The sequence below is a fragment of the Xenopus tropicalis genome, chromosome 5 (assembly GCF_000004195.4).
Source record: "Xenopus tropicalis strain Nigerian chromosome 5, UCB_Xtro_10.0, whole genome shotgun sequence".
NCBI lineage: Eukaryota > Metazoa > Chordata > Amphibia > Anura > Pipidae > Xenopus > Xenopus tropicalis.
In genome coordinates, this window is record NC_030681.2 from 25,309,445 (window position 1) to 25,453,623 (window position 144,179).

The 144,179-nt window shown below is 40.3% G+C and overlaps 1 protein-coding gene and 1 long non-coding RNA gene across 2 annotated transcripts; one reads left to right on the forward strand and one right to left on the reverse strand.

Moving 5' to 3' along the window:
* Positions 1 to 269: 269 nt before the first annotated feature.
* LOC105947449 lies at positions 270 to 84,166 on the reverse strand. The gene is made up of 3 exons (XR_001170899.3): positions 83,855 to 84,166; positions 79,539 to 79,689; positions 270 to 2,683 (listed from the first exon to the last, which is right to left on the reverse strand). It is a non-coding gene; the product is annotated as an uncharacterized LOC105947449 (long non-coding RNA).
* Positions 83,450 to 95,198, forward strand: bmp2 (bone morphogenetic protein 2). Its single transcript, NM_001015963.2, is given in 3 exon segments — positions 83,450 to 83,846; positions 86,355 to 86,713; positions 93,293 to 95,198. Coding segments are annotated over 2 exon segments (1,197 nt in total). The 5' UTR covers positions 83,450 to 83,846; positions 86,355 to 86,361; the 3' UTR covers positions 94,138 to 95,198.
* The last annotated feature ends 48,981 nt before the right edge of the window (positions 95,199 to 144,179 follow it).

Here is a 144,179-nt window from a genome sequence, read left to right on the forward strand (position 1 = left end):
ATTAATAATAATAATAATAAGTGCCTTATGTCATGAAACGGGTAAGACCCTTTCTGTACCAGATATTTTTTGCAGTGAAGGACTATTTTCTTAGAATACATCAGCTTAGGGACAAACAAATAACATCACAATGTGCTTTTCTATTCCAATTTTTTATTGATGAGGCGTTCTCTAGGGTGGTGCATATGATGGACGTGCCTTTATTGGGGTACTGTAGGTAAGTGATTGAGAGCTGGGGGAAATGTTTTTTTTGGATGGTTTTTAGCAGGTGTAAGAACAAAGTTTTGGCTAATAGCAAGAGCATAATAAATGTTTTATTGTATCTTAATATTGCTGCAGGTGTGCCTTTATAGCCGTTTTATTGTCCCTTTTTGTATTTTATTGTCACTGTTAGTGTGTGTGCATGTCTTTGAGAAGAACAAATGGTGAATGACCTTAGAAAAGACAGGTAGAGTGATTTTTAAGCTTAGCATTTGTTCTAGTTGCCTTTGGCATTACTGCTGACAACAAGGGTTGAAACACTGGATTTGAAATGAGATTCCCTGCTTTAACATTTGCCCTTATTAGGCCACCAAAAGCGTGAACCCTTCCATCTCTAATCAAAATACCCTATCAATAATATATTTATATATACTTTATTAAAATTTTGCCCAATGAAAGAAAATGTTAGCTTGAGCAATTTTCCATTATGCATCACTAAAAATGTTTAATGATTTTAAAGTTGGAACTATTGACACAATGTAGCAGGACCCAGCTCCCCTCCAGCCAAGACTCCAGTTTCCAGGTCTGGTAATCAGCTGGTTTCTTCTGCATTGTTTTAATAATCAGGGCCAGCAGTGCAGAGAGCAGCAAGAGACAGAGACTGGTGTCTATAGCAATTACATTTACAAACAACTTTAAAATTATCCTTAAAATCTTAGGGCTTAAACCAAACACTTATTTTATTATCCCATATACCTTACACCACTGCTGTCCATATTTCTTTTTTTGGTGTAGTATATGAGGGACATAATAAAATGATGAAGTCCTGTAGGGAAGCCTGTGGATTCCTCTGCAGAATGGGTGCCATAAATATCCTTTGAAGGGTTCCAAATAGACAGAGGGCCTGAATAATCACAAGAAAGTGGCATGGGTGCCATGATCATGAATACCCAGTTTTTGAGACACCCCATCGCTCAGACTTTAGGGAAGATTATCTATTTTGCAGATATTTATTATAATCACATGAACCAGGGCTTCTACATGACCTTTGATACTCCTGAGCTCCTGTGTATCTGCTGGAATTACTCCCTTTGTTGTTATACCCTTAGATACTCTCAAGGACACCTCTTTCTCTCTAGGAGAAGGTCAAGGCCGAATATATGTTGAATTACAAGAAGGCACCAACTACTCCTGGCACCCTGAACTTTGTATTATAGAGGTCATAAAGACAAAGTTCAGTTCTCATTCAAGATGAACCAAATGCTACCAACAGTATTTTATTGTCCACGTAACAGATGTAAAGACTGTAAGTCTAGGGCGGGGGGGGTCCCTAAACTTTCTAATATGTGGGCCCAGCGGCGCTGCTGTCATGAGACGAGTTGAGAAACTCACCTCAGATAACAGCGCCCCCAAAGTTAACAGGGGCGGCAAATAAAGTCTCTAAAATAGACTTTAAAATAGAAAAATATGTTACATAAGTTTATACAGAGGTATCCCCATTCTCCTCCTTTCCTATTATTTTTTAATAGTGTCCTGTGCGCTACAATCCGCACATTAGCAAAGGGAAAATATAATAATACAATTAAAAGGCACTAAATTTGTATTAAGAACGTTTCTTCAGTTCAACAGTAATTCTTGTAAAAATGTCACTGGAATACCCAATAAATGCAGCCACAGAAGGGCGATAATAACAGAAAACAAATGGCTTTCCTTCCCGAATCTCCATCTTGATACAATTAGCATATATGACCACGTTATGATGTCATTGAGAGGAGAACGTCTTTGCCATTTGTTCCACTGAGGAACTTTAGTGCTCACACATCCTGTTTAAATCTAGAGCCCAAGCCATTTTCATAGAACATTTCCTGGTCCAGGAAACCACCGCCATTTATTATAACAGTAATTATCCTTTGGGACTGGATACAGTATGCAGACATGTTTAAACAGAAGCTTAACTACAGCCCAGTCTAGCCCAAGCGCCTTACAGTCAACACCTGCTTTGGTGATATAGCAGCTTTCCCTAACAAACAGCACCAGAATCAAACAGATGACATATTCCAAAGATAACTCCAAGGCCAATTATATGGATATTGTGTTCGGCTTACTGTATAAATTGACTTTAGAACTGTATAAACTGTCTTTAGTGCTACCGGAGAAGCTTAATTCATCCCACCTGTTAATGTTCTCTCTTCATTTATGATGCCACATTCAATAGGAAGGTTGTAAAAAAAAGGTTAATTTTAGCCAATTTACCAGAAACCTTAGCAAATTGGTAGTTTCCCAAGGAATACAATGCAGTAAATCACAGTCTCTTAGCCAGCTGTTAAACAAATCATATCCAGGGAAAGTCACGATGTGTTTGAGTCACTGGTTCACCATAAAGTACCCATCCCAGTTTGCCAATATATACATGCCATATATTTACTCTTCTTAAGCTCCACTTCAGCTTTCTCTTTTCCTTTTCCACTTAGTAAAAAGAATTCTGTAAGGAAAACATAATAAGGTAACCATATGTTAGGTGTGTAAAATATATATATATATATACATACAAGATATACAAGAATGGTGATCTTCAAGGGAACTTGATCATTCACTGATGTGTGTAAACGCTTTGCCATATCAATGATTGTATCTGATTATATGGTTTGGATTCATGCCTATATTTGTTATATATATACAATATATATTTTATTATGCACTGCCCCCATGTTGGGCATTGGTAGGTTTTCAGCACTGGAGTGGTCAGCAATGTGTTGGAGGCACTGGAGACACTTCCAAATAGACAGACTGGATTGTCTCGACCCTGAAATTTACAAAAGCCAGATAGGGTTAATTCAGTTGTTGTGCTAAATGCAAGATGGTATCAGTGGGATGTTACTAATACAGCCTGCCTTACTATGGAACTATTCAGGTTCCTCCAAACAAGTAATGTTTATGTAGCCTCTGTTCCTCTGCCTGTTATTTTGGCATAACACTTTGCCTGTCTGGTTCATGCCTTGACCTATGCCTGAATTTTTGAAAAATATGCCATAGTTCATATTCTGAACTTACTGCACCAGCCCAAAGTTTCATAATCTCTATAACAGTAATGATCCAGGCCTTCAAAGTTGTGCACAGGAATATATTGGATTCTGTTAGAAGTGTCAGTGACACTGTGCATGCTCAGTGGGCTCTGAGCAGTTGTTAAAAAGCTAAGTTTAGGGGTTGTTGCAAATTAACAAGCAGAAAATGAAGTCCACTTGTCATAGAAGCTGATGCTACAGGTCTGATTATTAAATTCTGATGCTAATTGAACAGATTTGTGAGCTGTGATGTAATGAGAATCTAAATGAAATACAAAGTTCTAGTGCACAGCCCTGAAATAAAACAAAGAAGGAACACTGCAATTCCCAGACTGGCGTACACAAGGCTCGAAACATGTAGCGTAATAGTAGTCTATAGTAAAGCTTGCTCACAGCAGTTATTCTGCTTAATGAGTGCACTCCTCAATTCTAAGTTCTTTATTGAGAATTTGTAGATTGTAAGCTCTTTTGGGCAGGGCCCTCTTCACCCCTTGTATCTGTTATTGATTGCTTTATATGTTACTCTGTATGTCCAATGTATGTAACCCACTTATTGTACAGCGCTGCGGAATATGTTGGCGCTTTATAAATAAATGTTAATGTAAATGTAAAAAGAATCTAAATTAATTCCTAAGCCATGTCCGGCTTAGGACTCCTCCAGTTACACGGGAGTAGGAGAAACAATAGGTTACCTAAAAGCAGTTCTAATGTCTACACATTAGAACTGCTTTCAGGTAACCTATTGTTTCTCCTACTCCCATGTAACTGGAGGAGTCCTAAGCCGGACGTGGCTGGTTCCTTCTGAAAGCTCAGACCCAGGCACAATGCACTGAGATGCCACCTACACACCAATATTACAGCTACAATTGGTTCAAGAATTAACTAAAAAAATGCATTTATTGGTTCTAACATAACATTTTAAATGGTAGAATGAATTATTTGCAATGTGAACAGTGTAAATTAGAAATAAAATTATACCATAAAAATAATGACTTAAGTATAGGTATCAGTATGTATAGTTTATGTAAATATACAACTATAACATCCAATTCAGTTCTGAACACTTGCACTGCATGGAGCACTAGTAACGCTCTCGTTTTCATATCTGGACTATTATTGCCGCCATATGGCCAACTTTTAATGTTAGGCTATTATCAGTCCAGGCATATGGCGTATATTATTGGCAAGCTAAAAAACAATTGCTGAAAATACCGCCATATGCCTCCTACCTGTGCCTGCACCCGAATGAATGGAATACACTCGAGTGCAGGCACATGTAGCCGATATACGCATAAAAACACGAGAGAATGCAAAGTCTTGGGTTTTTATGCTGATATCGGCTACATGTGCCTGCACCCGAGCGTATTCCATTCATTCGGGTGCGGGCACAGGTAGGAGGCATATGGCGGTATTTTTGGCTATCGTTTTTTAGATTGCAATCGTTTTTTAGTTTAGCTTAACATTTCGGCAAGCTGAAAAACGCTTGCCGAAAATATACGCCCATACGCTCAGTGTGGTATTAGCCTTAGCACAATCACACTAGTCTTAATGCATCCACCACAACTGCGCAAGGTGCAACTCCCCTAATGACTGCTACAACATTCCAATTTTGGGAAATAACGCAGCTTTGTATGAAAAAAACCATGGCGATTTCACTTGAAATTTCGAAGTAAAAAATGTTACGCTGGCGCCTATTAACTTTACTTTTTTAAAACAGACTTAGCACTGTTATTTTCCTAAGAACCTGAAACCACTAAGGGAAGTTATAGATTTTTGCCATGATTTACAGACTTCAGCAAGAGGTATATAAAAATTTTGCACAATATTTATCGGTTCCCAGCCCCGGAGAGTGTGCTTGAACATACGGAATGTAATTATTTACAGTCAAAATTTAGTGAACCGCAACAGTGCCTTTAATAAAAACGCAGTGTTCAGTCTTTATATTATTATTCATTATGATGTGCCAAGCCAAGTTTAAATTGTTCAATCATAGGTAGGAATTCTCGAGGGCTCTCCTGCTCTGTAATTTGTAGCTGTGCGTGGGTGGCTGCATATTCATGAAAGGACGAAACAAATGCTGACAATATACTAACCAGGGCCGGAGTTAGAGAGGGGGCCCTTGCACAGAAGGTAGGTTAGAACCCCCCTCCCAAGAGGTAAAACACATGACCAAAATGTCTCCAATTTCATTTCCCAGCACCCAACCCTGTTGGTGGCAATATGAAGCATGTCAGTGGGATAGGTATATACAGAAATAACAGCTGTTACACAATGGGGCAGGTTCATCAAAGTACGAGTTTGAATCCCGAAATGGGTAAAATTTGGATTAGATACGGTCATTTCTGATCGTAAATGTCACAAAAATTGTAATAGTCAAGATAATATCATATTGGCGATCCAAAAGTCATGAAATTTTCGTATCCGAATGATCATAAACGGCGAGGAAACCTTTCTGACTTTGATCCTTCTGTTCATGATTTTGGAAGCCTCCCATAGGGCTCAATGGCACTCTGCAGCTCCAACCCGGCCCAAGGAAAGTCTCCCATAGGCCTCAATGGCACTCTGCAGCTCCAACCCGGCCCAAGGAAAGTCTCCCATAGGGCTCAATGGCACTCTGCAGCTCCAACCCGGCCCAAGGAAAGTCTCCCATAGGGCTCAATGGCACTCTGCAGCTCCAACCCAGCCCAAGGAAAGCCTCCCATAGGGCTCAATGGCACTCTGCAGCTCCAACCCGGCCCAAGGAAAGTCTCCCATAGGGCTCAATGGCACTCTGCAGCTCCAACCCGGCCCAAGGAAAGCCTCCCATAGGGCTCAATGGCACTCTGCAGCTCCAACCTGGCCCAAGGAAAGTCTCCCATAGGGCTCAATGGAACTCTGCAGCTCCAACCCGGCCCAAGGAAAGTCTCCCATAGGGCTCAATGGCACTCTGCAGCTCCAACCCGGCCCAAAGAAAGTCTCCCATAGGGCTCAATGGCACTCTGCAGCTCCAACCCGGCCCAAGGAAAGCCTCCCATAGGGCTCAATGGCACTCTGCAGCTCCAACCCGGCCCAAGGAAAGTCTCCCATAGGGCTCAATGGAACTCTGCAGCTCCAACCCGGCCCAAGGAAAGTCTCCCATAGGGCTCAATGGCACTCTGCAGCTCCAACCCGGCCCAAGGAAAGTCACCCATAGGGCTCAATGGCACTCTGCAGCTCCAACCCGGCCCAAGGAAAGTCTCCCATAGGGTTTAATGGCACTCTGCAGCTCCAACCCGGCCCAAGGAAAGCCTCCCATAGGACTCAATGGCACTCTGCAGCTCCAACCCGGCCCAAGGAAAGTCACCATACCGAAGCTTGAATGAATTCGACACTTTCGTACTTTCATCGCGCAAATTGTCGCAAAGTAAACAAGAAAGAAAAAGTTGCGCAAATTACCGAAAAAGTCGCAAAAAATACACACAGTATGCATTCAGAAACAATCGTACTTTGATAAATGTGCCCCTAAATAAAGTGATGAGCGAAACAGCCCTGTTTCATTTTGCTGAAAAATTTGTGACATTTTACAAAATGGTAACATTTTGCTAAAATTTCATAAAATGCATTGGACCAATGGGCTTTTTTCCTTGTTTTTTGATGTGTGAAGTTTGGAAAAAAATTCACTTACCCTTTACAATATATACAATTGAAATGAAGTGTAATATAAGTCCTCTACATACCTACATATCCCCCCAAGAAGTGTGATTCTGGGGCAGATGAACTCTGTTCTATGCCCTAACATCATTGAAAATGATGAAAATATTGTCTAAAAGATAAGTTTTATAAGGACTTTTAAAATCCTCTAAAATGAATCTAAACAGACCCCAGAATAACATACCTTTCTCCTACATGCAGTTTTATTTTGTTTCTCTATTACAAGCAGCTCTTTTACTGACTTCCTTGTCTAGCGTGAACCTCTGTCCGTCTCTCTCAGACAATGATGACCACAAAGAGGTGCCTACTGTGCATGCCTGATTGATTTAAATTGGAGCAGAGGCAGTGAATATACCCAGTAGGCACCTCTTGTAGGTCATCATAATCAGAGAGAAGGAGGGCTCAGAAAGTAAAAGGGGGTGGAGCTTCAAGCTAGACAAGGAAGTCAGTAAAAGAGCTGCAGTTCAGCTGCTTGTGATAGAGAAACAAAATAAATCTGCACGCAGGGAGAAAGGTATGTTATTCTGGGGGCTGTACAGAGTAATTTATAGTTTTATTAAAAAAGGTTTACTTATTCTTCTTTAAATGAAACCAATTTCAAGACCTATTCCCAAGCCAGTGAGGTCCCTCCATAATAATGAATAATAACAACACAGAACTTTAAGGTTAATTCATTTCAGAATAAACTTTTTGCAACATTTAGACATTCATTTTCATTAAAAAATTGCATTTGTCTCTTTTTATATTATTTGACTTTCTCTAACCTGAAATGTAAAATTCCATGCCATGTTGCTCTGACAAAACCATAATCATTGCCACTGTCACTACATAGTTACATAGTTAAGTTGGGTTGAAATAAGACCATAGTCCATCAAGTTCAACCCCTCCAAGTGAACCCAGCAAACACATAAACCGACTGTAAGCTCTTTGGGCAGGGCTCTCTTCACCTCTTGTATCGGTTATTGATTGCTTTATATGTTACTCTGTATGTCCCATGTATGAAACCCACTTATTTTACAGCGCTGCGGAATATGTTGGCGCTTTATAAATAAATGTTAATAATAATAATGATAATAATAATAATATACTGACCTATCTGGCCTTCCCATAATTTGGAATTTTCTGGATAACAGATCTGTACCTGTAACAGGAATACTGCTATTGATTGCCCCTTATTTAACTTACACCAACATATTTACAGGGCTCTTTCACAATGTTTGTTTATTCCCATAAGTGCTTGTCCCAGTGGAGCATACAATCTAGGGTCCCTATCACATTCACCAGGGTCAGTTTCATCAGGAGTAGTGATGAGCGAATCTGTCCCGTTTCGTTGTCGCGCGGCTATTCTTTTGATGCCCGTGACTATTCTTTTTTGATGCGCGACTATTCCTTTGACGCAGGCGAAAATTTTTGGACGTGCGGTGAATCCATGACCGGTGAACCTTTTCGCCCATCACTAATCAGGAGCTCTGAAAGGCAGCAGTGCTACCCACTGAGCCATCATCTTGCCTATATTATCATTATATGCAATCAGATATTTATTTTTCATCATATACATCATATAATTGCATAGAAATGAGTAATTAGTGATTTTTATTCTTATTAAACCAATCATTAATTGCTGAGCTGGGATAGAACAAATAGAATTCAGACCACAACCCATTTAAAGGTCAGCTTAATCTACCCCTGTGCACCAGAGGCATATAGGTAAAAAAACTGGATACAAATGTGTTTTAAAAATCAAAAAGAGCTGCTCTTACTTACCATACCTGCGGTTCATGGTAATGATAGTTTCCCCCTAACAAAATATAAGATAAGTGTCTGATTTCTACTATTTTCAACTAATGACATTCCGCATTCTCCCCCTCCCTCGTGCCCCACACTTGGTTTACCCTCAGCCACAACAAGGGGAACAAAAACAAGTAAGGGTGATAGTATAAGGATTCCGAGAAGTACCACAAAAATACAATCAAACATTTTTTACATCGGTGTCCATGGATATTATAACATGCAGTCTGTGGCTGACTATTTTTGGCTTCCATCTATAACACAATAATAGAACACCACAACCCATGAAAAGATGAAAGGCAAGTTGAGTTGATATAAAAGAAATCAGACATTTCCTGTAAAGGGGAAGAATTGTCAGCAAATCTCCTTTAAGGTTATTATTCTAAACAATAAATAACAGAATGCTGAAGAATGTGGATTCCAGTTTACCTGGCAAATGATACAGAAATGCTTTACAAAGAGCAATGTTACAGAAACCCCGGGATAAAGAAATGACCATTGGCTTTAGCCATGAATTTAGTTTTATGTCTTGGAATATTAATGGGAGACATAAACTTAAACAATTGTAATTGATTTTTATTTTTCATTATATTTCATGGTTTTTCTCTATAAAAATAGATGATGCAAGATGATGCGCACTAAATATGCCACCATTTATTTTTTTTTATGACATGAAAAATAACATTGAAAAAATAGAACACTGAACAGTGTTAATGTTTGAGAAAAATAATTCTTATTCTGTGGTTTCTTCTTCATACCATGTTTTAATGGAGTCAGACTATAAGGAAGAATCATTGACAATCTCCAACAATTTTCATTGGTTTTAAATGTTGTAGAACGTATAGTAAAACAGTTTTTTTACATTTAAAATAAAAACACTTTCTGTTCTATACTAATACAGGTATGGGATCCGTTATCCGGAAACCCGATATCCAGAAAGCTCCAAATTACGGAGAGCCTGTCTCCTATGGATGCCATTTTAATCAAATAATTCAGATTTTTAAAATTGATTTCCTTTTTCTCTGTAAAAATAAAACAGTGCTTTGTATTTGATCCCAACTAAGATATAACTAATCTTTACTGGATGCTTAATAATCCTATTGAGTTTAATTAATGTTTTATTGTTTTTAATAATAGACTTAAAGTATGAAGATTATGGAAAGACCCCTTATGCGGAATACCCTTGGTCCTTCTGGATAACGGGTCCTATACCTGTAAAGGGTAACTATCTTATCACCCATATTTTTTTTAGTGCTATAAGAGCAATATTTAGAGGTTACATTTGATATTCTTGTTTAGTCTTTACAAGAGAAAGAAGAGTCTGCCTCTATATTTTTGGTGGTTGACATTATTGAGGGCAATAAATGGGAAAAAAGCTATAACATTTTTTTGCATAGCTTTCTTCTTGAGTATTCCAGTAAGTCTTCTGTATTCCATATTTTAAAAAGTGGGATGGGCAGAAATATGTGGTGTTCTGCAAAGTATTTGAGCAAACCTCCAAATTATAATGTGAAGGCCAAGGCAACTGTTATGGCATCCAGACCAAAACAAAGATAACAACCATCAATTTTAACCCACCAGGCAACTCCACAGTGGTGTCACAGAACCCTACTCTACCTATGACTATATATGACATGTACAAGTACTACCTTATTGGTCTGTGAGTATTTACCCTGTGAAGTGTCTTTTATAATAAAACCCTTTATGTTTTGTTTCTACACCTTCACTTCCCATCTGGGTAGTGTGACCCATGTTTTACCATCACTAGCTGGAAAGGCACTTATAAGCCAAGATATAGGGTTACATGGTGTCAGGTCTGGACTGGGATTAAAAATTGGTCCTAGAATTTCTAGCACACAGAGGCCCAAACAGCCCCCACCAACCCAACAAATATTTGCCAGAATCCACAAATTGTCAGTGTGGGCAAGCATGGTGTTAAGATAAAATCCTCAGATTAGCCCCTTATTTATTTTTAAGACCCATTAGAAAACTCTCACCTAAACAGTATTAAAACTGGGGTGTATAGGACCCCTATAAGCTGATTACTAAAAGAACAACAATGAACCAATACATGACAGACCAGTACATCGCCCATAGATACATTTACATGTAAGTCACCTATAGATATACAGGATATGCTGCATTACATAATGCAGTCATTAATGCAGAACCAGGATACCATTTTTTGTTCCATCTCCCAAAGTATCCCAGGGCCTGCTTAAACCTGGTCTTACATCTGTGTTTTTCTTTTGGGGTTCCTTGTAATATATAAGTGCATTTGATAGTGGTTGAAATTGGTACCCCTGGCTTTCACACCCTAACAGGGGGCTTTTCCCCATACCGCCCTGTAAAATGGGATTGGTGATACTTTGTGAGAAACATTAATATTGGAAGGATTCAACAATTTCAAAATGTGGACAAAATACATCATAGGGACCTATTAATAAATATACCCCTGAGTCTGTGATATGTAATTTGCTTTCAGTAAAAGGATCACGCATGGAAACGGTGAAGCATGAAGTATGACCTTCCCGCTTGGCTTTGTATTGGCAATTAAGTGATCCTGGGAGGAGGGCCATGTGATCCCTTTAACACTATATCATTTTTTATGTTTGTGTGCTAGATACAGCCAGTGGCACTGTGTAAAGTTCCAGCGTTTAACCGCATTCGATGACTATAAACATAATAAGCATGTGAGGAAAGGCATCTGTTACAACGTGAGCTTTTCCTACCAATGGTCTTGACAAAAAAAAAAACTGTATTTAAGGTTAGCAATGAGAATTTGGCATGTCTATCTATCATCTATGTATCAATAATATATATATATAAATAAATATATATATATATATATATATATATCATAAATAGTAGTCACATGACTCTGTTCCTAGCCAATAATGTGTGGAATTCCAGAATGAAATCCAAAACTGACACTAGAACATTGTTTTGCAATAAGTTTAAAGAGTCCTTTTGTCACACATATAGCACATAGTTTCCCAATAAACAATGTAATGTAAAGGAAACTTGGTGTTTATATACATGTGCATTGTTTTAAAAGATTTCCCCTGTGCCTGGTATTATGTTGTAATTTCTTTGACCTGGTTAAACAAACAGATTTCCTCCTCGCTAAACTGTTTCATATCTGTACTTTATTGCTTCCTGCGTGTAAAGCGCCATTCCTCGCTGTTTCAGAGCATGGCGAGCGTAACAGGAGCCCACTGCTAAGGTTCTCACTAGGCTAATAGGATACGCTGAACTTTATAAGCACGTTAAATTAATCTGAAAAAGAAATATAATGAGATGTGTACTGATCACGCTCTCAGTAAGCAGCTCAACAGCCAACTCTAATGGCCAAATAAAAATATCAACATTATATTGGTTTAAACACAGAGAATGCATTTCATATAAGCCAACTGTTGTTGTGTGAACACAGGATAGAGACCAATGTTGGGTAAAGAATAGCAGTATTTATAATATATTGCATTCATTCTCTGACAAGGTGACATCAAATGACGCTCTGTGGTGCACAAGGCAACTCTGGTGGAAAAGTGAAAAATACACCAGCTCACAATCCAATCTATCAGCATCAGATGTCAGTGGGTGAGATCATTGGGTGAATTTCTGAGCTCTTGTTCTGTCCCTTCGTGATGCTCATATCAGAAGGAAGAATAGAATTCTAAACTGCACACATCATTACCATCAGGCCCAGACTGGCAATCTGTGGATTCTGGCAAATGCCAGAGGGGCTGCAGTAAGGTGCCATAGACAGACACTATTTATTGGGCTGGGGGGGGGGGGCCTGTTTGGGCCTCTGTGTACTTGAGATGCCAGGGTCTATTATGGATCCCAGTCCAGACCTGATTACCATCTCCCACACAAGTACTGTTCCATTGCATTAAATCACCTCATATTCTGTATCTGTCTATCTTGCTTTTAACAGAATATTTTCATCCATGACTTTAAGAAGGAGACACACAGACCATTTAGCTGAGAAAACAGACCCCCAACTGCCCCATGCTGTTTCCTTCTACCCGAGCCTACCTTCTTCTCTGCTCCATCTTTGTGGTGTGAGAGAAGTTTACCTGCTTTGCTTTTTGGGAACATATATTATACTGTATAGTATATTATTTGTAGCTGTAATTCCTAATTTCCACCTTTCCCTTATTACCTCCACAGAACGCTTCTCATAGGCCTCAGGGCAGGAATGCAACGACTGTAACCAAATGGCCAGGTTGCATGGCAGAGAGCTGAATTCATTTTTACCTTGTAGGTGACCTCCTGGATGAGAGAACACTGGCATCTAAATCAGGTTCTACCAACCAAACATACAACACTGTTCACGGTGACTGACTTTGTCTATCAAAGATTTATATATTATGTTTTTGTAAAAAGAAGTGTTCTTAGCATGGGAATATCTACATTTTATTCAATAATATTCTCAACAAAAAGGTTATCAATAGAGCAGTAGCTATGAAAACTTCTAGGTCATAGGATCAGTTGAGTTGAAGAGTTTCAAGAAGATGCCCAATGCTTTCATTCTTTAATATAACAGTAAAAAAGAGCAAATGACTTTTTTTAGGAGCCCATAAATAATGACCCTCTTGTTGTTGTCAAACTACAACTCCCAGCCCTCTGCAGCAACCCATATGGGGGTACAGTGGTTAGCATTGCTGCACTTGGGTCTTTGTCTTGATTCTGACCAGGGCACAATCTTTATGAAGGTTTTTAAGTTCCCTTTATGTTGGTGTAGGTTTCCACTGGCATGACTATAGAGTAAGCAGACACCACAGCTGCCGGGGGACAGGGGGCTTTGGTTTTTCCATAGTTGTGAAGAAATCCCCCTTCCCAGTGGGGAATGGGGGTGCAGGTGGACAGGGGGGCCGATAGGGGTCACCGTGCCCCTTTAAAGATTTTTTGCAGAGTGGGGGACCAATGCCTATTAGTTACATCAAAATATACACGCAGCATAATTGGCTCCTGATGAAACTGACCATTGTGTGTGCATAACTGGAACCTTAAATTGCAAGCTCCACTTGGACAGGGACTGATGGATAATCTCTGTAATGCAATAGAAAACATGTTGGGTCTGTTTAAAGAAAGCATGATAATAATTACCCATTGTCATATGTATAAGTAAGCAGTGGCCTGTATACATGATGAGCTATGTCCTTATAACTTATAGTTTGCTGGAGGAATTAAGAAACATTTACACAGAAGGTATATCTCCCCTTTAATTCCAACATTTACTTTATACAGTTCCAGATGCACCACCCAGTCTCATTACTTGGATCTCATCCCTGAATTAAGTTGCAGTATTACACGGGCCCTGGGGGTGGCGACAGAAGAAAGCAATTGTGAAGGCAATAATATTTCTCCTAATTTCAGCTCGTAACAATTTACTCAAAAAATGTAAATGTCGGAAGTTACTGCTATTTAATAGATTATTCTGTTAGCCGGAGAACAGTGCTGTGAACTTCTTACGAATGGACATGTGAAAAAAAAAATTTGCGGAGTCTCATTTTTCTTCTGCACTTTCAAATTTCTCCAGTAATTATTGTAATTACACAGATTTTGTTTTGAATATTTCAAATTTCACAATTCTTATTTGGGGGAATCAGCCCAATCAAAAATTAGCCCCGGCGCAAGAATTTTCCATGACAAATGTGCTCAGTGCCATTAAAATATTGTTTGGGAAAATGAAACCCATTTTCCATCAATCATATTTTGCATTGAACTCGAGATCCTATCAGTTCAAGGGAAAACAAACCGGGTTTGGGAATTACAAAATAATTGCTCGTTGGAATCCCCCAAGTTCATTGCAATAACAGGAGACTGTTTTTGTTTCCAGCCCTATAACAGCTCGGTGAGAATCAGCCAGGGTCGTGTTGATGTTCTACGGTTTGGTAGCCCACTGCACAAATATCCGTGCCAGTATTATTCAAATGTTATTTTAGATGTTATTAATAAAGTTTTTGTTGGATAACTGCTTAGCGCTAAGGTTACCTCAGGCCAGGCAGCATGTTGCACTCAGTATGAAGGGAAGCAGCTAATTGAGCAATCACAGATAACGTCCCAGAATGAGAATAGCGAGGAGAGACCCCCAGCGTGATACATTTCACTCTTCTAGATAAGAATCACAGTGACGCACCAGGGAATCAGCAGATCAAGGTAGCAGATCTTTTTTACTGAATGCAAAGAGATAGTAAAAGACAAATGGCTTTTATAAAAGGTAAAAAGGGTCGGTTACGACCCCTGTGCAGTGTGCAAAGTGTGTTTGTTGGATGCAAAACATAGTTACATAGTTAAAGGAAAACTATACCCCCAATCAGTGTAGGTCTCTAAAAATATATTGCATAAACGAGCTCATAAACGTGCTTCATCTAAATAAACCATTTTCATGAAAAAAACTTTTTTAGTAGTATGTGCCATTGGGTAATCTTAAATAGAATATTGCCATTTTAAGAATTAAGGTCCGCCTCCTGGGATCATAGGATTCACACAGTGCACACAGACAAGCCAAGGGCACACATACATGCTAGGCCCCATCAGCCAATTAATGGACAGAGTTCTGTCTTTTACTCCCACACTACTTCCTGTTACAGTTAGAGCTGCATTATTTCCTGTCAGCTGATCTCTGAGGGGGCACACAGCCCATCACTAAATGGCGGCTCAAGGGAAAGGATGTATAAGGGCAATATTTACTGATATATATATTCCAGTTTGTTAAGATTCTCTAATAGGTCACTTAACATAATATAAACTATCTGTTGGTTAAGTATTCATTCTGGGGGCATAGTTTTCCTTTAAGTTGGGATAAAAAAAAAAGGCCAAAGTCCATTATATATAATCCCTCCAAATGAACCCCAGTAATTCAAAATGTTGAAACCCACAATGCAGCATTTCCTCCCCTAGAATTTCCCAATTATAATTGCAAATAAGCATAGAATAGTACCAGATTCACTTCAGCCTAAAGCTGGCCATACACGCACCGAGGTTTCGTACGATATTCGGTGTGTGTATGGCAAGTCGGTGAGTCGACTGATATCGCAGGAGGCTGCAGCTATCGGACGACTCGCTGATCGGGCAGGTTTAAAGATTTTGATCGGGCGCCATAGAAGGTGCCTGAGCAAAATCTGTCTTCGGGGCTGAATCAGCAGAAAGAGGTAGAAATCCTATTGTTTCTACCTCCTTATCTGCCGTTTCAGCCCTGAAAGGTTAGTGGCGGATTGTACGATCTTAAGATCTAAAATCGCCACGTATGTGGCCACCTTTACAGCAGCATTAACATGGGATTCTTTTATCAAAAGTTTACTGCACCTATTGGCACAACTCACTCAGGGAGTGCTGGAATTATTGCCATCTTGAGGGTGTTTATAGCTCCTGGGTTCCCCCAGTGTCAATAGACGCCCTTGCACGTTATTCAGCAGAAGAGACAGGTCAGACACAATGGCGTGGAGTTCAGGGGAATATCACAAGGTGTGCAAGGTTTACACATTTGATACTGGGCCCTGAGTCAGGAAACCAAGCATGGGTATGAAGAAATAATGCCTATTAGTAAAAATAATCCTGAAACTGGTTTAATTTGCAGCATCTAAGGCAAGGAAAGATTCTCTCAGGGAGGTGAGTGTCTTCTAGGGTTGCCTTATGTTTGGGATGCATACTTTGGGGTGCTGGGAAGGGGGGGGGAGTAAGGCCAGGCTGGTAAAATAGTGGCCAGGTGGCAAACCTTGGTACAGCGAGAGATTTATGGATGGTCAGCATCCCCTTTAACCTTTTGTGTTTATTGTATATACTTTTTATAATGTGGTTAACCAACCAGTCATGGATTTAAAAGTCATGGCTTAAATTAAAACAAGCGCCTTACTGAGAATATTTTTATTATCTAAACCTTGTGAGGGGTAGGAGTGCAGCCTCAGCTCCCGGCAGTGAATTATATATACGTTCAACAGAATATTTGGCATGACTGGGCAAAATTCACTTTTTTTTTTTTAATTTCAAACATATTTTGTTGATCATGCCAAATATTTAGGGAATACTCTGTGAGATTGTCTTGGCATCGGTTCCACTTTGAATCACTGGGTGAGGCTGTTGCTTGGGGATTCAGTTCAAGACAAGCAGACACTCACATTCCGAACTGAATCAGAAATATCGCCTCCCCTGACTCATGGCCTCAGCCCACAATATTCAGCATCAGAGCTGCTGCCCCACAAGGCCTAATAGGGGCATATACAGGTGTGGGATACCTTAATTATCCAAAAGGCTCCAAATTATAGGAAGGCCATCTTCCATACAGCCAATTATAAGCAAATAATTCCAATTTTGAAAAATAACTTCCTCTTTCTCTGTAATAATAAAACAGTACCTGTACTTGATCCCAACTAAGATATAATTACCCCTTATTGGGGCAGAACAGCCCTATTGGGTTTATTTAATGGTTAAATGATTCCCTTTTCTCTGTAATAATAAAACAGTACCTGTACTTGATCCCAACTAAGATATAATTACCCCTTATTGGGGGCAGAACAGCCCTATTGGGTTTATTTAATGGTTAAAGGATTCCCTTTTCTCTATAATAATAAAACAGTACCTGTACTTGATCCCAACTAAGATATAATTACCCCTTATTGGGGCAGAACAGCCCTATTGGGTTTATTTAATGGTTAAATGATTCCCTTTTCTCTGTAATAATAAAACAGTACCTGTACTTGATCCCAACTAAGGTATAATTACCCCTTATTGGGGGCAGAACAGCCCTATTGGGTTTATTTAATGGTTAAATGATTCCCTTTTCTCTGTAATAATAAAACAGTACCTGTACTTGATCCCAACTAAGATATAATTACCCCTTATTGGGGGCAGAACAGCCCTATTGGGTTTATTTAATGGTTAAATGATTCCCTTTTCTCTATAATAATAAAACAGTACCTGTACTTGATCCCAACTAAGATATAATTACCCCTTATTGGGGCAGAACAGCCCTATTGGGTTTATTTCATGGTTAAATGATTCCCTTTTCTCTGTAATAATAAAACAGTACCTGTACTTGATCCCAACTAAGATATAATTACCCCTTATTGGGGGCAGAACAGCCCTATTGCGTTTATTTAATGGTTAAATGATTCCCTTTTCTCTGTAATAATAAAACAGTACCTGTACTTGATCCCAACTAAGATATAATTACCCCTTATTGGGGGCAGAACAGCCCTATTGGGTTTATTTAATGGTTAAATGATTCCCTTTTCTCTGTAATAATAAAACAGTACCTGTACTTGATCCCAACTAAGATATAATTACCCCTTATTGGGGGCAGAACAGCCCTATTGGGTTTATTTAATGGTTAAATGATTCCCTTTTCTCTGTAATAATAAAACAGTACCTGTACTTGATCCCAACTAAGATATAATTACCCCTTATTGGGGGCAGAACAGCCCTATTGGGTTTATTTAATGGTTAAATGATTCCCTTTTCTCTGTAATAATAAAACAGTACCTGTACTTGATCCCAACTAAGATATAATTACCCCTTATTGGGGGCAGAACAGCCCTATTGGGTTTATTTAATGGTTAAATGATTCCCTTTTCTCTGTAATAATAAAACAGTACATGTACTTGATCCCAACTAAGATATAATTACCCCTTATTGGGGCAGAGCAGTCCTATTGGGTTTATTTTATGATATAATGCTTTCAAGTAGGCTTCAGGTATGGTGATCCAAATTACAGAATAATCCCTTATCTGGAAAACCCCAAGACCCAAGCATTCTATATAATAGATCCCATACCTGTATATATTAGTCACCATTTACAGTTCCCATTGGCAGAAGTGAATAGGGATTCTTTGTGCTTATTCTGGGTCCGACTGCGGCCCGCATCTTCTGCCGCTCCCTAAGTTAGGGGGGGTGAGGGTTACCCATTCAGCTGGTGGTGAGGGTCTTCCCCATTCCTCCTGTATATAGTGCCAATTAACCCTACATTCTTTGGGGCAGTGCCTTCCTGCTTTGCTTAAGGCACATTGGGCCCCTGTGATGAAATCTGATGGAAAATAACAGAACAATATTCATACCTGTGTTAAAAAATGAAATGGTTTTACAATAAACAGGGGTAGTGGCCTCTTAGCAGCAAGTCTCAGTGTACGACAATATTACAAATTATTATTTGCACAAAGTTATCTGTTTGGTATTCTACTCATTAATTATTGGTTGAGATTTACATAGAGGAATAATGAATTTCACCCTTAAAGAGGGCAGTGTATATATGTATGTATGTCTTTATTTATAAAGCACTACTTATGTACGCAGCGCTGTACTGTAGAATACATTAATACAAACAGGTGGTTATTAAGATAATAATAGATAAATACACAGTATAACAATAAATACAAATAAAATGGTCTCATACTGCTTTTTTTGAATGTTCTTTCTCCTTCTTCTTTCTCTTTTCCCTTTATCTTCATTTTCTTCTGCTTGCTTTGAGCGCCTTTGACCTGTTGCTTGTTTTTATTATCTCTATTATTCAATTTGCCAGGCTTCATATAAATCATATCTGAATCTGCTGCTCTCAGTGAGTGAGGCATCCTTTCTTTGGTTCAGATTTATGGTCATATTTCTAAATCCACCCCAGTGTAAGATTTGCCTTCTGTGTAATGTATTTCCCTATAGTCAATTGATATACTGTACTTCTACTTATTCAGCTTAATACAGAGGTAAAATATCCAACTGAAGGCGTATTTTAGATTCTGATACTGAGTTATAAGCATGATACATCCCCTACTATGCATTTACGTAGTGCTGTGGGAATGCTGACCATGTGAACCCCGTACAACTAGTAATGCTGTTCCTCTCTGCCCCAGGGCATTATTTTAGTCTGAGCCAAAGCTCTGGACCAGTTGTTTAAGAATGAATTAGATGGGAGATAAGTGCAATTCAGCATCCTGCACCAATAGTCTGCCCCACCACATACCTCCTCTCTTCTCATGAAAAATTGATTTAATATGTTCAGGGAGGGGCCTGCAGATCCTGGCCAGCAGCGTCAGCAGAGCCCTTGGGCGCCAGGTCCCACTGGGTTCTCCCCATTTCCTGCTGACCCAGTCAGACTTTGCAAGAGTAAGACTAAGGGGAGCAACTGTGCCCCCCTAGAGCCCATGCACTTAGCCATTGTGCCTGGGGCAATGGTGTGAGTAGGCACAAATCTCAGCGCTGTCAGGTGTAGGGGAGCCCTGTCCTTAACACTTGCCATAGACAGGTAAGTACTGAGCTTAGGCAGAAGTACAGGGCTGCCTTGTGCTTTGAGGTTCCTGGCACTCCATAGCCTGTGTGCTGTGCCAGCTAGGAGGTACTTCATGGGCCTCTCATGTTCTGCCTTTTCTGAGTGCAGCTATGCCAAACGCAGGCAGTGCCATATTCGGAGCAAGGTGCAGCTCCTTGTGCTCCATTCTAGAAGCACAAACCCACGGAGCACATTGCCCCATATATAGCAAGCTCTAATGCCTTCACCGCGGTTAATTACCCTCCTATTTGTGTCCATTAGTTACCAATCCTCTGAGACTGTAAGCTCTACTCTGCAGGGACCTCTTTCCTCCTATGTTTCCTAACACCAGGCATTTCATTTGGAATGTAGTTTTATATTGTGTATACATTTATTTATATGTTCTATTATTGTATCATTTCCCAGCTGTTCTATAAGTGCACAGCACTGCGTATACAAGAAGCGCCATATAAATACATATATATACATACATAAATGCAGTGTTTTGGATCATGTGAATTTACGATGTTGCTACACTGGGAGATGCTTAAGTTCTATTAATAATGATTTTCAGAAACCTATTCTATAACAGGCTGAGCTTCTTCTGTTCCCAAACCCTAAAGTCTCAGGGCAGCGAATCTTTACTGCAGGAATGCAAAGCTCGAGTTCAGCCAAAGAACTGTTAGCAGTGAGTGAGAGTTAATGGATCAATCTGCTCTGTCTTGTCAGTGCTTTTACTGCTGACTTCAGGAATGTGTTTGATGAAAAGAAAACTACTTCTTGAGGCAGAAGATACAGATGTAGCATGTAGAGGTTAGGACCTACAGAAACAATAAAGCAATGTTATCAGTGTTTCAGGGTTTTTTTTTCTGTTTTTTTGGACCCCATGCCAAACTGACAATAGTGAGAGAAAGAAAGTATTTCTCTGCGGCCTTACCATTAACCATTTCAGCAGCCTGCTTCTGATTGGCTGCATATGTTTCCATTAGGAACTCTTAGCTATGGAACTGGTGCAATATTGGAAAAATAACCCAGGAATGGAAACCAACACCCAGAAACCTCAAAATTATGGGAAGGCCATCACCCATAGACTTCATTTTAATCAAACAAATCAATATTTTTGATTTCCTTTTTCTCTGTAATAATAAAACAGTACCTGTACTTGATCCCAACTAAGATATAATTACCCCTTATTGGGGGCAGAACAGCCCTATTGGGTTTATTTAATGGTTAAATGATTCCCTTTTCTCTATAATAATAAAACAGTACCTGTACTTGATCCCAACTAAGTTATATTTAATCCTTATATGAGGCAAAACAACCCTATTGGGTTTATGTATTGTTTTAATGATTTTTTAGTATGAGTGCAAGTATGGAGATCCAAATTACCGAAAGATCCCTTATCTGGAAAACCCCAGGTCCAGAGCATTCTAAAAAACAGGTACCATACCTGCATAACAGGTTCTCTTTTTTATGGAAGGTTGAAGACAGTGGTGTAACAGCCCCCCCCCCCCCCCCCCCCGTGCAAAAAAAACTTTGGAGGGGCCCTACCCAGTCCCCTAGTGAATAAATCCCTGCACCCTGCCCACTCTCCTACCTGAAATCAACAATAGAGGAAGCAGACCCCACAGAGTGCCCCCCCCCCCGTGACTTGGGGAGCACTTCCTGTATTGTTACGCCACTAGAAGGCATTCTTCATACACCATAACAGTAATTGTACTATGTTTAAGACCGCTAGGGGCACTGTTTCATTGGTGGAGATGGAGTGTATCTGCAATTTAATGGAGTGAACACTTTTCTTGTACCAGTATGGAATCTATTATCCAGAATGCTTGGGACCCGGAGTTTACTTACTGTATAATGGTTTTTCCCCTATAATTTGGATCCTCATACCTAAAAAAAAAAACAATTAAACGATTATGGATTGTTTGCCACTAATATGGATTCATGCATCTTAGTTACCATCAAGTAAAAGCTACTGTTTTATTTTTTAAGAGAAAAGGCAAAGATTTTGTGCTTGAGAATGGTCGCTTCAGTATTCCGTACATCACCCAAGTATCTCCCATATGCAGGGTGCTCAGGGTTTTTAGACTGTTGCAGTTCCCTGACCTGCAGCCATCAAAGCCCCGGCTGCCATGGCCCTTTCTTTACAGTTTATTTAAAGAAATCCAGATGGTAAGTCCCTACTCCATCAGACTCCATTCAGCTTTTGTTAATGCCAGAACATTCAGTATAGGTCAGTTTTATTGGAATGTTGACTTTTAATGCCATAAGATCCAATGAGTTTGCTTACAAAGAAGTTTGGCTTTTCCTGATTACTCCCTTAAAAAACAATTAGCACAATAATGATTTTACATAGCTGAAATGTTTCTTCTCAGACTATGACAGATGGTGACCACATAATGAACAGGTCACTCATTTAGCCGTCTGTGATTGACATCTGTTTACACGAGATTTTATGCCTTTTGGTCTCTGCGCAACTAAACGGCTGATTGCATTATCAATACCAACCAGACAGATGAATAGGTATCTTTTGCTAATGACTATCAGAAATATAAACAAAGACCAGCATGTTGCGCTAATACCAGAGAGGAAACTTGCTGATTCGTTACTTACAGTAGAGATTCTTATCAATGTGGTAAGTGGAAGTTTTGTAATGTCGGGATTCCAGAAGAGATATCTTTTTTTTATGGTTTAAACACCAGTAGAACATGACCAAGCATTAGAGTTCTGTATCACTTGTGGTAAGTATTTTATTTTGCTCAAACTTTGACTAGTATCCACTTTGATTGGTATACTCTAGCTACCTGTATAGCCCTCCATGCTTCTTTCCTGATCTCTACCAATTCCCTTGATATAATTTAAGGATTCGACTAGATACACTGGATACATTTCCCTGCCCTGTCCTTCAGCACAGTTTCCTGGTTTGGCTACAGCTTCTCCACAAGGTTGGACTGGGCTGGCAAAAAAAAACAATTCAAAACCATTGGTGCTCCTCCGCTGACCCCCTCTTCTGATCATGGCGAACTTTAGTATAAGGTAAGGGGGGGGGTTTGGCGAGCAGTCAGTGGGAACCTGGGGTGTGGGGTGGCAGCCCAAGTCGGCCCACCACATCCCAGTCTGACGCTGCGCCTCCCTGTCCTCTCTTCTCACTTGAAAAACGTTGCCTTTACACAAGTAGAGTCTTTACCTTAAGAGAAAAGTGGGTGCTATATAGTGCATGAAGTAAGGAAGGTCGCCAAACTCGCCAAGTTACTGTCTGGTTTCCCCATCACAAACATCTATAATACTTACAATGGAGTGCAGCATGCATAGCTGGTTAGCACACCCTAACAGGGCCCTGCAACTACTTATTATATTTGTAGCAGACATTGTAGATTTTGGGTGACTGCACTATATACTGGTAAAAGGGGGGAATTACAGACAGAGCACTTATTACTCCATTTATAAATGATAACGTATTTGCTCTATCAAGGTCGGTGCAATCCACCAAAACACTGTCATTTACAATGACCGCAGGAGCAAGTGCAAGAGCACTACGGGGTGCAGAATCATGCTCCCATTACCACCCATTCAAGAGGAACTCAACCCAGGATATTTCTGTGCCCTGTACCTCACGGATAGAAAAATCAGGGATCCTTTGAGAACTTTGCCCACAGGAGCTGCCTTAAGGTCCCCATACACGTTGAGATTCGCTCACTTGGCGAGATCGCTAAGCGAGCGGATCTTCACCAGATATCCCCACCTACGCGTGGGCGATATCGGAGAGCGTGTAGGTAAAAAAAAAAATAATTTGATCATTTGGCCCTGGGGCAAATGATTGAATTGTATTGGCATCAAGGGGCAGTCGGTTCGGGGACCGCATCATCGAGCTGATGTGATCCCCAATCCAACTGAATTTTCTAACCTGGCCGATCGATATCTGCCCAATTTTAGGCCAGATATCGGTCAGCCAGGCACCTCGTTTCTGCCCCTACACGGGCCGATAAGCTGCTGAATCGGTAGCTACTATCGGCCTGTGTATGGGGACCTTTACTTGCATGTCTACATACGTAAAACGGGGGAAGGGAAAGTCTACATGCCTCCTCCTGCCCAACCCTGATAAATACACTGATGTAGAATAAATGGCAGCATTGCTTTTATGGGTTGAACTCAGGCCCTTCTTCCCATTCTGAGGTCCAAGGATCTGCGGTCATATCCATGTAAAGCTGGGCAGGGTGCAAAGTGAGAAAGACATGGTGGCTTCATTCTTTTTTAATGACCCGCTAGTGTTTCACACATGAAATTACTGCAGTACTAATATCTTATCAACACGTAGGGGTGAGAAGTCCTTTCAAACTTTTTCACTAAAATATTTGGTTCAGAATTTGAAAACATTAGTTTCATAAAAATCTTAAACTTTTGTCATGAAGATGCAGGGCAGAAAGAGTAATCAATCAGGAATCAATGCCATAAATAGTTTATCAGCCCTGTTTTATATTGCCTTACCCCATGCTTAAATACCTAAGGGCTATCTTTATTTCTGCAAAACAATTCAGCTATGGGGAGTACAGATTATGCAATATAACTTGCAAAAAGCTGATTTATTAGTGTGTCACACGCAACATGTTTTGGGCCCCCATACGTGCCTTTCATCAAGTTTGTATTTGGGAATGCGGTTCCATCCATTAGGGGATGATGCATAGAGCCTAGAAGGCTGAACACCTAGTACCTATCTAAATGACCACCATCATTATTCCCTTGCCTATACAAGATACAGATTTCTTAAATATTCCAGTTTCATCTCTTATCATATGATGCTTCAATTACTGTTAAATTAATTACTCCCCTGTACAGGCTGCCACAACATCTGTTCATAATAAATGCCCTGATGTAATTGATGTTGAAAGCAATATCTTCTTAGAAAAAGGTACAGAGTCACAGTGATCCATCAGCTTCTCCACCCCTACTATTATTATATCAGACCTATGGACAGTTAATGGCTAAAACTTAATTTGTATTACTGAAGTTAAAACACCAGTATGCCAAAACTTACAATCAAGGTCAGGACTGGTTTTATTAAGAAATGCTGTCTATAAATTCCACACAGGGAACCAATATTACAAAGTTCTTATCCTAAGAGTATTGGTAATCAGCAAGATATCCAGACACACAAATTCACCTTCATTATTGGACACTGCATTAGTAATGGACATTAGATAGGAGATCGTATCAGCCTATTGAAACAGCTAACTAGACCTGATAAGGGCCAGATACCCTAAACGAAGCCCCTCCTGCGGAAATCAACATTCATTTACAGAGAGTTTTAGGGCTCTGGCACACGGGGGAGATTAGTCGCCCGCGACAAAACTCCCTGTTCGCAGGCGACTTATCTCCCCGAGTTGCCTACCCCTGCCATCCCACCGGCGAACATGTAAGTCGCCGGCGGGATGGCAGACTTGATTTCCTGAAATCGCCCCGCCGCGTGTGCCATCCCGCTGGCGACTTACATGTTCGCCGGCGGGATGGTGGGTCATGGCAACTCGGGGAGATTAGTCGCCCGCGAACAGGGAGTTTTGTCGCGGGCGACTAATCTCCCCCGTGTGCCAGAGCCCTTAGATGCCTGTCTAGCTAGAAAAATTGAAATTGGATGCACATCTGATAAAAGCCAATTTAGCTGTTATCAGAAGACACCAAAGTAAGCCAAAATGGAGACAGAAAGCCAGTGGAGAGAGGCAAGTGAGGTCAAAACGTGGTAACAAGGCATAGGCAAGTGAAGGTCTGACGGGCCGGGGTCAGCTGAATCATACTCAGGAGTCAGGCAGAAGGTCAGGCAGCAAACAAGCAGAGTCAAACCAATAGGGCTGTTCTGCCTCCAATAAGGATTCATTCTATCTTAGTTGGGATCAAGTACAGGTACTGTTTTATTATTACAGAGAAAAGGGAATCATTTAACCATTAAATAAACCCAATAGGGCTGTTCTGCCCCCAATAAGGATTAATTATATCTTAGTTGGGATCAAGTACAGGTACTGTTTTATTATTACAGAGAAAAGGGAATCATTTAACCATGAAATAAACCCAATAGGGCTGTTCTGCCCCCAAAAAGGGGTAATTATATCTTAGTTGGGATCAAGTACAGGTACTGTTTTATTATTACAGAGAAAAGGGAATCATTTAACCATGAAATAAACCCAATAGGGCTGTTCTGCCCCCAATAAGGGGTAATTATATCTTAGTTGGGATCAAGTACAGGTACTGTTTTATTATTACAGAGAAAAAGGAAATCATTTTTAAATATCAGAATTATTTGCTAATAATGGAGTCTATGGGAGATGGCCTTTCCATAATTTGGAACTTTCTGGAGAACAGGTTTTCGGATACGGGATCCTATTCCTGTAATACTTAAGATAACAATGCATGCACTTTAAAAAGCATAAAAATTCATATGCAATCACTACTTAAAAAACACACAGTCCACATAGTCCATATGAATAGTTTAAAAGTAAAGTTCCAACATATATTATTTTTAATGAATTACATGCAGTAGGCTGAATTTTAATATTGTGATTTCAATAAATTATTGAGAACCCAGCACAATTTGTTGTATTAGAATGAATTCCCCAGTTGGAGATACTACTGCTGATTGGTCCTCAGCGGAGTGCGGGTTCTGTTCCATACTGTAATATCCCTACACATTATTGGTTGGCATATTAATCTCATCCTTATAAAAATTAATTACATTTGTACTATTTGAATTCCCAAAACTGTGCCATTAGGAAAATCAAATAACCACAATTTGGCGGTTAAACATCTAATGCGCCAAAACGGATATCAGCCAATATCCTATAACAATAGACTGCTTTCAGAGGCTCGGTCCATGAAAGAAAGAATGTGGAAGTACTTTCATATTACTGAATATAACATAATTCCACAAAGCAGAAAACGGAAAGAGGATTTGGGATTAGACAACTATTTTTGCTATGGTGCCTATTGTTTTTTGAATTTGTATCAGGCAAATTACGCACTTCCCTGATCCTTTCTCTGCAGAATTACACATTCCAAATACAAATGAACTAAAGCACCAGAAGCTTCCGTTATAATATGTTCTCAGTAAGGAGCGGTTTTTCTTAAAGGTATAGTAAACAATTTAAAAGGTTTCACTTTGAACCAGGGGCAGATATTTGCTTGGGGCTACATTTGTACTTGGGGCTACTGGGTGCCCTTTTTTGGGGATAGTGCCCTCATTCAATGTCCGACTGACCTATGGAGATACTATGAAAAATACTGGTCTTTGTTATTTTTCATATTATATACTGAAGTGGACCTGGCAAACCCAAAACCACTATTGGATTGAGCCCTTCAATGAACTTGACGTATTGGTGGCTTCAAATTGCGTTTTTCTTTTGACAAAGTACTGGAGGGCTGTCCTGCTCAACCATTCATTTAGGCTTGTATGGTTACACCATAGTCATTTCTTTTTAAGAACAAAGAGGAGAATAGAGATAGGCACAGATTAGAATATGTTAAGAACTAGAAAAATAAAGAATATAAGTAAAGAGAAAGGGAAAAGTGTTGGGAGAGTTTGCTTGGAGGCCTCCTGGGACCCCAGTCCCCACTGCCCTTATCAGGAACAGTCAAATTGAGTCTATAACTATTCCCTTACATTCATGTATTAGAATATCCCCTTGTCGGCAGCCATCAAAATGAGTATGTTTGAGATGAGAATTGTATCAGAATATGTTGTCATCAAACCTAGAAATAAATTCAACTTTCACAAAAAATGTCAGCAATTCTCAGAAATGCTCATGTAAATCTCTCCAGTGTCTGCAATAAGCCAAGTATTGTTAATCCAGTTCATTCAGGGTTTATAAGCAGTGAGACTTTGCTGCAAATCTTGCGTATTAAATGTCTATAAGGCACAAGTAGATAGATGGAATGCTGTAGTTTGAATGATACCTTTATTAGACCTCCATATGGTTGAAATTATAAGCTTTTAACCCTCCCAAAGTTCTTTCTAAGGAACATGTGAAACGAGTACAGAAAATATCCGCTATACAGAAGGTAAGGAATGTAAAACATGTCTGACTGTGATTGGCCATTACTGGGCAAGGTAAAGATGGCATTTGCCATAAACCCCTGGGAAAATGCCCTTGGAAAAATGCAAAGGAAATCATATGATATTACGTAGTTTGAGATACTTTATATATTCACAACTTTCTACCCCCAAATTTCTACGGCCTAGTCATCGTAGATCACCAGTAGTTAGGTCCCTGCCAACTTTTCTTTACTGGAGAGCACAGAATCCACCAGAAAGATAAATCCAACTAGACCAAATGAGACATATATTTGGGTTCCTGAACTGCATTTTTATGTTCTTTTAAACTGTAACCAGCTATTGTTTTGTCTCAGGCTCATTAAGCTGAAATGATGACAGGGTAAAATGATAACATAAATGAGGCATTTCTATGTAAAGCAAAAAGTAAACTCACTGCTAGTGATGAGTAGGTTAAAAAAATAAAGCCTAAATCCAACTCTAGTTTGTCCATTTACAACTCCAGCAATTTTTCCTATATTATCCTAACCCACACCCCCCAAACTCCTGCTCTATAGGTGGCAGCTTTGTGTACATTCCATTTAAACATTCCTCAGATTTCCTCTAGCATCCAACCAAGGTGTTGTTTTCACCATTCCTCTATTTGTCTGTCTATGTATGATCCTTCCTGTGTATCCAATATGCCTGCTGGCCCTAATCTTGATACATCTTTTTGACCTTGAACCTTTGTTGCCAGCCTCAGCCTGTGTCCTGGTCTTGCTTTCCTCTGCTGGATCACAACTATCCACATACATCAGTCTTGCCCTTACAGATTCTGCTGAAGCTGGACCCTTACCAGTGCTGCAGCAGAAAGTCCAGTGGCCCAAAAGACCATTGGTGAAGACCAGAGATGGGAAGTCTCCCTAGCTCCTCTATAGTTTCAGCATGCTTTTGGGGAAAGCAACTTGCAGGATTCCATTGATTACATGTAAGTCAAGTCCTCTTTCAGAGCTCCACAGAATGCTCAGTAAGGCTGTTTAATAATTTTCAACAGATATAAGCCTTTGGGGATGCCATGCAGGTATGTGCTACTCTTTATTATGCTTTACTGTAATTGTTATACTGAATGATGTTAAGAGTTCATAAAATTTGGTGTTGATATAGATAAAAGGGATATTAATAGGAAATTATAAGAAAGGGGAGTACTAAATCAAGGCGCTAGAAGAGGACATTTTATGGTGTTGAAGAACATGACCACATAATATTGTCTAATTCCAGGCAGTGTCATTCTGTGGCTACTAAAGCAAATAAAGTGCTGTCTTGTATAAAAAAGGGCATTGACTCAAGGGATGAGAACATAATTTTGCCCCTTTATAGGTCCCTGGTAAGGCCTCACCTTGAGTATGCAGTGCAGTTTTGGGCTCCAGTCCTTAAGAAGGATATTAATGAGCTGGAGAAAGTGCAGAGACGTGCAACTAAACTGGTTAAGGGGATGGAAGGGTTAAACTATGAGGTGAGACTGTCACGGTTGGGGTTGTTTTCTCTGGAAAAGAGGCGCTTGCGAGGGGACATGATTACTCTGTACAAGTACATTAGAGGGGATTATAGGCAGTTGGGGGATGTTCTTTTTTCCCATAAAAACAATCAGCGCACCAGAGGCCCCCCTTTAGATTAGAGGAACAGAGCTTCCATTTGAAGCAGCGTAGGGGGTTTTTCACAGTGAGGGCAGTGAGGTTGGGGAATGCCCTTCCTAGTGATGTGGTAATGGCAGACTCTGTTAATGCCTTTAAATGGGGGCCTGGATGAGTTCTTGAACAAGCAGAATATCCAAGGCTATTGTGATACTAATATCTACAGTTAGTATTACTGGTTGTATATATAGTTTATGTATGTGAGTGTATAGATTGGTAAGTATAGGTTGTGTGTGCTGGGTTTACTTGGATGGGTTGAACTTGATGGACACTGGTCTTTTTTCAACCCTATGTAACTATGTAACTATAAGAAGAAATTGCAGCATCATTTACAGTATTTACTTTTTACATCACTGTTGGATGGTATATTGACTCTTAGGTTTTGTACAAGTTGTATGAGTTCTATTTGGTATATATAGCAAGAAGATGACACTGAATAGAGAAATCAGTTGCTTTTAGGCAGTGCAAAAGTAGTCTGGAGTCTGTAGTACCCAGTACTGTTTTAAAACTAAGGTTACACCAGGCAAATTCACTTAGTTTTAACCATTGTGGCACCTATACGTATGGGATGTGTATGTGCAAGTCTGGTGCGTAGTGATGAGCGAATCTGTCCTGTTTTGCTTCACCAAAAATTTTTCTGACTTGCGCAACATTTTTTGATGCGACCGTAACTTTTCCACGGCTAAATTTTACGGCCGGTTCACAACTGGCGAATTTTGCTGTGAATCCATGCCCGGTGAAAAAATTTGCTCATCACTACTGGTGTGTTAATTATAACTATTCAGGGTCTTTGTGAGTTGAAATGCTGGAGAAGAGTTAAACATAGTCAGTAATTGAGCAGTACTATAACAGGTGTGGTTTCTCTTTAAACAAGCGATTGTGGGTCCTAGAATGCGGGGAACATACTGATGACACTTGGCTTTGGAGTTTGTATATAAAGATAAACCGCCAAATCTAAAAAATGATTGAGTGACATAATAAGACAAAAGTTCACTGTATTATGGAAATACATCTGCACAGGAAACCCAGATGAGTTAAAGGCCTACTCAATGTATAGGTTGAAGAGAAAAGCATTTTCCTTGTTATAGTTGTACTACTCTCTATGATTTGACATTTCTGATATGCTCTTTGCTTATACCAAGGTTTAATAATCCACAAGGACCACAGGATTATCAGTCTAAATTGCCCCTGACCATCATTACAAGCCCACATGGTAGGGCAGAATGTTCTAACCAGGCCAATCTACATGATCAATTCTCGTATATCTCAAGCAACAGTCGCAGTGGTTATGCCCTATAGCTGCGTTGCATTAAGTTAACTAGAAAATACGCTGCCTATTAGGGATGAGTGAATCTGTCCCGTTTTGCTTTGCTGACAATTTCATTAAACTGTGAAAATTTTGCAAAATCTGTGCAACTTTTTTGACATATGTGACTTTTTTTTACGCAACCGAAACTTTTTCCCTTAAATTTTTGAGGAATTCATGAAAAAAAATTGTCGGTGGCAGAATGTGGAATTTTATAGCGAATCCATCCCTGCCAAAACATTTTGCTCATCACTACTGCCTATGGTAGATGCTGCAGACTGGGATTTATTGGGATTACTCAATTTGCTATTCCTGGATGAGCCAAGCCTGACAGATCCACCATTTGGCCAAGGCACTGTGTCAAATGAATTGGAAATAACTGCTGTTGTGACTCTTAAAGCTACCCAATAAAAAAGATACAGTATCCCTTTAATTTGCGTGTAAAGACGCCACACATCCTCTTTGTTACTTCGGAATTTTTTTTTAATATGTCCGTCGTATTGTGAAACATCAACTGGCGCATGATCAAAGTGTTTTGACAATTTCTAATTCTGAGCATATTTTTATGTGGTCATATTGAAATATTCAGTGTAAACTTAGAAGGAACTAGACACATCGTCAAGCTACATCTTTGATAAATTGATTCAAGTGTTACATTTCAAAGCTACGCGCTATTACTGTTTGTCTTTATTGATGAATCTGCTGCGGAGTGGAGTTGTTTAGTTCTCTCTACAGGTTTTAATCTTTCATCCAGTGGTTTAACAATAAGGGAATTGCGGGAAGATGAAGCTTTATGGATGGCCCCCGGACATCTCTTTGTTCTCCCAACAGCTGTTTACTACAGCCGCCAATGGTCCACCTGGTGTGATCACATGGCTGTTGTGTATGTGAAAATATGAATGTTTTTCAAGGTGTGGGGGGGAAAAAACATGGTACAGGGGTACGGCATGATCTGGGGCCCATCTTGGGCAAATTCTACTCTCAGTGTAAATATGTTAGTTACTAATGTTTTTGCTTTTTTTCTTCTAGATTGGAAAATGAACCACGTTACATTGAGCACATCATTTAGAAAAACAAGATGATAGGGTGGGTTTGTTGAAAAGTAAGTAGGTGTGACCTCAAATGCGAGGTAAGCAATGTATAAATCTAAAACCAGATCCATAAAACTATAATAACAAATTGATTCCAGCTCTTCAAGACGGTAACAGTTCCAAGACCACATGCGTATTTGCTGTTGTGATTGCGGGTTCAGCCAGCGAGAGATTATTTATTATGCTTTAATTAATTGTTATTCATGGTGTTATGTTACCACCTTGTTTTTTCTGTTTTACTACTCTGTAAAGTGGAAGTTGATCACATTGGTTTCCCTTCACTGTTCTTATAAATAATGTAGCCTGTCAACATAATTATCGATAAATACATATATTAAATATTTACACAGTTTACAATAATTACAATTCTGAAAGCCAGACATAAGGATATTTAGGCTTCTCTTCTGTCACTGCTGCCGTGTACACATTGTACTTCTTGTGCAAGACTTGGGTATTGCACACTAAGGGGCCCATTCACTAAAGTTCAAATATTTTGGGCTTAAAATCACGATATGAAAAAAATTCGGAGTTACCACGATCATTTCTGATTTCATGAAAATGCTTTTATTGGTCGTATGAAAATATCGTAGTTGCCTTCCGAAAGTCACAAAATTTTCAGATCCGAACGTTCATAAACGGCACAAAAGCCTTCCTGGCTTTCAATGTATGATTTTGGAAGCCTTCTATAGGGCTCAATGGCACTCTGCAGCTCCAACCCGGCCCAAGGAAAGTCTCCCATAGGGCTCAATGGCACTCTGCAGCTCCAACCCGGCCCAAGGAAAGTCTCCCATAGGGCTCAATGGCACTCTGCAGCTCCAACCCGGCCCAAGGAAAGTCTCCCATAGGGCTCAATGGCACTCTGCAGCTCCAACCCGGCCCAAGGAAAGTCTCCCATAGGGCTCAATGGCACTCTGCAGCTCCAACCTGGCTCAGGGGAAGTCTCCCTTAGGGCTCAATGGCACTCTGCAGCTCCGACCTGGCCCAAGGAAAGTCTCCCATAGGGCTCAATGGCACTCTGCAGCTCCAACCCGGCCCAAGGAAAGTCTCCCATAGGGCTCAATGGCACTCTGCAGCTCCAACCCGGCCCAAGGAAAGTCTTCCATAGGGCTCAATGGCACTCTGCAGCTCCAACCCGGCCCAAGGAAAGTCTTCCATAGGGCTCAATGGCACTCTGCAGCTCCAACCCGGCCCAAGGAAAGTCTCCCATAGGGCTCAATGGCACTCTGCAGCTCCAACCCGGCCCAAGGAAAGTCTCCCATAGGGCTCAATGGCACTCTGCAGCTCCAACCCGGCCCAAGGAAAGTCTCCCATAGGGCTCAATGGCACTCTACAGATACAACCTGGCCAAAAGATAGTCATGATACCAAAGCTTGAATGAATTCCGAAATGTTCGTAGTCTTTGCGAAAAGTATGATTTTTTTTTTTATAGTGGACATTCCGAAATAGTCGATAAGTTAGAAATAACACAATTTTATCTCATAAATACGAGGTTTTGTAAATGGGCCCCTAAGTACCATTGATTCTGTTGTTGTAATGTAAACCCACCCCTGAGATGTATGGTGGTCTGTGAAAGGTAAACTATACCATCAAACAATGTAGGTCCATATAAAAATATATTGCATAAAAATATTTCAATAAAAATACACTTTTTGAGTAGCATGTAGTCATAATGGCTGTCCCTCGAATCAAACGATTTGTGGTGCACCACATACATGTTAGGTCACATCAGCCAATGAATGGACAGATTCTTTTACTCTCACACTACTTCCTGTTACAGTCAGAGCTGCATTATTTCCTGTCAGCTGATCTCTGAGGGAGCACACAGCCCATCACTAAATGGCGGCTCAAGGGAAAATATGTAAAAGGACAATATTTACTAATATTTATATTCCAGATTGGTAAGATTCTTTAATAGGCCATTTAATATGAAATCAAATATCTGTTGGTTAAGTATTCATTCTGGGGGTATAGTTTTTCTTTGACCTTGTTGCTATGGTCACATATTCACATTGCAACATGTCTGTGCCAGTTTTACTTTCTTACAATTAGTTTTACCCATTTAAACCTCAATATTTTATCTCAGTCGCTTTTATTTGTCTTATTTGAAATACTTAAGGGTTAGAGGTTTAGAGGTACAATTTAGTTTGTACAGATATGGGACCTGTTATCCAGAATGCTTAGGACCTGGGGTTTTCTGTACAAGGGATCTTTCTGTTATTTAGATCTCCATACTATAAGTCCACTAAAAAAACATTTAAACATTAAATAAACCTAAATACAAGGTTCCGTTTTATTATTACAGAGAAAAAGTTATTATTTTTTAATGAATTATTTGATTATAATGGAGTCTATGGGAGATGGCCTTCCCATAAATTAGAGCTTGTTGGATAACAGGTTTCTGGATAATGGATCCTCTTCCTGTACTTTGTTTTCTCTAGCATCTATGATCATGATACAGACTCAGATTGCATTAATTATGGCTCTGCTGTCAATCTTTTGTTTCCTTTTTAACAGATACAAGAAAAAGGAAAAGCCAAATAATTACATCTGCACCAAATCATCAAAATAACAACTGAAAAAGCTGCATTCTTCTGCACGCATTACAGATGACCACCATATGTCCATTAGAAAAGAGAAACAGAAAGGTGTTTAAGCAGGTGTGATGGAATGTTACTATGTTCCACATGTTATTCAGACTTTAATATCATTTTTTTTAAACAATATAAAACAGAGGGATGTTAGTATTGTACTTTATCTTCTTGGTTAACACAGTGTTACTGTTAATGAATATATGTTTCTTTCATTTACTTACTTTACACTCCCCTAAGCTGATTTACCAAGCAGTCATGCTGAGAACAGTAAAACAGAACCCAAATTGTTTTTTAAATATGTAAATAATAAAAGAATAAAGCAATTGGGAATGGTAGCCTTGGTAATGGAATTAAATAAATTGGATGATGGAAACATGGAGAAGCCTGAGGATTGGAACATGTCCATGCTTTTGTTTACACCAATAAAAACCATATAATGATTCTAATGAATGATTCATTTTGAACAGACCAAATGAAATATGTTATGCTTAGGTGACTGGTTAACTCAACATACACCTAAAGGATACTAGATGATTTATAAGTACACAAATGACCAGGGCCTGATGGTATTCACTCACAGAGTACCAGAAAAGCTTTCATCAGTCTGGCATTGTACCAAGAGATTGGAATGTAGTGCTATTATTCAGAAAGGGGATCCCATTCTCAGCTAAAGGCCGTCTAGTTTGATATCTGTAGTAGAAAAATCTATAGAGAACAGTGCACAAAGCAATAAGACATTGGAATACATTTGAAATCACAACTTTATTAATATTCAACATTTTATGTGGAATCTTTGTACTGGTTCATGATAAGTTGCAAAGATTGATGGTAAATGGACATTTTCTAGCTGGGCCAGTGTTAGTAAAGCACTGCATCTGTCTGTCTGTGTGTCTGTGTCTGCTTTTATATTAGTTGAGAAAGATGTTTTGGATATTGGGTGATAGACTGTACAACTGTAGGCAGTGTCAGGCAGTGCGCTAAAACTAAAAATAAGTGCTAAAGCTGATATATACACTCTTGTATTTTATATAATATATATATATATAATATACAGGTCATTTGGTCATTTCCTTATGGGACTAAACTGTAAATTATATCCTTATAAACAGTGCTTAGTGATGTCATCAGTTATAATCAGAGCTTAGTGACTTACTAAGTCCTTCGGCCTCGGCCTTGTGCTTTTATATGGTCATGGAACTCCTCTGTGACTTGTAATGATGCCAGGCTGACTGAGAAAATATTCTGCAATTTGAACACAGTTGCAGCCAACACAGTGCATTTAAAGGAGAAGTTAAGGCTAAATAACTGGGGGTGCAAATGTTAGGCACCCCCTGCCCCCCCCCCCCCCCCCAGTGATTGTAATCTCTTACCTGAAACCCCCAGCTGGTGCTCTTGTTAGGAGAAAACTGCACCGGTCCAGGGTAAATCCAGGCAAGTGATCTTCCTCCTCCCCCGCCCTCCCCCAGGCCCTTTCACGCCACACTTTCTGGCCCCAACCACGCCAATATATTTAAAGGTAGCAGAGGAGCACGGAGGGGTGACTATGGTACAGCAGACCCCACGGTCTGGGTCCCCCTGTTGTCGAGCCCCTTATTGCCGGGGTCTGCTGTATACATAGTTACGCCACTGCCCGGGCAGTGAAGTTTTCTCCTTACAGGAGCACCAGCCGTTGGTTTCAGGAAAGCAATTACAATCACTGGGGGGTGCCTACCATTTTGGCACCACCCAGTGATTGTAAATTTCCTTCTCCTTTAAGTCAGCCTAGCACAATTGTGTCTGATTCAACACCTGCAATATCTCATGAATTCTGTGAAAAACTGGGGCATTGTGGGAAAACAAAACACAATGGAGTCTGAAATTGCACTTTGTTCGCAGAGTTGGAGTAAGTGAATGCACCTTTATGAATGTTGGGTTTATTTTGACTGTAAGGGCTCTGGCACACGGGGATATTAGTCGCCCGCGACAAAACTCCCTGTTCGCGGGCGACTAATCTCCCCGAGTTGCCTTCCCCTGCCATCCCACCGGCGAAAATGTGAGTTGCCGGTGGGATGGCACATGCGGCGGTGCGATTTTGCGCAATCGCCGAAAAAGCCTCTCGAGGCAACTTCGGCGATTTGCGCGACATCGCGCCGCCGCGTGTGCCATCCCACTGGCGACTTACATTTTCGCCGGTGGGATGGCAGGGGAAGGCAACTCGGGGAGATTAGTCGCCCGCGAACAGGGAGTTTTGTCGTGGGCGACTAATCTCCCCGTGTGCCAGAGCCCTAAAGGGTAGCATAAAAAACCCTTTATAAGTACATTATAGACTTTAGAAGACACTATAGATTACCCAGAAATGAACAAAGAGGACACCTCTAAGACTGAGGAGCAGCAAGGTTGTGGAATGCTCTGCCTTGTGATGTTGTGATGGAAAATTCATTTGTTAAGAGGTGCTTTAATGTCTTGGAATTTTAAAATATCCAGGTTAATGGTAATATACAATATGCAATTAACATTATTTATATATATATATATGTGTGTATATGTTTCCCCATATGAATGTGCTTATATGAACCTGCTTGTGTGCATGTTTATACCTATATATTTATATTGCACTACCTGTCTATCCATGCTGAATTCTGAATTTTTGAAGAATTTAGACTTGGTTGAATCCTTAGTTCTTAGGAAAACAAAGTCATTTGATTTTACAGCACTGGATAACTCCTGTGACAAGAAACATATATACTGGAGTTTATCATAACAGTGTACAATATTAGCGTTCTCTATCTATCATGTCTTGATTAAATGCTGCATTTAATATATCATTACATTTTATTTTGCCAAATTGGACTGGAATCAAGCATATTTGGAAGAAATATCTGTTGTGATTTATACTTAGGTTTTTGCTTAGACATGCATTTGTGTAACCTTCATGCATATGTGCACCATACTGCGCGCATTCCATTCAGTTACATATTATCAGTGCCCCTGTCTTAATTATGTTCAGGAAAGTCTATATAAACATCAGTCTCGTATAAACATTTCTCCTAAATGCTCTCCAAATAGAATCACTCTCCAGAAACAAACGAAGAAAAAAAAAAAAACAGTTTAACACTTTGGGATTTTCAAGTTGTAAGACAGAGGCACAATTCCATGTTGTTGACTATAATCTCTCAGAGAAATTTTTGCTAAAATGATTATGTGGGTAATTTAAGATGTCACAAAGTACATTTGTATATGCTGAATATCATCTGTGTCCAAAGATGGCACCCAAGCATGGATTGTATTGTTCTACTACCTACAGGGGCGCTTCTGCCATTAGGCGAGTTGAGAAACTCGCCTCAGGCGGCAGAAGCGCCCCAGTTACCAGGGGCGGCAAAAAGCCGCTCCTGGTAACTTTAAGAGCCGAATTTCCGGTTTTTAAACCGGAAATTCGGCTCTTCTAGTGCAGAGAGCGATCTCACCGCCCCCGGACCCGCTCCTGCGCTCAGAAGGTGAGCGCTGGGGAGCGGGGGGCGGCATCCAGGAACCGCCCCTGACTACCTATTGTAGATACTAGGAATCTCTGTGGCAAGGGCTCATATACAGTGGTGTGAAAAACTATTTGCCCCCTTCCTGATTTCTTATTCTTTTGCATGTTTGTCACACAAAATGTTTCTGATCATCAAACACATTTAACTATTAGTCAAAGATAACACAAGTGAACACAAAATGCAGTTTTTAAATGAGGGTTTTTATTATTTAGGGAGAAAAAAAATCCAAACCTACATGGCCCTGTGTGAAAAAGTAATTGCCCCCTGAACCTAATAACTGGTTGGGCCACCCTTAGCAGCAATAACTGCAATCAAGCGTTTGCGATAACTTGCAACGAGTCTTTTACAGCGCTCTGGAGGAATTTTGGCCCACTCATCTTTGTAGAATTGTTGTAATTCAGCGTTATTTGAGGGTTTTCTAGCATGAACCGCCTTTTTAAGGTCATGCCACAACATCTCAATAGGATTCAGGTCAGGACTTTGACTAGGCCACTCCAAAGTCTTCATTTTGTTTTTCTTCAGCCATTCAGAGGTGGATTTGCTGGTGTGTTTTGGGTCATTGTCCTGCTGCAGCACCCAAGATCGCTTCAGCTTGAGTTGACGAACAGATGGCCGGACATTCTCCTTCAGGATTTTTTGGTAGACAGTAGAATTCATGGTTCCATCTATCACAGCAAGCCTTCCAGGTCCTGAAGCAGCAAAACAACCCCAGACCATCACACTACCACCACCATATTTTACTGTTGGTATGATGTTCTTTTTCTGAAATGCTGTGTTACTTTTACGCCAGATGTAACAGGACACGCACCTTCCAAAAAGTTCAACTTTTGTCTCGTCGGTCCACAAGGTATTTTCTCAAAAGTCTTGGCAATCATTGAGATGTTTTTTAGCAAAATTGAGACGAGCCATAATGTTCTTTTTGCTTAAAAGTGGTTTGCGCCTTGGAAATCTGCCATGCAGGCCGTTTTTGCCCAGTCTCTTTCTTATGGTGGAGTCGTGAACACTGACCTTAATTGAGGCAAGTGAGGCCTGCAGTTCTTTAGATGTTGTCCTGGGGTCTTTTGTGGCCTCTCGGATGAGTTGTCTCTGCGCTCTTGGGGTAATTTTGGTCGGCCGGCCACTCCTGGGAAGGTTCACCACTGTTCCATGTTTTTGCCATTTGTGGATAATGGCTCTCACTGTGGTTCGCTGGAGTCCCAAAGCTTTAGAAATGGCTTTATAACCTTTACCAGACTGATAGATCTCAATTACTTTTGTTCTCATTTGTTCCTCAATTTCTTTGGATCTTGGCATGATGTCTAGCTTTTGAGGTGCTTTTGGGCTACTTCTCTGTGTCAGGTAGCTCCTATTTAAGTGATTTCTTGATTGAAACAGGTGTGGCAGTAATCAGGCCTGGGGGTGACTACAGAAATTGATATTGAAATTGAAAATTGAAATTGATAAACCACAGTTAAGTTATTTTTTAGCAAGGGGGCAATAACTTTTTCACACAGGGCCATGTAGATTTGGAGTTTTTTTTCTCCCTTAATAACGTAAACCTTCATTTTAAAACTGCATTTTGTGTTCAATTATGTTATCTTTGACTAATAGTTAACGGTTTTTGATGAGCAGAAACATTTAAGTGTGACAAACATGCAAAAGAATAAGAAATCAGGAAGGGGGCAAATAGTTTTTCACACCACTGTATGCCCACAAGTGAAGTTGCACGCAATTTGCTGCAGTCATTTGTGCATAAGGGCCTTGGCAGATGGGGAGATTAGTCGTTGCGCGACTAATCTCCCCGAAATGCAATCCCACCAGCAAGAATGTAAATCGCTGGTGGGATGGCATTTGCGTCGCTGAAATTGCTGAAGTTTCCTCTCAAGGCAACTTCAGCGATTTCGGCAAATCACCACGTTGCATATGCCATCCCAACGGCGATTTACATTCTAGCCGGTGGGATGGCATTTCGGGCAGATTACTCGCCTGCGACAAGGGAGATTTGTCGTGGGTGACTAATCTACCCGTCTGTCACGGCCCTAAAGGTACATCAACATGTGCTCCTTGCACTCCTGTAAAGTTGGGCTCAGCGCTGCTCAGTCCTTCCTGCATTTTGTTTTCAGTTGAGCACTGTTGCACCCATTGACGCAGGGGAACCACTGAGCTACTGCCATCTTTGGACCAATTGGTAGCTCCAGGGTTCCCTTAGTGCTCCACATCAATCACCACAGCTCATTTGCGCCAGAAGAATAGGGTGCACAGGTTAATTGCACAGCCAACACCGGAGATGACACAAGACAGACTTTGTAAATATTTGGCACAACTGCACCCAATTTATAATGGATTCACACACAGTTCAGTTTATTTTGGTGATCACAATTGCAATAGGCTCAAAAACACAGGAAACACAGCTTCAGTGATAGAGGTGGAAGTCTTACCCTTGGTTATGATGGGTCTGGGTGCTCATGCCCCAAACCTTCAGCTTGGAGAGCCAATATAGGGATTTACATGGAAAATTCAGGCAGGCACTCCGGATCATCAAAAAAATGTTTCAAAGCAGCTCAATTTAAAGTAAAAACATGTTAGTTTATAATATTCATGCACAAGATGCCAAAAAGAGCCTTACGCGTTTGGACCAAAAGGGGTACTTAGTCATAGGCTGAGCCTATGGCATCTTGTGTATGGATATAATAAACTAACATGGTTTTACTTTAAATTGTGCTGCTTTGAAACATTTTCTTTGGTGATCTGGAGTGCCTGCCTGAATTTCCCATGTAAATCAAAATTGCAATAGGCAGAGCACAATTGTGCCAACTGTGTCAGAGCATTGCCCCTTTGCGGCCACTATGATACCAGAATTCTGGGGAAAAAAACACTGCACTGTGGGAAAAAAAAATGGTCATTGTACTGCACCTGTGGACATACAAGGGCCCTATGGGCCTGTATCCTGTGCTCGAATGGCAACTTGTTTATATAAACTATAGTAGTGTTTCTGACGCAAAGGCACTAGTTTTTCCAATGCAGGGCAACAGTTCACTATATTGCCATACTGTTCCTTTAAGGAGCACATTAATCTGCTCATTTGACATGGACACCAACCTATGGAATCTACTCCCTACACTGGTAATGGGTATCAGAAACAGAGCCCATTTCCTCTAATCCATACATAGGGTGAGGTTAGGGGTCATCCCCACTTTAATACTATTATTACTTCATCTTATTGTTTTCCTTTTTTGTTTCATACCTAAACAGTGTAACAGATCATTGTTTGTTTTTAAACTTACTTCTGGGGCATTAGCCGACACAGAAAGCCTAATGTCCGCCTTTCCTCCCATATCGACAGAACATTCCTTGAGGCAGAAATGATGGGAACATTATTCAAATGCACTGATTTTGCTTTGTTGGTTTATTTGCAACTGAACAAAGAGAAGTGTCTCACACTAAATACAGGTATATAGTTAAAAATTATTGTCTGAGCTCTCTGAGGGCTAGTGTCTCATTTATATTAAGAATTTAAATGAAGTCACATTAAATTGTGTCTTTATTTAAATTACAAAGTGTGATTTTTGGATGCAAATTTTCCCTATAATGTTGCATTTACCTCAATTGCTGGCAGTACTATTGAGTGGGTTTTCTGTGTACGATTGTGCCTAGCATCATTAGAGTGGGATTGTCTCACTTAGGTATGAATTAAGCTGGCCATACACGCACCGATAATATCGTACAAAACCTTGTTTCATACGATATTCGGTGCGTGTATGGCATGTCGGCGAGTCGACCGATATCGCAGGAGGCTGCTGATATCAGTCGACTCGCTGATCGGGCAGGTTAAAAGATTTTGATGGGGCGCCTGAGCAAAATCTCCCGTCAGGGCTGAATCGGCAGAAGGAGGTAGAAATCCTATTGTTTCTACCTCCATATCTGCCGTATCAGCCCTGAACGTTAGTGGCCGATTGGAACGATCTTTCGTGCGACTGATGTGGCCACCTTAAGTCAGTTAAATTGCTGGTCTGTAGTGGCTATTGATCCACTAGTTGAGCAACAGGGCTCTCCTACATCAGCATCATTTTCAAGTCAGATCGCCCCTTTGTGTAAAGCAAATAAAGGAATAAACTTCACTAAACCTGATAATCTTGAAAATTCTTCCGCTCAGAATATAAAAATATTATTGCCTGATGGGAATGGTATTGTTCTTTTCTGCTCAAACATCTTCTGATGTTTGGTGGAAACCACACTGAATGTGAAACTAGTGTAAATGCAGTAGTTTCTATTTTGAGTTTTTATTCACTGGGGTAGCCATACTGCCCTGAGCAAAGCTATAATTTAAACCCACACCACTTAAAAGAGCTTCCTAGCTGCGTCACTAAAGCCAGCGGTGAGCAAAATGAGTCAGAGAACTTCCAAGATGGATTTTCTACACTTTGCATATGAATGAGAGTTTCAGATGCATAGAAGCAGAGATGAAGTGATAAAAAATGTAGGAATACTGTCCAGAAAGCAAGCCAAGGACTCTTAGGTAGAATGTGCCATGGATGAGTAATTTGCTTATATTCATTGCAGGTTTCCAAGACTTTCAAGTTACAGAGGGCATAACAGAAAATAAACAAAATAAAGTTAGAATTGGGTGTGGCTCTTGCAACATCCATTTTATGTTTTATTTAGTGCCAATGTCTGCCTCTAGGTTGGAAATATTGTTCCTTTTATTTTGCTGTTGAATTTAACCTAGTGAAAGGGTACTTGGCAATAAGAAGGGTGACTACAGGAGTGGTGGTGGGAAACACTGATCACTTCCTTTTAAAAAAGGTAATGGTTAAATGTCAATACAGAAGATACAGTGCAGCCACTTCATATGCCGGAGAAGTTCTTCCAAGCAGAACACCAAACCATTACCCCTCCCCACCAACCCTACCCATAGTGATAACGATTTTTCTCTTGTAGTTAGGACAGAGCGAGATTGTTGTCATTGTTGGTCCAATAAGTCATGCCTTTCATTTGCAGTTTGGGGAATTACAAACTATCATCTGTCATCTTTATTTTTGATTCTCATTTGGATCTATATTTTGCCTGTCCATGTATTGGCTTCAAGTATGTGCTACAAACATGTTCAAGATTGATTCTGCTAAGCATTTAGGGAAAAAAGGTTCAGTACAGGTGCTCTGGATCAGTGTTTCTCAAGTGGTAAGGAAAGCCTAGTTTTTGGGCCTTGCTATTTTTATTGATGCCTTAGTGGAGTCCATTCTCCTGATTTCTACTAGCACTTCTACAAAGAGCTTATCAAAACTGCATGTGGGGGTAACTGCAAAAATATATAAAAAGACAAAGGGAATCATTTATTAGCAATTTTCTAAGTATCCTGGGACACCAGGAGATTAAGTCACTTGTCCAGGGTCACAAGGAGTTGCCACGGAGAATCCAACCAGGGTCTCTAGCATGGGATTCCACACCAAAGGCTGATCACTTAACCATTAGGCCAACTCCTCCTCCTTATAAAATATATAACAATGTATAATATGATCTAATATAATATTTTATATGAAAAAATAATCTTTGCAGACATCTGTAATCCTACTTGTAATTAGTAATAACTGATGGGTAAATTGGTCACATTTTGCTGAAAAATTCATGAAATGGTGAAAATCTGCAACATACAGTCAAGTCCATGGGCATTTTTTCATGGCTTTTTTTGGTCAGCGCACAATACTTTGATGTCTGTGGGCTTTTTTTTCACAATGAAACCTCGCTAAAAATTTTGCTCATCAGTAGTGATGTTTCAAATGAGTCAAGTCTGGGTGTTGACTTACACAAAGAAGAGACCTTGGTAAAAATGTAAAAAAAAGTTGAGATCTTTGTTTAGGATTTTCTAAACTGTAAATTGAACAGTCCAGGCAGAAGATCAGTTGTGGAAAGATAAGTACTTCGATACTGGGACTACAGCAGGATGACTATGAAAGTAATTTTATAAAACTGTAACATTGTTTGGAACCACTGCTATAGATTGCTCTTGTAAGTACCCTCATCTATTATTTCTACCACTGTTTTACATTGCTTAATAAATAAATAATAATAATACAGTTTTATTAGATGAGCTATTACACCGTTGGGTTACTATGGTGTAACACTTGTTTGGCTTAGATATGGCAAAACCCAGGCTAGTGATTGGTATAGAGCATGTGTTACATGCGACCTTAATACACAGGAGTGGGCCTCCGCTATATGGGAGTTATTAATGGAGCCGAGGGTGTAGTTGAACTACAACTAGAGAGCTTGTGTGGTGCAGATAGAATAATGGACGCCAGAAAGGTTCTTGCTGATGAACTATAGTACAAGTTTATTTGACAAGGCACACTTAATATTGCAGCAGGGATTATACTCACAGACCGACTATACTCCGGCCGACTGTGGTCCAGGGGAGAGCTCCTAACACTGGTACCTGGCGTCTAATAAAACCGGTCCCTAAAGAACGACAACAGAGCCGGGGTAGGCTAAACCCTTTTACAACTCCTGGTTGGGGCTATTAACTGCCCTTGCTAAATAAGCTGACTATGCTCACCACTTCTAGAGGGTGCTATGAATAAACTGTCTGTGCTGGCTTGTTCTCATTCACGGGGCCCTGTCCCCGACTTATCACTAGGGTATGAGGTCCCCTAGGGTACAAATGGCTTCTGGGCCTATGTTCTGGTCCAGGCTCAATTGAAGCTCTGCCCAGAACACAGCATGCAGCCAAAAGAGGAAGACACTTCCTTGTGCAAGACACTATATAGTCTGCCAAGGGGAGTGGTCAACCTGGGCTAAACCTATAGGAGGTAGCCTAAGAACTGTAACCTGAGTGTAGAGGGCTCTGCCCTATAACGGTACAGATATCAAAAGTAGGGATATGAAGCCATAGGGCACTTAACCCTATGGGTCCCTACATTGGGTTACTAGACCTGATACAAACTTCCCCTTGGCCCATAGTTTGTATCTCAGCATTACATTTACCTATTTTCCTTTTCACTCTCATCCATGAAGCAGTTAATAAATTGTGCTGTTTAATGCTTTCATTCTTTAGAAGTTTGTGCCTCAAACTGCTATAAAATCCATTACTCACTTGGTATTTTTGTCTATTATCTCTGTACTGGTACAATTGCATTGCTGCATATATCTATAATACAAATATATTTTTAATTGCTTTTGTCTTTCTGCAATGGATTTTCCAGTTTTATGGATCTAAATTAAGACTTCGGAGCATGACATTTAGAAATGTCTGGCACTTGCACTGAGCATACATCATAGAGGGAGCGGTCATGAGCTTTCAAGATGGGAACATCTCGGAGTAAAGAGAAATTCGCTTAATTAATCTTGCAGCGGATCACCTGGGAATCCCCCTATTTATAATTGTATACATGCCTGGGAGTGCCCCGGAGACTGGCAAGTGTTCTCTTCTTGATAAAACGGCCCATTTATTATGAACTGTTTCACACAATATGTTTCTGTTGCTGACATGGAAACCAGATCAACACTGGGACTTATGTTATGTGTTAAAAGAACCTCAGAATTTATGGCATGGTGTAAAAGAAAATGTATGCTTTCCCTCAGTCTGACATTATGAAAACAGATTTGAACAATTACGTTGCTAGTCAACAGGCATTTAAATAAATCTCCCCACAGGCAATATATATTAAATATAAATCGTGATAACTTCCACAGTATATGCAAGGATGTATTATATTCATCATTTGCAGAAGTACTACATATATATATATATACACACACAGTATATTACATACAGACACACACAGACAATATATTATCTTCCAAGAAAGTCCCGTAGGAGGACTGAAACTTTGGGCTAATAAATCATTTTTATGGTAAAGTCCTGTTGGTGTATTATTTTGCTGTAATATATATATATATATATATATATATATATATATATATATATATGTATGTATATATATATATATAAAGTACATCTATCTATCAATCATCTATCTATTTACTGTTTCTTTCATCTCTCTCTCTCTCTCTCTCTATATATATATAGTGAGAGAGAGAGAGAGAGAGAAAGGCTGTGGAGACCTTGAGTGCAGCATCTGTTCTATTTTGTACCATACTGATTTTCATACTGCACCCAGGCATTGTGAGTGCCTGCTTGCCATTGTTTTTTATATATATATATATATATATATATATATATATATATATATATATATATATATATATATATATATATATATATATATATATATATATACACACATACATATACAGTACATACATACACAGGTATGGGACCTATTATCCAGAATGCTTGGGACCTGGGGTTTTCCAGATAAGGGATCTTTCCATAATTTGGATCTCCATATCTTGAGTCTGCTAAAAAAAACATTTAAATATTAAATAAACCCAATAGGGCTGTTCTGCCCCCAATAAGGGGTAATTATATCTTAGTTGGGATCAAGTACAGGTACTGTTTTATTATTACAGAGAAAAGGGAATCATTTAACCATGAAATAAACCCAATAGGGCTGTTCTGCCCCCAATAAGGGGTAATTATATCTTAGTTGGGATCAAGTACAGGTACTGTTTTATTATTACAGAGAAAAGGGAATTATTTAACCATTAAATAAACCCAATAGGGCTGTTCTGCCCCAATAAGGGGTAATTATATCTTAGTTGGGATCAAGTACAGGTACTGTTTTACTATTACAGAGAAAAGGAAATAATTTTCAAAAATTAGAATTATTTGCTTATAATGGAGTCTATGGGTGATGGCCTTTCCGTAATTCGGAACTTTCTGGATAACGGGTTTCCGGATAGCGGATCCCATACCTGTATATATATATTTTTATATATTGCAACTTTTTAAAGGAAAAAAATGAGACATGCAGTGTAACTTCAAGCAGGTGTCCATCTTTGTTTTGTTGACAGCAAATACAGGCACTTTTCTAGAAGTTGCCAAAACACAGGCAAAAATTATCCATTTAGTTGTCAAAGTAAAGACCCTATATATATATATATAATTCAGCATTTTGCCATCTGTCAATATTCTCACGAAACCATGAAAATGTTGGACAAAATGGCCATAGATCCTAATATATTTTGCCCAAAAAAATGGCCATGGTCTCCAATATATTCGGTGAAGAAACATTTATTTTGCACTGAAACAGCTGCCGCTAAAAAAGTCCCTGCTAAAAAATGCCCATTGACATCAGTGTATTCTGCGAATTTTCACCAACAGATCCAATCATTACTAGTCATCACTTTGACGTAATATGACAGTTTTCTAAATAATATCTATTCCATTCATAAGTAGGTATTTTATTGCACAATTTGTTATGTTCTTTGTTAGGTATGCAAAGCATTAATTTATGTACGCAGTGAACATTCTACAAGGTGTTTATATAATAAAGAGCAGCCATGTTGCTTGCCATGTGCACAGCAGTCACCCAGGGCCGCAGCTGCTATGATACTTGCCTCAGCCAGCAAAAAGCCGCTCCTGGTAACTTAAAGAGAAGACTTTCTGATTTTTAAATTGGAATTTCAACTCTTCTAGTGCAGAGAGCGCTATTGCGTTCTCTGCACTAGTGATCCCCTCCCCGGACGCAAAATAGCTAAGCAAAATAGCGGCATCAACTTGGCCGCCTCAGGACCCCTGAAATTGTGCTGCATTTACCTTTGTAATAAACTGATCTGGCTGAAATACTTTCTTAGGATACTATAATTTTGTTAAACTTACAAAATATATATAATATAGATTTACTGTTATTGTATGTAGTTTTCCTTAAGGATATAATAACTACCCTTCTTTGGGATATGATCATAAACAAGCCATTCAGATGAAGGGGAAATAAAGGAGAGAGTTGTTTTTTTGCAGAATTTTCTCATGCAGATTAACTTTTTTTTAAACTGAAATTATTTTAATGAAGCTCAGAATCTCTCCTTTCTTGTAGCAACGCATGTTCCTTCTATCAAAGTCCATTCAGGTCACATGGATCCATCCCTAGGCTGGGTCACCCAGTTTAAGAAAAAAAATGTCTTGGGAAAACCCCTCCTCCCGTTTCATTTATCTCCTTCTGGAAGCTTTGAAGATTAAGGCTTAAATATAAGCTTAATGGATCCTTCAATTGCCACTTTTATTTGAAAAATGTAATTAACTAATTTAAATCAGTGATATTAAATGATCTATCTCCAAAATGATATTTAAAGGTATTTAAAGAATGGCTTTGTATTAAACTTTTAATGGTTTGGTAGAAATGGAGGCATAATAAAGAACTGCATAAAAAGATCTTACAAAGATACAATTTTGTTTTGTCCTTGTCTAAGAGGTTTGTTTGATCAGAATTCAGGTAGAACATATTGATATGATTAAGTACTTCTTGTAGGTATTTCCTACAAAGTACCTTTTTTAAGGGTTAAAAGAATTGAGATATGGAAAAGGGACACTGTAAATATAGACCACTACGTATTGGAACACAGCCATTGGGAACATAGACCCTTGTCTAATGGAACAGAGCCACTCAGAGGCGATCATAGATCCCTTCATGGTGAAACAGAGAAATTGGGAACATAGACCTCTGTATTATAGAATAGTGCCATTGGGAACATAGAGCTCTGCATAATAGAACAGAGCCATTGGGAACATAGATCCCTGCATAATAGAACAGAGCCATTGGGAACATAGATCTTTGTATTACAGAACAGTGCCATTGGGAACATAGATCTCTGCATAATAGAACAGAGCCATTGGGAACATAGAGCTCTGCATAATAGAACAGAGCCATTGGGAACATAGATCCCTGCATAATAGAACAGAGCCATTGGGAACATAGATCCCTGCATAATAGAACAGAGCCATTGGGAACATAGATCCCTGCATAATAGAACAGAGCCATTGGGAACATAGATCTCTGCATAATAGAACAGAGCCATTGGGAACATAGATCCCTGCATAATAGAACAGAGCCATTGGGAACATAGATCCCTGCATAATAGAACAGAGCCATTGGGAACATAGATCCCTGCATAATAGAACAGAGCCATTGGGAACATAGATCCCTGCATAATAGAACAGTGCCATTGGGAACATAGATCCCTGCATAATAGAACAGTGCCATTGGGAACATAGAGCTCTGCATAATAGAACAGAGCCATTGGGAACATAGATCCCTGCATAATAGAACAGAGCCATTGGGAACATAGATCCCTGCTTAATAGAACAGAGCCATTGGGAACATAGATCCCTGCATAATAGAACAGAGCCATTGGGAACATAGATCCCTGCATAATAGAACAGAGCCATTGGGAACATAGATCCCTGCATAATAGAACAGAGCCATTGGGAACATAGATCCCTGCACAATAGAACAGTGCCATTGGGAACATAGATCCCTGCATAATAGAACAGTGCCATTGGGAACATAGATCCCTGCATAATAGAACAGTGCCATTGGGAACATAGATCCCTGCATAATAGAACAGTGCCATTGGGAACATAGATCCCTGCATAATAGAACAGAGCCATTGGGAACATAGATCCCTGCATAATAGAACAGTGCCATTGGGAACATAGATCCCTGCATAATAGAACAGAGCCATTGGGAACATAGATCCCTGCATAATAGAACAGTGCCATTGGGAACATAGAGCTCTGCATAATAGAACAGAGCCATTGGGAACATAGATCCCTGCATAATAGAACAGAGCCATTGGGAACATAGATCCCTGCATAATAGAACAGAGCCATTGGGAACATAGATCTCTGCATAATAGAACAGAGCCATTGGGAACATAGATCTTTGCATTACAGAACAGAGCCATTGGGAACATAGAGCTCTGCATAATAGAACAGAGCCATTGGGAACATAGATCTCTGCATAATAGAACAGAGCCATTGGGAACATAGATCTCTGCATAATAGAACAGAGCCATTGGGAACATAGATCTCTGCATAATAGAACAGAGCCATTGGGAACATAGATCCCTGCATAATAGAACAGAGCCATTGGGAACATAGATCTCTGCATAATAGAACAGAGCCATTGGGAACATAGATCCCTGCATAATAGAACAGAGCCATTGGGAACATAGATCTCTGCATAATAGAACAGAGCCATTGGGAACATAGATCTCTGCATAATAGAACAGAGCCACTGGGAACATAGATCTTTGCATTACAGAACAGTGCCATTGGGAACATAGAGCTCTACATAATAGAACAGTGCCATTGGGAACATAGATCCCTGCATAATAGAACAGAGCCATTGAGAACATAGAACCCTGTGTAATGGTACAGAGTAATGTTAGAGATTCTTTAAGCTATAACATAATTTAAATATATTAAACACTATTCGATATTATTTCAATGGAGATGCTTTTGTGAGTTGAGTATAAAGAACTTTATACAGTACTTAGAGACTAAACAGCTGCGAAAATAGTGTACATACAAATGAGGGGCGGATCCACAGGAAAAGTTATTGTTGAAGCTGAATATATTCCCTCTTTCAATACCCATAATACACCCCATAGAAATATGTGTATATGCTTAAGGGAGAAGAAAAGGTACAATCACTGGGGGGTTCCAAAATGGTAGGAACCCCTCACTGAATGTATTCACTTTTTCACTCTACTGCGCATGCAACGGGCCCGGGATTCTGCAGACAGACAAGAGAAGGAGGAGGATCGCTGGCTCACAGCTGCCCCGGGCTGGTGCAGTTTCCTCCTAACAGGAACACCAGCCCGGGGTATAAAGTAAGCGATTACAATCACTAGGGGGTGCCTAACATTTTGTCACCCCCAGTGATTTTACCTTTTCTTCTCCTTTAATGAATAGTATGGATATATAGAACAGATATATAGAATAGTATAGGAATGATTTCAGATATTTTGTAAGATTCATATCAGCTGATGGCCTAAATTCACCAGAGTGATTACTAGCACTTAGTAAAGCAGCCTGTTAATATGCTGACAAATAAATCAGAGCTGTATGGGGTTGTTGCTATGCCAAATCACACTGTGGTGACTACAGAAAGCCTGACAATATTAGGGAAGGAGTAACAACCAAGACACTTGGCCAGCATTATCTTCTGAACTCCTAATCCAAAGCAAAAGGAAAAAAGTGCCCCGTCATGCTGTAATCTCATTTGGAAAAGTCAAATTGCTATTAAGCAAATGTCCTCCCAAGGCAAGAAACTGGAGCCTGTTGGTGGAATATTGTGCAAAGAAGTTGATGGAACATAATAGACCATGTGAAAAGCTCAGTGGGTTAATAAGATTGGTCATGCTACAAATCCTGGCCTATAAAGAAGATACTGGAACTGTTCTTCTCACGTTATCCAAGAACCAGATTATCTTTCTGCCTTCTGCCTCTACGCACTGTACATACGTCTTTCTCTTTACCATTTTGTTTTAACCTTCCATAACTATTGCCATTTTTCCATACATTTTGTCACCAATATTTAACAATAGGCAAAGCAAAAATAGTTTCCCCAATGAATAATAGTAAAGATAAAGGTGCACACTTTAGGTTTGAGTTCAAGTTCTCAAACTCAAAAGGAAGATCCAGAACATGTACATTGTTCCATTGTTCAACCAGTGCCTAAAATGAGTCCATGTATGGGCTGTCCATGACATTGGTCTCCATGTTGATGAAGGCATCTACATGTGTGGTTCATATGTGGTTCGACCACTCTGCAGAGTGTCTTGGGTGATTGGTTATTCATTTGGCTGTTCTTTCCCTTGTTACAAATAACCCAATCTGTGTAAGGTCTATATAATTTATTTAGTATGACCATATAAAGCACAGAGCCAATCATTTGCACAACTGCGGTTATCTGCGTTTTTTACAGAGTGAAATTCTCAGCCTTTTTTGACTTGATACTAACATGATCTTTAAACAGTGGCAACCAGTGCCAAGGACAAGTACAAAGGGAAACCAGTAAAGAAACCCATAGCAGCCAACAAGCAAAGGATGTTATTGGCCCAGTACAGTCAACATAATGAAGGAATATTTCTGATTGGTTACTTCCGGCAGTTCATACATCAAACTGCTGATTTGTTTTATAATTGACATGTTGTAAGATGAACTATATTGCCCCTGTCTATAAAATGCAAGCTAAATGCCACCAATGCATAGTTCCTGCCTGTATTTTATATCCACTTCCTTTCCCTTATGAGGATGCCGTCTCTAATTATTACCACTCAGCTCATCCTAGTCCAGAAATGAAAGCACATGATTAACCCCGCCAGGCTGCATGTTACCCTTCTAAGGTGTTTGCAACTGGATGCAATTAACATCATAAAACCTCCTTGACGCAGTTAAGAGGGGAAGTTTCTGGAAAAGCCGAGTTTACTGCTTTACTGCATTGCTTTATATATGCTAGCTCTAGTTACCCTTTACAGCATATCGATGGCAATAACAGCATGCGTTACTCAATAAGCTCTTTTACTGTATGGTAAAAGAAATCCCTAGAGCCTTGTCTTATCTTTTCTTTTTTAGTTGCAAAATACGGCCAAATACCCATCTGGATGTCAGTATATATTTTTGAAATCCCTGGGGCAGGCAAAGTTTTCTGAGTTACAGAATGGACACCCAGATCCAGCTAAAGTCTGACACCTGCAGAAACTCAGTTCCAAGAGAAACACACCCAGACCATGGGTGACCCTTTGTAAATTCTATTCCAAATACACACTAATGATAGTCTTTTGTAATAAAATGAATGCTATGACAGTACATACGCTATATCCAGGAATGCATGGAACAGGAGTGAGAGTAGGGCAGGTCTATTCCACTCTATTGAGCACCCCAGACTGTAGCAAATGAGATTAAACAACTGTTTACTAAGTTTAGTAAGTTACTATTTTTTTATATGCTTGTCAGGCATAGCTGGTTGGATTGATTGGCAGATTATACAGCTAGCAATGGCAAGTTTCCAGGCAAAATTAGGTCAGGATAAAATCATTTTAGAGCGCTAAAGAAGGCACAAGAGAGGCACACCTTTGTTTAATATGCCTGTACTGCGTCTCCAGATGATCAGTCAGTTCCTTCACACCACATGCACTAAAATTTGGATAGCAAAGTAAATGCAATTGCCTTTAAAGCAGGGATGTGTGGATTGGGGCTCATTGCTGCGCTGCCTGTTTCTTCTTTCCCCTACGCAGCATTCTGTGAGCTCATTTGTCAATCAAGTGTAAGTCCCGGTAAAGCTGCATGGGGATTGGATGGGCTGGAGAGGAAGTTTAAACTTCCCCCATCCAATCCCTGTGTAGCTGTACTGGGACTTAAAGGAACAGTAACACCAAAAAATGAAAGAGCTTTAAAGTAATAAAAATATAATGCACTGTTGCCCTGCACTGGTAAAACTGGTGTGTTTGCTACAGTAACACTACTATAATTTATATAATAAGCTGCTGTGTAGCCACGGGGGCAGCCATTCAAGCTGGAAAAAAGGAGAAAAGGCACAGGTTACATAGCAGATAACAGATAAGTTCTGTAGAATACAATAGTGTTTTAACTGTTAGCTGCTATGTGCCTGTGCCTTTTCTCCTTTCAATGGCTGCCTCCATGGCTATACAGCAGCTTATTTATATAAATTATAGTAGACTTTCTGAAGTAAACACACAACTTTTACCAGTGCAGGGGAGCAGCACATTATATTTTAGTTACTTTTATACACTTTCATTTTTTGGTGTTACTGTTCCTTTAAACTTCAGTGAGAAAGGAGCAGGGCAGAAATCTGTGTAGGGGAAAGAACATGCCGGTACCAGAGCTCTCTCCCTTCTCAAGTCTGCAGCTCACTGAGGGGGGTTGGCTATCCAACTCATGATCTTGGCTAATCCACGTAAGTGCAGCACTGCAGGGCCCCAGTTAAAGGGCACCTATCACCAAAAAATTGTTTCCTCCACCAGAGGTGTAGGGTAATACAGCCCCCACTCCAATCATGGGAAACAGTTTTTTTTTCACAGAATATGCCCCTCGCCAGCAATAAGCCACCTGTGCCAGGAGGGAGCTCCCCATGTTGGGGCAAGTGACACTACTCGCTCATTATACACATGTGTGTGACGTAAGCTTGAGAGGCGCATCTACAGCTCCTACGTCAGGTGCATGATCAGCAAGCCAGGAGAATTGCTCATGATGTGAATGGGCCCTATACAACATGGCCTCCCAAACTGGGCCCTGTAATTTCTGATGGCAACCCTGTATATGGTTGATGTGGGGGGTGCTGTGAATTCCTAATAAACTTCCCTTCCCTTGTCTGTGAGTGCTTCCAGATTGTGTGACTTTATTTATATATATTGTATCAACTGGTAGTAATTATTGTAATGAGGTTCACCATAAGAATTCCATTCCTTGCACTTACAGTAGCACGTTGCTCCAGAGGTCTTTGTGTTCCCATACAGAGCTGCACTTTACTCTCAATACAGCACTGCCTGCCCTTGGAGCCAGTGTATACAAAGACCATGAGCGGTGGGTAGCACAAGGGCACCCTGGAATGCCCCTCCTCACTTGGGTGCCATTGAGATGTGTAGGCTAGGGGGCACCAGGATAGGGGGCGCCAAGCACCTGAACAGAATATTTCCCCAGGTGCAAGTGCTCTGTGTATGGGCCCCATGAACCCTTTAGAGTTTTTAAATTTGCACGTAGGGCAATAGTAATAGTTATCCAAGGTCTCAGGATGTGACAAACACATTGAAACAAGACCTTTGATTTGTATATATATATATAATATTGTTTAAATTCTGATATTGCATGTCTGTAGTAATATTTGTTTGAAGAATAACATGTGACTATTTTACTGTATCTGGGATTAGTGCCAGTATAAAATGCTGTGAGTCTGTCATGAGAAGCCTTTGTACTCATACTGTACGTTTGGGGCTAAATAACACTGTCTGCACTTGACCCGTAATAATGGTTTCGTGTCCTCTCTAATAAAAATGTGCAGCATCTGATTTTGCTTGTAAAACCTTTGCTTTGATTAATATGTATTTTGAGGTTGTTTTAAAAAAAATCTGTGGTTGGCCCTTGCTTTAATTGACCCTTTTTTACATGTTTTGCTGCCAATTTACTGTTTTTCTGTGGATTTCAGGCTACTTTGGGAAAATGCCTTTGTACTGCACATGTGAAATTATCATGGGGGTAATTACGGATGTGATGAACTTGGCTGTAGGCCGTCGACTCTGCTCCTTGTGCCATTAAACTTCTGTGATATCACTTGGCTCTTTCTTATGAGATGTGAGGGCTGATTTAAAAAAAAAAACTGCAGGCAAGGTGCAAAAAATGAGCACAAAATGCTCTGCTTTTTTGCACGTTACAGCTTTTTCAGTTGGTTGCACCCCATAAATGTAAGTTATTCAAAGCAGAAACCTTCTTCCAGGCATATCAGAAATTCAGCACTAATTACTTATTGAAAACTCTGTATATTTTTTTATTCTGTTCCTTTGTCTATGAAAACCGATGTTCTCTCTTGGAACCTAAACCATGACGTTACCCTCAATATACTTGGAAAACAATAAGGAAAGTGCCACACCAAGCCCTGTAAAAGTATTGTAGACACAAGGCACCCTTCATAATCTTCCATAGCTTTTTAACCCATACTAATTAGAGGTTCTCCAAACACCTCCAAGAGCCAGAAATGACAAGGTCCACTATTGCTCAAATGGCTGCTATGAATTAGACCCTACAACCATGGCTTGCTACAGTCAAGCAGTGTCAGATTCGGGCATGCAGGGCCCATTGGTGCTGCCACCTTGAGGAAGGAGCTCAGGGATTATAGAGCACTGAGATACCTCTGTCCTTTTGGTATGGTTGATTATTTTTTTTTCTCTAAATGTAGGTGTAGTACAGGTATCGGATCCCTTATCTGGAAACCCATTATCCAGAAAGTTCCAAATTACGGAAAGGCCATCTCCCATAGACTCTATTTTAATCAAATAATTCACATTTTTAAAAATGATTTCCTTTTTCTCTCTAATAATAAAACAGAACCTTGTACTTGATCCCAACTAAGATATAATTAATCCTTATTGGAGCCAAAACAATCCTATTGGATTTAATTACTGTTCAAATAATTTTATTAGCAGACTTAAGGTAGGAGATCCGAATTACTGAAAGATCCCTTATCCGGAAAACCCCAGGTCCTGAGCATTCTGGATAATGGGTCCCATACCTGTAATATGCCCAAAGGACATACACAAGACAACAGCAGCTACACTTCAGACTGATTCAGCAACTTATCTGCCCCCCCCCGCACCTTTGGGCCTACCCAACCAATATCTGGCCTAAATTTGTCTATATATCGATTGGGCAGGTTTGATTTCCCTGTCGGATTGGGTATCGGCTCATTGATATGGTCCTCGCTCCAATGGGTCCGATTCCTGTCACTGTAATTGATTGTTTAGCCCTCGGCCAAGCAAACACATTACTCCAATATCACCCACCTTAGGTGGACATGTCGGTGGAAAGATCCGCTCATTTGTTGAGATTTCCAGCCAAGCAGATCTTGGCAGGTCTATGGCCACCTTTAGACAAAACACCTTATCATTATTTAAAGATGTATTTGCCAATAATGTGCAATTAGACCATTACACCATCACATGGAAACAACTACCAGGCACTAGAAACATATTATAGCCCCAAACCTAGATAAACTGATAAAAGAATAAAGTAATATAGATTATTTCTTTTTATATATGTAACATTTGTGCCCTGTTAAGCAATGCTCTCAAATTGCAGTTTTTATCCATTCATTAGGAAATAAAAGCTAAAAATACATCACAAGATAATGTGAGTTTAGGAGAGTGTGGGCTATTTAACTACGCAAAGCCTACTGTTTTAAAGCTTGACCAGAGAATCTGTCCCACTTACGTTTTCCATTACACGGGTATTGTTTGCATGAAAGGAGGAACCGTAATCATCTTTTCTTTGGTACTAAATGGATTAATTAGGTGATAGCTACCAAGTCCTTTAGAACTTTACATGAGGCTTCTACAATTGCTTGACACCCCACAAAACAATGGAAAATCTATCAATTTACTGGAAAAGGAAGAGTTTCACACAATTAACACTTCATTCTCTATGTCAGCAAGCATCTAGCAATTATTCCTAGTTTAGCCATTTATAGCATAAGAAGCTACACCAAGTCTTGAGCTAAAAGAACCATATTTAAAGGATATAAGGGATATATATATATATATATATATATATATATATATATATATATATATATATATATATATAAGTGCCTTGAGAAAGGTCCCGATGGGGACCGAAACGTAACGTTGGCTGTTCATGCGTTTTTAATACACAATTGATTGTTTTTGGAATATAACTCGGTGTTGCTGGTCTTTTTTGGATATATATATATATATATATATACATATATATATATAGAAATTATAAAACGTATGCTTTAGGCTTTTGCATAATACCAAGACCATCACAGTGCCTCAGAATCTTTGATCGTTGAGATGTGCTCCAGTGCCATCATCAGAAACTTAGGGGCCCCGTACAAGTCATTTATATGGGGCCCCCATGAACACAAGCATGCATTGACAAAATTTTGGCCACGCCCCTAGTGTGTGCAATAAAACATCTGATGTTACACTATAATAAGCAGTTCATATAATTAGCACATGCATTGATTAATGTGTTTATTGGGGGTCAGTAAAGTTTGCCCAAAGTTTAAACCCTACACTCCTTCCTGCCCCTGCTTTGAGCTGTCTTTGCTTGATATGAAAGTTATGTAAGTTTTTGTATAAGTTAGATAAACTGTGCAAATTTAGGGGCCCAATGATCTAATTCATCAATATAAACAGCTGATATTACTCTATAATAAGCCTTTCATATATAGTTACAATGAATAATTAATGTTCTAATAAATCAGTCAGTTCATTGGGGGCAGTGAAATTTACCTTAAGTTTTTTAATTCATTTATGGTCAGTGGAGTTTGTCCCCCCTGTCCCTGTCAAGCTTCTCTGTGTTGTATTTTGCTTGATACGCAAGTTTTTAGATAAATAGTGTCAGGTTTGCCAAAACTTTATATGTAACTTATGCAATTTGTGTAATGTTCACTACATGACTGGGCCCCATTTCAGAAGAGGATTTCACTGGGTTCAGCACAACTGTGCACCCTCCCCCCACCCGATGGTGGCCCTGACCAGCTCACAAGATGCTGTATATACAGAACACATTACAGCTGAATGGATAGATTGATAAGGTCGCCAAATGAATATATCTTTGCACCCAAATTGGTTAGACAAAATCTTTTGTGATCATGAGTTTTTCAAACCTGCCAGATATCTTGCTAATTTTCTGCTGATTGGCAGATGCCGTATAGAGGCCAATAATCTGCTGACTTAAGGTGGCCATACACGTGGCGATCCGACGATGTTTCGTACGACCATCGGTCGCACGAAACATCGTAAGATCCGCCACACACCATTCAGGGCTGAATCGGCAGGTAAGGAGGTAGAAACAATAGGATTTCTACCTCCTTCTGCCGATTCAGCTCTGAAGGGAGAATTTTGGTCAGGCGCCTTCTATGGCGCCCGATCAAAATTTTCAAACTTGTCCGATCGGCGAGTCGTCCGATATCGGCAGCTTCCTGCGATATCGGTCGACTCGCCGACATGCCATACATGCACCGATTATCGTACGAAACGAGGTTTCGTACGATAATATCGGTGCGTGTATGGCCACCTTCAGGCTGAAGGGGCCAGGGCTTTTATAAACTCATGTATGTCCTACTTATTCTTCACTGGTATTACTGATTGCCTAACAAAATCAAATTCCTCAATCATTACTGTTGTATGTGCTGGTACAGCAAGTTCAGTATATATACTTTGGGCCAGATTCTAAACAAGTTTATCAGTTTAAGCAGAGTAAGGGCTCTGGCACACGGGGAGATTAGTCTCCCTGTTTGCGGGCGACTAATCTCCCCGAAATGCCATCCCACCGGCAAAAATGTAAATCGTCGGTGGCATGGCATACGCGGCGCAGCAATTTCCTTGAAATCGCTGAAGTTTCCTCTCAAGGCAACTTCCGCGATTTCAGGGAAAACGTGGCGCCGCGTATGCCATCCCGCGACAAAACTCCCTGTTCACGGGCGACTAATCTCCCCGAGTTGCCTTCCCCTGCCATCCCACCGGCGAAAATGTAAGTTGCCGGTGGGATGGCAGACGCGAACAGGGAGTTTTGTCGCGGGCGACTAATCTCCCCATGTGCCAGAGCCCTAAGGGTGAAGACACAAGGAACTACTAGTAGCAGCTACTTGTCACGGCTACTAAAAGAGACAATGCTGATCATTTACTGATAATTGTCTCTACGTGTGTTTTAGCAGAGGCAATTCTCAGTATTGTCTATAGCAGGGTATTTTCTGGTGTTTAGTAGCCATGATAAGTAGCTGCTACAAGTATCTCTGTGTGTCTAAAACTTTTCTCCTAATTCAGTTCCAGTTTTTTTTCCTATAGACTCAAATAGAGTTTTCATGTGATAAACCATAAGTTTTTTTCATTGAATTGCATCTGGCTCCAGGGGAAAATCTGGAATTGAATTTAGAGATAAAAGTAGATTTTATAATCAAATTATATCTGGCCCATTATGTCTAGCTATATTCTTTTACAGGCTTTAGTAACCAACTTTATGCTTACCAACTGTGCCCCAGCTCTCGTGGGCCCTGCTGACTTGCGATCCCCACAAGGAAGTATTGGCGCTCCCCCTGCTGACCTCCTTACCCTGGGTAATTGGGCGGCAGGGCACCCATGTCCAACACTGCCTTTATGTAATTAAGCTCTAATTTACTGCTGTGCCAAGTTGTTCTTACAATAATCTTTTCCAGCAGCCACTTAATGACACCTACATACTCAGCAATGCTGTAAAATGAAGCCACGTATACATCAAACATACCCATTTCATACAAATACTGATCATAAGAAATGGTAGATATGACAAGAAACTCCCCAACTTTGATAAGGCCCAATGGCCTTAGAAACCCTAGGGCTTGCCTTAGTTGAAGTTTCCATAGACCCCAGTATTAAAATTCTTGTCTATTTGTCATCGTTTTGGGGAACTGGCATTTTTTGGGGCACGTGTTGATTCTTGGGAATAAAGCTGAAATGAAATATGTCTGAAAAACCATTTCAAAGTATTTCCACTAATATTTCTGTAATATGTATCTGCCGCATGACATGTTTAATGAAGTGGCTTCTTTCTTCGTGCAAACTGAACGAGCCGCTCTAATTTTCCTGAATGTCAGAACATCAAAGATTTGTTTTGGAATATATCCACACAAACCTCATGTGCCACAAGCAGCGAAGGATTAAAGCCTGGCGCTGCTGGGGGTAGATACCATCTGTCACTCCAAGGCTATTTTTTTCTCTCTGTTTTTAAAAACGAGGTTCGATAAAATGATATAATTGCCATAGCAGCAGGGAATGTGTTTAGACTGGGACCAACCATACAAGGATTTTGACAATTTAAAATATTTTCTTCCTTAGGGAGCAGTCTTCTATTTGCTTTTGATTGCAGCCAGATTCAAAGACATTAGGGTACAGTTTGCTCTTGCTTTGCTGTTGTCATGTCCTGAGCAGTAGAATGGCCAAAGTGCCCTAGTGACTTTCATGTCTATTTTCTGCCTCTGGACTTGTGCACTTGGCAAGACAATTTTCTTAAGGCCCAGTGTCTGGTCTACATTATAAAGGGATAAAAGAAAGGAGCAGAGTCTGAAAATATACAAAAACCATTGGCTGGATCTGTTGTACTATGGTCTAGTAACCCATAGTAACTAGTGATTAGTGAATCTGTCCCGTTTAGCTTTGCTGAAAAATTTGTGAAATGACAAAAAGTTGTGAAATACATTGAAGTTGATGGAAGTCTTTTATTTTTTTACCATGCCACTTTTTTTCACCGATTGGAGTCAATGGGAGTATCGCTCATCATTAATAGTAACCAATCAGAAGTTTGCTTTCAAGTAGTGGACTAACGAATACTATCTGCTATTACTCTGGCTCCTAGAACAGGTGCAACCATTGCTCCTTTTATTACATTGCTCCTTTGAAGTTTTTCCAGACATGAAAAAGTAATATAAGTCAGAGTAGGCTTCCATATGTAATGTGCATCTATCTGCAACAGGTTTCTCCCAACAAAATTATACAAATAAACAGGATATGGCATATTCATTGCTCATAAAAGGGAACAGAAGAGAACAAGTAGGAGCCCATCTGTAGTATTTACAATGCTGTTTCCAAAAAAGTTAGGATATGGACAACAAAAGACTGCAAAGTTGTGTAATGCTAAAAAAAACACCTGATGGAACATCTCACCAACTGGCAACGGGTCAGTAACATGATTGTGAGAGTATTGGTACTTTCAGAAGTAAAGATGGGGAGGAGTACACCTTGGTACTTTCAGAAGTAAAGATGGGGAGGAGTACACCTTGGTACTTTCAGAAGTAAAGATGGGGAGGAGTACACCTTGGTACTTTCAGAAGTAAAGATGGGGAGGAGTACACCTTGGTACTTTCAGAAGTAAAGATGGGGAGGAGTACACCTTGGTACTTTCAGAAGTAAAGATGGGGAGGAGTACACCTTGGTTCTTTCAGAAGTAAAGATGGGGAGGAGAACACCATTTTGTGAAAAACTTTGTAGGCAAATATTGCAAATAAATGCTTTTCCTCAGCGTAAAAATAATCAGATAACCTGGAAACATCCCTCAGGTTCATTGCTGCAACCACAAATGCAAGTTAAAACTCTACCATGCAAAGAAGAAACCAGATAGAAACATGATCCAGAAACACCACCACTGTCCCTGGGCCCATTCTCATTTAAGATGGACTGAGGTGAAGTGGAAAATGTCAAATTCTTTTTGGAAATCATAGATGCTGTGTCCTCCATGCTAAAGAAGAGAAGGACCATGTGGGTTATCAGTGTTCAGTTCAAACGACAGCAGCAGCATCTGTGATGGAATGGGGGTGCATCAGGGAAGGCACCATTAATGCTGAATGATACATACAGGTTTTGGAGCAACACATGCCGCTATCTAGACAACATTCCTCGGGGAAGGCTTGCTTATTGCAACAAGACAATGCCAAACTGCAGTCTGCATTATAACAGCATGGCTCCTTAGTTAAAGGGTCTGTGTGCTAAACTGGCCCCCTGCCTGCAGTACAGACTTGTCACCCACTAAAAACATTTGGTGCATTATGAAAGGAAATATACAGCAAAGGAGACTCCAAACTGTCGAGCAGCTGAAATCCTACCAACCGCTTTGTAACAACTCAGTATGACTTGTACCCTTTAGACCTTGTACTAAATACATTTTTCCAGAAATATACCAGAATCCATTTACAGATATAGCAGGGGGAACAGACTAACACACTGCTATATTTTACATTACAAAATCTGAAATCTATTTTCAACCCTAGGATCCAACAAGATGGGGTGCCAGTATAAACTAGATTTTCAACATATCAGATCCACGTTCCACCCTGCAGCTCAGCAGGAAAGGTATTACCAGAGCAAGACAGAGGGGATTTTGTTGCTGTGAATCTATATAATGCTATTGTTCCAACTATGTCCAGTGATTAAACTCCAAACAGACCCTTGGGATACGAGAAAGGAACATGGTGTAGGTTGTGGCTAGATTAGATCCTCACCTGCTGCTCTGAGCTGCCCCCTATTGTGTAGATCAGATTCAGATGGCAACACCTATGGAGTGTTGCTGGTCTATCACACCATCAGAAACAAAAGATTATGGATATCCTGCTTAAACAATGCTGAACTTACCTGAACTGTGTGTGTTTTTAAATCTGACTCCCTAATCCTTTAACAGTGTATGTTTTTAGGATAATCACACAGGAGCTCTGGTGGGTCTGTCAGCATTAACCCATTCACTTACGCAGAAACATCCAAACAGGAGTGAAGGCTCAGTAGTAATTCTTATAGTGCGGCTCTACACCAGTGATCCCCAACCAGTGGCTCGGGGGCAACATGTTGCTCCCCAACCCCTTGAATGTTGCTCTCAGTGCCCCCAAACGAGGTAGTTATTTTTGAATTCCTGACTTGGGGGCAAGTTTTGGTTGAATAAAAACAAGATTTACTCCCAAATAAAGCCCCTGTAAGCTGATAGTGTGCATAGAGGCCCCTAATAGCCAATCTTAGCCCTTATTTGGCACCTCCATGAACTTTTATGGTGCTTGTGTTGCTCTCCAAGTCTTTTTACATTTGATTGTGGTTCACAAGGTGGCCATACATGCTAAGATCTGCTTGCTTGGCGAGGTCTTCTCCCGATATCCCCACGTACGGGTGGGTGATATCAGGGTAATTCGGTTAGAACTTTGGTTAGATCAAATTAGAACGACGGCTATAGGTGTCTGTCGGTTCGGCGACCACAATAACGAGCCAATGCGGTCTCCGATCCGACTAATTTTTAAACCTGCCCAATTGAGATCTGCCCGATTTCAAGTCATTTGTCGGTCGGGCAGGCCCATTGTTAGTGCCCATGCACATGCCAATAAGCTGCTGAATTGGTCTAAGGGACCGATAATGGCAGCTAGAATCGGCCCGTGTATGGCCACCTTAAGAAAGGTTGGGGACCCCTGCTCTACAGAGCAATAGTTGTAGTTGTAGGCAGGTCAGGGGTGGGCAAACTGCGGCCCGCGGGCCACATCCGGCCCCTTTGCCTTTTTAATCCCAGAGGACGCCAAGTCTCATCACGCGAGACTTGGTGTCATTGGCGCGCCGGAATTAAAGAGAGAAGGGGGCCCGCCATGGCCTGGTCCGGCCCGGGGTTGAGTAAATGTGGCCCGTGAGCCAAAAAGTTTGCCCACCCCTGAGGTAGGTGGTATTTCTCAGGTTATTATTATTTAATGATAGCAGTATCTTACTCCACTGCCCCATAATGATGCCTGTTTGATAGAAATTACCAGTCATTAGCTACAAGTACTAGCTTTGCTAAAAATTTCTAAAAAAAATAAAATAAAGAAATTTTACCAACATTCACTGGAGTCAATGGAAAGGTGAAATTACCCTACAGATAAGGCATTTTAGCTCTGCAATAGCATGTACCTTGCCCTACATTGTTACAGAATCTCCTTTCCACTATGCTACAAATGTTCTTTAAAAAAAAAAATGGTACCGTCTATATTCTTTCTTCCAGTTGCTCAGGCCAAAAATCCTCCAGAGCGGGTTGGCTAAAAGTCAACAGATGAGGAAGGCAAGGGATAGATTCATGACGTCAGTTCCATGCATTTTTTTACGTAGAAAAAGACAGCATGAAGAAGTTCTAGTACAGATATGTGAAAAATGTTGCCATATTTTGTACCTGGTGAAAAAGTTCACATATTTCTAGCTAAACATTTTATTTGATGGTTATAAACAGAGCTGGTCAGATTTTACAGATTCTGTACTGGCCAAAATTTTCACAGGACTTGGGCCTCATTCACCAGGAGGAGCTCTTCTACTACATAATATGAGTAATGAGTTGCCACAAGCCCTTATTTGCACTATCCAAACTCACTGTTCTTGTTAAACAAATTGTTCTAAATGTATTGTGTACATAAGGGGTTTACCCAAGCCTAAGCTGCTTAGCATACTAAACAAGGGCTGCATGGGGGTTTTATCACTCTGTACATGGGGACTTTATCACTTGTAGCATTGAGGTCCTGAGTTCAACTACAATCTGGTCACTATCACAGATAGTGGTCACTATCAAAGATTTTATATGTGTATTATATGTGGATTTTCTTTAGATACTTTGGCTTATTCCCACATTTCCATGTTAGACGATAGATCTCTGCTATCACGGGTGACTAACTGCTCCAAAGCGGCTTTCCTATGGCAACGGTCGCCGGTGGAAAGCTCTTTGCATTGCTTCAGCTTCCAAAGTCGCGTTAAGAGGCTCAAAAGAGCAACTTCAGAAACCTTAGTGATGCAAAGGGCTTTCCACTGGCGACTTCTGTTGTTGCTGGTGGAAAGTCTTTTCGGAGAGGTTACTCTCTTGGGATAGCAGAGGTCTATTGTAGGCGAGTAACTCACACCGTGGGTTCTTACCATTAAGGTCCCCATACACGGGCCGATCCACTCGCTTGGCGATGTCGCCAAGCTAGCAGATCTTCTCCCGATATCCCCACCTACATGTGAGCGATATCGGGAGAATCCAGGCTAATTCGACAGGTATAGGAAAATTCGGTTCGGGGACCCCGTCAACAAGCCGTTGTGGTACCTGATCCGACTAGATTTTTTAACCTGGCCCTGGGGCCAAACGATCGAATTATAACGACGGGTATAGGAAAAGTCTGTCTGGGGACTGCATCAACGAGCCAATGCTGTCCCCGATCCGACTAGATTTTTTAACCTGACCGATCGAGATCTGCCCAATCTCAGGCCAGATATCGGTCGGGCAGGCCCATTGGTAGTGCTCATACATGGGCCAATTAGCTGCCGAATCAGTCCAAGGGACCGATATCGGCAGCTAAAATCGGCCTGTGTATGGGGACCTTTAAATAATTTTGACCCTTGTGTGTCAAAATCATCATACTGGTTCCACCAGGACAGGGACTGAATGATGAAAAATCTCTAAAAATTATGTTTAGCTTTTGATATCACTGGCCTATATTTCAGGAGCTATATTTGGGGACTAGAAGTCCATGAAGTCCTTTATCAGAATTGCAAGCAATCCTCAGTATTGAATTTGAGAAACACTAGGACACACACAGTACACAAACATATTGTAAAAATTTGGGGGGGGGGGGGTGTATTTTGCATATGAACACAATGCCTACATCCCATCCATTTAGTGCAATATTAATTACTATGAGTGGGTATGTACCACCAGAGAATAGGCTATCATTGCAGCAACTGCGATTTTCAAATTCCAACATGTAATTTCCTACAAAATAATTCAACTCAGACGGCAGAGTCCATTCTCACACAAAGAAACCACATCTAAACAGCTACTTTACTAAAGCAGATGTTGATTTTCATGTGTCTGCAGCGCTCCTTCCTAAGCATGAAACTTGGCAGCCTCGAGGTGTTAAAAAGCTCACAAGGCTGATTTGTGTCCAAATGGCCCTAATTTTAATTCTCCTAGAAGCCTATCAGCAAATTACAGTTTAAATTCACACTAAATCAATGCGTTTGCAAATCCAAGTTGTTTCAGTTTGAATTTCAACTAGTGATGAACGACGCCGAAAAATTCGGGAAACTGATGAAAAATTCACAAAACATTGAAAAATCTGTGATTTTTTTTTACTTATTTAATGCAACTTTTTGGCACAAGCGCAACTTTTTCCTCAATCGCCAATTTTTGTTGCGTCAAATTTTTACAGCAGTTACACCCCAAAATTACCCAATGTCAAAATGCAGAATTTTGCAGCGAATCCATGCTTGACAAGAAAATTTGCTCATCACTAATTACAACTCCATATCTTTACATGTTCTTGTGGTGTTTGAGCTGGTTCAGCTGGTAATGTAGTATCTTATCTAGAGTGTAGATGCTGAAGGCCATTGGTACACACAGTGGTTTTGGGCATAAAGGTCCCCATACACAAGCAGATTGTAGCTGCCAATATTGGTCCCTTGGACCGATTCGGCAGCTTATCTGCCCGTGTAGGGGCAGAAACGAGGGGCCTGACTGACCGATTTCTGGCCTGAAATTGGCCAGATCTCGATTGGCCAGGTTAGAAAATTCAGTTGGATCGGGGACCGCATCGACTCGTTGATGCGGTCCCCGAACCGACTGCCACTTGCCGCCAGTATAATTATTTTTTTTTTTAACAACACGCTCCCCGATATCGCCCACCCGTAGGCAGATCTCAGCGTGTATGGGGACCTTAAGATGCCAGCACTGGGGCAGTAGAAGGCAATTTCTGCCATAACACACAGCATTAAGTATTTTACAAAAACAGGGCAGGACAAGTTCAAAAAAATGTTGAGTGGGTCCTAGAGTTTTGGCCTCACATCCATGAGTCAGATTCAAGTCAACTACATACTGCAACTTTGGTTAGACCATTTAATTGTGATAGAAAGGGGTAAGTGAACATAAGTAGAACACTTTAACGGCAGAAATTGCAACAGATACCATTATCATGCCCTTCCCTACCATATCAACCAATGGGATTGGAGCCTAATTTGGAGAATTTTTGGTGGAGAAGTCATCACCATGTTTTAAAGAAATTGGCAAATTAAGTGCCTATAAAGAACATTTGTAGCATAGTGGAAATGAACTTTTCTAACAATAAAGGGCAATGTATATGCTATTGCACAGCTAAATTGCCTTAATCCCAATGTAATTATGCCTTTCTTTTCTATGAAATTTTGCAGTTTAGAGACATTTTCTGTGGTTTCATATACTACTATTCTTACAATAAATGAATACCCTGAAAGTCACAGTTTTTATCTGACATGTTTTCTTCATCTGGGATTGATCCAGTGGGATTTAATTGATTCAATGGGATTGATCCAATAAAGACCAAAAAAATCCCATCTGTGACTTTTTGACTTTTTAGATCATTCTTTTTAGGGACACTTTCTTCCTCCGCTCATCACTGTTATTCCACATTGAATTTGGTATTGGATCCAATCTGTAGCCAATCACAGACAGTTTTAAGAAACTACTATATGAAATGCCCCAGTGTATGAAACATGTCCATAAAGACAACTTGTTTCTTTATCAAAAATAAGATTTCCAGCAATTTTCCTACTTATTTTTTCATATTCAAAAGGAAGTGTCCATTTACATACAACTAAAACCACATCTAAACAGACACTCGGCTAAAGCAGATGTTACGCTTCATGTGTGACTGCGGCTCTGCTTTCTAAGCATGAGACTTGGCCGCCTGGAGGTGTTAGGAAGCCCACAAGAGGGCTGATTTCTGTCCAAAGACCCTAATGTTAAGCCTTCTAGTAGTAAATCAGCAACGATTAGGTTAAACCTTAAGCAAATGTTGATGTGCTGGAAGCAACACAGAAAAAGAAACTTGACTGGGATGAGTAACCAGTGAAACTGAAGACTTTGTTTAGAACAACGATGGATCCCTCCAGTCATGTTATTTGAAGCCTTTGATCTTTATTTCTAATAAAAATGTTGCCAATAAAAATTGCTAATAAACAGCCTTAAGCCAATCCCTGTGAAGTAAAAAGTAGCATTTAAAAAGATCTGAAGCGGAGGTCCCCTTCCTTGCACCTCTGGGGGCAAAAGTCAAAAGAAGGGGTTCAGGGTGAAAGCAGAAGCTTGAGTAGAGGCGGCACCACCATGTTTTATGCATGGTTTATGCGGTAATAAAGAACCCAGTATAAAATCCTTACTACACGATTATCCTATATGGTACATGGGATCCTATATGGGATCCCTTATCTGGAAACCCATTATCCCATAGACTCCATTTTAATCAAATAATTCAGAATTTTACAACGGATTTCCTTTTTCTCTGTAGTGATAAAACAGTACCTTGTAATTGATTCCAACTAAGATATAAGTAATCCTTATTGAATGCAAAACAATCCTGTTGGGTTTAGTTAATGTTTTATTGATTTTTTAGTAGACTTAAGGTATGGAGATCCAAATTATGGAAAGACCCCTTATCCGGAATACTCTTGGTCCCGAGCATTCTGGATAACAGGTCCCATACCTGTAGCAAGTAACATTATTTTGTTCTATACATCCCAAGCCAGACAATTACAATGCATGTTTTAGTACATGTAGGATCTGTTCAGAAAAACAACCATAATCCAACAGAGCAAGGGATCTGATAGGTGCCCTACTTACAGGTAAGAGTAAAATTATAATAAATCTTTAATGCCAGGATTAAATGGGTGACAATGTTTGTTAATGATCCCCTAGATCAGTGATCCCCAACCAGTGGCTCTGGTGCAACATGTTGCTCACCAACCCCTTTAATGTTGCTCCCAGTGGCCTCAAAGCAGGTGCTTATTTTTGAATTCCTGGCTTGGAGGCAAGGTTTGGCTGCATAAAAACCCTGTGTAACGCCAAACAGAGCCTTCTATACTATGCCAGTCCATGTAAGCGTTACCAAATAGCCAATTATAGCTCTTTTACGCAACCAACTGAACTTTTTTCATGCTTGTGTTGCTCCCCAGCACTTTTTCAATGTGCAATATCATGCATACAAAAGGGTTGGGGACCCCTGCCCTATAGGATGTTGCTTCCAACCGTAAGGGACAGGCTACTTCATAGAGGTGGGACATGGACTGCCAGCATGTGGAACCCAGGAAAGACTTAGTTGGCATTAACAGTAAACCCTCATGGTGCAATCTTCTGTTTATCTGGATAATATCAGCGCTGGGTCGCTGGGTAGTACCCCTCACTTCAGCACTGAAAGGCAAATCTGAAGGTGGTTTGTGTGGCTGCTAATTGTCCAGCCATGGATTTTCAGACTATTTGTACTCAGCTATATGTATGAGGAAGGGCATGCAAGAGACTTTGTACACAACCTCTTACAACTCTAGATTTGGGCACAGGCCCGGACTGGCAATCTGTGGCTTCTGGCAAATGCCAGAGGGGCTGCTGTAAGATGCCATAGACAGTCACTATTTATTGGGCTGGTGGGGGGCTGTTTGGGCCTCTGTATACTTGAAATGCCAGGGCCTATCTTGAGTCTCAGTCCGGATCTCCCATTGTGAATGTATGGTAGTCCCCAGGGGAATAACAATATCCGCCCCTATCAAATTACTAAAGTGACAAAGTAAGAGAAATTACTCACATCAACCAATCAGAAGATTATATTATTTATGCAAATAAATCGATAACATCTGTACACATACATCTCAGAGCAATCATGAGGTTATTAGACCCTTCATTTAATTAGGGAGTTGCCAGCACTCCCAGGTATTTATACAGAATTAGAAATTATTGCCGTTTCAGACAGGACAGAACCTGTTGAGTGTGTTTCTTCTTGGAAGAGTAGGTTACTATTTATCATAAACAAATTATTGGAACAAATTGCAATATCATTATTCTTTAATTTTCCTGTGCTCATAAAATGGTTTATTAATCTGTTGCTTCTCTGACACCTGCCAATCAGTAAGTATTATGGTTCTAACTTCTCCCTAGTTATATTAGGGATTCTCACACAGGCATGGTTCTTCTACCTCTTCCACAATTAAACGTTCAGATGGAAAACAGATAATTTGCCCAAAATGAATCCATTGCTTTCTCTTGCAGGTCCCAATATACTGCAAGAGAGGGAACAGTTCTCCCAACTTCAAAAGCCAAGGTCCCTGGTCTGAGCTCACTCTTTTACCTATAACAGCCACCTTTAGCTTCAGGAGGAGCCCTCCACTACTTGGGTGCTGCCAGGACTTAATGTGAGAGAACCAAGGCAAATGTTCTGGGCAGGCAAGGGAACCAAAGCGTACAAAATCAGAGGAAGGAGGCATAGTCGCAAACAGGCAAATGGTCAAAACCGTACTGGCAGCGAGGTACAAATTCAGGATCCAAAAATTCAGATAGGAAACACACCCAGGAATGTTTAGAGCAACTGAACCTACGTTGGGCAAAGGAAACATGCGCAAGCGCCCTTTTAATGTTTGAATTTCGTGGCGTGTGACATAATTGCCCGCGCATCATTTAAAAGGGACGCGCACGCCGAGCACGTGCCCCTGGGAAGATGGCAGGCGTCCCTGCCGGGAAGACGACGGGCATCCCCGCTGTCCCACTGGACCACCAGTATTGTTACATAAGGATTCAGATTAACTGTTCTTCTTGAATTTCACACTATTATTATTATTATTATTATTTATAAAGAGCCATAAATTCATGCAGTGCTTTAAAGAATGAAGGGGTACAAAAGACAAAACAGTTAACAAGTACATATAGACAATTCACAAAAATGGTTTGTCCATTTGTCCAATTATGGAGCTTTAACATTAATTCCTTATCATAACATTAATTCCATGGTGGAGAACAAGTCTATAGATATATTCAAAACCTTATTTGCCCTTTTAAATATACATGAATTCCCAGGTTGATGGCCATTTGGGGCAAGCTATGGGGTAAAAACTTATTTTCTGCCCTAGATATTCTTGGAACCATGGCTGAATGACTGCTATACAGTTATTATGACCCAATTGGGACCTTGACACCACCCAAGGGAAGCTTAAACTGAAAAAAGGCCACAACCACTGCCTTTAGACCCACTTGGAGGGGACAGGTGATACTAAAATCAATTTTCACTCTACCAATCACTGCCACTGATTCTTTTAAGCCTACAAACCAACAAGCCTTGTGGCAAATTTAACACAAAGATCTTTTTTGGGCATGTTCTGAAAAGGCCTAGAGGCTGGATGTGGCCCTTCAAGATATTTTTTTATCCGGCTGATAGCTGGGCCAATGAGAAAAGAAGGACAGTCCCTACCACATAGCAGCAGATTTAACAATGTTCAAATGTAACTTTTGTTTGCTTGTGAGCAAAGAGGAGCGAGAATGGTCCAACCATTCCTGACTGACATCTAAAGGTGGCCATAAACGTTAAGATCTGCTCGCTTGGCGAGGTCACCAAGCGAGTGGGTCTGCTCCCTACGGGTGGGCGATATCGGTGATATTCGGCAAATTCAGGCTAATTTAGGTAACAGGTGCAGTCGGTTTGGGGACCACATTAACAAGCCGATGCGGTCCCCAATCCGACTAAATTTTTTAACCTGCCCGTTCGATATCTGGCCAATTTCAGGCCAGATTTCAGTCAGCAGGCCCATCGTTAATGCCCCTACATGGGCCGATAAGCTGCCGAGTTGGTCTAAGGGACCAATATCGACAGCTAGAATCGGCCCGTGTATGGGGACCTTAAGAGTAAAGGCACACGGAGCTACTAGTTGGCTACTAAAATAGACAATGCTGATCATTTACTGATAATTATCTCTTCGTGTGTTTCAGCAGAGGCAATTCTCAGTATTGTCTATGGTAGGGGATTTTCTGGTGTTAAGTAGCCGTGACAAATAGCTGCTACTAGTAGCTCTGTGTGTCTTCACCCTAAAGACTTTGAAGAAGGTCTAAAAATTCAACCCAGTTTACCCCTACATTGTCTTACACTTTCCGTCTCACTCTCCTGAGTCACTAACAAACACCTAGAACTTTATTTCTTAGTTATTTATGAGAAAAACATGAAAGAAGCCACATTACCGTGGTTACTACGAATTTTTACCATATTGTGATTTAAGCTCAGAGAACTATCGGATCTTAGTAAATGGGCCCCTTTATGTATTAAACTCTAAACTCACATTTTGATAAATCTGCCCCGTGTATTGGTGCTAATGGGTATTTCCTCCTAAAAAAAACAAGTTTTAGGGGCAGATTTATTAAAATGTTAGTTTAGAGCAGTGCTGTCCAACTGGCGGCCCGCGACCCCCCTCTGTGTGGCCCCCCACCTGTCTGGCTGCTTTGATGGCTTACTCTTGTGTAAGCTTTAACTGGTATCAGTACTAACTGCCCCCCTGCATGGTTCTCACCTCAGATTCAGGCTGTAATCAGGCTGTATTGTTTAAATATGTAATCCCCTGTGTTGTTCACACCTTTTAATCTCTGCATTGTTCACCCCCTGCAGTGTTCACACCTCAGGCTCAGACTGTAATCACCCACATTGTTCCCCTGTTCACACCTCAGGAGCAGTAGAAACCCACAAATAATCCCTGCACACTACAAAAAGAACATATACTGAGGTGGTACTACAATTAAAAAGTTTTTTAATATATAGTTATTGTGCAGACTGTATGAGCAGTGCCAGCATTGTGTCACTGTAGGCTGCCTGTGTGTGCCATACACACAGGCAGCATAGGGCAAGCAGAGTATGGCACACACAGACAGAGTATGGCACACACAGGCAGAGTATGGCACACACAGGCAGAGTATGGCACAAACCAGCCAAGAATGGCACAAACCAGCCAAGAATGGCAAACACAGTGAAAGTATGGCACACGCAGGCAGGGTAGGGAAGGCAGAGTATGGCACACACAGGCAGGGTAGGGCAGGCAGAGTATGGCACACAGGCAGGGTAGTGAAGGCAGAGTATGGCACACACAGGCAGGGTAGGGAAGGCAGAGTATGGCACACACAGGCAGGGTAGGGCAGGCAGAGTATGGCAGGTTTTTGCTGTACTACAACCATTAATATGGGTATGGTCATGTGATAACATGGGTGTGGTTTCAAGTGGGTGCGGTTTCAAAAAGGGGAGTGGTCAAAACTGGCTTCCATTATCGGCCCTCCACCACGTAGGTCGGAAAAATTCCGGCCCTCGGTACAACAGAAGTTGGACAGCACTGGTTTAGAGCATAAAAACTCACCCATGTTCTGTTCATTCCTATGGGATTTTACATGCATATTTATTAAATGGTGAACTCTAACTTTCACCTATTGATAAATATGCTTCTAAAAGTCCCATAGGAATGAATAGAATGTGGGTGAGTTTTTCTGTGGTGAGCTCTATTCTCACATTTTGAAAAATCTGCCTTTAGAAGCAAGTTTATTGATTTTCTAATTTGATGAAGGGAAAAAGATCACAGTTACACTGGGTCAAGTATTATTCATTATTGGGATTTTTCACTCTCGAGCAAAGTCATGGAACAAAAATACGATTCCCACAAAAGTCACAAAAGTGTATTTATCAGTGATTTGGTGAACTCTAACTTTCACCCATTGATAAATATGCTTCTAAAATTCCCATAAGAATGAATAGAGCGTGGGTGCTTTTAATGTATTGAGCTTAGTTTGATAAATCTGCCCCATAGTTTGGACAGACTGCAGCTTGTTGTTTCTATTTTTATTAATTATTTCATCTTTTCTAAATCAGAAATATTTTCATTTATAAAAGTAGGGCCAAAAATATGCTTTGCTTCCATTAAAAAAATGTTGTGGGAATGCATCAAAATACTCCCAACCGTGCAAAAGTAAAAAGACCAGTTCTCTGGTAGAATGATGTAAACTGACTACCAAATGGCGGAATGAGCAGAAATAGCTGGTCTAGCTGCCACTCCGCCGCTGTCACTAAAACCTCCCACAATGAATTAACATAAATCAAGGATTTTTGCAGGTCTATGAAGAAACCATTTTCAGTGGAGATTTAGGTGCCTCTTGCTTTTTTAAAAACAAAAAAACCCACGCTATTTCTCTACTATTCGTCATGTTAGCTAATATTTAATGAACGATGACTACACGTTTGGAGAAAAATGCTATACAGACGTCATTATATAAAGTTCATTTAAATGTATTTTTATTGCCATAGCTTTAGTCATTCTGTTTGTGAAAACAGTGGCAAATAAGGATGATTCATGGAAAAAAATGTCCCACCAACTCTTGGTAAATACTATTTTTTTTTTTCTGTTTTATTTTTATAGTTGGCATCAAAGTTAATATCTAGTTGTTTGTATGCACTATAGAAATAACAGTGAGAAGAAATCAGCGGCCTTGTATCCAGGGTGTTATGGTTATCCTATATTTATATACTGCCCACATGTTCTAAGGCACGATACAGAGATTACTCATCATTCCCACAACTCGTTAATAGAAGGTTAGAAAATAAGGTCCCTATTTTGGCCCTTTTAACCCAAAAACAGAAACTCGGGGGCACAAATATCATAGAGTGAATATACAGCAAACTCAATTTGATGAATATGCCTATAAAATATTATACAGGTATTGGACCCCTTATCCGGAAACCTGTTATCCAGAAAGCTCCGAGTTACGGAAAGGCCGTCTCCCATAGACTCCATTTTAACCAAATAATTCAACTCATTCAAAACTGATTTCCTTTTTCTCTGTAATAATAAAACAGTACCTGTACTTGATCCCAACTAAGATATAATTACCCCTTATTGGGGGCAGAACAGCCCTATTGGGTTTATTTAATGGTTAAATGATTCCCTTTTCTCTGTAATAATAAAACAGTACCTGTACTTGATCCCAACTAAGATATAATTACCCCTTATTGGGGGCAGAACAGCCCTATTGGGTTTATTTAATGGTTAAATGATTCCCTTTTCTCTGTAATAATAAAACAGTACATGTACTTGATCTCAACTAAGATATAAATAATCCTTATTGGAGGCAAAACAATCCTATTGGGTTTAAGTAATGTTTTAGTGATTTTTTAGCAGACTTAAGGTATGGAGATCCAAAATATGGAAAGACCCCTTATCCGGAATACCCTTGGTCCCGAGCATTCTGGATAACAGGTCCTATACCTGTACAAGTGTATAGAGAGCTAAACTGATGGACTCTAGGATAAATATGCCATTGCATTCAAGGTCATCGGGAGTCAATTAACCTGCCCTTATGTATTTGAGCTGTTCAAGGAAACCAGAGGACAGAGATGATATAGTTGGCCTACTGGAAATGAAGCCCAAGACACCCAAGACACATGGCACTCAAAATGGGGAGGCCCATTTCTAATTTTTTAGAGGTTTTTGAAACCACAAAAAGCTAATTTTCTCTAAAACTACAAATTCCAAATGATTTATTAAATTAGCCTTTTAAAAAAAAAAAAAAGCACAAACAAAAAAAAAAAACCATAGGGGACAACATAGATTTTAAAGAAATCGTAAATATCACGAAAATGCTTACAAAAATTTTTTATCGATAATATTGTATTGCCGATCCGAAAGTCACAAAATTTTTGTATCCGAACGAACGTAAACGGCGGGAAAACCTTCCTGACTTTGAACTTTCTGTGCATGATTTTGGAAGCCTCCCATAGGGTTCAATGGCACTCTGCAGCTCCAACCCAGCCCAAGGAAAGTCTCCCATAGGGCTCAATGGCACTCTGCAGCTCCAACCTGGCCCAAGGAAAGTCTCCCATAGGGCTCAATGGCACTCTGCAGCTCCAACCCGGCCCAAGGAAAGTCTCCCATAGGGCTCAATGGCACTCTGCAGCTTCAACCTTGCCCAAGGAAAGCCTCCCATAGGGCTCAATGGCACTCTGCAGCTCCAACCTGGCCCAAGGAAAGCCTCCCATAGGGCTCAATGGCACTCTGCAGCTCCAACCCGGCCCAAGGAAAGTCTCTCATAGGGCTCAATGGCACTCTGCAGCTCCAACCTGGCCCAAGGAAAGTCACGATACCGAAGCTTGAATGAATCCAAAACTTTTATACTTGGCGCGACAATACAATTTTGTCGCACAAATTTTGTCGCAAAGTATGAAAAAGTCGCCCAAAATATGAAAAAGTTGCAGAAAATACGCACAGTACCATGATTTTTTTGTAATTTGTACCTGTCGTACTTTAATAAATAGGCCCCTAAATATCAAAATTACCATTATTGAAGTTTTTTGGACGTTTTTTTACTTTCTGAATGATCATTCTATGTCCATGGCGTAAATGTAATACACAGATGAACGAACGTTCAGATGAACCGGTTGGACATAGGTGTCTTGATAATTGTACAAAAGTTCATATTAGATGAACAAATCTGCCAATAAGCAAATGGACATGAGATGCCACCGAGGCAATTCCTCTAGCCATGGAGTCGGTATCTGCATGATGTGAATAGGAATATCATTGAGAAAAGACACAGAGGTCTGGGCTGAATGGGACAAACCTCCTTTTTCGTGTTTCATATGGACATTTGGATCTGCTTATGTATTTCTGTTCAGTTAAATTCATAGAAATTATTAAGCAAATAGCTGGATTTGATAATTCTCCTGCAAATAATATAAAATTCCCATCCTTCAGAGGAGACAAGACATTGTTAAAAAGGTGAAAGTCAGAAAAGCGAGGGCTGCGCGCGGCTCTCCAGACAATTGTCTGCCATGCCGACATTCACTATACAATACATCAGGCTTTGCTATTACTCTTTCATCTGGAGATAATTTATAGGTCTTTGAGATTTTGTAAGCAAAGAAAAATCTGTTGCTCTGTTTCTACCTCTCACTGACCTGACTATTGTCTTCCTGCTGTCTGGGCCAACGCTAACCTGACCTTGATTACTTCCTGTCTGCAGCCTGGACGGACCCTGGGCTAACCTTGATTACTTCCTGTTGAAGTGGACTACACTTTGTCTGAACTGACCTTATCCTGAACTGTTCCTGCTTGACCTCTGACCCCCACCTTCACCAAAATCTGTATATTCTCCTGTCCTTTCTGATTTGGCTTTTCTATGGGTTCTGAGTCTGTGTTGGCTTCGGTCTGAAGACCCCAGGGCCCCTCTAATCAGTGGGATCAGTTCCTTCGCTAATATAAGTACAATAAGCCATTAGGGCTGCATCCTTAGCACCCAATCCACAACAGGATCAGATTAGAGTTGTTCCATTTGAATAAAGAAAGCAAATATTTGACTGGTTGCTGTGGGTTAATAATTGGTGCAATTTTGGACTCCACTGAATCTAATCTATTGCAATAGGAAAGAAAGCATGTGTTGGCTTTGTAGGAGTGACATATTTATACTGACATTTCCCCTACCTGTATGGAAATACATTGGTATAAAGTTTTGAGACAACTTTTTATTTTCATTTAATAAGTAGTATTTGCTGTTTCAGTCACACCAGGGGGTGGTTTGGGGTTGGAAACAGCAGCCAGGCTTCTAGGCACCACTACTAATGTCTCGAAAGACTCACAGAAGACTCATCATCTCACTATATTTATATATTTACATTATTATTATATTATATACAGGTATCAGACCCCTTATCCGAAAACCCATTATCCAGAAAGTTCCGAATTACAGAAAGGCCATCTCCCATAGACTCTATTTTAATCAAATAATTCACATTTTTAAAAATGGTTTCCTTTTTCTCTGTAATAATAAAACAGTACCTGTACTTGATCCCAACTAAGATATAATTACCCCTTATTGGGGCAGAACAGCCCTATTGGGTTTATTTCATGGTTAAATGATTCCCTTTTCTCTGTAATAATAAAACAGTACCTGTACTTGATCCCAACTAATATATAATTACCCCTTATTGGGGGCAGAACAGCCCTATTGGGTTTATTTAATGGTTAAATGATTCCCTTTTCTCTGTAATAATAAAACAGTACCTGTACTTGATCCCAACTAAGATATAATTACCCCTTATTGGGGGCAGAACAGCCCTATTGGGTTTATTTAATGGTTAAATGATTCCCTTTTCTCTGTTATAATAAAACAGTACCTGTACTTGATCCCAACTAAGATATAATTAATCCTTATTGGAGCCAAAACAACCCTATTGGGTTTAATTACTGTATAAATAAATTTTAATAGCAGACTTAAGGTAGGAGATCCAAATTATGGAAATACCCCTTATCCGGAAAACCCCAGGTCCCGAGCATTCTGGATAATGGGTCCCATACCTGTACCACATTTCAATATACACATATACAAATATGCCATTGCACAGGTAACCCATTTTACAGGTACAGGTAGGGACCTGTTATCCAGAATGCTCGCGTCCTGCAGTTTTCCGGATAAGGGATCTTTCCGTAATTTGGATCTCCATACCTTATATCGCTAAAAATCATGTAAATATTGAATAAACCCAATAGGATTGTTTTGCCTCCAATAAAGATTAATTACATCTTAGTTGGGATCAAGTACAAGGTACTGTTTTATTATTACAGAGAAAAGGGAATCATTTAACCATGAAATAAACCCAATAGGGCTGTTCTGCCCCCAATAAGGGGTAATTATATCTTAGTTGGGATCAAGTACAGGTACTGTTTTATTATTACAGAGAAAAGGGAATCATTTAACCATTAAATAAACCCAATAGGGCTGTTCTGCCCCCAATAAGGGGTAATTATATCTTAGTTGGGATCAAGTACAGGTACTGTTTTATAATTATGGAGAAAAAAGAAATCATTTTCAGAAATTTGCTTATAATGGAGTCTATGGGAGATGGCCTTTCCGTAATTCAGAACTTTCTGGATAATGGATCCCATACCGGTATCTGTCTATCTATCTATCTATCTATCTATCTATCTGTCTCTCTGTCTGACTATCTATCTATCTGTCTCTCTGTCTCTCTATCATCCCCAAAGTTTGCTCCAGGTAACTGCTCAGTGGCAGCTCCGGGTTCCTAATTGCCTAATTACAATAACAATGATGAAGTGATGGTGAGTACAGCAATGTTACACGTGTTACCATCATTTAAAGTAATACTCTGGAAAAATTATTGAAAAAGTTCAATAATAGAAAATATGAAAATAATGAGGTCATTTTTCAGTTTTGTTGAATGTTCTCTTTAGAAAGCGAAGAGATGGGGAAAGGAGGTAGAAATATTTTACCCAGATGAGTGAGGATACATGGTAGAACATTTAGCTGTGTGCAAAGACAAGCCGACTATTTCCAATCTATAAAATAAAGAGACAGAAGCCTGCAAGAGCAATAATATATGCAATCTAATAAAACATAAGGACATAAATGATAGGAAAGTTTAATTAAATTTGGTACAATGAAATCTGGGGAAGCGGCTACACTGTGAATATTTGGAAAGAAGCTTACATTTTTTTCCAGATTGGATGCCAAATATGAATCCCAGCCTTGTCACATCATATCGACCAGTGGCGGAACGTCGTGCGTTCGGGAGCCGCTGGAAAATGACTACCATTTCAAACAGGTCTATTGGAATCTCCGATGATGCTGGTTTTTTTCCCTGCAAGCAGCAGACCATATGATTAGCTTAGCAATAGATATTTACCGGATTTCACACACAGAAAAAGTCATTTTGGCGGCTATAAAGGAGGCTAGACATTTTGCAGGATACCACATTGCAACAACCCAGGTATTATTATGATCCCTGGCAAAGTAGGGTTTATGTTTCCTATGCAAACCTGCCACACAATAGATTTTAATCTCATTTCAAAATCTGTAAATCTTTGAGTCAGACAGGATTACAGTGGAGTAGGAATTGCATCTTAAAGGCAAACACCATTTGAGCTCTGCTTTAAAGGAAAACTATACCCCCAAACAATGTAGGTCTCTATAAAAATATATTCCATGAACGAGCTCATATGTAAAACCCTGTTTCATCTAAATAAACCATTTTCATAAAAATCTGCCTCTATGGGAGATGGACTACTGATAGTGATGAGCGAATCTGTCCCGTTTCAATTCGAAATGGCAAGAAAATTCGCAAAATGCATTTGTCTGTGTCTTTTTTCATCGCCCGCGTCTATTTTTGTTTGTCGCCTGCATCTATTTTTGTCTATTCCGCACACCAAATTTTTCCACGCGAATTTTCACGGAAGTTTTGCAAAAAAATTCACCAATGGCGAAATGCGGAAATTCGCTGTGAATCCATGCCTGGCGAAAAAATTTGCTCATCACTAACTTCTGGTATTCATAGCTTCATAAATGGCATAGTGTAGCCAGAACCCAGACACAAGTGCTGCTTGCAGGGCCGGATTTTTGTTTTGGGCGCCCCGAGGCCGCCCCCTCCCCACCCGTGCGCATGCGCGAAAGCACGCCCCCCGTGCGCATGGGCGAACGCGACCCCACCAGTGCGCATGCGCTCCTTTAAACTCCCATACGGAGCAGTGGGGAGAGGTCCCAACTGCTCCGTATGGGAGCCAAATTTAATTTTTTTTTTGCGGCGGGGCGGCATGCCGCCCCTAAACTTCTGCCGCCCTAGGCCCGAGCCTTTGTGGCCTCTCCACAAATCCGGGCCTGGCTGCTTGAATGACCATTAAGGGGTGGGATTTGGCAGAACTTGCATCCTGGGTCACTGCAAAATGAGATGTATTCTAAAAATAAGGCAAAGTAAGAACACAGAGAATAGAAATGGCCATTAGAAGGTGCCTATGCCACACACATTGGTTGGGTGATATGAGTGGAATTACAAAATTGGGGTTTCTACTTACATGACAGTTTGGGGGGAGCCCTAAAGGAAATTATGATATGAAAACTGTGACACTCTAATTAAGCAACTATCTATGTACCTGCACCTTTAATAAATGAGCTCCAGTGGGTCAACAGGATGGCAGAATGTTCTGTAACAGTCAGTGGCTCAGTTAACATTTTTTAAAGGGTATGTAAACCTAAACATTTTGCCTAATGAAATATAATATGCTTGTAAGCAACATGCCAATATACATTCATTCAATATTTGCAATGTTGTGAAAGTTAAACCCATCTGTTATAGTTATTGTCATTGATAGCAGAATCTGCCTGCCTCTTGCTCTTATCTGTACTGGTGCCTTTAAGAACAGTATAGCAGAAGCCAGCTGATTCAAAAGGGATACTGTCATGATTTGTATGGTACAGGTATAGGACCCGTTATCCAGAATGCTCGGGACCAAGGGTATTCCTGATAAAGGGTTTATACGTAATTTGGATCTTCATACCTTAAGTCTACAGAAAAATCATTAAAACATTAATTAAACCCAATAGGATTGTTTTGCCCCCAATAAAGGATTAATTATATCTTAGTTGGGATCAAGTACAGGTACTGTTTTATTATTACAGAGAAAAGGGAATCATTTAACCATTAAATAAACCCAATAGGGCTGTTCTGCCCCCAATAAGGGGTAATTATATCTTAGTTGGGATCAAGTACAGGTACTGTTTTATTATTACAGAGAAAAGGGAATCATTTAACCATTAAATAAACCCAATAGGGCTGTTCTGCCCCCCAATAAGGGGTAATTATATCTTAGTTGGGATCAAGTACAGGTACTGTTTTATTATTACAGAGAAAAGGGAATCATTTAACCATTAAATAAAACCAATAGGACTGTTCTGCCCCCAATAAGGGGTAATAATATCTTAGTTGGGATCAATTACAAGGTACTGTTTTATTATTACAGAGAATAAGGAAATCAATTTTAAAAATCTAAATTATTTGATTAAAATGGAGTCTATGGGAAATGGGCTTTCCATAATTCAGAACTTTCTGGATAATGGGTTTCCGGATAATTGATCCCATACCTGTATACTTTTAATTTCTAAATTACACAGAAAAGTGACGTTTATTTTGCTTGACAAACACAATCAAAAAACATTTGGAATTATTTCTTAGGGTGATAGGTCCCCTTTAAAGGCAATAGGGGTCATTTTCATTACCCTGGGGCATAAGTGCTAGAGCATTAAGGTGCAAAAGAGCACACCCATTAGTACTCACTTAACAAGCACTTTGAGCAGAGTAGAGCACGGACAAGCGCTGGCCTTATTGCTTGTTCTAACAGGTCTTACTGGCCTGCAGTACAGGGACTCCAGCAGTGGCGTAACAGAGGTGGGGCATGGGCTGATCAGGGTGGGGTATGTGCAGATCAGGGCAGGGTATGGGTGGATCATGTGCGTATTTAGATTCGGTGCTGCCCTAGGCTCCAGACCTAAATACACCGCTACTGTTTGTGTGACGTCACATGACATCACCCACAGCATGCACGTGACGTCACTTCCACCAAAGCCTGTGACTCCTAACCCCCTCACCCTCCTGCTCTGTTGCCGGATTTACTAGGGAAATCTGTGGTGAAGGCTGGGGGAATTTTTTTTATACATTAAATAGGCACTGGCCCTCGGGTGCCTTAATATAAATAGGCCCCTGGGTGGATCAGAGACAGGAGGGGAGGTGCTGCTTATGAAGGGCAGTTCTGAGCACCTGAGTCTCTCAAGGTAAAAACTTTAAGAAAGAAGGGGGATTACAAATTTATGGGCAATTACATTGCCAGTAAATTTGTAATACCGGCACCAGCCCTAGGTGGGGAGCTGCACAAGCATGAAAAAAGTTCTTTGGGGTGTCAAATAACAGCTGTGATTGGCTATTTGGTAACCCCATGTGACTGCTGGATTGCAGGAGGCTCTGCTTGGGGTAAAACTGTGTCTCTGGGCTTCCAAAACTTGTCTCCAAGCCAGAAATGTAAAAATGGCACCTGCTTTTAGGCCACTGGGAGCAACATCAAAGGGGGCAGTGAGCAACATGTTGCCCCTGAGCCACTGGTTGGGGACCCCCGTATAAATGATACACACAGTAAGAAGTGGGAGGGGGCTGGGGGCTCCCTCAACAAGGGCCAGGTGGAGTGTAGAACCTGCTGCAGTGCAGATAAGGCCAAATGTGGTGTTCAAAGTGCAAAAAATGGCTGTTTGCACTTTGTTCTGCCTGATCACTGCCCCCCAGTGACTAGAGGGGTACTAAAGCCATAATGAATAACCATAATGAATGCGTTGTAGCAAGTGCCATAGCAGGAACAGGGCTGCTGCAATGGGAGTGGGATCCAGCAGGGGGCGCATACAATCTATATATAACAGTGGGGATGTGAGGAGGGCTGGATTGGTCAGGTTTGGCGAGCACCTCCGTGCCTGTGTGCGGCTGGCTCCTGATTGGCAGAGAGCCTGATGACATCAGGATAGAAACAAAAAGCAAAGGGACGCACGAAAAGTGGAGAGAGGAAGAAGCTGACCGGCCGGGGATGAGCTGCAGCCCAACTGCCTCTTACAGCCGGGATACAGGGAAAGGTCGCTCCTCTGCGCATCCCACTCCAGCGCTGCCTCCTTGTCCCATTCAGCGCTAATGCCTGCGGCTGCGCTGCGCTGCTATTTGCACAGGAGATCGCAGTGACATCCCGGTGCGACTCAGACCGACTCCAGTCGGGGGAGGATAACTTGGTGCTACATTGGGGCGTTCTTGGTTAAGGGACACACGATCAGTCGCACCGAGTATGTGCAAAAAGAGAAGGACTGGGCTGCGACTAGACGCGCAGATTTGCCTAATAGCCCTGGGAAGGAGAAGTTTGGAGTAAAAAGAGTCAAGTGATGTGGAAAAAACACACGGAGAGCAGAAAACCATCATCGAGACACAAACTCGGCGCACAGGTACTTACCCATCGCGACACAATCGCTCCCCCAGCTGCTGGCGCCGGTGTGGTTTGATAGGCAGTTGCCTTTATGGTGGATGATGTGTGCAGTAAATGGGCAGTAGAACGAATTCTGAATTAGGCTTTTAGTGAAGCCTTCTGATTAACTACAACTTCCAGCGTCTGTCCTGGGATACTAGGGGCTGTAATAGAGCAGCTGGAGACCCCAAAGTTGCAGTCAGTAATCCGGGCAGCTACTGTGTCGCAAGTTCCAGGCGTGTGGCCGTTCCCACTCCCCTATCGTTCCTTTCACCTGATTGCTTTTATTACGTGCGGATTTGCCGTTGGCCAGTGACGAGGGTGCATCTGCGCCGCGATCCCACACCTGCACCCTGCCGCACAGACGCAACCACTGCTTCTGCAACTCATGGGCGACTTTTGTCCCACTGCATCACTGCTATACAGTGTGTTGGCTGGCACAGGCTGCTCGCATTTAAAGCCCACTCTCTATAACAATCTGCCCGGCTGATAGGAAGCCCCTCATTTATTTTCCCGACGGGTTAACCATTTCCAGGTCAGCGTGGGGGGCAAATCGCACTGTAGGCAGTAGTGATCCCTACTAGCTTGTAGTATAGGGGATGGGGCAAGATGACTGCCATGCTGTTTTTGCATGTGTTTGGTTGATTAGAATTTAATAATGATACATGTAGCTTTGCTTTCTGCCATAGTGCACCTTTATATATAACTAGGGATGTCCTGGTGGTGCCCAGGGCTAAGCAGACTTTGTAGCTGCAACAGCCATTGTAATGTGTTGATTGTTGTACTTAAACAACTGAAGGACTGCAGGTTGGGCAATTCTTATAAAGTGTTACTGTCTTCTCATTGCCCCACTGTTCTGGTCTGCCACTATCTGCTAGTTCTTAGGGTTCCATTAGCCTTCCATTCTGCAACATTTACTTCTTAGATTTATGGACATGTCTACTGTTAGTCTGTGCTTCAGCCATGGACTATAAGGGTGAAGACACACAGAGCTACTTAGTAGCAGCTACTTGTTACGGCTACTAAGCACTAGAAAATACCATGCCATAGACAATACTGAGAATTGCTAAACATATGTAGAGACAATTATCAGTAAATGATCAGCATTGTCTATTTTAGTAGCCACGACAAGTAGCTGCTACTAGTAGCTTTGTGTGTCACCCTTCTAGTCCATGGCTGAAGTTCAGACTAACCGTATACATGTCCCTAAATCTAAGAAGTGAATGTTGCAGAATGGAAGGCATGTTCTAGATATGGCAACTCTGCTGCTAAATGAGCAGTTGGCAAGTCTCTCTGTGTTGTTGGTTGTTTGTGAGACTATGAAATACGTGTAGGACGAGCAGTCTTGGCTTTCCGCTGGGGGGGCACGTGCTCTGTGTGATGTGAGAGAGATCGGCACTGAACTGTAATGTGGAGTTTCCCAAACATGTCAGCCCGTGACCGCTGGAACAGACGCAGCCCTTGTCTGTCTTGATCCACAGTGCAATGCAAAACTTACATGCTTAAAGAAAAATTGCAAATTGTTGCACGTGCGCTCACTACTGCAGCTGCTTTACATTATTGTTGAACTAATGTTGTTGTGTCACCTAGAAATCTATATATTGTAATCCCCTGGGAATCTCCACACGCAGCTTGGGTTAGGCAGGGTGCCCTGTATAAATTCCATTGGGTAACTGCTAAGAAGTTTTGGTGTTGTCTGGTGTGTGCTGAAGCCCTTTCACTCTATAGATGTTGTTATCTGCTATACAAGCCAGATAGATCTCTTTCAACTAGCACAAATCGCCCGCACCCCTTCCCAATCCACAAATGGGATTTTATACCTCTGTAGGAAACATATGAACATCCAGGTACAGCAGCTACTATGTCCCTGTGTGGCTTATGCCATAGACCAGTACTGGCTTCTTGTCTATAATGCAGGAGGTTCAAGAAAGTATTTGTTTCCTTCTAAATGTATTGCAGTGTTAGGGAACTGGTTAGGTTGTTTCAAAAGCTTACAAGAGCTTTGAGCCAGTGGTTAATGGCTGTGGTTAGTACACCTGCTACTGGTTACTTCCCATTAAAGTCATTTTGGAGATTCACAGGTCTCCCCCCTGCACCCACAAAAATTGCTGGTGTGGATTTGTTGTACATACTGTTACTATTCATAGGGAGCACAATAAAGAGCAGGTGATATGATCACAGTTGGTTATAGAGGGGATCCAAACATCTCATGTTCAGTGTCCTAAAGCAGATTTATAAACATCTCCCTGGTCGCTTCACTTATTAACCTCTACTGTGGTTAAGCAGCTACAGGGATGAAGTCTTATCTTATGTCAGCCAATCAGCAATTAAGTTTTGTTTGCTGGATACAGCAAGCATAATGAAAGCAAACATCTGGTTGGTTGCTATGATTTAGTTTGCCTGTGCTACTACTATTCTCCATTGTTCTTATGCTTATTGTTCCAAGCTTATATATATAATCCTGCATGTTTGTCTTCCCGCTGTGCAGGTCGACAATGGTAGCTGGGATCCACTCTCTGCTCCTGCTGCTGTTTTACCAGATTTTGCTGAGTGGCTGCACCGGACTTATACCAGAGGAAGGCAAGCGGAAGTACACGGAATCTGGTCGCTCGTCTCCGCAGCACTCCCAGAGTGTACTCAACCAGTTCGAGCTCCGGCTGCTCAATATGTTTGGCTTAAAGAGGCGTCCAACGCCTGGCAAAAACATTGTGATCCCACCCTACATGCTGGACTTGTACCACCTGCATTCAGGTCAGCTGGCTGCTGATCAAGACAGTTCCCCCATGGACTACCAGATAGAGCGTGCAGCTAGCCGAGCAAACACCGTTAGGAGCTTTCACCATGAAGGTAAGGAAAGGGGCAATGCGACGTGTACTAACCCCTAGGTCAAGTGCCACACAGCGATCAAGTCTCGCCATTATATTTGGCTCAATACAAGTTATATACTGTTATTTCTACTGATTAATATGTGGGGAATTTGGAGTTGAACGCTTAAACACAAAAGGGTTTAGACAGTGTGTTCATCTACAGGTTATGGAACTTCAAAGTGACTTCTGACATCTGTTTTAGAGTTGGGGTACATGATTTCCTATAATACACTTTTCAGTTGTTTGTGACATTGCTAATTGCGGTTTATAAGAATTTAATGATGGCTTTTGTTTGTTGTAACAATTTCATGGCCAAACAAAGTCTTATAACAAACATGGAGCTCCAAGGTGACCTCTGATATTCTTATGCATTGGAGTAAGGGTATCTTATGTTGCATACTATATATATGTTTTTATAAGTACAGGGATATGCTCATGGTTGATAGAGGAAGGTCTAAAGCAGAGGTCCCCAACCTTTTTCACCCGTGATGCAGATTGTAATGTAAAAATGAGTTGGGGAGCAACACAAGAATAAAAACAGTTCCTGGGGGTGCCAAAATGGGCATGATTGGCTATTTAATAACCTCTATGTGGATTGGCACTCAACAGAGGGTTCTATTTGTCAGTACACCTGGTTTTTATATAACCAAAATGTGCCTCCAAGCCCTGAATTTAAAAATAAGCACCTGCTGTGAGGCCACTGGGAGCAACATGTTTGTGAGCCACTGGTTGGGGATCACTGGTCAGTGGTGAGCGTATATTGGCACAAAGGTTGGACTACAGTTGGGACTTCAAGCATTAGCCACCAATAGTTGAGGGAATGGATTTAAACTGTGGTGTGTGTATATATCTCAAGAGTGTTTCAGTGATGGCTTTATGTGGAAAACATGGATGTTAGTTGGATATAAGGCGGCAGGACTGTCCAGACCTATTTCCTGGTGAAGTCTACCCTTATCTTTATCCAAATCTATTTAAGTATAAGGTTCACTGGATTTTTAAAGCCTTAACCTGTTCTTCTGATTGACCTTTCCTTGCTTGGTTGTCCACCACAGCCTGCGTTGTTTGTCCTTGTACATTGTAAAGTGACGGGGGATTACTGCCGCTTAGACCAATTCCTAATTGCTTTTACATGTATATTACATGAGCCGGTTTTGGATACTTTTTTTTTTTTTTTTTAAAGCTGATTAAGAACCGCTCACCTCTCACATGACTTTTCCTAATTCCAAAGTGCCTCTGGTCCCTGGGTCCTTGTTACCGTTTCAAGCCCAATCCAAGTGCGCAATTCCCACAGATACATTTCATTTTTTAATGCTAAATCCCCTAATTTACAGTTGATCTGAGGTTGTTTGTAAAAATGTCTAATCCTTATCTAATCCCCGTGAGAGATCGGCAGGGCGAGTAATGGTATTGTTTTCCACAATGACTTTCTTGTCTTTCGGTTAAATCTTGGATGGTCTCGCACAGGGATATAAGACAAATCTCCCCAAAACAGGCTGATAATGGATTTACAGCAGCTGTCCGCTTGGCTCATGTGCGTCTTGTGAAAAACAGATGAAATTATTATTATGGAGAGGGAAAGAGAGATGCAGGGGAATGCCTTTCATACAGACACGTTTTATTAGGTGCAAAGCCTACTCTTAATCTCCCAGGGACTAAAACCAACACACCACTATGGCTCTCTTGATGAGAACACTGCCTGTGTGTGTTTCCAGTTATTTACTGCTTTCAAAACAGTCTAATTATTTTATTGGTTTCGTGATTTATTGTTTGAGATCCCCGAAACCCTTCCTATGCTCTGACATGTGAGGTGTTTCCCTTGCGAGGAAAAAGCCTTTCAACGTTATGTGGGAACAGAGGTCCATTGATAAAGCCATGTAGGGTCTGTAATCAGCAAGAGCAACAATATCAAGGAATAGTTAGTTAAGACTTTGACAGAGGTCCAGCTCTGTGTTTTCTTTCCCAGTTAAGGCCCACTCCCTCCGTGTGTGTACAGAAGATTTTGGCACATTCAAAGGCCTTTTTTTAAAGGGAAAATATTCCCTGTTTATAAGTGGTTTCCTTTCACTTTGTTTTTCTGCAAATGAAAAACACATGGACTTGGCTTGTTCTACAAGGGGAGTTTTATTTATCTGCATAAAGGTAATAATGAGTGGTACATGCCATGTTTCTCGCTCCACTGCACGCAAGTGAAAATATTCAATGGATTCCAATGGAACTGTGCCACCTGGTGCCCGAATGATCTCTAATGTTGTTAGATGTTTGAGCAATGACTTTTGAACAAACCTCCTCTCCCGCTGGCTTGGCCAAGAAAGAACGTTAATTTATTTTGGAAATCCACTGTTGATTTATATAATGACCTTTTTACATTGTAGAGTTTATGTAATTAGAATTGCGATGCTTGCTTAGGACATTTGTCAAGATTTCTGTGTTTATTGTATATGGGAGAGTATGTAATGTTTGTATGGAACTTAATGTTTAAAACTCTGGAGTATAGTTATACTACTCTTGAGTTGCATGAGTTACATAATCTCCCTTTCTTCAAAATGCAAGCCATTAAGGCCAGATTCTTAATTTTCCTATGAACGTATTGGCAAATGAGGGTCCAGTCCTAGGATCTTTAGGGGAGTGCATCTAAAAATTCTTCTTTTTGTTTTTTCTACGGATCCAAATATGTTTGTAGATTATCATGCAAGCTTCATGATTCAGGGTAGGGTAGGACATGGAAGACCTTTGTGGATCAAGAATGGGTGGGGGAACCTATATTTGATCATACCCAAAGGCTAGGGGGGCGTCATATACTTAATGAGCTATGGGCTTGAAAGCTAAACTGTATACATTGCTGTTCGTATTTAAGGGTGCATTATATGACTGTGTTCAACATGAGCTCAATAAATATTGTGCTTTAAGTTAAACTAAAGACACTGGATACCACTTCCTTGGTTCTTTACACCATTTATGGGAGAAGGAGAAGTTATATAAACAGATCTTTCTCACAGTTGAACGTTCCATATATGTAAGTAAGATGGAGGCAGCAATAATGGAACCAACCATTGTGGCAAGTGGTGGCAGGCGATTAAGGGCCCAGACGTGTGCGACACATGGTGATTTTTGACACCGAAAATGTTGAGCATAGGTGTATTTTGGCCCTTTGATAGTGTTATATGAGAATCGCTATATTCAAGCTAGACATTCAGTGTATGCGCAGACAGATAGTGGGTCTGTGGGCCTACACACCTGCAAAAATAATTCCAGATTTTATGAATGAATGCTTAGTGCTCCATGGAATTTGTATGTCTCCTCAGTAGTAGTGAAAAAGACACAATAGACTTAAATGAAAACACTATATATGCTAATGCTCGTGATGCCCTTCTAGGCTTGCCATGGTCTTCAGTTGACCATAAGATTGAGTGTGGATCAGATGGTTCTGCCTCAGTATAGTTGTGCCAGCTGCCTTTGAGCTTTTATGGGAAGCAGCTGGGTGGAATTCCCTACGAAAGGTCTTGGCATCTGGCAAAGAAGCAGCTACAACTTACAGCTAAACAAATCTGTAGGCTCGTCCTGTTCCACAACTCCTGTTACCACTTTTTTGAGGGGTAATTAGCCTTAGCTATATTATTCCTTGGGTGACTGTTCTATAGTTATATAATGTAGAGTAACCAAATTGCGGTAGAGTAAATCCGATTCTGCTTTCCAGTTAGTGACTCATGCATGGAGGGATAGACAGCATGAGTCATTAGGTTGAATCAGGGAAGAAATTTATGGGTAAGTATGCCCAATAGCTGGCAGATAGAGGTGGCATGTTGTGATCATCATGCCTTGTGGTTTTGGAACACTTTTCATTCTAGTGTAATACAGTTGTCATCTCACATATCTTTCTCACAGTCCTTTGCTGTACAGAATTCTTCGCTTTCAGAGATATTTGTTCTTGTGCTGCTCAACAGCAAACACTCCAATGACAAACGTCCTATATGCTTTTGATCTCCTGACTTGCACCCCTTTGTTTTAGCCTGAATCATATAGTCCATATAGCTGGCATTTCTCATAAATTATTAGTATCCTTTGGGAATGCAAGCTTTGATGAGCAGGGCCCTCCTTATCTCCTGTATTTGTATGTCTGATGTCTACACCCTTCTAGAACTGCATGTAAACTAACTATACAGTGCTGTAAGCAGTTAACTCCTAGCCACAAGCCCTCCTATTGTTTTTGTTGAACTTCTTAAATGTGCCCCTAATTACACTTTACTGCAGCGCCAATAAAAATTTCCTTTCATGATGTTTACGCTACAATAAGTTGGGCTGCTTTTCTTCTTGTGCCCTTGTGGGGAAATCTTTGCGTAACTAGGAAGGTCACTAGCCAAACTACAATGATTTTGTTTCAGCATGGTTACCATTGAGGGCTGCATATAGCTACTGGCCTGACATCACATGAAGATGGGGGGGTCGTCAGTATTGCCCAGATGTCTATCAAGCAGGTTTGATTTTTTTCCATTGGATTGGGGACCGCATTGGTTCATTGATGCAGTCATCACTCCAACGGATCCTATTTCCATCATTGTAATTAGATCTGTGGCCCTTGGGCCAAGCGAATGGATTACTCAGAGATTGCCCTCCTTAGGTGGGCTTGTCAGTGGAAAGATTCACTCGTTTGGTGACCTCTCCAAAGGAGTGGCTCTTATGGTGTATGGCCACTTTATATTTATATTATTACCCAGTATTTTGATAGGCGTCACCCCATATTGACTATAACATCACATCTACCATAACGTATGAATTCCTTTGACCATTAGTCTCCTGATTGATCCTTCTGAGGCCCATGAAGTTTGCTTATAACGGTTCTGTGACTTGTAACTTTGGAAGAATTACAATCCTAAAGCAAGGCTGGACTGCTGCTAATTAATTCAAAGTATGTGATGGACAACATATATCATGTTTTCAACCTGCATGTCTTTTTGGTCTTGCCAACACACTGGCATCTTATGTAACGTCGAACAACTAACAGCTGTAGCCATTTTATAGTTTCTAATTGCTGCAGTTTGAGAGAATGCCATTGAAATATATACAGTGTGGGCTACCAATCACACTGAAGAGAAACTAATGGGCCAGATTCTTATATTAGAAAACATAGCAAATCGTACCAGTACCTTTTTTATAGCGTTACTCCCAGTCATGAAAGCAACCATCATGCAGCAGACATTATGGAATGTATTTAATGGTGGTATTTGTGAGTCTGAGTATGAAAATAAGAAATATCCTAGTGCCCCCCCCCAACCTAATTTATCTGCAGATTTCAAATAAACAACTGAACAAACCAGAGGGGGTGAAATTGCATACATTCTGCAGACTTCTCTTGCAAGTAGCCCACAGGATGTCCTGTAATGTCTGCTACCACAGGCACCACTAATTCCCCCACTTCCTAAGGCTGTTTGGATTGCTGTTTCTGAGTTTTTAGGAAATCGGTAATGTAGTGCTTTCTAAGTTATTGCCTGGGTGTTTTATGTCTGCCACAATTAGAAAAAGAATAAAAGTAGAGAGAACTGTAATAAATGAACGCCAAAATACAACCAAAAAGAGTTATGGAAGAGTCTATTCAGTTACAAAAATAAACATATTTTTTTTTTTATTCTGATCTGAGATGTAAACAGAAGCGTGAATGAAGTGAAAGCTTACAATTTTCTAACCGTAAATCATTTATAGCTTTTATACCAGGTGAGGTTGCAGGGAAACCCTTGGAGAGGTTTATAAAGAAACCTGTCCATGTGAAATTCTGATATCTGAAAGGTCGCATAGAAAGCACCAGTCTTTAAATGATTCTTTATGGATGATGATCTAGGAATTCCATTAAAATTGTCAGGTGGCCATACATGGCTATAATCTGCTTGCAGATGGTAGTAAGTTTTTTTGACCTGTGTACGTCTATCTGACCAATATCTGGCCAGATATCTTTTGGATTGAGAATCATGTTAGGCAAGGACTGCATTGGTGCATTGATCTAGTCCAGTGATCCCCAACCAGTGGCTCAGGGCAACATGTTGCTCCCCAACCCCTCTCAGTGCCCCCAAACCAGGGAGTTATTTTTGAATTCCTGACTTGTGGGCAAGTTTTGGTTGAATAAAAACAAGATTTCCTACCAAATAAAGCCCCCTGTAAGCTGATAGTGTGCATAGAGGCTCTCTAATAGCCAATCTTAGCCCTTATTTGGCTCCTCCATGAACTTTTATGGTACTTGTATTGCTCTCCAAGTCTTTTTACATTTGGCTGTGGCTCACGAGTAAGAGGTTGGGGATCTCTGGTCTAGTCCAACAGGTCTTCCTAGGCCTGAAATAGGATCATCCTGCTTTGGCTCAGCAATGGGTGGCCAAATCAGGCAGAGATCTGTTCTTTTGTCAGCCTCACAAACTAGCTGATATTAAGGTGTATGGCCAGCTTAAGCTTGGGGTGGTTAACTCCACTGGTTGCAATTAGTAGAGAGAGATGGTGAAACTAAACACAAGATAATTCTGTTTTAAGTTTATACTTCTTTCCTTTATTTCTAATACTTCTTCTTTTCCTTTGAAAATAGAATCCATGGAAGAAATTCCCGAGTCTGGCGAGAAAACAATCCAACGATTCTTCTTCAACCTTTCTTCAGTTCCGAACGAGGAGCTGGTCACTTCTGCCGAGCTACGGATTTTTCGAGAGGGGGTCCAGGAGCCATTTGAGGGTGACAGCAGCAAACTTCATCGGATTAATATTTATGATATTGTCAAGCCAGCAGCGGCTGCCTCCCGGGGCCCCGTTGTAAGACTATTGGACACCAGACTGATACATCATAACGAAAGCAAATGGGAAAGTTTTGATGTGACACCGGCAATTACACGGTGGATTGCACATAAACAGCCGAACCATGGGTTTGTTGTTGAAGTGACTCACTTGGACAATGACAAAAATGTGCCGAAGAAGCATGTGAGGATTAGCAGGTCTTTAGTCCCAGATAAAGATAGCTGGCCTCGGATACGGCCGTTGTTGGTGACTTTTAGCCACGACGGCAAAGGACATGCGCTTCACAAAAGAGAAAAGCGACAAGCAAGGCACAAACAACGGAAACGCCTTAAATCGAGCTGCAGGAGGCATCCGTTGTATGTCGATTTCAGCGACGTTGGTTGGAATGACTGGATTGTTGCCCCACCGGGGTATCATGCCTTTTACTGCCACGGGGAATGCCCTTTCCCACTGGCAGACCATTTAAACTCTACAAACCACGCTATCGTGCAGACTTTGGTGAATAACGTCAACCCAAACATCCCCAAAGCTTGCTGTGTACCCACAGAACTCAGCGCCATCTCCATGCTCTACCTGGACGAGAACGAAAAAGTAGTATTAAAAAATTATCAGGACATGGTGGTGGAGGGGTGCGGCTGCCGTTAGGAAGGGTACACGCCGGCCGGCGGCGAGACAGAAAGCTGACACTTTAATATTTCCTTTTTTTTTTTGGAGACTATATTTATGCATTGAAAAAAAAAATGATGAAACAATTATTTTGAAAAATATATTTATGCCTACACGGAGGTTGGGAAGCAAATATTTTAATCAGAGAAATATTCCTTTTTTTTTTTTTAGTTGTACATTTTATAAGGGTTTGTACCCAGCACATGAAGTATAATGGTCAGATTCCTATTTTGTATTTATTTACCATTATAACCACTTTTTTAGGAAAAAAAAATAGTTGTTTTTGTATTTATATGTAACCAACAGAGAAAATATAGGGTTTGTAAATATGTTCCTGAATGCAGATTCAGCGTTTTTTTCTTTTTTTAACTTATGTATACGCAGCTGGTTATATGGCAAGTTTTATATTTTCTACAAAGCTCATTTTTAAGGTCGTTCGTTATGGAAGTGATCACGGATTGGTCCATTCGCCAGTCCTCCATATTGTGCAATTAACATGCATTTTGCAATGTAGGAAGTCCGGTGTGCATTTAGAATTGGAATAACTGCCTGATACAACTACTGCCATTTTCAGTTGTTTTTTTTGCGAATTCATTTTGGGCCAGTAGAATTTTTATTTTTTTTTTCCTTTTTTATTTTTTTTTTCTTTAAAATTAAAGAAAAAAAAATAAAGCTTGGCGGGGTGGGAAGAACATTGGAAAGTGGCATGATTTAAAATAAAAAGTTCTTAAATTTGACAAAAGAGTTCAACTATCACGCGCACAAGTGCTTCTGGGATTCTACACAGCAGTAGCTTGGACTTTCTTAAAAATATCTTAAAAATATTTAATTTATTTAAAGATTTGTGTTTTTTTTCCCCCTTCTGCTGTTTTTTTTCTGCCTTTTTTGTTTTCTACTGAACTTTTCTCTCATCTACTTTTTTGTGTTACAATTTCTTTTCTTTTTTTTTTTTTCACCACGGTCTTTGCAGTCACCACTCTTTTTATTGCCTCGTGAATTTTGTGTTAAAGGACAACCATTTAAAAAAAAAAAAAAAAAAAATAACAAAAAAAAAATGTCAAGCAAGATTTCACCAATAAATGAAGAAGTACAGACTTCCAGTTCTGTTAATGTAAGCTATATTGTGTATGGAGTTTTTGTTTCCTCCTATAAGAGTGTCTAGTGGCTGGCAGAAAACAACTCCAGAAAGGGCACAACCTTGTTTGGAGGCGGGCCTATATACCCATAGTCACATTTGTGTTACAGAAATGACCGTTATTGACTGTACTATTGTAACCTGATCATTGGGCCAACTGGCTTTCCACATTTGGGTCACACTATCCATGATGCAGTTGGTTGGACTGTAGTCTGAACAGTAGGAGGAGACGTCTGAGCTCAAATACTTGCGCAAGGGTACAAATAACCTAATAAGTCATGATAGCCAGGTTTCCTTAATTCAGTGGGGTCTTGTGGCAACTGTTCCTCAACATCAGTGATCCCCAACCAGTGGCTCCCGAGTAACATGTAGCTCCCCAACCCCTTGAATGTTGCTCCCAGTGGCCTCACAGCAGGGGCTTATTTGTGAATTCCTGCCTTGGAGGCAAGTTTTGGTGCATACAAACCATGTGTGCTGCCAGTCCACATAGGGGCTACCAAATAGCCTATCATAGAGTATTAGGCACCCCCAGAACTATATTTCATGCTTGTTTTGCTCCCCAACACTTTTTCCATTTGAATGTTGCTCTCAGGTATAAAAGGCTGGGGGCTCCTGCTCAACATTAACCTCTTTGGGGAAGACACGTAAATGACCCCCCTGTCCTCTGACTTACTGAGCAACATGAGCCGAGATGTTTACAGATTATTGTTCCTTATTGTACCTTTCACACCACCACTCACCAGTTCTTGTAACATTGCCACTGTCCTGTTGGTGTATGGAAAATGATGCTATGGTAAGGTGGCATGAGAGAACAGTCAGCTGACCAGAATAAAGGTAAAGATCTTAATGGGGAAACCTGCACATGGTGCACTCTGATATCTAATGGGAGGGGATGGAATGCCTAATCGGATATCTAATAGGATGGAATGCCTGATTAGATATCTAATTAGATGGCACATGGGCTTATAGGCCAGTAGCCAATATTAATGATGACATTAGTACAGCACAAATGATTTTGTTACACTGCAATGGAATAAACATCAATCAAAACAAAAGAAGGCACAATTACAAGACATTAAAGGGGTTATGTAATATAAGGAGCCATATTTACTGCAGTTCTTATTACCTTTACCAGTGATCCCCAACAAGCTCGGGAGTAACATGTTGCTCACCGACCCCTTGGATGTTGCTCCCAGTGGCCTCAGAGTAGGTGCCCATTTTTGAATTTCTGACTTGGAGACAAGCTTTAGTTGCATAAAACCCAGTGTAAAGCCAAACAGAATCTTCTATAGGCTGCCAGTCCACATAGGGGCCACCAAATAGCCAATTATAGCCCTAATTTGCACCCCCAGGAACTTTTCCATGCTTGTGTTGCTCCCCAACACTTTTCCCATTTGAATGTGGTTCAGTGTTCACTGAAATTTTATAAGAAAGTTAACCCGATAACCAGTTTATTAAGCACCAACTTGGGAGATTTTTATGTACGGTAGTCTAAGCTCCATTTATAGAAAGAGGACCTGGTTATCTCTTCACAGGGAACAGTCTTTTTGCTGGAGAGCAGATGACTGGAAGTCATGAAGTATCATGGTAGACTAATTCATGGAGAACATCCATGTGCTTATGGCTTTGAAAGCAAGCTATCATGTGATTGCTACACAGTATGGTTAATGGTCATGATTCCTACTTGTGTTTGCTGCCAGAAGTATTTTTGTATTTGGTGTAGCGATGAGGAATGTGCTAGGAATCATCTGTACAAAGGCTCTCTTGAAACTCTGTTTAGTGTTTACAAATTGACTTCTAGGTATTATGTTTGAACACTGAAATGGTCATTAATCCTATGAGAAGTTGCTCTTATATCAAATTGTAGGTTAAGGCATTTAAAATAAAGTTTGCCAGTTTCCATGAACACAAGATACCGAATAAGCCTTGACTATAAGGTTCCACAAGTTCTAAATCTGTACTTCAGTAGAAATGCTACATTTGGAACCTCACAAATAAACAAGTTGAAAGTGTAGTAAATCTGTCACTGGCAGGCTCACAAAGACATCTTAAAATTTAACTTTTGTTTGGATAAACTTGTAGCCCCTTAAGTGCTAGAGAGTTACTGTGCAAATCACAATGAACATTCGTCCTCCGGTTGCACAGCCGTGGATTTGTATCAGTATAGGGGTATTGTAGCAGGGGTTCCCAACCTTTCTTACTTGTGCGCTACAGTCAAATGTAAAAAGACTTGGGGAGCAACACAAGCATCATAAAAGTTCATGGAGGTGCCAAATAAGGGCTAAGATTGGCTATTAGGCAGCCTCTATGCACACTATCAGCTTACAGGGGCTTTATTTGGTAGTAAATCTTGTTTTTATTCAACCAAAACTTGCCCCCAAGTCAGGAATTCAAAATTAACTCCCTGGTTTGGGGGCACTGAGAGCAACATCCAAGGGGTTGGTGAGCCGCATGTTGCCCCCGAACCACTGGTTGGGGATCACTGGTATAGAGAATAGAGGGTTTTGTTCTGATTGGATCCTTCCTTTTGGGTTCGGGTTATGGTGTGTTTTGAAGCTACTTTAATTCTGGTAAGCCAGGTGTTGTGCTCCAAAGCAAGTTCTGTTGGTCTTAAGAACTCAAGTCCGTTCCAAACCTTTTAATGTGTTCTTGGTATGCTCTCATTTTTCATTTTTATTGGAAAAGGTATTTGGGCCAGAGACATTCATAAAAATTCCTTGACCAGTGTTGAGGTAATAAGGTGAGTTAAGATATGTAATGGGTGGTAATAAGTTGTAAACGTTAGACAAGGTCTAGTAATCCATACCAACATTCAGCAGGTCACCTTCTGGTCATATGTTTGATAGCAAACATCTGATTGGAGGCTGCTGTAGACTAAACCTGATGCAAAGTTTGCAACTTCTATTAGGTTACCACCAAAAACCACCATATTCTTCAGTCATATGAGCTTTGGTATCAGATGGGACCTCATTTATTTCTATTAATTTCTATTTATTGCCTATTCTAGATTAGTGTGGTAGGATAGTTGGTGGGCAACATATTATTGCTGAGAACCTGGCCAAGATTAAAAGTCCTACTATGGTGAGATTTAGTCGCAATCACCAGCCAATCACTTGCTGCTCATCTCACTGGGAAGTTACAGAGGTTCTCAGTTTTTCAATGACATATGGATAGTTACTGGTACAAGTACCATCTTTGCAGTCTACTTTCAAAAAAGATTAAATTTGCGTAATTAAGAATTAATATTGGGTCAGTCACAACAATGGAAAGTCAAACCTACAACCCTACATATGTTTTTAAGGAGAAGTTGCTGGCTCAAGCTTTCTCCAGTTAGTTGACCTTCTATCCATCAGGGAAAGGAACATGGGACACATACTGTACTAATAGGTCATGTTTCTCCCACAAGCTGTAAATGTTATACTAGTGAAACATTAGAACTGTAATAAAACAATCATTTCTTACTTTCTTCACACAGTAATATAAGGAATAGGTCACTTGCTATAATATATGAAGCTATTAATAGTCAAATTATCATGAATCTCCCACACAGACTCTTCTTACTTATAAATCTTGTTTTTATCATGAGAAATGCCACTCGTATATCATGCAAGAAAGCGCACCCCCCTATGAAAATGCTAAAGGCTTCCAGAGGCCAATTCATGACCTGTTTCAATATGTTCGTGAACAACAATAACTGCCAAAGTTAAGGAAACTTCAGTAAATCAAGGATGAAAAGTACATCAAAACCAGGTGCTTCCACAAATGTCTACTTCCTGAGTTAAATAAGCAATTAAGATTCAATCATGCTCCATGCCAGTGGTGTGCAACGTTTTACGTGTGCTGCTGATTGTCATAAAGTTATTATGTCATACAAAGAAGCCTATGAATTCCTTGAGCAGATTGGGATCCATAAAAATCCCATAGAGGGCCACAACACACGCCTCCAGTAGGACAGCCCTGCTCTTAGTAGCTCCAAGCCTTGCAATATATTGGCTGCCATGACCTTAGTTTGACAGATGGGCAGTTCTCAAACACTTCAAAGCAAACATCAGCTGAGGGCAAGGAGATTCTGACTTTTCTGGGTAAAGCCCCCGATTTTTGGTCAATCATTTTTTGAGTGTCGACCTTATATCGTAACTAAACTGTAAATATTTAACTATTGTATCAGTCATCCTGGTGTGTTTACCCTAAAGGCAATGATTACTGAGCTTCAGGCATTTCTGTGTGTTTCTGTGGGGTTTGCCACACAGTTTGGTAACATCCGATCTAGGGTCTTTATCTTGGGCACATATGACCAGATTTGGTTAGGTTGTACAGTCAATTTTGGATATACTACCCAATCATCATGGCATGTATTTCACCTTGGCAGGGCAGCTCCAACTAGAATATCAAGACTGAAGATTTCATTTGCTGATTGACATTCCTGGTGGATGAATGTTGCACTGTAGGTGAGTAAGGTTATGTCATTAAACTAAACAATTGTACTTAGCCACATCACATAATATCTGTCCATTTGGTCAGCCATTGTATAGCCACCATTAGTCCTCCCAGAATCACCTTAGCAGATGTCCATATCTCAAAGAGAAGACCAGAGTCTCTCCATCCACAAACTGTTGGGCGGCTAGGCCGGCACAGCATTTTATACATACTCGTAATCATATTGGGAATTAGCTGCTTCATTAATTTAAGTACAGGTATAGGACCTGTTTCCAGAATGCTCGGGACCAAGGGTATTCTGGATAAGGGGTCTCCATACCTTAAGTCTACAAAAATATCAATAAAACCTAATAGGATTGTTTTGCATCCAATAAGGATTATTTATATCTTTCAATATATAATATCTATCAAGATATTGTTTTATTAGTACAAAGAAAAAGGAAATCCGTTTTAAAATTATGAATTATTTGATTAAAATGGAGTCTATAGGAGACGGGCTTTCTGTAATTTGGAGCTTTCTGGATAATGGGTTTCTGCATAAGGGATCCCATACCTGTACCAACCCCGTATGTATATACTTTGTATCAATCATTTACTCCAGTTATTTATTTTGGCAGTTACCTGTGTTTATAATGGTGACTCTTGGGGGTTTGTAACATATATAACAATAGTACTAGACCATATAAATGATATTTCAGGATGTTTTAGTAAGGTAAATAATTCACTCTGTTTATATTTGCTAATTCATTTCATATTCAGTTAATCCATGTGAATGGCTACATAGGATTTTTTGCTGGGGTCATATTTTTAGAATATCCATACAAAATCACTGGTGGATCTATTTATATCCAAGTTATTATTCTGTTCCGATTATTATCTAAAAACCGTCCAGCACCCAAGGACAGGTCTGAAAATCAGCGAACTCTATACCGTTTCAGCTGTACTTTGTCCCATTTTCACGGCATTCATTGTCTATTTTCTTCCCCTTGGTGTAGTGGGGGGTGGTGAGCAAACTTCTTAAAGTAGCATTCTTCTCAGAACAATTAAATACGTTAAGCAATCAAACCACTTGTGGCTTTTAAAGAAGATAAAGGAACCTAATAGATTTCCATCTTTAAACATTCCTGAGCTCATGAAACATTTTATCACTAGACTTCCTTAGAGAAACTGCTACCTCATGTTATCTGGGCTCCTCTGCCCTTCGGCTAATCAATTTTATTGGTCAGTTTCACAACTTGAGTATCTGTCTCTTCCGCTTTTGATGGTGTGACTGTCTTTGTGGATTTTTCAATGATTAAGCAACTTGACTTGACCTAATTGTACAGTGGGAAACCTTTCTCTATTTTTTTTAACTGATAAGCTGCTTCAGACTTCCTTCATTTACATTGCCTTCAAAGCTTACAGGCCCCCCACACTAAATTGCCACTCACCCATGTTAAGAGCGGCCTTTTTTTTAAGTGTATTTCAGCATTTTCCCAAACTTTTCATTATTGCAAGTTATTCCTTGTTATATAGCCTGTACGTGAACATTCTTCTGACAGTACGGGAAAGATTAAATCTAAAGCTGCTTCACTGTACAGGCCTTTATAATTTCCAAGCTGCTTATTTTATTGATTTCAGGAGTGTAGCTAATTGCCATATGGCAGCTTAATGTTAATGTTTAATGAAGATCAGGAAACTAAGTTTATGAAAGGTTTTGTATAGTAACTGCAAAGTTTCAAGAACAGTTTTATACTTCCTGACAGTGCTTGGTTAGTTTAATGGTTTGTTTTTATTGCTTAAGAGTATAAACTTTGCTTCATCCCATACTACACACAATCAAATTCTCATATAGGCTTGTGTGTTTATTCATTTTTGCAAGTAGAGATATTTTTCTGCTTAAAGAGACACTGCCACTAAACATTTTCTGTTTCTTTATATTCCTGTTTATTCTTTTATCCTGACTTGATGAGCTTTTGCTCTTATGTAAGAGATACATTAGCTAATTTACAAATACAGGTGCTAAGTTGCTGAAGTGCAGTTGACAATAGCAACCTTTTCATTTGATTAAAGGGGAACTCCGGCTTCCAAATACATTTGTTAAAGAGCCCCACACAACACAGAAACCCCTAATATAGCTATCACTCTAATCTTTTCCTTCAAAAAGTATGAATAAATGCCAATTTTATAGGCTTAAATAGAACTGCAAAAGAGTTCTCTATCTGCATCATTTGAAATCCTGGCAGGGGAGGAGGGACTAAAACACCGATGTTACAAATTGTAACAACATCTTCACAACTTACAGACAGCATGCAGGAACTACATAACCCACAATGCATTGCAACCTCTTTTTTTCTTTTCTTATTGACATCATGTGTGCAGGGAATTGTGGGATTTGGAGGATGCAGGCTGAGGCTTAAATATTAAGCAACACGGATAAGAGAGAAACATTTCATTGGCTCAAAGGGAATTTGGTGTTGCTTAGAAAATGTTGTGTGCACAAAGTAATTAATTTCACTGTAATACTGTGGATTTTTTCAGCACCACAAAGAAGTAGAAATTGTGAACACTATTGATAAAGTCTGAAAGGAGAAGGAGAGGCTAATAAAGAGTTAATCTCAAGCTGCAGGCATACCTTCAGTTCTCTCAATAGTGCCCTTAAGTCTCCCCATATTTCTCCTGTTCAGATAATCAGAAACCAAACAGGAAGAAAAAACGCTGAGCTGTGTAAAGAAAGTTCCCATAATGCCTCACTCCTGCACCAAGACCGGTGTACATGCTCAGTTTGTAAGACTATGAGGAAGCTTCCTGCTGATTGGCTCAGATCCACATTCCTAAGGGGAGGGAGTTCTTAGCATTCTTGAGGGAGGGGGGAGCAGGAGAGGGGAAGGAGGAGAGAGCTACATGTCTCTGGCTGAGGAAAACAGACAACAAATCCTGTTTATTTTGACAGCATTTCTGTGAGTGCTTATGGCTGTATTTACATAGACCTTTCTGATAAAGCTTACTTAGTTTTTACCTTTCCTTCTCCTTCTCTGATGGAGGAGAATAGTTAGGAACACCTTGGGCTAGTGATCGCTCAGAACAGCATCATTCTACAACATGTCGTTGGACTTTCTGCAGTTTAGTCTTTCATTGGCCTATGCCCTTGTTGGAATGAACGCAATGCAGCCTCTGCATTGTGTGGGGCATCATATAAAATGAACATTGCCTACAGTTGTATCTGATCTGCTAGTAATAGACTGTATTTTTCCATAAGTAGATGAGCCCAAGCTTGGTGTTCCCCACCCAAAATATATATATAATAGTCCTAGGTTTCAGTTGCTCCGCTGCATACATTTGGGGTTGCAGGACGTAATACAGATGATATGAACACTGGCCTCTGTTGCTTCATTTAGGGCAGTGGTTCTCAACCTTCCTAATGCCACGACCCTTTAGTAGAGTTCCTCGTGTTGTGGTGACCCCCAACCATAAAATTATTTCTAAGGAGAAATATGTGTTTTCCAGTGGTCTTAGGCGACCCCTGTGAAAGGGTTCGACCCCCAAAGGGCTCCCGACCCACAGGTTGAGAACCGCTGATTTAGGGGAATGAAAGGGAGTTGCTGCAGCAGTTGCATGAAGTTACTGAATCACCCCTTGCACGACACAAAAACAATTCAGTATTTCTCTCACTGAGCAGTGATTTACAGGGAGAATCTCTGCAGGGTCCATGATAGGACTTTTTTATGTTGCACATACCAGTATGTTGGACTCAGTTTGGAGCAAAGCAGCATCTCAGGGGCTGTGATATTACTGCTGCTCCAAGTGGGGTAGAATGTGGCAGAAGATCTGGAGTACGTATCAACAGGAAAACTTGAAGGGAGCTGCAAGACAGAATAATAACTCCGGCCAAAAAAATGAAATAGGGGCAGACAGGCAAACGTTAGCACCAGGAAGCAGCCAGGACGTAGTCACTAGACTGGGCTGAGATCAGTAACAGGAAATGGGCCGGCTGAGATCAGTAAACTGGCCCCAGGTCAGCAACAGAAAGCGGCAGGCAGGTCATTGTTTGGTAAAGGCTGAGGCAGAGCAGGCAGGTTGCCAGTAAATAGGCTGTGGTCAGCAAAGAAAGCACAAGTAAATAAAAAAAGTAAATAGTCCTAATGGTTATAACCAGTCACTACAGGCAGGAAGAGGCTGGCCCCCTAATTGGTTAATTACATGTAACTGGTCAAAGGCAGGAGCAAAGGCATTATCAGATGATTAACAGGGCTAATAACACAGCCATTCCCATAAACGCCCCTTGACTTAGTCAAGAAGTCCAATGCCATATCACAGACCAGTTTCTGGGCACAAGTTTATAGGGACTTGCATGGATTTATACAATATATCTGACATGCAGCTTCTTATAAATATTTTATTTACCCTGAAAAGTGCTGTTTGAAAATGTGCATTTCTGTGCCAGAATATATTCCCGTTACTTGCTGCACAGAAAACAATAAAACAATAAAATCTACTTTAGCCTTAATTAATGTCCAACCTGTCATACTTAATTTCAGAGTTTCCAATTAAAAACAGCTTGAGGGTTGCAGATATGGTATTGGTGTTCTAAGTTCCACCCAGACTGTGACTGGGGGAGGGAGAATATATGACCGCAATGATACTGAATCACATACTGAATTCTGAGATCTCCACTGGGGGCACAAGAAAGGATCTGAAAAGCTGTTTTTCCCAGTGATACTTTCCAGGGGAGCTGAGTGCCTGAACATATATACAGCTTGCATTTCATAGTTAATGCCCCTTTAATGATCTATTTCCCCTCGTCTGTGCTCTAAAGGTGTTTCTGCTACTTTGAATAGGATGTTATCACATCATATTGGCTTAACGTAAACTCAAAACATTTACATATCCTCCTAGCTGCTCATGTACACTCTTTCAAACATGGCCAAGAAAGAGCTTATTGTACGCCTGTGATCAATTCCACTAAAATCAACATACCTGGCCAGCTGTTTTAGCTTGCAGAATTACCTTTATTTATAGTCTACGTGCACTGTTTAGATTTTGGATGATAGGTTTTTTCTAAGGAAAGCCTGTATTCTTCCAGTAAATCTCCAGCAATGCTTAACTATAACTGGGTTTGATATAAAAGGTGTCTTGTTGTATAAATTGAGATATATATACATATATAGGGCTCTCCAGATCTTTATGGAATGGTTGAGAATTGTGCAAATGCAATCAGGTGCCTGCAATCTATTATGGCAAAGTACAGTCAGAAAGGGGAAATTTACCCATCTGTAAGCAGGATTTGTTTTATGTTTATTTTGACTTTGACTGCATGTTCTTATTTTAACATGAGCACCGGCTACCATATTCTTGCACTGGTAGAAGGTAAAAAATAGTTCCCCTATGCTGTACATGAAGCCTCATCTTAGGACACTAATATGGAAGTGCATAAGTACATAAACAATACATAAATGGAAGGTTGGGTGTACTCAGCAAAGAAGTCCATTGCCAAAGTTTTTGGTGATCTATGAATTGGACAGCAGGAATGGTCCATTTGGCGCCTCATAGAGCCAAATATGGATCTTGTGTTATATATTGAGTGTACCAGAATACAGTGCATGTGCTTGGTTGTTTGCTCATTCACACATCGTGTAGCCTTTTAACCTGATACAACACTACAGATCACCATATTTGTTTCCACTTCCACATGTATTTCCTTCCCCTACCACAAACTGTCTCTCTTGTAACTTCATACTTATGGAAAACTGTGCCTCTATACCTTCCCCACAAATTGCCCCTTGGTATATTCAAAATTAAACTCAGATTTTTTTTTGTGACCTAAAAAATTAAGTAGCTAAAATGGGAGATTATGCCTCTTATTGGTGGAGTATGGACAATGCAATGAGAGGAGTGATATGAAGCACTAGTAGGACTTTTTCTGCTATCCCGGCAGGTCGATCCTACCCTGTAAAAGGTCTTTGGGGGAGTGACTTTCTTCCCTTTTGTTTTTCTTAATTCCCAACACCTTATAATGCTACTGTATACTTATTTATCCATATGCATGAATGCCCCTGTCAATACCTGTATATTACAGGAGAGTTCAATTATACATATTTAATCAGCACATTATTTAGCAATATTCATACATATTACATCATCAGAAAATGCCATATATTAAATAATGTTTTGTATTCTTGTTGAGAAGTTGTATCTGTTACCAGTTGTCTGCTTTCTGCCATCTGTGACCCTGGCCAAGCACCTGGTTACATTACAGAACTCCCCTGTTTTCTACTACTGGCACCATGTATTTACAACGCTCTACTGTGATAGTTCAGGGAGAAAGGTAAATAGAAGATCTCAGAATAAGACTCTAACATATTCACCTTTTCCCATATGTATACATCCCATTAGGCTGTATGGGAAGGGGGTGATTGGGAGAGGAGAAAGTATTTGGGGAGACCGATTTACTTACACTTTTAAAATAAAACAACATAGAACCATACAATTACAATTTCATGGTATTGAATGGGTATTTGGCAATCAGCCCTGACAAAGGGAAGCAGGTAGGGACACTGAAAGTAGCAAGGCAAAGAATGCTGCAGAGATCTTCTTAAAAAGATAAGAAATAAACAAATCTTATGTGTCATTTTTTGATAGGTGCGTAACTAATGCAAACTTTATTCTTATACATGTATTTCCAGGCGAATGTATACGTGCGTGTGCTTTTCAGTATTATAAACACCACTACAAGATTTAATATACAGATATATATACTGAGATGTGATGTTGTGACTTGTGAAAATATTTTATGCTTCTGAGCACATTTTAATAGTCCCATTTATTCTCTCCAGTTTATACACCAGCAGGTGGCAACAGTGACCCCCAACTCAACAGGAATCTGATTATTCAATTAAAATTGTATGTATTACACACAATGGGATATACTGCCTGTTCCATACAGCCTTATAGTTCTGTATCATCTGTGATAAAAATGTGTTTATTAGTCAACAGAATATAATTATTCAGTTAAGGCTATTTGTACAATAAAAAACTGATTATTACAATAAATGTGTTACTAGTGCAGTTTTATTTGCACTATGCACAATATACAGTTACAGTAGATAGATTTTGTTATTAATTGAGAACTCGGGAATTGTAGATGTTAGATATAAACAGCACTGCCTTTGTGGTGTGTAATGATAGGGAAGAACCTTGGGCAGCACCGAGTGCAAGTTGTAGGAAGAGTGGCGGGATAGAGGGTATAGCAGGGGAAGATGGTGGAACTAGGGTTAGATGCAGACAGAAGAACAAGATGGAGACAATAAGGCAAGAAGATGACAGTACGACAATAACACTTTATCATGCCCAGCCAGGGACCCTTTAACTGTTGATGTAGTTCAGCCCCTAGCACCCACCTACAGCAGAAGTTGCCTGGGACTGGTCTCATTGCCATTCTGGAGTCAGTTAGTTAGATGTCTGTGGTCTTTTCTCAACCCCTTCTACTATGTAACTATGCAGTATGGTCTATGTCCCTACAACAGTCAACCCCCTGCCATTAAAGTTCCATAAGGACAGGTCAAGTCTAATTCTTAACACAAATGATGTTTCCACCGCATGTTTCCACCGCCTATAAACCCTGTATTACACTGGAACATGTTCTGGTAATCACTTCAGTATAACCACTGCAAACACAGGTTTCAGACATTTTAGGTTCAAGTTCTCCAATGTGGCCAAACATGAAGGGCACCTATCAACAGAGCTGTGGTACTCACTCATTATTACCATGCATGTGCCCCAGGAAGACTTACTCCTAGTGAGGGGGCATAGCATGGTAGGGGGAGTTTTCTTGAAGAAATACTATTAATTCCCCCAACTAGAATGTTGACTCGGTTCCAAGAATTTATAGGACAGTCGATAAATGTTGGCCTCAAGTATCAGACTACTTGTCTTAAGGCCTTAGGAATATTTAGGGTGGCAAATAGACATTCTTACCAAAAATCATGCTGGCCGTAACAATTGTGGGCAATTGCCCTTTGAAACTATATGTAAACATTTTGGGGGACATTTCAAATGAATGAGGGTAGATGGGACAATTGCTTTTTTTCGTCATGGGTTGCAGGGAGGCCATATTGTTCCAGTATTATATATGCTACTTCAAGAAACTATACTTTGTAATGCTGTCCTGATACTTCAGTTTTTGTGAAGAAAAAGAAAAGATGATCCAGGTGTTCCATTACTTTGCAGAAACCAAAGTGAAAACATACATCTTCCCCTTATATGTAATATAATTATCCGATGTGTCCAAACTGCACAAAAACTAAAGCAGCTGTAACAATATACATTTTCTTCTTGAGAATCCCTAAATATGAAGAGTGCAAAGATGAAGATATACTGGAAATAAGAGATCTGTGTGGGTCTAATCTAGTGGATCCACAACTGACCTGCACCCAGCTTAGCCCTCTACCCACTGGCCATTATACCATAGGACAGGAAGTGACTTTATCATAACCTGGAACTGCCATAATAAAACCAGAAGTGACATCATTTGTGTATGATGGGAATGGGTAAAAGGAGGCAATTTTGTACCCCACTAACCTTCTGATGCACAAGGGTCAAAAAGAAGGCAATGGGGAATATGTTTATACTCCTGCTGTATGGTTACCTTTCTAACAATATTCTTACAGTATTGATTCTCATGGTAATTTTCATTTAGAGCAAAACTGTAAACACAATATTGTCAAATCTTTTCTCTTTTGTGTTGGGCGCCACATCAAGGACAAAACTACTTTAGAAAAGATAATACAACTCTTACCAAAATCCATGTTCTGCCTGGGTTCTGCCCTTTTCCTCAAAGGTGTAAGTTATACCCATTGCCCTCTACTTTATAACCAGGTCAAATCTTTGTAGGGCAATTTTAGTTATATAAATTAGTGCCATTAATTAAAGTTGCAAAGCACTGCACCAGGCTATATGGAGGAATCACTTGCAGTGCACCATTAAAGGAACAGTAACACCAAAAAATGAAAGTGTATAAAAGTAACTAAAATATGATGTGCTGCTCCCCTGCACTGGTAAAAGTTGTGTGTTTACTTCAGAAAGTCTACTATAATTTATATAAATAAGCTGCTGTGTAGCCATGGGGGCAGCCATTCAAAAAAGAAAAGGCACAGCAGCTTATTATATAAATTATAGTAGTGTTACTGTAGCAAACACACCAATTTTACCAGTGCAGGGCAACAGTGCATTATATTTTTATTACTTTAAAGCTCTTTTATTTTTTGGTGTTACTGTTCCTTTAATGCAGGGGAACCTTGAAGGTGGTGGTAGCTCTCAAGTACCCACAGAGGAGTGCTGGAACTTGGACAACACTCCAAAGCCACTTTTTAAAGAAAAAAAACAAAAACATTTATTTGTTTACTTGGCACAGACCATTACAGCAACGTTTCAGGTCTACATTGACCCTTTATCAGCTTGACAAAGTGTCAATGTATACCTGGAACGTTGTTGTGATGGTCTGTGCCAAGTAAACAAATAAAGGCATTTTAACTATATGAAAAAGTGGCTTTAGATTGCTGTCCCTGATCTAAAAGTCTTGTGACCCGTGGAAGTGAACACAGTGGGGCGTGCACCCCTTTCTGCAAGGAATTTGGTGAAGGTGCCGACTTCCAGTTGTAATAATACACAGTGGAGAGCATAAATAAATGTAGAACACTAAATAAACCCACACAGACCCCACAGACATGGGGGGACAGGGGGGGCCCAGACAGCGGGGTCTGCTTCCGCTAATGGTGCATTTAAATCTCACCACTGGCTCTCTGATAGGAGAGCGGGCAGGAGTGGGGAATTATAATGCAAAGGTGTCTGGGTAGACACCTCAGGGCACAGGGAGAGGTGGGAAGGGGGACGGGGGTTTGTTACTCTGGAACCTTCTGAAGACTTGTTTTGCAGGTGGGCCTGGCGCAGAGTTGTTACGCCACTGCACAGATGTTGTTTTGATGCCAACCCAGACACCATCATGGTAGAATTCTTTGAAGGAATGTTGTGTTGTGTTGTGTTCATGAGATGGCAAATCGCAAACACTTTTCGTACTTTTCTCTATTACCCTATAGTAAATGAGCCTTACTGGAATTGTTTTCCCTTTCTCTTCTCTCATGCATGCAAGCCCACAGGCAGCAACCAAATATTGGCACTCAGACAATGACAGATGTTGAAGGTGAGAGCTTAAGAAGCGTAGAAAAAGTGCCTTATTATAGAAATCGGTGCCATTAAAATTGTTTCACAACTGTTTGCGCAACAGCTTCTTTACAGCTGTGTGTGATAGCAATCAGCATATGATTGAAGGGGAAGGTGTTGTAAGCTATTTTTGGCCAGATGTGCACAAATTGCCTTCAAATCCACATTGATACACTGGAAACTTGATTTTGTTAGACTTTTAATCCAGTCCTTGCCTGCAATGTTTTCTCAACATCAGCTACTGGGACCTGAGCTAAATGTACAGAATCAGGAAATCTGCAGCATGCGTTAGATCTAGCAGTTAAATCGATTTTGGGAAGCACACAAAATGTATTTATTGAAGCCTCTCCGGCACTCATTATGTTAGACCTCCTGGGGGCTATTAAAGGGCTGCCATGATGGGGGGATTTAGGGTTGGAAGCAGAATACCTGCACCCTCAGTGTAAAGCTATCAATTTGACTGCTGAATTGCCATCCCGGGATACTCCATGCCATGTTAAGTACAAAGCTCAAACCTACAGGCGCACACAAGTTGATGGGTACAAAATGCCCAAACGGCATTATTTTGGTTGTTTACAGGTACACAAGCTTTTAGGAAGGTGATGTACCCTTTCTTCCTCTGGTGCATACTTTACCCCCCAAAATGTACATCTATTAATCTCAACTTTATAATGGTTTTCCCCAAGACCCTATGATCCTGTTTTCCCTAGGAATTAAGCCATGAATATCCATTGCAAAGATCATTATTACCCCTGAGAATGAGAATGTCAGTGTGCTTTTGTTGATCAAATAAGCACAAGCAATTAAATATAGCTAACAAGACTTATATGCAGTTGTAGAACCAAACAGAACTTCAGACTGAGGCTTCTAGATATACATGCAAGAGAGGGTTTGTTTCTGAGAACCACGATCTGCCAAATCTGCCCAATCTGCCCTTACCAAATGGTCTGGCCAGCAAATTACCAGATATTCCTCCCCCCCCCCCCTTCCCCTGTGCATCAGTATTGATCAGCTTGTGCTCAACCATAAAATGGGTTCGCAAACAACTTTGAGCCCCAGTAGCCTTTAGATTGGGAATGGAGGTTGCCTAAATGTCTTATTCTTTGCTTTCTGCTAGTTCTTATGATTCTTGTATTGCTCCAAAATCCTGGCAGGTCATGCCACAACCTGCTACCAGCTCCACCATTGCCCAAAACTGTTCTTTTGTGATACATTATCACACAGGGATTGGTAGGAAGTCTTTGGGATGAAATAAAGAACAAAGCACTGGAGAAGTTCAATTCCTTCTTGCCTAAATACTTTAAATGATAATACATAGAGAAGAAAATAACATAGGTCTAATGTGTCTTTAAATTAGTCTTGCCAATTAAATTATAGAGGTGAGATGGTTATAAAATAAAGTGATGTTCTATAAACAGTCTTTACACAAAACTTATGTAAAGAATAAGCTCGTCATACTCCATGGATGTGGCCCTCTCCTGAAGGTCTGCATAAACCAGTATTATGATTAGATTGCTTAGGTTCTACACCAAGCACAAAACTTGTTTGGTGACTTGAGCTTATTCAATGAGCAGATGTTGAGTATTTATGGCCAGCTTAAAGTTAATATCCCTTCTGATCAGTGTTATCATCCCCAGGTAGGTTTTACTTGGGTTGGGCCCTTTTTTGGTTTTGTTGATAATCTGTTGTCCACTCCAGACTTAATGAAAAACTATACAGCTGAACAGTGTAGGCCTCTATAAAAATATATTGCATGTAATATGCCATATATGCCATATGCCTGTTTTAGTGAAATTCCCATTGTTATATTAATAATTATTTCACATTCACTGGATTGTAGGCAAGGCAAAAAAAACTAAAAACACTAGAAAAGAATGTGAATAAATTACTCCACCTGCCCCGTTCTTTCTGAAACACGCAGAATATTCCCTTGAACAAATATTTGCTTCCACTGGATTGCCAAATTAATATCTGAGTCTTTATTTAGCGCAGTGCAGAGAATGTGCAGAGAATGTGCTGGCAGATGTTGGGATGCAGGGGGACATGCAGCTCTGTGATGCTCAGTTATTCTCAGACACCCAGCTTGGTAGCATCATTGGAATTTTTCTAGATTGCCTGTTTTGATCTTTTTCCTTTGAACCCAAAGCAAACCCCTGCAGGGACATTTGGGAGCACTCTCTGGGTGTAGCCACATGCTTTCACTTTTTGCTCATGCTATGCAATAACCAGTGTGAGGTACTGCTATGCTTCATTGGGAAGGCGGATATCTAGCAGTCATGTTATTGCTACTGGAAAAGCTCTGTACAGCTGCAGTAATTGATAAGAGGTTTTGGTTTTCTTAGTGAGTCGGCCAGCGGTGCACACGTCTGACACGTCAACAGAATTCAAAGTTTAGTCGTTACCATTTCTTAACTGTGATAAATATCCATTGGCCTAAAATTGGCAAGATACACAGGTATGGGACCCATTATCCAAAATGCTCGGGACCTGGGGTTTTCCGGATAAGGGGTCTTTCCGTAAGCCAGATCTCCTACCTTAAGTCTACAAAAAAACGTATTTAAACAGTAATAAAACCCAATAGGATTGTTTTGCCTCCAATAAGGATTAATTATATCTTAGTTGGGATCAAGTACAGGTACTGTTTTATTATTACAGAGAAAAGGGAATCATTTAACCATTAAATAAACCCAATAGGGCTGTTCTGCCCCCAATAAGGGGTAATTATATCTTAGTTGGGATCAAGTACAGGTACTGTTTTATTATTACAGAGAAAAAGGAATCATTTCGAAAAATGGGAATTATTTGATTAAAATGGAGTCTATGGGAGATGGCCTTCCCGTAATTCGGAACTTTCTGGATAATGGGTTTCCGGATAAGAGGTCCCATACCTGTACTACAATAGCTTATCTTATACATCTATACATTTTTAACAGAATTCATAAGCCTAAGGTGCAAATGTATGTAAATTAGAATTTTGCCGTCATTGAGAATTCAAACACACCAAATCTGAGTTTTCCTAATTACATTCTTTTAGATTTATCAACTGGAAAAAAATCTCTAACATTTGATACATTTTGGCAACTAAAAACCCGGTGAGTTTTTACAGAAGTCAATATGAGGTGCATTTTGCCACATTTAGGATGTTTTCATTTTTATTTTTAAAAAAAAAAGTTTAATTTTTAAAAATGAATGGAACAATGTGATGTTTCATGTGATGATAATTCATGTGATTGAGTTATTCTGTGAGAGACTGTTTGGAAATATGCTAGCAGTCAAGAAAACAAACTGCATGATCTAATGGATTAATGGCTGATACATTATATAGCTTTAAGAAGGGGCTGGATGGATTCTTAGCAAGTGAGGGAATACAGGGTTATGGGAGATAGCTCTTAGTACAAGTGAGGGAATACAGGGGTAGGGGGGATAGCTCTCAGTACAAGTGAGGGAATACAGGGGTAGGGGGGATAGCTCTTAGTACAAGTGAGGGAATACAGGGGTATGGGAGATAGCTCTCAGTACAAGTGAGGGAATACAGGGGTAGGGGAGATAGCTCTCAGTACAAGTGAGGGAATACAGGGGTAGGGGAGATAGCTCTCAGTACAAGTGAGGGAATACAGGGGTAGGGGAGATAGCTCTCAGTACAAGTGAGGGAATACAGGGGTAGGGGAGATAGCTCTTAGTACAAGTGAGGGAATACAGGGGTAGGGGAGATAGCTCTCAGTACAAGTGAGGGAATACAGGGGTAGGGGAGATAGCTCTCAGTACAAGTGAGGGAATACAGGGGTAGGGGAGATAGCTCTCAGTACAAGTGAGGGAATACAGGGGTAGGGGAGATAGCTCTCAGTACAAGTGAGGGAATACAGGGGTAGGGGAGATAGCTCTCAGTACAAGTGAGGGAATACAGGGGTATGGGAGATAGCTCTCAGTACAAGTGAGGGAATACAGGGGTAGGGGAGATAGCTCTCAGTACAAGTGAGGGAATACAGGGGTAGGGGAGATAGCTCTCAGTACAAGTGAGGGAATACAGGGGTAGGGGAGATAGCTCTCAGTACAAGTGAGGGAATACAGGGGTAGGGGAGATAGCTCTCAGTACAAGTGAGGGAATACAGGGGTAGGGGAGATAGCTCTCAGTACAAGTGAGGGAATACAGGGGTAGGGGAGATAGCTCTCAGTACAAGTGAGGGAATACAGGGGTAGGGGAGATAGCTCTCAGTACAAGTGAGGGAATACAGGGGTATGAGAGATAGCTCTCAGTACAAGTGAGGGAATACAGGGGTAGGGGAGATAGCTCTCAGTACAAGTGAGGGAATACAGGGGTATGAGAGATAGCTCTCAGTACAAGTGAGGGAATACAGGGGTATGAGAGATAGCTCTCAGTACAAGTGAGGGAATACAGGGGTATGAGAGATAGCTCTCAGTACAAGTGAGGGAATACAGGGGTATGGGAGATAGCTCTCAGTACAAGTGAGGGAATACAGGGGTATGGGAGATAGCTCTCAGTACAAGTGAGGGAATACAGGGGTAGGGGAGATAGCTCTCAGTACAAGTGAGGGAATACAGGGTTATGGGAGATAGCTCTCAGTACAAGTGAGGGAATACAGGGGTATGGGAGATAGCTCTCAGTACAAGTGAGGGAATACAGGGGTAGGGGAGATAGCTCTCAGTACAAGTGAGGGAATACAGGGGTATGGGAGATAGCTCTCAGTACAAGTGAGGGAATACAAGGGTAGGGGGGATAGCTCTCAGTACAAGTGAGGGAATACAGGGGTAGGGGGGATAGCTCTCAGTACAAGTGAGGGAATACAGGGGTATGGGAGATAGCTCTTAGTACAAGTGAGGGAATACAGGGTTATGGGAGATAGCTCTTAGTACAAGTTGATCCAGGGACTGGTCCGATTGCCATCTTGGAGTCAGGAAGGAATTTTTTCCCCTCTGCGGCAAAGTAGAGAGGCTTCAGAAGAGTTATTTGCCTTACTCTGGATCAACTAGAAGTTAGGCAGGTTATATATATAGTGTATACCTATGTATTATGGTTGAACTAGATGGACGTATGTCTTTTTTCAACCTATGTTACTATATTAACATAAAAAAAACCTTATCTCTGAAAATTAATTAATCGGTCTCTAAATGTTACCATTTTTAATCATAAGGCTTTCCCAATAGTCCTGTTGGAGAAATTCACCAAAACCTACTATAAATTTGGTTGTATGTGGGCAATGTGCAATTATATTTAAGCTAGCCTGTCTAAAGTAAATGTATTGGAGTCAATGGGTGTTTTTTCCACTGTATTTTTCTTTCGTCAAATGCATTGGAGTCAGTGGGTCATTTTTCTCCTGTCAATTACATTGTCATCAATAGGCGTTTTTGTCTACTTTTTTCTCTCAGGCCAAATGCATTGGAGTCGACAGGCATTTTTCTCCACGTTTTTTCGTGCCTCAAATGCATTGGAGTGAGTGGACATTTTTTCACTGCCTTTTTTTCTTGCGCCAAAAGCGTTGCAGTCCATGGGAATTCTTTTCTTCACCAAATGCCAAATGTATTGGAGTTAATGGGCATTTATCTCACTTCTTTTTTCTGCACAAACAACACAATTCTTTTCCTGCCCAAACAAAACACATGGCGATATTCTAGCGTGGAGTCATGAAAACTCTCTCATCCTTAGTTTTCATGTAAATTGTTTTTTTTTTTTTTAATATAAATTCTGTAAAATAACTGAAACAAGCTTCCCCGCTAGTTAACTGTCTGCCTGATTTACAGATCTGTCTGATTCACAGATCTCAAAGCTTTTTGGATAAAAGCCTATTTCGCGAGTAACTTACGCATTAACAAGTGATTTACTCAGTCTGTGAGCTGATGTGAGATGTAATAAATTATGAAAGGACACAAGGGGCAGCTAAAATTATTCACTTTAACCTAATATGTATTTCTCACTGTTTTTGACTCAAGAACCATAAGAAAGTTTAGCAAATGTAAATGCTCTTTTTCCAATGCTAATAACATTTTCTGTGCCAACTGGTATAATAAATTCTAAAAGGGCAGATCATGGAGAGAATTGGATTGATTTAGGAAGTAGACTCCCCTGACCCAGTAACTGCAGCTGAAGTTTTCTCTAAAGATGTCTTTGAGTAGAGAATATTATTTGTTATAATGGGATATGTTTTATAATCAGGTGACTGTGATGTTCATTAGAGTGAATCAAGCAAAACATGTAAAAGTTATCCATTTGCTTTGGGAAATGAAAAATGAGAATTTCACTTACCTCTTATCGTAAATTCCATTTCTTCTAGTCCCGACATGTCAGTACGCATGGGCAGTATTGCCCCCACAGCTAGGAGGTAGGACCTATATACCAAAGCCAATCAAAATTAGCCCCTACCTATAAGACCATGTGACTTCCTCCTCACCACTGTTATACATTTGCCAAGCAATACAAGAAGCAAATAATTGGGATGGGAAACCCCGTACTGACATGTCGGGACTAGAAGAAATGGAATTTACGATAAGAGGTAAGTGAAATTCTCATTTTCTTCTTCGTCCCTTCCATGTCAGTACGCATGGGATCTACCAAGCCATGCCCCTAAAATATAAGGGGTGGGAATAATAATATCAACAGATGCTAAAAACAAATCAAGCATCACAAGAAAAAACGGACAATTCCCGGCTACAAGAATCCTCTCAGGGACCAGAGGGATTGCCACACTACGGTTGCCATAAACATCCAAGCCCGGCTCGGGAGGATCCTCTGCCAACAAGAAGAAAATGGTCACAATCACAACTCTGACACTGGGCAGTTCACTGGTGTTACCAGCCCCGCAGCAACCGACCAGTTAACCACAACTCTGATGCATTATCCACTAGAGCTGTCTCTATGCCCCCAATCCTTTGCACTAACCTGGGGCCCTAGAAAAATAATTGTGACACACAAGCCTCTAGCTCCAAAGCATACCGGTATCGGCTTAAATTGGTGTTGACAGCCGTCAAACTCAACAACCCCCAGAGATCAGCCAAAGATAATCCAAGCACAGATCTGAAGCAACGAACAGTGAAAGGGCACACTAGCCATCAAGCCCCCCTATGGCACAAACAAGCTAGGAACTCCAGCCTGTAACAGAGCATGACAGGCTGAAACCCAACTGCCTACCACTCACTGTAGCTACCAACCTTGAGAGGCTACCTAACCAGCAATGTTAGGGCCAGGTTTAGGAACTGTACACGACCTGCAGATGGAAGATCAGCTAACCAGTAAAACATGACTGGATTCAACTGGAAAACATGCATGGAACAACTGGTGCACAGCCAGCCCATACTCAATGTACCATCTAGCCACCCTGCATGAAAGTCAGAAGCGCCATATACTATGCATGCTAAACAACCAGCGGACAAACCAACACCCTGCCAGAAAGCAGCGGTGGACATGTCAAGCAAGCACTGGAGAACATGCCAGCTGCCATCCCTGCATTCAAGAGCCCAGAGTGAAAGACAGCTAACACACAAGCAATAGCAAAAAACTAGCGCTGTGCTTGCAATACATGACTCTGCAACCACTGATGGACTGTTCAGATACTGTAACTGCAAAGAAACCGCTTCCCAAACTAGCCACTGCTAGTAAGGAGTGGAATACAAGGTGAAAAACAAGCACCCACACATGCCAAGAAAGCAGCTAAGGTAGACAGCCACAAGCGCCAAGGCAAACCATGACATGAACCCAAGACCATATCAAAGGCAGCCAACCACATGCCTGCACCAAAGACCACAGCATGACTGGCAACCATATATGCCAAGGACTAAGCCAAGGCCAGCAGCCACCTGCGCCAAGGAGCACACCAAAACTGGCAGCCTCATAAACAATTGCCAGCATCCTATGAGCCTAAGCTCCTAACCAGGGCCAGTCTCCCTGGGAGCCAAAGGACAGAAAACAGGGCAAGTTGGCAAGCAAACCAAGGCTAAAACCGGGGTCAAATGAGCCACAAACCAGGACCAAAGGCCAAAACTGGTCAAACGCCAAGCAAGCCAAAGGCCAGAACTAGAGCCAACGGCCAAGCAAGCCAAAGGCCAGAAACAGAGCCAACAGCCAAGCAAGCCAAAGGCCAGAAACAGAGCCAACAGCCAAGCAAGCCAAAGGCCAAAACCAATGGGCAAGCAAGCCAAAAAGTCAAAACTGGAGCCAATGGCCAAAACCTGAGCCAATGGCCAAGCAAGCTGAAGGGCAAAAACAGAGCCAAAAGGCCAAGCAAGCCAAAGGCCAGAGCCAAGCAAGCCAAAGGCCAGAGCCAAGCAAGCCAAAGGCCAGAGCCAAGCGGCCAAGCAAGCCAAAGGCCAGAACCAGAGCCAAGTGGCCAAGCAAGCCAAAGGCCAGAACCAGAGCCAAGTGGCCAAGCAAGCCAAAGGCCAGAACCAGAGCCAAGCGGCCAAGCAAGCCAAAGGCCAGAACCAGAGCCAAGCAAGCCAAAGACCAGAACCGGGCCAACGGTCACACCAGCCAAAGGCCAAAACCAATGGGTAAGTGAGCCAAAAGGTCAAAACTGGAGCCAATGGCCAAAACCAGAGTCAATGGCCAAGCAAACTAAGGCCCAAAACAGAGCCAAAAGGCTGAAACCAGAGCCAAAGGTCTGAACCAATGGACAAGCAAGTCAAAGACTAAACTAATGTCCAAGCGAGCCAAAGGTCAAAACTGGAACCAATGGGCAAGCAAGCCAAAGGCCAGAATCAGATCCCACTGCTGAGCAAGCCAAAGGACAGAACTGGGAAAAACGGCCAAGCAAACCAGAAGACAGAACCAGCGGCCAAGTGAGCTAAAAGCCAGAATGGAAGAAGCAGCCAAGTGAGTCAAGGCCAGAACCAGGGCCAGCGACCAAGCAAAGAAAACTGCCAAACCAAGGACCAGTGGCCACTCAAGCCAACAAGGACCAGCAGGCAAGCAAGCCAGAGTCCAAAACAAGGACCAGCAGGCAAGCCTATAGCAAAAATTCTGCTGCCAGGGGTGAGAGGCAGTAGCAAAGCAAGCCAAAGGCCATAACCCGGAACCACAGCCAAGGGCAACAAAAGCCATAAACAGACCCAACAGCCAAGCAAGCCAAAGACCGTAATCTGGGCCAACAGGCACACAAGGCAAAGTCCATGACAAGGACCGGCAGCCAAGCAAGCCAAGGCTATAGCAGAAAGTCTGATGCCAGGGGTCAGAGGCAGTAGACAGATGAGCTCAAGGCCATAAGCAAAACTGCAGCCAAGTTAGGCAAAGGCCATAGACAGAACCAACAGCCAAGCAAGCCAAAGACCGTAATCTGGGCCAACAGGCACACAAGGCAAAGTCCATGACAAGGACCGGCAGCCAAGTAAGCCAAGGCTATAGCAGAAAGTCTGATGCCAGGGGTCAGAGGCAGTAGACAGATGAGCTTGAGGCCATAAGCAGAAACTGCAGCCAAGTTAGGCAAAGGCCATAGACAGAACCAACGGCCAAGCAAACCAAAAACAATAATCACGGCCAGGGTCAACAGGCACACAGGCAAAGCCCAAAACAAGGAACATCAGTCATGCAAGCCAGAGACATAACAAAAAACTGGCTAAGAGGGACCAAGAACAGCGGTCACGCTGACCAAAGGCCATAACCAGGACAACGACCAACAGGCACGTAAGCAAAGGTCATAGCACAAGCCGGCAATCATGCAAAATGACAGTCACAGAGCAATCAAACATTTACTAATGTTGGCTCCTATCATGCTAGCAGACAGAAATATACCTGTAAACACACCAGAAAGAAAAAGGAGTTGTTGAACTACAACTCTGTTCATACCTGGTAGGAAAAAAATGCCTTTTAAGCCAAAGACCCAACCAGGGCCTGCAGAAATAAAATAAGCAGGAAAAGGTACACCACTGCCACAGCAGAAACCCCAGTTAAACCAGGAAGCCCCTGATGAAATAAGAGCTGCTATACCTGCTGTGTCTGCACAGTAGATTTGACTCACAAGGAATTCTACATATATGAAATAGCAATAACAAGGAGCCCAAGAAGCATACAAGCACCTAACAAGATAACACTGGCTTGTAGGTAAAGGCAAACTCCAGTCAGAACCCTGGAGAAAGACTGGTTAAAAGGTGCAGACTCCCTGTGAGAAAAGGAGATACCATACTGCTACAGCAGTGCAACTCCCAGCCAGTCTGGGCACACCTGGTGTAATAATGAGCTCCCATACCTGCAGAGTCCGCATGGTAGACTCACAAAGAAAAGCTAACAATATGAAACAGCAATAGCAAGGAGGCCTAGAAGCATACAAACACCTTACAGGATAAAATTGGCTTGTAGGCAAAATGCAAACTCCAGTCAGAACCGTGGAGAAAGATTGGTTATAAGGTTCAGACTCCCTGCGAGAAAAGGAGATACCATACTGCTACAGCAGTGCAACTCCTAGCCAGTCTGGATGTACCCAGTGTAATAATGAGCTCCAATACCTGCAGAGTTTGCATGGCAGACTCGACTCACCAAGAAAGGCTAACGACATGAAACAGCAATAGCAAGGAGGCCTAGAAGCACACAAACACCTTACAGGATAAAATTGGCTTGTAGGCAAAATGCAAACTCCAGTCAGAACCCTGGAGAAAGGCTGGTTATAAGGTGCAGACTCCCCGTAAGAAAAGGAGATACCATACTGCTACAGCAGTGCAACTCCTAGAACAGTCTTGGAAGCACCTGGTGTAAATGAGCACCCATACCTGCACACATACCTGCACCCATACCTGCTGTGTCTGCACAGAGGACTCAGGCTTACAGTAAAAACACTAAAGATATCAATAGCAAAGTGCCCTAAAGGAGCCTTACCAGATAGCAGTGAGTAGTCAGCAGCATGGCAACTCCCACAAGAACCCAGACAGCCTTCAGCTGAGGGACATAATTAGCTCATTAGTATGCAGGCTTCTCAGTGCACTGAGCATTTCAAACACACAGTGGAGACTGAAGATTCATACTCACCAGATTCAGGCTTAGTTATCACTAGCCCATATCCATACCCATGGCCCTTTAGTCCGAAATGTCTTCAAAGGCTCAAAACACCATAGGAAAAAGGAGACTCAATTGATCACAGGCAGGAAAGTGGAAATACCCACGCCTGTATACTTTCCCACTAAGCAGCTGTTTGCATACTGTGCATACATGGGAATAGAGCAGGGGGGCTATTTTAGCACAAGGCTAGGACCATGGGTATGCCCACACCTGCATTTCTTCCCAATAGGTGAAAGTTTGATTACTTTACTTATTGGGGCATCAGGTAAAATCTTCTCCATTACCTGGGAATCATCCCTCTATGTATACACAGAGGTAAAAAATAAAATAAATAAATAACATGACAAAAACAAAAGAAAAATCAAACTGTGAAATCACAAAATGGTGAGGAGGGAGATCCTACCTCCTGTTCAGTAGGACAAAAAATAACAGTGGTGAGGAGGAAGTCACATGGTCTTATAGGTAGGGGCTAATTTTGATTGGCTTTGGTATATAGGTCCTACCTCCTAGCTGTGGGGGCAATACTGCCCATGCGTACTGACATGGAAGGGACGAAGAAGAAAACATCTAGTCAAATACAGAGGCTGCATAGAAATGTCAGCCATGGTCGATAAACAGCGCAATTCTTCCTACTAACATATCAAGGCTTTAAATGTGCAGAATTTATAGAACTCTAACAAGGTCCACCACAGAGTGCACAACAGTTTATAAGACAATTTAAAGGGAACGAAAGCCCCAGAAAAATCATATATTATGTAATGTAATACATTAGGGGTATATTTATCATGCTGTGTAAAAAGTGGAGAAAAAATTACCAGTGATGTTGCTCATAGCACCCAATCAGATGCTTTGTTTTTTTTCCTAACTGTTGAAATCTAATTGCTGATTGGTTGCACTGCCACATTTTACACAGCATGATAAATATACCTCATAGAACATCATAGTGGTTGCTATGGGTTACGACTACTGGGCAAACTCAAGTGTCTTTTATTACATATGGGGTATGTACCTTATGCATAGAGCTTTGGTCCCCAATAAAGACAGTTGCACAAAAGGCATGTGGGATATCTGCAAATCAAGATTGCAGTGGTCAAGAAGGGACACAAAGACTGTTTAAGTTCAAGTTATTTCCAAGAAGAAAGAAGGGGATCTTGATAGAATTGTGTTTCCAAAATTGTGGGGCTGGTCCTCCTATGAGGACCCACAATCTTGATTAGGTGCATTAGAATGCATATGGGCTCTTGTATATTTGCCTGAAAGCATAACTCGAAAATCAAAAGTGATATTTGGGGCCTATTGTGGAATGTAACCTTTCCAAGCTGGCAACACATTTAAAAAGAAAATATATTTCTTTACTGAGAGGGTGTTCACTTTTAGGGAATAAACAAACAAAAACAGCTTCTGTGATTTTTTTTTTATATATTCAGAGACTTTACACTGGCCGCTGTGCCATTACTTTTAGGCCATTCTCAGGTCAGGAAGGGATAATCAAGCTACAAGTTGATCATTTGAAAGCTGAGAGCAATAGCAGAATTCTGCAAGACACAAGTATCACTTTCCTACAATGCAAGGAAAAGTCAACAAGAACATAATTATACATTAACCTATTGCATTTCCATTATGAAAAATTCAAAAGAATGCTGGGGAATATTTATGGTGACTTTTTGTCCTAAAATCAGTTTCTATCCAGGAAGTGAATTTATTTTATAAAATCAAAACAGAATGTTATACCTACCTCCATCTTTTAAAACACCCGATCATGTCTCTCCTTTTCCTTGGGTTTCATTAAGGCAAGAGTTATTTTCTCTGCATACTGCTTATATATCATATTCAAGTGCAACTGAAATGAATGTAACACATCCGCCTCTTTTACTGAAGTTCTACTAATCAGCAGCACCTTGCACAAACATGGACTGTATTTGTATGTATAACTTTATTTATATAGAGAAACAGCACACAAAGACCTAGGGGCCCCTATCCCTCTCTAGAGAAGCATTTTTCACCTGCACATGTGTAGATATATTTAATATATTCAATCCAGTTGACCCCACACATCCATACCCCTTCTCTTCATTCCATTTCATATTCTCGTTTCTTTTTCCTCTACTCCATAATGTGTTTAACTCATCCTAATTGCTCTCTCTTCTCCTTCTTCTTCAGTGTTCACTCTTTGAATGCACCTTTATGGGCTTATTTATCAATTTTCGAGTGAATTGAAGAAATTTTTTTCTAATTAGAATAAACTCGCTTTCTAAAAAAACTCAAATGCTCCCTTATTTATTAACTTGAATACCTCAAATTTGTGAGTTCAAACAAAATCTCCAATTGAAAATATGGCTTGACTTTGCCTAGGACAACTCCCATTGACTTCTACATAAACCTGTAAGCTTTTAGATGCTGAAGTTTTACATTCAACTTTCTGCACTTAATAAACATCGGACATTTGGATTTTTGAAGTCGAATATTGGGAGTTTTAGCGCACCAAAACTCGAATCGTTGTATTTGACCATTGATAAATCACCCCATTACAGTGTATCTGATGGTCTGGCATCATCGGGACATTAGCTTTTCATGCAGACTGGCAGACAGACAGAGGGAAGGCCTTGGAGTACCATGACCTGTAGGAGGTCAGAATCACAGAACTCAACACACGTCATTCAGAATTTTTGCAGCGTCTCTATGAATGGTTTGACCCCACATAAGCAGGCATTCCGAAAAGACTTTTCAATAAGCAGGCATTTCAGGCGTTTCAGGACTGTGGAATCCAGAGCTTTAACATACTAATTGCTATATAATAAAGGATCACTGCTACTTTTTTTTCGGGTTTTAAATACATATTTTAGCTGATTTATATTAATTTGGGTGCAGTGACACAAATTTGGCACAAAAAATGCTGATCAGATGAAAACAAAGAAGCAGCTGCGTTAAAAACTTGCCCATAATGCCAAAATGACACTAGTTTTTATAAAGATTTCAGTGGCCCATTACCATTATAAACAAGCCCTATAGGATTTTCTTAAAGGAACAGTAACACCAAAAAATTAAAGTGTATAAAAGTAATAACAATATAATGTACTGTTGCCCTGCACTGCTACAACTGGGGTGTTTGCCTCAGAGAGACTACTATAGTTTATATAAATAAGCTGCTGTGTAGCCATGGGGGCAGCCATTCAAAGGAGAAAAGGCACAGGCACATAGCAGATAACAGATATGGGTCTTATCTACTAGTTATCTGCTATGTAACCTGTGCCTTTTCTCCTTTTTTCCAGCTTGAATGGCTGCCCCATGGCTACACAGCAGCTTATTTATATAGTAGCTTTTCTGTAGCAAAAACACCAGTTTTTTTGCAGAGCAATAGCACATTATATTTTAATTACTTTAAAACACTTTAATTTTTTGATGTTACTGTTCCTTTAAACGCTTTTGTATTATTATATGTAATGCCTTCTACTGAATAATGAGAACGATATTAGAAGGGGTTATGTGACTAATATAACTGATCTGACTTCTTGAACAGATATAGGATCTGTTATCCAGAAACGAACTATCCATACAGATCTGAATTACAGGTAGGCCATCTCCCATAGACTCAAAAAATTCAGATTCCTAAAAATGTGTTTTTCACTGTAATATAAAAACAGTACCTGTACTTGATCCCAACTAAGATATAATTACCCCTTATTGGGGGCAGAACAGCCCTATTGGGTTTATTTAATGGTTAAATGATTCCCTTTTCTCTGTAATAATAAAACAGTACCTGTACTTGATCCCAACTAAGATATAATTAATCCTTATTGGGGCAGAACAGCCCTATTGGGTTTATTTAATGGTTAAACGATTCCCTTTTCTCTGTAATAATAAAACAGTACCTGTACTTGATCCCAACTAAGATATAATTACCCCTTATTGGGGGGCAGAACAGCCCTATTGGGTTTATTTAATGGTTAAATGATTCCCTTTTCTCTGTAATAATAAAACAGTATCTGTACTTGATCCCAACTAAGATATAATTAATCCTTATTGGGGCAGAACAGCCCTATTGGGTTTATTTAATGGTTAAATGATTCCCTTTTCTCTGTAATAATAAAACAGTACTTGTACTTGATCCCAACTAAGATATAATTACCCCTTATTGGGGGCAGAACAGCCCTATTGGGTTTATTTAATGGTTAAATGATTCCCTTTTCTCTGTAATAATAAAACAGTACCTGTACTTGATCCCAACTAAGATATAATTACCCCTTATTGGGGGCAGAACAGCCCTATTGGGTTTATTTAATGGTTAAATGATTCCCTTTTCTCAGTAATAATAAAACAGTACCTGTACTTGATCCCAACTAAGATATAATTAATCCTTATTGGAGGTCAAACAATACTATTGGGTTTAAAGGGATTTTTTAGTAGATTTGAGGTATGGAGATCCAAATTATTGGAAAACCCCTTATCCGGAAAACCCCAGGTACAAGCATTGTTAATAATTGTTTCCTTACCTGTAGTAGTAGTGGAATGTTTATGGAATACTGTACCTTATATATATATTCTTAGTAGAACAGCGAATCCCTTGCCTTTCAACACTGTTATATTTTAAAATGATCACTTTTTATTTCTGCCTCCATATGACTTATTATTCCAACTGATGCAACCCTTTTCTGTTTTGTGCCTGACAAAAATGCATCACATACACAATATATTTTTGCTGCACTACATTATATTAAATATTTTAGCTTACATTCACTAAAAGACAAACACATACAGTACAGTGAAAATAGATTTAGTTACAAAATAGGACTGGTAATGTACTTTCTACCAAACGCCCATTCAGTACAAATTTTTCAGCAAAATGTAGCACAGGAACCTGTGGCAATTAAAAAACAATATAGAAGGCACCATTCATCCCACCTGGGTTTGTTTTATGTGCCTCTTTGTGCGCCCTTGTGGGTCACTGTTATGAAATCCTGGCGTCACTCTGTCTGTAAATGGTTGGACCACTGTTTCCTAAAATGATGAAACCACTGTGTGACATATTGCTGGGGCCACCATGTGTTGAAATACTGTGGTAGTTGTGGTCACTGCTCAACATATTGCTGGGGACACTGTCATATATTACTGGGCCCACTCACTGTTTAAAATATTGCTATGGCCACTATGTCATATATTGCTGGATCTACTCACTTGTTCATATTTCTCTAGGGCCACTGTGTCTTAAGATGCTGGGACCAGGTGTCATAAAATGCTGGGGACACTGTTCCAGAGAGGGGCACAGAGTTATTCTCTGGGGGGGGGGGGGGGGGGGGCACAGAGTTGTTTTGCAAGTTACTGTATGAAGTTGCAGACAGGGCAAAGCATGTATAACATTTTACCCATTGAGACATGTGTGGAAAAAGTTGGAGTTGTCCAGGCCCAGGCTGGCAATCTGTGGGTTCTGGAAAATGCCAGAAGGACTGCTGTAAGATACCAAATGTTATACAGCACTTTTAAAAGATTATCATTCACATCGGTCCCAGTCCAAGAAAGCTTTATGGTCTATAGTATAGCATTTGCACACACATATACTAAGGTCAAATTTATCAGAAGCCAATTAACCTGCTTGTATGTTTTTGGTGTGTATAAGGGCATTTACACAGGGGGGGGTCATCCTGCATTCTTCTGGCAAATGCAAGTGCCAAATGCAACTTGATGTGGTCCACCTGCATTTGGCACCTAAATGAGTATAGTCCCATAGGGAAGAATGGGCTACATACAGTACATCCTGCGAGATGAGAAGATGAGATCCACCACAGGAGAACACAGGGCAAAATGCCCGTGTGTAAGAGAATACTAAGAATACTGAAGCACCCAAAATAAACCCATGTATATAAACGGTAACAAACTTATTGGTAGTTTCTTATGTCCTTAAAGGAGAAGGAAAGGTAAAAACTAAGTAAGCTTTATCAGAAAGGTCTATGTAAATACAGCCATAAGCACTCACAGAAACGCTGCACTGAGTCCTCTATCAAAAGATACAGGATTTCTTGTCTGTTTGTTTTCCTCTGCCAGAGACACGCAGCTCTCTCCTCTCTCCCCTCTCCTGCTCCCCCCTCCCTCAAGAATGCTAAGAACTCACTCCCCCCTCTTAGGAATGTGGATCTGAGCCAATCAGCAGGAAGATTCCTCATAGTCATACAAACTGAGCATGTACACTGGTCTTGGTTTTGGTGCAGGAGCGAGGCATAATGGGAACTTTCTTTACACAGCTCAGAGGCTTCTGATCATCTAAACAGGAGAAATATGGGGAGACTTAAGGGCACTATTGAGACAACTGAAGGTATGCCTGCAGCTTGGGATTAACTCTTTACTAGCCTTTCCTTCTCCTTTAAATGTAATAGAAGGGAGTAAAGTAACCAAAGCAATGGAAAGGAAAGCTGTTGGTGTGATGGTCCACACTTAAAAACAAGAGTATAATACTAGATAATAAAGAGTTATTGTATGTGCATTTCTAATATTGGCCCCTTTTAACCAATTTAAAGCTGGTGGAAGGTTTTCTCCGAATAGAAAATGGCAAAAAGCCAGGAAGCCCAAGCACAAAACAATGCTAAACATGGTGCTGAGTAAAGAAAACAAAGATGGCTCAGCAATTAGCAGCATTATATATGTTAGCGCTAAGTAGTAACAGATGTTCCTTTTGGTTCCCAACGCATTCCTTCCAAGACCAGAACTACATTTAGACAACAGTTTACATTAAGTACATCCAATTAGGAGTGGCTGGGTGCATAGACCACGTCTACTTGCATACCTTGGGACACATATTTAAGATAACTGTACATGCTACTATATGCTGCAACATTTATATACTGTAAAGACACGCACCAGACCTGAGTCATCAGCAAACTCCCCATTCTAACTGGCTTAAAGAAGAAAAAAAAACGCAGCGGTTTTGAAGGTGGGTTATTTACAATTTATTACAGTGTAAATTGTCCCTGGGCTATTGTTAAAGATACAGAAGTTTCAGGGTTCAGCTTTTTTATGATCCATTTCACTATGTCATGAAAAACAGACTAGGCACCAAACTACGTTCATTACACTAAAAACCACTAAATCTTTATTGGCTTCCCTAACATTCCAGCCTATTATAGAATTTCATATGGACAGCACATTTCAAACAATAGGCAAAAAGTCACAATGAATTAGCATCTATTCTCTGCCCCATAGATTATAAGAATACACCCATTGGGTTTCATTGGCAACAAGAGGTTGTGCTTAATGTATTGACTCAAATGTTTTCACTTAAACAGTTAACATTAAGCAAATATCTTATTTATATGTTGAGGGCTTTTATATATTATTCAAACTCAAAAAACTTAATGTGAAAATACATGTGAATATACAGTACATTCTTATGCAGCTTTATGGCTTCCTCGTTTATTTGCCCTTAATGGTTTGTATAGAGTTTTTTAATTGATTTTTTCCTGCAGCTTCCCAGTTTAATTGACATTTATTTTCACAATTTAAATTCCAGACAGGCGAAAGAAAAAAGTAAATATTTTTAATAAATAAATAATACATTCAAAATAAAAGCCAGATAAAGCTTAGATTGCCTCCATCTACATGATCCCAAAATCAAACTTTAAGGTTAACTCTTTCAAGAAATGCTAAACTAAGATAAAACATCATTTTTTCTATCTAAATGGACACCCTCACATCTCATGGAATGATCTACTGGTATATAAAACACTGGCAAATGTATTGAATGGTCCCCTTGTGTATTTATGTGCACAGTTATCATTGCCATCTTCTTCAGTGTAAACCAGGGATCCCCAGCCTTTTTTACTCGTGAGCCACACTCAGATGTAAAAGTGTTGGGGAGCCACACAAGCATGAAAAAAGTTCTTTGGGGATGCCAAATAAGGGCTGTGATTGGCTATTGGTAGCCCCATGTGGACTGCTAGCCTGCAGAAGGCTCTACTTGGAGTAAAACTGTGTCTATATGGTTTTACTTCTGCCTCCAAGCAAGAAATTTAAAAATGGGCATCTACTTGAGGCCACTGGGAGCAACATTAAAAGGGATGGTGAGCAACATGTTACTCTCGAGCCACTGTTTGGGGATGACTGGTGTAAATGATCCCAACTTGGTCAACCTTTCCTCATAACTGAAACCTTCCACACACTTTATTAACTTATCGCTCTTCTTTAGACTTTCTCTATTTAATAAATATCCCTTTTAAGCATTGGAGACCAAAACTGAATTTCATATTCTAGAGAGTGCCTTACCAGTTCTTTATGATGGGAAAAGATGACCTTCTCCTCCCATAAATCTATACCCCAGAAAAGACATTTTTGGCCTTTCCTACTGCTGACTGACATTGCTTGGTACTGCTTAGTTTATTATCCTCAATTTCCCTGAGGCCTTCTTCATTAAGGACTTAACCTTACTTAGGCCCATTAATGGTATAAGTGGCTACATATTTTTAAATCCGAAATGCCAAAGTCCTGGATGAAATGAATTGGGCTGCAGAGCTTTATGTCATTGACAAACACAGATACATTGCTTACATTGCCCTCTGCCAAGTCACTAATGAACAAATTGAATAAACGTTAATTGAATAAAAGTACACAGTCCTTTCGCTAGGTTTCTGCCCATGTGCAAACCACATTATCAAGACCAACAGACTTTAATTTAAAAAGCAGTAGTTTATGTGGCACTGTATCAAAAGCTTTGGCAAAATCCAAGTGAACCACATCTCCTGCAACCCCATTGGCTAAGTTGCTTCTCATAAATATTAAAAGAAAATGTAAAGATTTGGAATGTTCTGATAAAGATAAAAAAAAGTCCCATATAAGTTACACACATTATTTTCCAGAAGAAAAATACTTCCCATAATTAGGGTGTAATTAGCTATTAATTATGTTTATGTAGACATGGTGTGATGCAGTGTAATTCTTCAAATAATTTCACAGGCTCAAAATTACTATTTGGATTGCTAAAGAGGGAAGGATTCTGTGTTTTAACAAATCTTTCATCCCAAATAGACCCAAAGGGGTCTACAGACACTATAATCACTCTTATAGGGAATTCTCTACTGGTGACTTGTCTTATTACATCCCCAAAGTCAAGGTGATACTAATAGAAAAACCCCAACACTACTTATTAAATGGCTGCCCTATGTGTATAAAAACTGATTTCCAACAAAGGAATTTAGCAATTGGGCAAGCCTAATCCCTCTCGCTAGTCTTATGTCTCCATTAACTGACTTCTTTATGCGCTTAAGTCTTTCAGTGTCAACGTGGAATGTAGGAAAGAGCAAAACAGGATAAAGATTATGCACAAAATAAATTATTGTCTGGAACCCACAGATTACAATGAAGTGTTGTAAGGTGTAAAATTCATATATTAGCAGCATGAGATCAAACATATCAATCAAATGCCAAATCGTAACACAGATAGACATCAGCAGATATGGCCAAGCCCAGCAGACAAGCAGAACAGACATAAAAAGAAACACTTGGCAAAGAGAGGCATGTTTTATAAATAACCTAGTATCCTTATATATACAGCACATAAAAGGTAGCCTGGCCCATATACAGCATTCAGGCTGAATTCTACTATATTTTCTGAGCCTAGACAGTTACTCTATAGCTGACCATACACGCCCTGTTATTATCATATGAAACAAGTACAATTTTTGGTGCAGGTAATATGGATTGACTAGGTGAACAATATCGTAAAAGCCTTGGATATAGGTGGTACTACTCTTTCTCTTCTGTGGTGTAACCTTACACTTCAACTTATTACTACTACTATTAAAGACATATAAAGTAGACCTGTAACCAACATTGATTGCTTTTGATGTGCAAAATTTGGTAATATACTGGAAATCCAACTGACACCTCCGACAAAGGTTAATGTTAGGGATTTGCAACATGGTAAGTTATTCTTACTGCACTGAGCTCTAATACCCATAGAACCACAATGAACTACACATTTCCCAAACAGGCCCTCCTGCCTATTGGCTTATTCTAAAGGGTTACAGACCAAGGCTATAGGATAGCACTAAGTGCTAGTGGCCAGAATGCAAGTCAGCAACCTATTCTCATGCCAACTGCAAATAGACATTCTATTCCATTAGACAAATACAGAACAGAAATTTCAGTGACTGGGATTTGTCGAATTTTTACTGTTTATAGTGCACAAAGATCTTATATTTCCTTTATATTCTGTACTTAACCTTGACTAGGAAAGAAAGCAAAATAATATTTGACATTTTTTAATCACTGATTTGCACTTTATGCATTCTAAAGTAAGAAGAATGTAGCAGATTTTCCAAAAGACTCTGTAAATACAAGTATCAGCTTGCTGCAATCTAAAATCTGCGTGTTTTGCCAACACACCTGCAAAACCTGGGTTTATCAAGGACATTAAGTTATTTGATATAAAGTAGCAGCCAGCCTTTCAGTGGGCTGTGTATTCACCCCCCACATTTGAAATGCCTTTTTTTCCAGTAGTGCGTTCAGGCCAGGATTTCATACAATAACATAAATGCAGAAGGGACTCAAATTATAGCTATTCAGATGCTCATTTTTGAGTGGGTTTTCAAACTGTGGAGCCTGCCCCCAACCCAATGGAGCCAACCCACAACCCATTAAGGGTGACTTATTACCTGTTGTAGACATTTATGGAAACCCAACCTGAAGGACACTGAAGGACAACTTATTTGTTGCCTTATATATTCTTAAAACCACAGCAGGGTGACTGTATGACACATTTTCTTTATGGAAGGCCTCTGCTAAAGATCCCTCACCTAGGTTTCTAGTATTTATTTCCTTATTGGATGGCTTAATTTAAAAAGTGGGCATCCTGGTTTTAGGAACATATCTGCTGTTGAGTTGTTTTATGTCTTTTTGTTTCCTCATTGAAGTATCCAGCTACACTATTATGTTGTAGGCTTTATCATATCCAGGTCTTTCAGAAGAATAATTGGGTTAGTGCCATGGCTTTGGTGGGGACCTCTCTAATCAAAAGACCTGATATCTGAGATTTCCATATCTTTGCATTTTGTTAAATGAGGGCCGTGGTGCGTCCATTTCCTGCTTCCGGTAATTAAATACCTTACCAATTTCATCTTGGTCATTTTCTAATTGAAACATGTTCTTGATTTTGTTGTCTGGAACAAGAAGAAAATAAACAGCTGAAAAAAATCACCATTAATCAATCTAGCATTTTTTTTTTGCACATCCGCCAAAGCTAAGATGATCTTATTTGTGCATCTAAGGAATTTGGAGGCTCTTGATCGTTCCTGGAAATGTTACTGGTATCTTGTTTCCTTAAACTGCACACTTCCATGCCACCATGCTTTCTATCCATAGTAAAGGAACTGATCTGCATTATAGTGTTATAGAGATTTCAATTTCCTTCCTTACTGGGCCATCTTTACTCAATGTCTATTTAGTCTAAACCATTTTTACCATGAAATGGAACTTGTGTCTCAAATATATCTTTTTGTTTTGTCCAGAATGGACCTGGGTTTGGAGAAACAATATATTATCTATTAATTAATTGTGAGAATATAAGTCAAGGTTAGATTTATCGGTGAGTAAGATGGTAACTTCAGCTTGCATGGTAGCACAGTTCCTGTCAACTTGGTTAACAATGAAAAGGTAGGATTGATTTTTGGAGATTTCTGGAGATTCACTATCATTATATACTAAGGGGGACATTTACTAACGTTCGTATTTAATTTTTTTGTCATGATTCATGTTTTTTTGTGCTAAAATGTGATTTGTTAAGTGTCAAAACCCAGAGAAGTCACTAATACAAAACTTCATCAGTTGGAAGATCTTCTTTTGCTTCGTGGTACAGGTATGGGATCCCTTATCCGGAAACCCGTTATCCAGAAAGCTCCGAATTACGGGAGGCCAGTCTCCCATAGACTCCATTTTAATCAAATAATTCAGGTTTTTAAAACTGATTTCTTTTTTCTCTGTATTAATAAAACAGTACCTTGTTCCCAACTAATATATAATTAAAGGACAATGAAAGGTTAATATAAATTAAAAGTAAGTCTAAAGGCATTCTTTTTAAGTACTTACTGCATATCTAAATTCCCAGATCCCTGCTTGTTTCTCTGAGATATGGTGCTGGCAGCCTACAGCAGTGTGAAGCCTACAGTGACATCACTGAAATCTCTCTCCCCTTTCTGTAGGTGCCAGCGGCAGCCTTCCTATTCTCTGAGCATGTGTGTAACTTGATCCTGTCTCCTGTTCTGAGCTACACATGCCCACCAGCCAATCAGAAGCGGATCTGGCAGAGGGGAGGGGGGGAGGGAATGAAACACATGTGCAGTATGAAGCAAGGAGGGAAAGGAAGGGAGAATACCTTTTTAGAGATGGCTGCCTGTTCTAGAAAATGTGAGTAAGTGTGACTGAGTAAATATGTGATTAGGTGAGCCAAAAGTGTGGCGTTTTTACCAAACAATAGGAGGACTATTGGGCAGTATGCTTTTTACATTTTGACTTGCATTCTCCTTTAATCCTTTGTTGTTTTATTGATTTTTTAGTAGACTTAAGGTATGGGGATCCAAATTACGGAAAGACCCCTTGTCCGGAACACCCTTGGTCCTGAGCATTCTGGATAATGGGTCCTATACCCGTATTAGAGGTTTTCGGATTTTTCAAAAGCTCCATTAGTTGGTTTTTTCCATGTTTTTTTTTGTTCGTGCTTTTTCAATTTATATCTTTTAATAAATAAGTAGACATTCGTGGGTTTTAGTGGAAATGAGTTAATTTGTGATTTCAATAAACTTTAAAGCCACAAAAATGAGAATGCTGATAAATGTGCCTCGTAATGTAAATTCATCATCTGGTCGTTGGCAAGATATTAAGACCTTAAGATCTTACAGGGAGCTTGGCTAATACGCAAATTTACTATAGAAGTACAAAATGTGCAAAAAGTATCAGTGTAATTGCACCAGATATTAGATAATTATTAGATAATATTATTAATAAACTGTATGTACAGGTATGGGACTCATTATCCAGAATTCTCGGGACCTGGGTTTTTAGGGATAAGGGATCTTTCCATAATTCAGATCTCCTACATTAAGTCTACTAAAAAATCATTTAAACATTAAATAAACCCAATAGGGCTGTTCTGCCCCCAATAAGGGGTAATTATATCTTAGTTGGGATCAAGTACAGGTACTGTTTTATTATTACAGAGAAAAGGGAATCATTTAACCATGAAATAAACCCAATAGGGCTGTTCTGCCCCCAATAAGGGGTAATTATATCTTAGTTGGGATCAAGTACAGGTACTGTTTTATTATTACAGAGAAAAGGGAATCATTTAACCATTAAATAAACCCAATAGGGCTGTTCTGCCCCCAATAAGGGGTAATTATATCTTAGTTGGGATCATATACAAGGTACTGTTTTATTATTACAGAGAAAAAGGAAATCATTTTTAAAAATGTGAATTATGTGAATTAATGTGGGTTTACTTACATGTCCTTTAGCTTCACACAATTTATCTGACACAAGATCTCAGCACCAATAACCACAAGACACCGTCACTATGAGCAAAGCTTCTGATTTTGGTTATAATGAAGGCTAACTCAATAGACATCTCATAAACCATTGTTTTCATTTAGGGCATTTCTTAGTATGTGACGTCATTCTAATGAGCTTTCACTTGGGATAATGGCAGCTTACTGGATTTTATGTTTGATTGCGTTTTTGAATACAAAGACTTTCTTGCAGCACAGATAAAATATTGTCAAAATTGTAAATTTTATGATGTTCAGTTTTGAAAAATACAATAGGCCTATGGTGGAAATTATAGAGAAATGCAAATTGTCCATGGTTAGGGAACTCTTGATGGATTAACAGTCTGATCTTTTCTCTCTGACAGAATGTTCTTCTGTGGCTCTACTGGCAGTAGCATCAGGCCACAGGAACTTAAGCCCTTAACCCAGTCAGTAGAAACCAGAGTGTAATGGACACAATATTCAGCATTGGTACTGGGAGATTTATGGAAGACACATCCACTGGTCAAAAACTCAGGGAAGGGCTCATGTGATGCATTTACTGAAGGTTTACTAGCCAGACTAGACAGGGTAGGATGTAATGATTAAATAAACAGAATTAAAATCAAGTGTTATATGGCTGGATGCTTGACTAATACAAGGGAAGGCTGCACATTATGAAACATCTTATAAACGATTTAGGGATAAAAAAAACTTACTGACTGCAGGAAGTGAGATTCTTTGGCCTAAAATACACCTTGTTGGGATTCTAAAGTGAAAAGATCATCAATACAATGAGTCAGAGGCAGGGACTTACTACCTTGACTTTGTCGATCTATAGAAGCTTTCTAGTGCACCTATTACCAAGCTGTTCTTAAGGTGGCCATACACGGGCCGATTGTAGCTGCCGATATCGGTCCCTTGGACCAATTCGGCAGCTTGACGGGCCACGTAGGGGCAGAAACGACGGCCATACCCGACCGATATCTGGCCTGAAATTGGGCAGGTTAAAAGATTTAGTCAGATTGGGGACTGCATCGGCTCGGTGATGCGGTCCCTGAACCGACTGCCCCATTGCCGCCATTATAATTTGATCGTTTGGCCCCAGCCTACATGTTCCCCGATATCGCCCACCTGTAGGTGGGGATATCGGGTAAAGATCCGCTCGCTTGGCGACCTTTAGTCTCTGAGAGCAGAGGTCTGCTTGTCATTATACTCAAACGTTTTACCTGCAAATATCTTAGTTCAGATCCTTTTTGGTTAGGACTTTGGCTTGGTGGTGGGATTTCCTTTACCATCATGCTTCAGGTTCAGACTGTAAATCTGTAGCTTCTGGCAAATGGCGGGGGTGCTGCAGAAAGATGCCATTGGTTTATTTAGTGGGCCTGTGGGGCATTGCTTGGGCCTCTGTGTTCTTGAGATACCAGGGCCGGTTTTGAATGTCAGATTGGACCTGGTCTGCTTTGTTCATAGTTCACCTTTCCTGCTTAAAAACAAGTTTCATAAACCAGAAACAAGTCCACTTGGTGAAACCAGAACTGGCTGCCACATAGTGACATGGGCTGCAGATGTGTGCAAATATAATCCACTACGTGCCTTGTACTGAGGGATCATTTCAGGTGAAGTTACATGGAGGCTGGTTGCTGTGGCATCAGGCAATGGTGGTGTAAGTGCAGGGCCAGCAGGACTGGGACCCCCCTTGTATGCCAGTAAGCCAATCAGCAAGGTGACATTTTCTGTAAAGAGCAGTGACTTTGTTCTGGGGTTAATGTACATGACATTGTCTCTGCACTTATCCTGTCTTTTGTTCTGGGTTTACTATGCATGAAATAGGAACTATAGTTATACTATTAAGCATTCAGGAGGGTTTTACCTGGACCTAGAATTGTATTTATCCTACTATGTGTTCTTGGGACATTATATATTAAATTGGTATAAAACTTGTTATGCGTTATAAGGTATTTTACATGACATTGCCACTGCATTTACCTTGCCACATGCCCTGGGGTATTATACATGGAATTGCTTCTAGGATACTATGAATGAATCAGTATAGAAACTACCCTTTTGCCTTCCAGGCATAAAAATCACCCTCCTGCACTAGTGTTGACAGACTGACAAAAACAAATAGCAGAATTGCCTCTGTTATAACTTTAGTACAATTCTTCATACAAAGCTTTGTAAACATGGCTTGAACTTTGTTTTGTTCTAAATCACTTGTAGAATAACTGCCGTATTTTCCTCAGTGCCAACTAGGTAAGTTTCTTATGGTTTTTGTATGTATGTATATCTTTATTTATAAAGCGCTACTTATGTACGCAGCGCTGTACAGTAGAATACATTAATACAAACAGGGGGTTATTAGGATAATAATAGATAAATACAAAGTATAACAATAAATACAAATAAATACAAGATACAGTTGCAATAAGTTAAGAGTCAAAGGCACAATAGGATAGAGGTCCGTGCCCCGAAGAGCTTACAATCTAGATTTTTTTTGTGTTTTGATGTTTTTAAGGCTGCTGTTTCCATGACAACTGACTAAACCCAGAGATATGACATATGGTACCTGTACTAGCAATATCTAAACCAATCACTATATGGGCAATCATATATATATATTATATATAAAGGCACACTTATGAAACTACAAATTGAGTCCTAGTTTCAGTAATGTGATCCAAGGGACATTACTATGTATGTTATTTTCAGGTTATTCATGGTTATTCTATATTATTTGCATATCTAGCAATGTTATGCAATAAGTCATTCTATAAAATGATGGGGCACAATTAAAAGGTATCATAAAAGTAGGTGGATAGAGAGTGCAATACGCAGTATGTGTGTTTTGTAAAACACAGGCATTTATTACTCAAACAGCAGTATATTCCCCACCAGTGACTGAGAACTAAAAATGTTTGAACTAAAGAGATTGTAACCAAAGCTTGAAATAATGGTGGTGGTGATGGTGGGGGGCAATATCAATGTAAGAAATCTGCAAAATGAAGAAAGACAATTTTATTTCACAGTGTGATTAGTGTTGGGCTGGCCCTCGAGAGAAGTTGACATTCACGGTCCACTTTGATTTGGGCAATGCTTCTTTTTACAGGTGTTATATGGACCTATAATGGAAGAAGAAAGGATCAGCCCTTTCTTCTTCCATTATATTCCATTATATTTCTTGAATATTTCTTGGGTGCGGCCCTCCAGCAGACAGGCTAGAAAAAAAAGGCCATGTAGTGATGGGTAAATCTGTCCTGTTTCAATTGGGTGAAAATTCGCAAAATGCACTGAAGTCAATGGGTGTTTTTCTTTATGGTAACTTTTTCCAAGCCACACAACTTTTTTACAATACATTAGAGTCTATTGGGGTTATGTAATAAAAGGCCCTGGAGCAGTAACCCATAGCAGGTAGAATTTACTGGTCATCTGTTTGAAAGCAAATATCTTATTGGTTGCAATGGGTTATTGCAACTTATTGCCTTTTATTACATATGGGGGTATGGGCATATTTTTGCAACAAAACCTAGCAAAAAATTTAATTAATCAAAGACCAGTTTAAAAGTTACCTAGAATATGTCTATAACATTTAAAGGAAACCCCCCTACAAACAAAAGCCCCTGCCCACTGCCCTCTATTGGCCTTCCTCCCTGCTACCTCCCTACTCCCTCCCTGCCCCCTCCCTACTCCCTCCCCACTCCCTCCCAACTTCCTCCCTGGTACCTCCCTACTCCCTCCCTGCCCCCTCCCTACTCCCTCCCCACTCCCTCCCAACTTCCTCCCTGGTACCTCCCTACTCCCTCCCTGCCCCCTCCCTACTCCCTCCCCACTCCCTCCCAACTTCCTCCCTGGTACCTCCCTACTCCCTCCCTGCCCCCTCCCTACTCCCTCCCCACTCCCTCCCAACTTCCTCCCTGGTACCTCCCTACTCCCTCCCTGCCCCCTCACTACTCCCTCCCCACTCCCTCCCTACTCCCTCCCTGCCCCCTCCCTACTCCCTCCTCACTCCCTCCCCACTTCTTCCCTACTCCCTCCCTGCTCCCTCCCCACTCCCTCCCCACTTCTTCCCTACTCCCTCCCTGCTCCCTCCCCACTCCCTCCCCACTTCTTCCCTACTCCCTCCCTGCTCCCTCCCTTTATCACCTTTATTAAAAAAAACACCCCAGAACTGGGGGAACACATAGCACATAGCAACAGTAAAGCACAACACATGAACAAACCCAAAAAAGAATGTTAGGTATGAAAAGCACTCAGTACTCAGGCATGGAAAAGATGGAACAAGCTCATAACTATGTATTCAATGTAGAAGGTTGTAGAGTTATGTAAGGAGTGCTAATAGGTGCACGGTGGCAGCACCATGAATCAAGGCTTGGGAAAAGATAAATGCCCTGCCGGAACTGTAGTAAATTACACTCATTTGCTAAGGAACTTTAAGTTCAAGTTCAAAGTCAGACTTCCAGTAACCATCTTCTGCACCTTGTGTTCAACCATTTCATTTGCTGCTATTGTGATTTACTTGAACAAAATTAGCCCACTCAGACTGTCTCTAAAATTTCTCATCGGCACAGGAGAAAGGCTTTGCTTTATTTACTGAGCAGTGACAAACTAAAATACTGAATAATATCTATATGAACAGACAGACCTCTCTTCCCCTGCTCTAATATTTTTAAGTGAAGAGGTGACTCCCACATAAATAATCTAAGGGCACCCCCAGTGTAGTATCCTTATCACACTAACAATTTAGTTAGTTATTTAAATGGGATGCTGGAGTGATGCATTTCCCTTACTATGAAATAAATGACCAAAACCAATATCAAAAATACACTATGCACACACTGGGGGAACCCACAGACCATTACAAAATGGTGGCTCAAGGTAAACTATGTAAAAGGGCAATATTTACTATATATACAGTATATATATATATTTATTCCAGTTTGGTAAGATTCTTCAATAGGCCACTTAATATCATATAAAATATCTGTTGAATAATTATTCATTCTGGGGGTATATGTTTCCTGTAATAAATATCTATGGTTCTTTCTGTCACTAAACAGGGCACCGACTGAAAATGAAACCTCTTTGCCTTTCCAACTTCCTTTGGTTCTTGGGATATACTGTGGGTTGGAGGAGGAAGTAGTTAACGAAATTACTACAGGTATAGGACCCGTTATCCAGAATGCTCGGGACCAAGGGTATTCCAGATAAGGGGTCTTTCCGTAATTTGGATCTCCATACCTTAAGGGGCCGATACATTAAAACAAGAGTTTGAATCCCAAATGGGAAAAATTTGGATTGGATACGATAATTTCTGAAGATCGCAAATATCATGAAAATGCTTACGAAAAAATCGGAATAGTCACGATAAAATCATATTGGCGATCCTAAAGTCACTTAATTTTCGTACCAGACGATTGTAAACAGCGGCAGAATCTTTCCGAATTTTTCGCTCAAGCGTACGAAAAAGTCACACAATCGCGAAAAAAACGGCGAAAATACGCTCGGAGCGTTCGAATAAATCTCCCCCTAAGTCTACTAAAAAATCACTAAAACATTAATTAAACCCAATTGGATTGTTTTGCCTCCAATAATGATTATTTATATCTCAGTTGGGATCAATTACAGGTACTGTTTTATTATTACAGAGAAAAGGGAATCATTTAACCATTAAATAAACCCAATAGGACTGTTCTGCCCCCAATAAGGGGTAATTATATCTTAGTTGGGATCAAGTACAGGTACTGTTTTATTATTACAGAGAAAAAGGAAATCATTTAACCATTAAATAAACCCAATAGGACTGTTCTGCCCCCAATAAGGGGTAATTATATCTTAGTTGGGATCAAGTACAGGTACTGTTTTATTATTACAGAGAAAAGGGAATAATTTAACCATTAAATAAACCCAATAGGACTGTTCTGCCCCCAATAAGGGGTAATTATATCTTAGTTGGGATCAAGTACAGGTACTGTTTTATTATTACAGAGAAAAGGGAATCATTTAACCATTAAATAAACCCAATAGGGCTGTTCTGCCCCCAATAAGGGGTAATTATATCTTAGTTGGGATCAATTACAAGGTACTGTTTTATTATTACTGAGAAAAAGGAAATCAGTTTTAAAATTCTAACTTATTTGATTAAAATGGAGTCTATGGGAGACAGGCTTTCCGTAATTCGTTACTTTGTATAATGAGCTCCTCCTTATCTCAAATCCTGGCTACGGGGCAACAGAAAGACAAAAGGTTTTTATATACAGATTTAATTATCTCCATTTAAACAAGCTGTCCTCATTGGGGGTAAAGGTTAAGATAATTATCCATTAGTTATTTGTAATGGAAGAAAATGAGGAAAATCTAGTTTTTGAAAGAAAAGAACAGGCAGAGTGCATTATCTAACACAAGTTAGTTGTTGTGTTGGTGCATGTAGGTGTGTACTGCCCCTTTAACCATCTAATGAACTATGATCGCATTTTTCATTATGGTTTGACTGCTTTTTATAGGTTGCTGCCGAGCCTGGCCGTAAAAGTTCATTTTGTCACACCTAATTTTACATGTAGCACAGGGAATAGAGTTTTATGGTAACTGCAGTCAGAAATCAGTCGCCTTCGCTCTGTTGTGCTACTAATTCATCTTGACCTTTAAAAAAGTCATGCACTTAGGAAACATTTATGGGTTTTTGTTTTACATCATTTTTTCTCTCAAAGATCAAGTGAGGCAAACTGTTTGTATTCTGCAAATTGCCTTCCATAAAGAAATTATATTCATCCTTTCTGGATAAACATTGTTTCCAGGAGTTGGGTTGTCTGACTCAGACCGCCAGGGCCAGAAGCCTGACGGTGTTTTGGAAATTCTGTAATTATCATGGAACTCGTTAATTATGTTTTTGGTATGTGTCACTAAGCAAGCGTCTTAAAGGAACACAAGTGCTGAAATAATACTTTATGGGACATGAGAAAACATTCTGTAGTAACCACTTGTGTTTTTGTGTGTGTGTGTCTGTGTGTGTGTGAAAGTGCATACAATATATTGCCTATAATGCTTTAACCAGGCTGAAGATCTCCCACAGCCTTTGTTAAAGGAACAAACTTCCAAAAAAAAGCATTTGCAATAAATCTTAGCAAAGGCTCCCTGGGGGTGAGGCTGCCACATTGGAGTTTAAAGAAGTGGAAGGCATAATGTTAGGCCAGTAAGAGTATGACGTAAGATGGAATGCTTCCACCAGTATAAAGTACCCATAAGGGTCCGGTGTCTCCTGGTGGGAGGGCCCCAACTTCCAGGGGCCCTAAAATTAATAATTTGAAAAACAAATGTTTCAGGCCTATACTGGGCCCTTTGTCAAGCCTATTGGGTTTATTTAATGGTTAAATGATTCCCTTTTCTCTGTAATAATAAAACAGTACCTGTACTTGATCCCAACTAAGATATAATTACCCCTTATTGGGGGCAGAACAGCCCTATTGGGTTTATTTAATGGTTAAATGATTCCCTTTTCTCTGTAATAATAAAACAGTACCTGTACTTGATCCCAACTAAGATATAATTACCCCTTATTGGGGCAGAACAGCCCTATTGGGTTTATTTAATGGTTAAATGATTCCCTTTTCTCTGTAATAATAAAACAGTACCTGTACTTGATTCCAACTAAGATATAATTACCCCTTATTGGGGGCAGAACAGCCCTATTGGGTTTATTTAATGGTTAAATGATTCCCTTTTCTCTGTAATAATAAAACAGTACCTGTACTTGATTCCAACTAAGATATAATTACCCCTTATTGGGGGCAGAACAATCCTATTGGGTTTAATTACTGTCTAAAAGATTTTTTTATTTTTTAGTAATGGTAGTAGTACTATGGTATAAGTATGGTGATCCAAAATCTGAAAAGATCCCTTATCCAAAAACCCCAGGTACAGAACATTCTGAATAATATATGATATTAACATGGAAATTACCCTGAAAGCATAAAATGATCATCAGTTTTTTTTAACCAATTTTTCCCAAAACAATTATCAGTAGTAACACATCATGAATGTTTTAAAAATGAAATAATCATTAAAATGTTTTCATCCCTAGAATAATGGTTCCTGAGAATTTCATACAGGTATGGGACCTATTATCCAGAATGCTTGGGACCAAGGATATTCCAGATAAGGGGTCTTTCTGTAATTTGGATCTCCATACCTTGCCTACTAAAAAATCAATAAAACATTAAATAAACCCAATAGGATGCCAATAGGATTGTTTTGGAGTCTATGGGAGACAGGCTTTCCATAATTCTGGGCTTTCTGGGTAACAGGTTTCTGGATAATGGATCCCATACCTGCACCAGTTATTTAAAAAAAATGTCCATTATACTGCTACTCAGCGTGGGTCCTTCCCTAATGTTTCCTCTGTTCATTGTGGGATGACCTTATCTTTCAGTCTGAATATATCTGAGCAGTTGTATTACACAGAAATTATTTACTATTTTCTCTTTAGAAAGTAGGCAGTCCATGAAAGTCAATATATTGCCTATTACAACTTCTCTTTAATGATTCTCTACTGTCACTTTCCAGTTTGTAGTTTCTTTCTTTCTTTCTGGATCACTGGACGCCATTTTAACCAGGTATCCAGTCATTTTCTAGCATACGCATACCCATTTTACAACACTCTGTATATAATTTTTAATTTGTAGGACAGATGAGTATTAAGTACAGATGGAGAATAGAATAAAATAAATGCTTCTGTTAGACTCACAGTTTTTCATTACTTTGAAAGAGCTTTTTGGTACTTTTTTTGACAACCTGACAACTTATGTAAAAAGGAAATTGCTTAATAAAAGAAAATATCATTCTAAGCAACTTTCCAGTATAACTTCATTACGTATTATCAACTTAATTTAGGACTAAGGGAAAACACTGGTTACTTTTGACTTACTTGCCTTGGCTTGGGCACCAATCAGAAGGGTTCCAAGGGTATCCAGGCTTCTATTTTAATGGCGCTATGAAAGGTAATAGGCCCAGCCTCCTCTTATCCTCTTGTAGACTGAGGGTGTATCTAATTAGCAGGTATATGTTTACAGTAACACAACAAACATCAATAAATTAAAAAACTATGGGGCCCATTCATGAAAGTACGAATCTGAATCATGAAATACGATTCTTTTTGTTTCAATCCAAAAATTTCGGAACTTTCGTACAACACAAATTGTTGCATGAATTGTCGCAAAGCATGAAAATACGATTTTGTCGCACAAGTTGACGCACGAAAATACAATTTTGTCGCACAAATTGTCGCACAACTTGTCACAAAGTACGAAAAAGTCGCAAAAAATATGCACAGTACGAAAACTTAGAAAAAATATGATTTTTTTGCATTCGGAAACAATCGTACTTTGATAAATGTTCCCCTATGTGTGTTTATCCAAAAATAGGGATGAGCGTATTTCTTCGGCAGGCATGGATTCTCAGCGAATTTCCGCATTTCACCATTGGCGAAACTTCAGCAAAAATCTGCAGGAAAAAAATTTGTTGCGCTTCAAAAAAAGTTGCAGTCCTGTCAAAATGGACACAGTCGCTTCAAAATGGGTGTGGCCATGTCAAAAATAAGCGTGGTCATGTCAAAATGTGTGCGGTCACGTCAATATAGGCGCAGGTGACAAACAAATCATGTGACAAACATGTTTTGCTGATTTTTCACCATTTCGCTAAATTTCCTAGTGTGTCACAAATTTTTTGCTGAAGAGAAATGGGACAGATTTGCTCATCACTCATCACTATCCATAAA